Source organism: Homo sapiens, chromosome 13 (assembly GCF_000001405.40).
Source record: "Homo sapiens chromosome 13, GRCh38.p14 Primary Assembly".
Lineage (NCBI taxonomy): Eukaryota > Metazoa > Chordata > Mammalia > Primates > Hominidae > Homo > Homo sapiens.
This window is the reverse complement of record NC_000013.11, coordinates 22,397,367-22,541,545: the sequence shown is the minus strand read 5'-3', so window position 1 is coordinate 22,541,545 and position 144,179 is coordinate 22,397,367. Positions and strand designations below refer to the sequence as shown.

Genomic DNA, 144,179 nt, shown 5'->3' with positions numbered 1-144,179 from the left:
ACCCGGATCTTAATATTGGAGTCAAACTCCTAAATCCGGAGTTAAAGAAAGAAGAGCACTGCTGTGGCTGCTTCCCGTGATAACAAAGGCTGCTGCTCCGGAGGTTGATGGCCAGCCTTTGACTGTGTGGCAACTATTGCCTCTATGATGAATCTGGGCTAAGAGGAAGCTTGGCCTGAAGCACTCTGTATTTCCCTAAGACATGGTCCAGACGGACAGGATCTACTTATGTTTCCTGAAATAATGAGACCAGCCACTGCAAACAAATTTACTCCAAAGAAAGAAGCTGACTGCAGGGTGTGACTGTCGAGAGATTGGGCCAAAGACTTTCAGCAAGGCAGAACAGAGCAGTGGGAGAGCATTTGCTGTTGAAGACCAGGCTCCTGGATTCAGATGCCAGCATCGTCACTTCCCCTGTGAAGCAATGGGTGACTTACTTAGCCTCTCTGTATGACAGTTTCCACATTTATAAATGGAAAGATGATAATGTCTACTTCATGGAGATGGATGAAATAGACTGGAACATGTAACATTCTTAGATCAGTGCAGGGCATATTCCATGTACTAAAAATGTGTTCGATTTTTGTTACTGCAAGAAGTTATTGGGGTTAAGGAACATGCCAGTGTCCTGTAGTTCAGCAATATTTGAAGTGTGGAGCTGCATGAAGTTGGAATTAGAGTAAGTAAAAAAAGATATGAGGAATATAAAAAATGATATAGGATGTGGTACAAAGAAGGGATTCCATGTTATGTTTGTGGAAAAAAATGAATTTCAGTTGGCAAAGTGTAGCTACATGTCACTGGAATTGTATTTAGTGGGACATCTGTGGCTTAAAGTTGCCCTATATCAGTTTTTATAGTCTGAAAGAAGCCCATAACTCAGAGCTGGGATATACAATTGGAAAGATCCAATAATTATTAGTAGGACATTTTTATATCTTTAAAAGAAATAACTACTGTTTGTTCATTCAAACACAAATATTGTATACTCAAAATGATAATAAAATTAAAAAGTGAAAGTACAGGTACTAGACAAACTTTGAAGCTTTCATTTCTGTTATCTGTGATTAATGTTATAAAAAGTGAAAATAATTAATTGTGCCTAGCTCTTTTCTGGGAGGCTGTAAAGTCTGAAATACTTTTTATTTTCCTTTTTATTTTGAAAATATACCATAAAAACTGGTGTTAGCCAGACTTCACTTTCATTGCCTCAGCTACATTAGTAGAAAGACCACGGACCTGTGTTGTCCCACATAGTAGACCTAGCAACATGTGCCTTCTGAGCTCCTGAATTGCAGCAGGTAAGACTGAAGAACTGAAATCTAAATTTATTAATTTTAATTATCATTTATATTTAAAAACTGATACTTGATTAAGCTGTTGAAAAACTTTAAGTACATCTGGAACAACTTGGGTATACAAATGTATATTTCTCAACTGTAAATTTTATGGAATCTAAATACTGATCAAGTACTTCCAATAAAAACGTAGCTTTCAAATTGAAATGTTCTATGCAAGTGAAATACACACCAGATTAAAAAAATTTAGTATAGAAAAAACAACTCATTAAAATATTTTTTATATTGGTTTTGTGCTGAAATTGTATTTTGAATATACTGAATCAAATAAAACATATTATTAAAATTAACTGCACTTGTTTGTTTTTACTTCCTTTTTCTGTGGATACTAGAAAATTAAAACTTACATCTGCAGCTTGTGTTATAGTTGTATTGGACATTGCTCTCATGTCTAAGAAGGTACAAATTCCTCAGAGGATGAGAAATTATAAATGCAAAACGAGACTTACTTTTTAATATTAATCCTTTGAATAAAAATAATTTGATATGCATATTTCAGAAACCAAATGCTCACTTATGATTTGTGCTAGGAATTTAAATGACTCCCCCACTCTTTTAGTGGGAAGCTACACAGGTCTTACCCAGTTAACATGAGTGTGATAAGGTAACCTGGGAGTAAACTTACTTTATCACTGTATCAATGAATAGCTGACTTATGAATATCTATGATATAATGTAGTCTTAGAGAGGTTAGTGACTAGTTATTTTTAAATATTTTTTAATAATTAACATTATGTAGTCTGTGTTGCTGAGAGTTTTATTTCATTTACTATCTTGTATTTTTATGCAGAGACCTAATTGTAGCACCACACACATATATATATATAAATTATGCTATGTATAAATTCATTTAGAACATATTTTACTTAATATGTTAAAATTATTTTGTAACTAAATCAAATACCAAGATTTACTTCAAGAAAAATTGTCACTTTAGGCATTTAATTTTCCTAGTCTCTATCAATATGTGTACCTACTGTGTGGAATAATGTACAGCAAACATGACTTCCCGGTATAAATAGAGGTTTTGTGTTCCTTTTAGGAATAACTACTGAATGCCAAATAGGAATTCAGGAATTCACTTATTATTAAGTGTGTATATTAAGTTTCATTTATGTTTAATATATGGAGAATAATGAACAAATACCTTATTTTTTGCATTATTTTTGTTCACTTTGTGTTATGGAAATTTTCAATCATTCAACAGAGTTTAGTGCAATAAATTCTCATATCTCCATTAGCAAGATTTATCATTATTTTTCTAATCTTATTTCATCTACATCCCTATTATAAAGCATCATGGTATCCACCTGTAAATGTTCTGATAAGGATATTTGATTTTGTTTACCATAGTTGTCAAAATGCCTAATAAAATATTGCTTAATATGATCTCCATATGCAGGTATCATTTTAGAATTGGTTTGTTTGCATCAGGATACAAACAAAGTTGTACTTTTTTATGGTTTTGGAGTTTATCCTCAGGGCCGGCCACCTCCTTACCACACTCACAGCTGTGCAGTGCATACATCTGCATGCTCCTCGGCTCACAACGTGGCAGCTTTGCATCGGCTGGGCCTCATTTCTCTTCGTAGCTGGAGTTGTTTATAAACACTATCATTTGTAAACTTTTGTAGGATAAATATTTAGTTTGGAAGCTGGTTACAATGAAATTTGTATGACATAACAGCAAAGAAAAGAGAGAAGATGAGAAATAGAAGGTGAAAAAGCTAAGACCAGTAAGTTTGGTCTTAAATTTTTATTTTTTTCTATTTGTTTATGTATTTATGTATGCACCTATGCATATGTATGTATGTACACCAGAATGGATGGATAGGTAGGTAGGTAGACAGACAGATAGATAGATAGATACATACATACATACGTGCATACATAGATACATAGATGATAGAGTTCTTTTAGAGTTATTTTACTGCAAAGAGAAGGACTGGAAAGGAGTTATAGCTGGAAGACAAAGTAAGTTTAATGTAATTTTACAAAGTTGTATGCTGAAGGGAATGAGTTAATAGCAGAAACTGATGACGTAGGAGAGAGGGCCCCATTTGTAAGGTGCTTTATCACATCATTCCTGATCTGTTCTCTTCATCCACCATGATACTTCCCCACCCTCCTCTCCACATCACGCAATGTAGATGCACGTGTTGCTGTATTGCTCTAGTCTAAATTCTAGGAAGAGTTTGTAATGGTGAGAATCTTTGGTGTGATCCACCTACATCTTTGTTGAGAACGCCTATATCGAGACAGGCTTAAGTCACTTTATTATTAGCTCTTATGTATCTCTTCAGCCCAAGAAGGAAATGGCATCTTCTCAGAGACTGATTGTTTGCCACCTTGATCCTTGCTGTAGTTTGAGTTGCTCATGAAACCAAGAAGTGTCACAAGGGCACAGGCCCTTCTAGCTTGTGTCGAGTTCCCCTTGGGAGTGCCCATTCTCTTTTGCTGAGCCACCTGGGATGTGTGCTAGTGACACGCTGTCTAAATAGTATCAATGCTAATACTTGGTAGAACCAGATAAACACCAAGACATTAGGAGTTTTGACAACTTCCTTTTTCATCTTAGAGTAACTTAAAAATAGGCTTTTTTTTTTTTTTAAACGACAACAACTGTGAAACATTCTTCTCCATTCACAAGATTTAAATTATTGGTGATTTGAAGAAATGATTCGACTTCAATGCGAGCCCACACAGTTCTTCCCTGGGATTTCATGGCAAATCGTGTGGAATGTATTTGGCAAACGTACTCCTTCCAAAATTCCTTCTAGTGAATTATAAGTGTTGGGCACAAAACGCCCACTAAAGCAAGGTGTGTAGTGACTTCTTCATGTAAGATACTGTTTCACAGAAAATCCTCCCTCTATCCTCCTCTTCACACCTCGCTGAATATTTCTATTTCCTTCCAAATTCAGGATTCTGGTTTTACATTCTAGGTCTTAAAAAATGTTTTCGGTTTCCTTCCTCACTCCCATTTTCTTTGTTCTCATTTGTTAGGTTTTAAAGAAATCATAAATCAAAGAACTAACCATATTTCACATATCACATCTCCTTAAAATCCATAAAGAAAGGAGCACTGCAGAAAACACAAACCCAGATGGCCGTGCCTCTGAAAGACCGCTAACCCTGCTTAATCCTGCATCTGATGAAAGATGTCTGTCTGCACATCTGAAGGAAATTTGCTAAAGCCTAATCTCAGGATCAAAAGGTCTTAAGAACCAGAGCTCCAATGAAAGACAAGGACAGAATTATTAAACATGACTACGTTCCATCATAAAAGATTAATTATTTACAGTAGAATTAATGGACTATAATGAAATTAAAATCTATCAACTATTTTCACTTAACCAAAGCAAAAAGTAAACCCAAGAGCATCCTAGTGACAGATAACAATTTGATCCTTCTTCAGCCTTTTTTTTTAACCTTTGGATTAGAATTATTGATGATAATTACATTTTTGCAGCAAAGAGATTAGGCAAATAATAAAAAGTTTGTCACTGGAAGCCATTATTATTGGATGGTTTGCTGGAGTTCAAAAATCATCAAAATATAGATAGAGTAGTATTTTATACTTACATAATAAGACATAATATTAATAGGCTTACAACTGTGATAGATTTGAATGACAGAACACAAATATACACTTTTTTACATATAAATTGCTAATAAGAACATATTCCCTTAAGTATCCACAGCTAATGATATATTATGGACTACAGATATTAAAATATATGTCATTAAAAACTGAACAGTCTGGGCATGGTGGCACACACCTGTAATTGCAGCAATTTGGGAGGCTAAGGCAGGAGGATCACTTGAGCCCAGGAGCTTGAGACTAGCCAGGGCAACACAGGGAGTCCTTGTCTCTACTAAAAAATTAAAAAATTAGTCAAGCTTTGGGGTGTGGGCTATTTTGGAGGCCGAGGTGGGAGGACCACTTGAGCCCAGGAAATGCAGTTTGCAGTGAGCCATGATCACACCACTGCACTCCAGAACAGATTCCTCAAGACGTAACATAATTAATCATCCAAAAACACTTAAACTAAAATAAAGTTTAGTTATCCCAGAAAGAATGATGTAGTATTTATGTCTTTCATAATAGGGGTGTTACCGAATACTCCTATGTATATTGTATTTTAAAATAACTTATATTTAGGTATACTGTACCAACAATATTATACAGCCACTCTAAGTGTATAGTTAGGTGAGTTTTGAAAAATGCATACGTACATCTAACTACCTCCTCAGTCAAGACATTAGAACATGTCCATCACTGCTAATAGATTCCTCCCTCATATCCTCAACAGTTAATTTTTCCCCCAGTCTGCTTTCCATCACTATAAATTAAATATGTTTTTCCTAGAGTTTCCTATAAATGGAATCTTATAGGCTGTGTGACACTCTTTTCTGCTTGGCTTTGTTTCCTCAGCATAATATCGTTGACACCCATGATGCTGAGTGTATCAGTGGTTTATTCCTTTGAAATGCTGAGTAATATTCCATTGCGTGAATATAGCACATTGTTCTCTTCTCCAGTTGATGGACATTTGGCTTGCTTGTAGTTGGGGAGCTGTTATTTATAGAGCCTCTATCAACACTCATATAGAATTATCTGATATTATTTATCTTAGGTAAATACATAGGTGTGGAACGGTGGGGTGGTATGAAAAGTGTATATTTATTTAATTTACAAAAACTGTCAAAGAGCAGTTCAAACTAGTTGTAGTATTTCCATTCCCACTGAAGCATGTAAGAAGAGATCTAGATTTTTCACATCCTTACCCAAAGTTGGTATTGTGTAAGGATAGCCATGTAAATCAGTATCAGTCTTAAATTTTTGCTGTTCTACTTGAGATGTAGTAATAGATCACTGTGGTTTTTGCAAGTCCCCACTGACCAATAATTTTGAGCGTTTTTTTCTAATGTACATTGGACATTCACACATCTTTTTCAGGGGGTTTGTCCAATGCTTCTGTCTCTTAAAAAATTGAGCTGCCACTTTGGGAGGCCAAGGCGGGCGGATCACGAGGTCAGGAGATCGAGACCATCCTGGCTAACACGGTGAAACCCCGACTCTACTAAAAATACAAAAAATTAGTCGGGCATGGTGGCGGGAGCCTGTAGTCCCAGCTACTTGGGAGGCTGAGGTGGGAGAATGGTGTGAACCCAGGAGGCGGAGCTTGCAGTGAGCCGAGATTGCGCCACTGCACTCCAGTCTGGGCAACAGAGCGAGACTCTGTCTCAAAAAAAAAAAAAAAAAAAAATTGAGCTGCCTTCCTTATTATTAATGTGTTATTTATTTATTCTAGATAAAAGTACTTTGTGAAATATTTGAGTTGAGACTAATCAAATATCTGAATTGAGAATCCCTGCTATTGGTTTGCCTTTTTATTTTCTTACCTGTTTTTTTGAGGAAGAAATATTTTTCATTTCGATGAAGTCTACTCTATCAATTTTTTCTTTTATGGTTTGCATTTTTTGCGTGCCATATCTAAGAAGTCTTTGCCTATCCCAATATTATTTTTATTTTCTCCTTTTATAATATTGTATTTTATATGTCAGCCTGTGATCTTTTCTATCTTACCTTAATCTACAGTATGACTTAAGGACTAAGGTTCATTTTTTTTCTATGTGCATATCCAGTTGTTTCAGCAGCATTTGTTGAAAAGGCCGACTTTTCCCATACTGAAGTGCTTTAACAAAGTCTGTGGAAAATTAATTGGCGCTACATGCGTTGGTCTGTTTTTGGACTCTATTTTCAGTTCTGTTGGTTCATACACTTGTCCTTACACAAATACCATTATATCGTGCATATTGTCATTATCTAATGCATCTTGAAATTAGGTAGGGTCAGTCCTCCAATTTTATTAATTCTTTCAAGATTTTTCTGGATATCCTACATTTTTTAAATTTTCAAAAATTATTTATAATTAGTCAATTTCTTTTCTAAAAAGTTTGCTGTGCTTTGTCCTGGGATAGCATTGAATCTACAGTTCAGTGATCCTCAAAGAATAGTTCCCAACACCAAAAGCAATGGCAACAAAAGCCAAAATTGACAAATGGGATCTAATTAAACTAAAGAGCTTCTGCACAGCAAAAGAAACTACCGGCCGGGCGCGGTGGCTCACGCCTGTAATCCCAGCACTTTGGGAGGCCGAGGCGGGCGGATCACGAGGTCAGGAGATAGAGACCATCCCGGCTAAAACGGTGAAACCCCGTCTCTACTAAAAATACAAAAAATTAGCCGGGAGTAGTGGCGGGCGCCTGTAGTCCCAGCTACTCGGGAGGCTGAGGCAGGAGAATGGCGTGAACCCGGGAGGCGGAGCTTGCAGTGAGCCGAGATCCCGCCACTGCACTCCAGCCTGGGCGACAGAGCGAGACTCCGTCTCAAAAAAAAAAAAAAAAAAAAAAAAAAAAAAAAAAGAAACTACCATCAGAGTGAACAGGCAACCTACAAAATGGGAGAAAATTTTCACAACCTACTCATCTGACAAAGGGCTAATATCCAGAATCTACAATGAACTCAAACAAATTTACAAGAAAAAAACAAACAACCCCATCAAAAAGTGGGCGAAGGACATGAACAGACACACTTCTCAAAAGAAGACATTTATGCAGCCAAAAAACACATGAAAAAATGCTCACCATCACTGGCCATCAGAGAAATGCAAATCAAAACCGCAATGAGATACCATCTCACATCAGAATGGCAATCATTAAAAAATCAGGAAACAACAGGTGCTGGAGAGGATGTGGAGAAACAGGAACACTTTTACACTGTTGTTGGGACTGTAAACTAGTTCAACCCTTGTGGAAGTCAGTGTGGTGATTCCTCAGGGATCTAGAACTAGAAATACCATTTGACCCAGCCATCCCATTACTGGGTATATACCCAAAGGACTATAAATCATGCTGCTATAAAGACACATGCACACGTATGTTTATTGTGGCACTATTCACAATAGCAAAGACTTGGAACCAACCCAAATGTCCAACAATGATAGACTGGATTAAGAAAACGTGGCACCTATACACCATGGAAAACTATGCAGCCATAAAAAATGATGAGTTCATGTCCTTTGTAGAGACATGGATGAAACTGGAAATCATCATTCTCAGTAAACTATCACAAGAACAAAACACCAAACACCGCATATTCTTACTCATAGGTGGGAATTGAACAATGAGAACACATAGACACAGGAAGGGGAACATCACACTCTGGGGCCTGTTGTGGGGTGGGGGGAGGGGGGAGGGATAGCATTGGGAGATATACCTAATGCTAGATGACGAGTTAGTGGGTGCAGCGCACCAGCATGGCACATGTATACATATGTAACTAACCTGCACATTGTGCACATGTACCCTAAAACTTAAAGTATAATAATAAATAAATAAAAGAAAAAAAAAGAAAAAATAAATAAATAAAGAAAGAATAGTTCCCAGGTAAGCAGCATTAGCATCTCTTGAGAACATATTAAATTATAAATTCTCAATCTCCACCCCACATCTACTGCATCAGAGAAAACCTGGAGGTGACGCCCCTCCTTTGCACCATTGTCATACATTACTTCCACAGGTAATATGAATCACAAACAGCATTGTTATCTCTCCTTTTAATAGTTGGTTGTCTTTTCAATAGATTTAGAAAACAGAAAAACAAAAATCTTCCATACCTTCCCATGTATATATCATTCTGTTTCTATTCATTCCCTTGTATAGATTGGAAGTCTTCTTAGAATCATTTTCCTTCAGCTTGAAGAGATTCTTTTAACATCTCTTGTGGTATATATCTACTAGTGACAAATTCACTCAGATTTTATCTGAAACTCTTGTTTATTTTAAAATAATTTTGTTATGTTTAAATTTATGGGTTGACCATTCTTTCGTTGCTATTTTTATTTTTAGACTAAAGGAGTCATTTGATTCTTCTGCCTTGCATGGTTTCTGATGTCAGCAGTCCCTCTTATCTTTGTTTGTCTCTATAAAGCTATTCCTTTTTTTGTATGAAGTGGACTGCCTTTATGATATTCTCTTTATTATTAGTTTTTACTATTTTTGTTATGATGTCTTGGTATGGCTTTCCTTGTACGTATTTTTCTTGGCATTTATTGAGCTTCCAGGCCCCGTGGAATGTATTTTCATGCACTTTGGTACATACTTTACCCTTACTTCTTCAAATATTTGGGTATGCACCTTCCTTCTTGGAGCTCTATTGCACATGTTTGACCAACTGATATTGTCCCACATGTTGCTGAGTCTCCTCATTAAAAAAAAAATTTTTAAATTAAAAAAATTTTTTTTAAAAAATTTAAATTAAAAAAATTTAAAAATTTTTTTTTAATTTTTAAAAAAATTTTACATTAAAAAAAAATTTTTTTGAGATGGAGTCTTGCTCTGTCGCCCAGGCTGGAGTGCAGTGGCACAATCTCCACTCACTGCAAACTTCACCTCCCAGGTTCAAGCAATTCTCCTTCCTCAGCCTCCCAAGTAGCTGGGATTATAGGTGCACACCACCATGCCCAGCTAATTTTTGTATTTTTAGTACAGACTGGGTTTCACCATGTTGTCCAGGCTGGTCTTGAACTCCTGACCTCAAGTGATCTGCCTGCCTCAGCCTCCCAAAGTGTCGGGATTACAGGCATGAGGCACTACGCCCAGCCTAATCATTTTTTAAGCTTTTTTTTTTCCTCTCTCTGTTCTTCGGTTCAAAAGATTTTGATTACACTGTCTTGAAATTAGTTATTCTTTTATTCTGCAATGTCTAGTCTACTGTTTAGTGTATCCGGTCAATTTTACCTTTCTTAAAAAATAGTTTCAAATTTTATTTCAGATTCAGTGGGTACGTGTGCAGGTTTGTTATGTCAGTGTACTGCATGATGCTAAGGTTTGGGATATGGATCCTGTCAGCCAAGGAGTGAACATAGTGCCTGATAGCTGTTTTTTTTTAGCCATTCTCCTTCTCCATCTTTCCCTGCTCTGCTAGTCCACAGTGTCTGTTGTTCCCATCTTTATGTTCAGGTGACCCAATTATTAGCTCTGAGTAGAGTCTAATAGCTATTTTGGGTGAGATATTTTAATTATCAAAATTTATCACTTAACATGATATTGCATACCTTAAGTATACACAACAAAAGGTATTTTTTAAGAAAACTAATTTTTTTTTTTAAGAATGATGCTAATAATAGTAATAATTCCCACATTTTACTAGGGCTCCAGAGTTTATAAAATGCTTTCTAGTCCACATACGTTGGACCTCACACTAGTTCTGTGATGTGTATCAAGTGATCTTATTTCTTTATTTTTTTAATATACTTTAAGTTCTAGAGTATATGTGCACAACGTGCATGTTTGGTTTGTTACATATGTATATATGTGCCATGCTGGTTTGCTGCACCCATCAACTCATCATTTACATTAGGTATTTCTCCTAATGCTGTCCCTCCCCCAGTCCCCAAAAGGCCCCGGTGTGTGATGTTCCCTGTCCTGTTCCCAAGTGTTCTCATTGTTCGATTCCCACCTATGAGTGAAAACATGTGGTGTTTGGTTTTCTGTCCTTTTGATAGTTTGCTGAGAATGATGGTTTCCAGCTTCATCCATGTCCCTACAAAGGACATGAACTCATCCTCTTTTATGGCTGCACAGTAGTCCATGGTGTATATGTGCCACATTTTCTTAATCCAGTCTATCATTGATGGACATTTGGGTTGGTTCCAAGTCTTTGCTATTGTGAATATGCTGCAATAAACACACGTGTGCATGTGTCTTCATAGTGGCATGATTCGTAATCCTTTGGGTATATACCCAGGAATGGAATCACTGGGTCAAATGGTATTTCTAATTCTAGATCCTTGAGGAATCACCACACTGACTTCCACAATGGTTGAACTAATTTACATTCCCGTCAACAGTGTAAAAGCATTCCTATTTCTCCACATCCTCTCCAGCATCTGTTGTTTCCTGACTTTTTAATGATGGTCATTCTAACTGGTGTGAGATGGTATCTCATTGAGGTTTTGATTTGCATTTCTCTGATGACCAGTGATGATGAGCATTTTTCCACTTGTCTGTTGGCTGCATAAATGTCTTCTTTTGAGAAGTGTCTGTTCATATCCTTTGCCCACTTTTTGATGAGGTTGTTTTCTTCTTGTAAATTTGTTTACATTCTTTGTAGATTCTGGATATTAGCCCTTTGTTAGATGGGCAGATTGCAAAAATTTTCTCCCATTCTGTAGGCTGCCTGTTCACTCTGATGATAGTTTCTTTTGCTGTGCAGAAGCTCTTTAGTTTAATTAGATCCCATTTCTCTATTTTGGCTTTTGTTGCAGTTGCTTTTGCTGTTTTAGTCATGAAGTCCTTGCCCATGCCTATGTCCTGAATGGTATTGCCTAGGTTTTCTTCTAGGGTTTTTATGGTTTTAGGTCTAACATTTAATAATCCATCTTGAATTAATTTTTGTATAAGGTGTAAGGAAGGGATCCAGTTTCAGCTTTCTACATATGGGTAGCCAGTTTTTCCAGCACCATTTATTAGATAGGGAATCCTTTCCCCATTTCTTGTTTTTGTCAGGTTTGTCAAAGATCAGATAGTTGTAGATGTGTGGTGTTATTTCTGAGGCCTCTGTTCTGTTCCATTGGTCTATATATCTGTTTTGGTACCAGTACCATGCTGTTTTGGTTACTGTAGCCTTGTAGTATAGTTTGAAGTCAGGTAGCATGATGCCTCCAGCTTTGTTCCTTTTGCTTAGGATTGTCTTGGCAATGTGGGCTCTTTTTTGGTTCCATATGAACTTTAGAGTAGTTTTTTTCCAATTCTGTGAAGAAAGTCATTGGTAGCTTGATGGGGATGGCATTCAATCTATAAATTACCTTGGGCAGTACGGCCATTTTCACGATAGTGATTCTTCCTATCCATGAGCATGGAATGTTCTTCCATTTGTTTGTGCCCTGTTTTATTTCATTGAGCAGTGGTTTGTAGTTCTCCTTGAAGAGGTCCTTCACATCTCTTGTAAGTTGGATTCCTAGGTATTTTACTCTCTTTGTAGCAATTGTGAATGGGAGGTCACTCATGATTTGGCTCTCTGTTTGTCTGTTATTGGTGTATAGGAATGTTCGTGATTTTTGCACATTGATTTTGTATCTGGAGACTTTGCTGAAGTTGCTCATCAGCTTAAGGAGATTTTGGGCTGAGACGATGGGGTTTTCTAAATATAGAATCATGTCATCTGTAAACAGGGACAATTTGACTTCCTCTTTTCTGAATTGAATACCCTTTATTTCTTTCTCCTGCGTGATTGCCCTGGCCAGAACTTCCAACACTATGTTGAATAGGAGTGGTGAGAGAGGGCATGCTTGTCTCGTGCCAGTTTTCAAAGGGAATGCTTCCAGTTTTTGCCCATTCAGTATGATATTGGCTGTGGGTTTGTCATAAATAGCTCTTATTATTTTGAGATACGTCCCATCAATACCTAGTTTATTGAGAGTTTTTAGCATGAAGAGTTGTTGAATTTTGTCAAAGGCCTTTTCTGCATCTATGGAGATAATCATATGGTTTTTGTCGTTGGTTCTGTTTATATGCTGGATTACGTTTATTGATTTGCGTATGCTGAACCAGCCTTGCATCTCAGGGATAAAGGCCACTTGATCATGGTGCATAAGCTTTTTGATGTGCTGCTAGATTCGGTTTGCCAGTATTTTATTGAGGATTTTCGCATCAATGTTCATAAGGGATATTGGTCTAAAATTCTCTTTTTTTGTTGTGTCTCTGCCAGGCTTTGGTATCAGGATGATGCTGGCCTCCTAAAATGAGTTAGGGAGGATTCCCTCTTTTTCTATTCATTGGAATAGTTTCAGAACCAGTAGTACCAGCTCCTCTTTGTACCTCTGGTAGAATTAGGCTGTGAAACTGTCTGGTCCTGGACTTTTTTTGGTTGGTAAGCTATTAATTATTGCCTCAATTTCAGAGCCTGTTATTGGTCTATTCAGAGATTCACCTTCTTCCTGGTTTAGTCTTGGGAGGGTGTATGTGTTGAGGAATTCATCCATTTCTTCTAGATTTTCTAGTTTATTTGCGAGGAGGTGTTTATAGTATTCTCTGATGGTAGTTTTTATTTCTGTGGGATCGGTGGTGATATCCCCTTTATCATTTTTTATTGCATCTACTTGATTCTTCTCTCTTTTCTTCTTTATTAGTCTTGCTAGCGGTCTATCAATTTTGTTGATCTTTTAAAAAAAACCAGCTCCTGGATTCATTGACTTTTTGAAGGTTTTTTTTGTGTCTCTGTCTCCTTCAGTTCTGCTCTGATTTAGTTATTTCTTGCCTTCTGCTAGCTTCTGAATTTGTTTGCTCTTGCTTCTCTAGTTCTTTTAATTGTGATGTTAGGGTGTCGATTTTAGATCTTTCCTGCTTTCTCTTGTGGGTATCTAGTGCTATAAATTTCCCTCTGCACACTGCTTTAAATGTGTCCCTGAGATTCTGGTACATTGTCTCTTTGTTCTCATTGGTTTCAAAGAACATCTTTATTTCTGCCTTCATTTCGTTATTTACCCAGTAGTCATTCAGGAGTAGGTTGTTCAGTTTCCATGTAGTTGTGTGGTTTTGAATGAGTTACTTAATCCTGAGTTCTAATTTGATGGCGCTGTGGTCTGAGAGACAGTTTGTTGTGATTTCTGCTCTTTTACATTTGCTGAGGAGTGCCTTACTTCCAATTGTGTGGTCAATTTTAGAATAAGTGTGATGTGCTGCTGAGAAGAATGTATATTCTGTTGATTTGGGGTGGAGAGTTCTGTAGATGTCTATTAGGTCTGCTTGGTGCAGAGCTGAGTTCAAGTCCTGGATATCCTTGTTAACCTTCTGTTCATTGATCTGTCTAATATTGACAGTGGGGTGTTAAAGTCTCCCATTATTATTGTGTGGGAGTCTAAGTCTCTTTATGTATCTCTAAGGACTTGCTTTATGAATCTGGGTGCTCCTGTATTGGGTGCATATATATTTAGGATAGTTAGCACTTCTTGTTGAATTTATCCCTTTACCATTATGTAATGGCCTTCTTTGTCTTATTGATCTTTGTTGGTTTAAAGTCTGTTTTATCAGACACTAGGGTTGCAACCCCTGCTTTTCTTTGCTTTCCATTTGCTTGGTAGATATTCCTCCATCCCTTTATTTTGAGCCTATGTGTGTCTCTGCACGTGAGGTGGGTCTCCTGAATACAGCACACTGATGGGTTTTGACTCTTTATCCAATTTGCCAGTCTGTGTCTTTTAATTGGGGCATTTAGCCCATTTATATTTAAGGTTAATATTGCTATGTGTGAATTTGATCCTGTCATTATGATGTTAGCTGATTATTTTCCCCATTAATGGCTGCAGTTTCTTCATAGCATTGATGGTCTTTACAATTTGACATGTTTCTGCAGTGGCTGGTACCGGTTGTTCCTTTGCATGTTTAGTCCTTCCTTCAGGAGCTCTTGTAAGGCAGGCCTGTTGGTGACAAAATCTCTCAGCATTTGCTTGTCTGTAAAGTATTTTATTTCTCCTTCACTGATGAAGCTTAGTTTGGCTGAATATGAAATTTTGGGTTGAAAATTCTTTTCTTTAAGAATGTTGAATATTGGCCCCCACTCTCTTCTGGCTGTAGGGTTTCTGCAGAGAGATCCACTGTTAGTCTGATGGGCTTCCCTTTGTGGGTAACCCGACCTTTCTCTCTGGCTGCTCTTAACATTGTTTCCTTCATTTCAACCTCGGTGAATCTGACAATTATGTGTCTTGGGGTTGCTCTTCTCGAGGAGTATCTTTGTGGTGTTCTCTGTATTTCCTGAATTTGAATGTTGGCCTGCCTTCAAGCAATCTTATTTTTTTACAGGAAAATACAGTGCTTCTTCAAAGTCACATAAGCATTGAGTCAAACTTACGTCTGTGGACACCGGTTGCAAAGCTGCTTTTTGCATGAAATATTTCTAATTATTCTACGTAATTCTAATTTTGGCCTAAACATGAAAGATTGAAGAAATCCTTATCAGGGAAGGCAATGTAACCTACTCTCTCCCTTAAATTCTGATTCTTTATCCCACTGTTTGCAGGCTTGGGTTCGAATTCAATACCCAAACCCTTTTTATAAGACAACTTTATTGAGATATCATTGACATAAAATTGTATATATGTAAGATGTATAATATGATATTTTGATAAACATATGCATTGTGAAATAATCACTATAATCAAAATAATCTGGCCAGGTGCAGTGATTCAAGCCTGTAATCCCAGCACTTTGGGAGGCCAATGCAGGCGGATCACCTGAGGTCAGGAGTTCGAGACCAGCCTGACCAACATGATGAAACCCTGTCTCTACTAAAAATACAAAAATTGGCTGGATGTGGTGGCAAGCACCTGTAGTCCCAGCTACTTGGGAGGCTGAGGCAAGAGAATTGCTTGAACTCAGGAGGTGGAGGTTGCAGTGATGTGAGATTGCGCCACTGCACTCCAGCCAGGGCAACAGAGAGAGACTCCTCTTAAACAACAAAAAAATGTACATATCAGTTAGCTCTACATGGTTGCCATTGTGTGTGTGTGTGTGTGTGTGTGTGTGTGTGTGTGTAGTGGCCAAGTTTTATATAAGATTTGTCTTCTTAGCAAACTAAAAGTATACAACACAGTATTGTTGAATATATTCACATTATTTGACATTAGATCTCCATAAATTATTCATCTTGTGTGACGGAAACTCTGTACCATTTGACCAACATCACTCATATTTTTCTTCCCCCAGCTCGTGGCAACCACCATCCCACTCTCTGCTTTTGTGATATGGCATCTGCCATATTTGTCTTTTTGTGCCTTGCTTATTTTGCTTAGCATAATGTCCTCCAGCTCCATCCATGCTGTCACAAATGGAAGGATTTTTTTTAAGGCTGAGTAATATTCCATTGTGTATATGTATGTACCACATTTTCTTTATCCATTCATTCATCAAAGGGCATTTAGATTGTTTCCATATCTTGGCTATGGTGAATAATGCTACCATAAACATGGGAGTGCAGAGATTTCTTCATGATCCTGATTTTATTTTATTTTTTTGGATTTATACCCAGAAGTTGATTGGCTGAATCATATGGTAAATTTTATTTTTAGTTTTTTGAGAAACTTTCACACTATTTTTATAATGATTTTACTAGATTACATTCTCAGGAGCAGTATACAAGTGTTTCCTTTTCTTCACATCCTCTCCAACTCTTGTCTTTTGGTAATAGCTATTCTGACAGGTGTGAGTTGATAGCTCATTGTGCCTTTGATTTACATTTTCCCGATGATTAGAGATATTGACCTGCTGGCCACTTGATCATTTTTCTATTGTGAGAAGTGTCTGTTTAGGTTCTTTCCCCATTTTTAAATCTAGTCATAAGTATCTTTGGTATTGATTTGTATGAGTTCTTCACAGATTTTGGGTATTAACCCTTTGTCAGATAAATGGTTTGCAAATATGTTTCCCATAGAGGCAACATAGGTTGCCATTTCATTTTGTTGATTGTTTCCTATGCTGTGCAGAAGCTTTGTAGTTTTATGTAGTCCTACTTATCTATTTTTGCTTTTGCTGTCTATGATTTTGGTGTCATAACCAAAAAATTGTTGCCAAGATTAATGTCAAGAAGGTTTTTCCTTATTTTTTTTCCAGGAGTTGTACAGTTTCAGGCTTTACTTATGTTTAAATATTTAATCCATTATGAGTTGATTTTTGTGTGTGGTGAGAGATACTGGATACCCAGTTTTGCCAATACCATTTGTTTAAGAGACTGTCCTTTCCCCTTTGAGTGTTCTTGGCACCCTTGTTAAAGTGTAATTGACTGCAAATGTGTGAGTTTAATTCTGGGTTCTCTCTTCTGGTCCACTGGTCTATATCTGTTTTCATGCCCAAATCATATTATTTTGATTACCATAGCTTTGTAATACAATTCAAAGTCAAGAAGTATGATGCTTTCAGCTTTGTTCTTGTTGTTCAAGATTGATTTGGGGCTGGGTGTGGTACGCATGCCTGTAATCTCAGCACCGAGTTCAGAGGATCGCTTAAGGCGAGGGGTTCAAGACCAGCCTGGATAACAAAGTGAAACCCTGTCCCTCCAAAAAATTTAAAAATTAGCTCTGTGGGGTTGCATGTACCTGTAGTCCAGGCTACTTGAAAGGCTGAAATGAGAGGATTGTTTGAGCCCAGGAGTTTGAGGTTGCAGCAAGCTGTTATCATACCACTGCACTCCAGTCTTATCAACAGAGTAAGACCCTGTCTGAAAAAAAATATTGCTTTGGCTATTTATGGTCTTTTGTGGTTTTGCATGACTTTTGAAACTGTGTTTTCTATTTCTTAAAAATATGTCATGGGAATTTTGATAGGAATTGCAGTGAATCTGTAGATTGCTTTGTGTAGTGTGGCAATAAAGACATTTTAACAATAATAATTCTTTAAGTCTATGAACATGGGACATCTTTCCACTTATTTATAGCTTTTTAAATTTCCTTCATCAGTGTTTTACAATTTCCTATGTACACTGAAATTTCAGTATTTCACCTCTTTGGTTAATTCCTAAGTATTTTTTCTCTTTTTGTTGCTAACGTAATGGGATTGTTTTGTTAATTCTCCTTTTAGATAGTTTGTTGTTAGTTTACAGAAATGTCATTGATTTTTGTATCTTACAACCTTACTCCAAGCACTCTTTATTCATACTTGTATCCTTCCTTCCACAGTCTGCATATCAGTTTCACTTTGTGATCTCTTAAATATAGAATTCCACTGCCCAGCTAGAGACTGACAGTGATTGGTTGTGCTGGAGTCCAAACGCTTTAAATATACATTTTTATTTTTCAAAAAAAATACAATGTACTATACATACATACAATAAAATAAAGTATAAAGCATCATGACTTTTTACATGTACATAGCAAATTTAACCATCATTCAAATGAGGTTATAGAATATTTCTAGTACTCCTGCAAATTTCCTAGTTCTCCATCTCATTCAGTAACAATTTCCATTGGCGACCAATAGTTTAATGTCTATCACTATGTATTTATTTCACCTGTACTTGAACTTCATATAAATAAACTTATATATGGTAGATACTTTTTGTTTCTGAATTCTTTCAATCATCTTTTTTTTTTTTTTTTTTTTTTTGAGATGGATTCTCACTCTGTTGCCTAGGCTGGAGTGCAGTGGCATGATCTCAGTTCACGGCAAGGTCCGCTTCTTGGGTTCACGCCATTCTCCTGCCTCAGCCTCCCAAGTCGCTGGGACTACAGGTGCCCACCACCATGCCCAGCTAATTTTTTGTATTTTTTAGTAGAGATGGGGTTTCACTGTGTTAGCCAGGATGGTTTTAATCTCCTGACTTCGTGATCCGCCCACCTCAGCCTCCCAAAGTGCTGGGATTACATGCATGAGCCACCATGCCCAGCCTCACTCATCCTTTTTTTTTAACATCTGTCTAGGTTGTTTGTATAAAACGTTTGCTATATTGCTGTGTATATTCTATAATATAAATACAGTAAAGTTTATTTTTCTTCTCTTATGCTGAAGGAACTTTGTGTTGTTTCCAGCTTTTGGCTGTTAAAAATTAGGCTACTCCAAAACGCCAAAACCAATGGCAACAAAAGCCAAAATTGACAAATGGGATCTAATTAAACTAAAGAGCTTCTGCACAGCAAAAGAAACTACCATCAGAGTGAACAGGCAACCTACAAAATGGGAGAAAATTTTGGCAACCTACTCATCTGACAAAGGGCTAATATCCAGAATCTACAATGAACTCAAACAAATTTACAAGAAAAAAACAAACAACCCCATCAAAAAGTGGGCGAAGGACATGAACAGACACTTCTCAAAAGAAGACATTTATGCAGCCAAAAAAACACATGAAAAAATGCTCACCATCACTGGCCATCAGAGAAATGCAAATCAAAACCACAATGAGATACCATCTCACACCAGTTAGAATGGCAATCATTAAAAAGTCAGGAAACAACAGGTGCTGGAGAGGATGTGGAGAAACAGGAACACTTTTACACTGTTGGTGGGACTGTAAACTAGTTCAACCCTTGTGGAAGTCAGTGTGGTGATTCCTCAGGGATCTAGAACTAGAAATACCATTTGACCCAGCCATCCCATTACTGGGTATATACCCAAAGGACTATAAATCATGCTGCAATAAAGACACATGCACACGTATGTTTATTGCGGCAGTATTCACAATAGCAAAGACTTGGAACCAACCCAAATGTCCAACAATGATAGACTGGATTAAGAAAATGTGGCACATATACACCATGGAATACTATGCAGCCATAAAAAATGATGAGTTCACGTCCTTTGTAGGGACATGGATGAAATTGGAAATCATCATTCTCAGTAAACTATCACAAGAACAAAACACCAAACACCGCATATTCTCACTCATAGGTGGGAATTGAACAATGAGAACACATGGACACAGGAAGGGGAACATCACACTCTGGGGACTGTTGTGGTGTGGGGGGAGGGGGGAGGGATAGCTTTAGGAGATATACCTAATGCTAACTGACGAGTTAATGGGTGCAGCGCACCAGCATGGCACATGTATACATATGTAACTAACCTGCACATTGTGCACATGTACCCTAAAACTTAAAGTATAATTAAAAAAAAATTAGGCTACTAAACACAAAGCTACTATGAGAAATTTTGTCCATGTTTTTTGGTGAACTTATACAGGTATTACTCCTGGGTGTGGACTTAGAAGTCAAATAGCTGGAGTATATAATACATAGACATTTAGCTTTAGTAGATACTGTCAGTTAGCAACAGTGAACATATTAATTTATAGGCCCAGTAACAACGTATGCACATTCCAGTGGCTCTATATCGTCAGCAAACACTTGGTATCTTTTTCAGGATGTATGTCTTTGCATTTTAGAGTCTGCAGTAAATAAGAATGTTTACAACTTTTTGAAGATATAGCAGTTGTTGGTGAGGATGTAGAGAAAAGGGAACACTTACACAGTATTGGTGGGAATGTAAATGAATACAACCTCTATGGAAAACAGTATGGAGGGTTCTCAAAGGACTAAAAATAGAACTATCATTCGATCTAGCAATCCTATTACTATCTACCCAAAGAGATAGAAATCATCATTACATCACAAAGATACCTGCACTTGTATGTTTATTGCTTCACTATTCACAACAGCAAAATCATGGAAACAACGTTAAGTGTTCATCACTTATGGTGTGGTGGTATATATCAAATATCACATATTCTCACAAGTGGGAGCTAAATGTGTGCACATTGTCATAGAGAAGGAAATAATAGACACTGAAGACTCAAAAGGGTGAGAGGGTGTGAGGGTGGAAAAGGTTGTGGGATGAAAAATTACTTGATGTGTACAGTGTACACAATTTGAGTGATGGCTACACTAAATACCCAGACTTCACCACTAAGAATATATTCATGTAACAAAACTGCCCTTCTACCCCCTAAATCTATATTTTAAAAAATAATCTAACATTTTAATTCTAACTATATCCCTCCTGCCTTCTGTTATATTGCTGTCATACATTTTTACTTGTATATTTTATAAATCCTACAAGATAGTATCATTATTGTTGCTTCAAACACTAATTCATTTTCATATTCACCTGCATATTTACCTTTTCTGGTACATTTTCTTCTAGCTGTCTTATATTTCCATCCGGTATCATTTTCCTCTAACCTCAAGGACTTGCTTTAGCATCTCTTGTTAATACACAGCTGCTATCAACTTTTATTTTTCTTATATCATTTTTATTCTTTCTTCCACCTTGAAGAGTATTTTTGCTTTGATGTACAACTGTAAATTGATAGATTTTTTTCCTTTTTGTACTTTAAAATGTCAATTCATTGTCTTCTGACTTCCATAGTTTCTTTAAGGAAGTAAGAGATTTACTTACTATATGTATAATAATTATTTTATAGACTTTGCCTGATAATTCCAATATTTGAATAGTCTGTGTTTCTTCTATTTTGCTTTCTTGGCCGGGTGGGGTGGCTCATGCCGGTAATCCCAGCACTTTGGGAGGCTGAGGCAGGCAGATCACGAGGTCAGGAGATCGAGACCATCCCGGCAAACACGGTGAAACCCCGTCTCTACTAAAAATACAAAAATTAGCCAGGTGTGGTGGTGGGTGCCTGTAGTCCCAGCTACTCAGGAGGCTGAGGCAGGAGAATGGAGTGAACCCGGGAGGCAGAGCTTGCAGTGAGCTGAAATCGCTCCACTGCACTCCACCCTGCGTGACAGAGCAAGACTCCGTCTAAAAAAAAAAAGAAAAAGAAAAATAATAATTATTTTATAGACTTAGCCTGATAATTCCAATATTTGATAGTCTGTGTTTCTTCTATTTTGTTTTCTCTTTATTTTTGGCCTCATTTTCCTGTGTCTTTGCATATCTCATGAATTCTATTGTGTGCCTGATATTGTGTAAAATAACTGTAGGGCATCAAGTCGATCTATTTTCATCCCAAATGGATATGTTCTCTGATCTGTTAAGCAGATAGTGTAAGGGGATAATCACCTCAATGTGCTTAGAAATTTAGCTGGATTAGGACTAGGTTGCAGTTTCATTTAGACTCAGCCCCCTTCATGTTTGTCCTTTTTCATTTGGAGTGGTTATCTTAGCCTTTGATGGAGAGGATGTTATATTTTTCTTTCCTCATTCCTTAAATACTCCAAAAGATTTTGCCTGCTCTTTGAAGAGTCAAGCGTAACATTTCAGTACTGTACAACAAACAGCAGAAAATTCTTGCAAATATTTTGTAGGGGGATATAATTTGTGTTCATTGCAGGCTGTTTGCAGTAGTGGGTCACTGTCGCCAAGGCAGTGTGAGACTGAGAGATTTTACTCTGCATTTCCAAGTAGCACCTCCAGAATTTTGTCTCACTGAGCAAACATCATATGTGAAAAATATGAAAAATAGGACATGCACGTGGGAATTCCTCTATATTACAAGTCTTCTGGCTGTCCAGTGGTCTGCGTCTTTTTTTCTACAGTAGAGTTCCTCTTCCTCTGCCAAGCCCAATCATCAACCTCTTTCCAGCATCACAATTGCCTCTAGGAAATAGAATGACTCTTAGTTGTCAGCTCACCTTGAAATGGCTTTTCCCTCTCCGGAACTTTTTAGTTCATCCAGACCTTTTTGCTTCTGCAAGTCTCTAGTGCTTTTAACAGTAAGATTTTTGTAATTAGTCAATTTTTCTCTAGTCACTCTAGTAGGAGAGAGGAGTGCTTGCTGTCTACTCCATCTTTCTCAGCATCGAAAATCCGTTTACTTTTTGTTTCATTTCTCTGAATTAGAAGAGAGACTTCTTGCATTCTCTTGTGTTATCGAATGGCTTCCTGCTTATCTTGGTTATTGATGTTCTTTATTTTCATTAAAGTTGATGAGACCTGTAAAGGACTTGGAGATCATCGTTAGGCACAATGTTTGGTTTACCTTGTCTTGGATTCTGTCCAAGTAGGTGAGAACATGTAACCTTCAGGCCAATTTCTACTTTCTTTCATACATTTTAAATTCTATTTATGTTTTTATGATAATGTTTTCTTCCAACTTGGATCTCCTCACTGTCTGATATATTGATCAATAGCCTAGCTAATTGAGTAACCTGTCTCTGGCTTATGTGTTTTCATTATCACTGTACATTCTAACATCTTCTCTTCACTTCTAGGTCAGCCTAAAACACATTAACTCTGATATGGTAAATTACTTCAAGTCTCTATGTCTTAATTTTTCTTCTGTAAATTAGAGATAATAATAGCCTCTTCCTCATAAGAGATTTTTTAAAGGATTAAGTGATGTAACAAATTTAAGAAACAGAACAATATCTGGCATGTAGTAAATACTCAGTAAATATTAGCTATTATTTAATTTGTAGGAAACCCAAAATTATGTTTCAGCTTCACTCCTACTAATACAATATAGCCAGAAAAATATGTGAAGGTAGAGCTTTGATCTTAGTTAATATGCTTTTCAAGGCTATGTTCTTTACCCTATGCTACAAGAAAACAAAGCTCATCTGTGCAAGTTAAATATGTTTTCTATTTGTTAGCAGATCACACACACACAAATATGGCTGACATTATTTTTGCCAAACTTGATGGTTATGTTGGTAATGATTTTATTTAAAATACGCTATTTTAAAACCTCAAAGAGAAAGCAGCCATCTTTCTGAAACTATTTTTGGTTATGAGGTACAATGATAACCACATACAATATCTAATAAAATAAACATGCCATGTATTTTAAGAGAGGAAGAATAAACATTGGTTTCACTGATATGGTCCCAGTCAACATTATAAGAGCAGGCCCTCTTAACTGTGTACATGACTGCATGCATTATCCTGGCAGCCTCTCTTGTGGAGAGCTTTACGTGGCACAATTAGCAGCAAGAATTTGTTTACTTAACAATGGCTGGTATTTCCCCTGAGCAGTGCTAGATGGATCAGTTAGAGAATATTCAAATGAGGGTTTTTATATCCTTGGCCCGTTTCTCAGATGACTCGCTGGATTGTTGGCTTGCAAGCTGGGGAAAACACAGGTTATCCAGTCCAACTAGCCAACTTGTCCTTCCAAACCTGGCAATGTGATACTGAATTTGTTGAGTTTTTGAATATCTCTTTGGTCTGTACTAAAATAATCTTTTCAATTTTATCATTGCAAATATCTGTCTTTCAAAGGATCCTGATGAACACCAGCTACCAATCAGGCAAGATATACACACGAAAGACTTTTTTCATAGAAGGAAGTTAGTAAGCTAATCCAAAAGCCAAGATGCAGCCATTTTGGGTTTAGAACTTTTCTTTGATCCATCACTTTTGTACAAAGATCTTGGTGAAATAATTGAGAGAAAAAATACAATTTGGTCATATGACAACTATTGCTCATACCTGTTTCTGTAACTTGATTTATTGTTAAAGCATGTTTTCGTAATCATATAGACACAACCATTGTATCAGTAATTTGTTTATTTGTCCTTATTAGGGGGTACATTTGTCTACTTGGTTTGGTCACAAATGTCAGAAAACTCAACAATGGTTTAAGGAAATTAGGAATTTACTTCTCTATCATGTAAAATTCCAGGAGAAGGTAGTCCAGCTATGTTATTGTGGACCCGAAGTGTCAGGGACCCTGGCTTCTGAGGTTTCTATTCCTGAGACAATTTATGGACCAAGATGAGTTCCAGACATTATGTCCTCATTCCAGCAAGTGGGAAAAGGAGGTCGGGGAAAGGGCATGACATCTCCCTCCCTTTCCAGGAGTTGCCATGAATTGAATGTTTACAAGTTATTGCCTAGAACTTAGTACAATGGCCACACTCAGGTACAAGGGATGGAGGTAAATGTAGTCTTTCTTGGATAATTGTGTGGCCAGCTAGAAATTGAAGGTTCTATCGTAGAAGAATAGAAAGACATTGGAGGACACCCAGTGGTTTCTGCACTGATGAACTAACTCATTTATACAATTTTAACAGCTTGACAGGATTAAATTCTCTAAATACAGTATTTACTTCCCTCACTGATTAAACAGAGGATACTGAACATGATTTCATTTTTTTCTCAGTTACTTAGAGTTATTACATTAGCATCAATGAGCATCCAATGCATAGATAGTATAGTCAATAACATAACTGTTTCTCTAGCTCTTCCAGATCCTGGAATCAGAATTCACTGAGGAGATGTTTTTGTTCCAAGACCCTCTCCAGTAAAGGCAGGATGGTCATGAATAGACAATGCCATGACTCCCCTTCCCCATGAGCTCACCTCTGTTTCCCACTTCAACAGACAGGTAAATGGATACATCTGCTGGAATGAGAATCATGCCTTGTTCCTCTATCCTAGATTTTTGACATGGAGGATCACTTCTTGGTGCAGATTTCACTGTAGGATGTTGCTGGCCAGATCTAGGATCTGGTGCATATTAAAAAAAAAATGCGTGTGACTCCTTATTCTAGCATATTCTCTCTCACTTCTACTGCCTCTTACCCACCATCCTGGCCTAGGTTCTTTTTGCTGTCTAAGCATTTCAGCGTAACTGCTATTTTTGCAGTCAGCTACGATACTAATTTACAAGAATTAGAAATTTAGCTAAAATTAGCTTAGATATAAAGAAAAATTATTTCATTCATACCATTGATTTTATCAGGAAGCACTGTGTTTGAATCTGGCACTGTGCTAGATTCTGGGGATAGAGAAGGGGGCCAAGTCTCTGTCCTTTTATGGGTCATTCAGACAGTGAACAGTATAGTCTAATATCAGTAAAAGATAGGTACATTCTAGAAGAAAGATAAAGCAGGCTAAATAGATGTTAAAATTGCCTTGGGCAGTCAGAGAGGCCTCTGTTGTACATTGAAAAGATGCTAGGCTTCCAAAAACCAGAAGGAAAAAGGCATAGCCAAGTCTCAGAGATGAACTGGACCCTGGATCTCAATCAGAACTGGGGATTGCCCTCCTGGCTGCTTCTCTCAACACATCTGTTTCATTCTTTCTCCTTCTGTAGACTAACTCTGCTTCTCTAGGCTACAGGACTGAAAACAAGAGTGTAAAATGTCAGTGCCCACACTTTATGTCTTAACGATTTCAGCTACCGGGAAAGATTACCCTGCTCTTATTTCCTGACCTCCTGATTATATATTCTGATATTGATCACTTCTAGATTTAAATCTGAAATCACTGATATCTAAATTGTTTGCTCATCTGCGATCAGACACTGGCCCCCCACCACCCTAGGAAGTAACCCTATGACCAGTTTTGACTTGTGTTTCCTGTTATTAGCATTAATATTAGCTCATATTTATTGAATGCTTGCCATATACCAAGCTATTCTAAGTGCTTTTCATGAATTATCTCACTTAACACTTCTGTACACTCTGTGTGAAACATATGCCAGCTCTTTAGAGTTTTGTCTACTTGCTATGAAGTTTTGTTGTAGATGGCTACAGCTGCTTTAAGTTTGACCTAAAATAATGACATGGTTTTTCAATTCAAACTAAATAATTGATATGAAGTTCACCTGCCATGGATGTGAGGTGACAGGTGTGGTGCAGTTGTCACAGACGCAGATGCTGGAGCTGGGTCTAATTCCCTGCTTCACCTGTTGTTGGCCATGCACCCTTAGTGGGGTTGCTGCACCACCCTGTCACTCACTCCCCATAGAAGAAAACCATGCAGTAACTGGGCTATGTGACTCAATGTATGGGAACATGTGTGATGCCTAGAGCTGGGCACTTGGCTAACAGCAAGTGATACAGAATTGCAAGACTCCTTGTGCAAGAATTCCCACAAGAAGCCTCCTCCCTGCCACACACACACACACACACACAAAATTAACTTTATTGAAAAGTCATTTATATTCAATAAAATGCACCTATTTTGAGTGTATAGTGAAATAAGTTTTGGAAATTGATGCAACCTTATAACTACAACCTCAAACAAGATATCAAACAAGATATAAAAAAGTCACATCACCCCAAAGCCCCTGTGACCCTTTGTAATCAACGCCTCTCGCATAGGCAAACACTGATTTCTCTAACTGTAAGTTAGTTTTGCAGTCTAGAAAATTTCACATAAGCAGAAATATGCAGAATGTTCTATTGTATCTTGCCTCTTCTTTTTCACTCAGCATAATGTTCTTGAGGTTCCTCTATATTGTTATGCATATCGGTAATACATTACTTCTATTACTGTTTTGTCTCAACTTGCTGTGTGTCAAGTTCAAGCTAGTGACTGGGCAGGCCGCCACCACCTGCCAGACATTCACTGATATTATATTCAAAATTATGATTTAGGGCTAAGGAAGATTTATGCTTGCTTACCCAACAGAGAGACTAAAATTAAGACTAAAGCCCAATACCATCACCCTTGGTGTGGAATGGAGATACAAGGATCCTCACACAAAGCCCTAAGGATTCCAGGCTTTTCAAAATGTGCGTGTGACTGCTGTCAGAGAACATTTGCTGACAAATTGTCTCTCTTCTCATGTTTGCCGTCTCTTCCCACTTGCATCCATGTTAAGAGAAGCAAGATTTAAAGAGTTTCATGGATGACAAAGAAAACACAATAATACCAGGTCTCCAGAGCCAAGTAGAAAATTCCAGCTAGTAGTAAAAAAATAAAAAAATATATTGTTCTAAGAGCTGGGCAGACTGATTTCACAGGTGTCAGGAGGTGATGAAAGGAAACAGACTAGGAGAAAAGTCTGCAAAATTATGACATGTTTCATGCCACAGACACAAGATAACATAGGTAGGATCAAGATAGTGCTTTGGCTGCAGAGCACCACCTCCAAAAGGCGCCCATGTCAGAGAGAGTTAGAGATGGGCACCCCACAAGCTCTGCCGCTATGTCTCGGTTCTTGTCATACACTCTCTGTACAGGTTGGGGTTTCCAGTGTGTCCTCTCCAATTTCGCTTCATAAAATAAAGCACATCTCAAAAGAAATCCAAATTACGTTCCCCATGCCTCATGCTTTTTCGTATGCAGCACTCCAACTGGGTAAACCAAAGCACACGTCAGATCGTCTTAGATCAGAAACCAAGACAAACAACACAAAACAAACCAGGAGATGAGTCAACACCAAGGAAACACAAAGATGCTACTGAGCTACTGAGCTGTTTTAAATGTGCAAATTTTTCCCTGGAGAAAAGTGTTATTTTTGAAAAGGGACCCATGCTTTTGGAAGAAGAAGCATTGCCTTGCTGAGGAAGAAGAAATCTTCTTTCTGCCACGTATCTTTAATAACCTACACCCAAATAAAAACAGCTACAAAGCTGTGCCCCCTTCACCTGACTCTAGGTGTTTTCTTTGGCTCTTTAAACTTACAGGAAATAAACTATTTGCAAAAAGTTTAGGATTCACAAGATAGATGATTTTAAAAGACAAACATATTTTTCTTCAAATCATAAAAGAAAATACATCAAATCCTAGAAAAAGTGAATCTAACAACATTTTAGTTATACTTCTAATCATTGTAACTCATAATCATTAATGAGAGAGCCAGGGTATGTCTGAGAATGCCTTCCTGAGGATTTTAATTCTACTTTTCCTCATTGACAAAGGTGCACAATGAATAAAAAGTATCTGCTTTTAATCTGTTTTATATATATACACACACACACAATTAACTTTATTGAAAAGTCATTTATATTCAATAAAATGCACCTATTTTGAGTGTATAGTGAAATAAGTTTTGGAAATCGATGCCACCTTATAACTACAACCTCAAACAAGATATCAAACAAGATATAAAAAAGTCACATCACCCCAAAGCCCCTGTGACCTTTTGTAATCAACGCCTCTTGCATAGGCAAACACTATCTGATTTCTCTAACTGTAAGTTAGTTTTGCGGTCTAGAAAATTTCACATAAGCAGAATTACACAGAATGTTCTCTTGTATCTTGCCTCTGCTCTTTACTCAGCATAATGTTCTTGAGATTCCTCTATATTGTTATGCATATCGGTAATACATTGCTTACGTTACTGTTTTGTCCCAAATGATTTTCCTTTGTGAATGTAGCATGGGCAAATTGATGTTGATCCATTCATCTTTTAATAAATGTATGCATTGCTCCCCATGTTTGCCTATTATAAACGACGCTGCTGTAAACATTCCTGCACAGTTCTTTTGTGGACTACTTTTCCCTTGGGTAAAATATAAGGAGTGAAATTGCAGAGTTGTAAGAAACTACCCAACTGGTTTACAAACGGGTTGTACCATTTTACACCCTTCATTTTCACCAATGTGAAATGTAAGAGAATTCTAGTAGCTTCACGTCGTCACCAATATGTGATGTTGTTGGTCACTTTAATTTCAGCCATTCTAGTATGCAATTATCTCATTGTGGTTTAATTTACATTTCCCTGAAGGCTGGTAATGTTGAGCATCAGGTCCTTCCTAGCCATTCCTACATTTTCTCTGGTGAGGGTCTATTCAAGTCTTTTTCCATTTGCATTTGGCTGTTTTTCTTCTTTCTATTGAATTTAAGAGTCCCTTATATGTGCTGAATTCAAGTCCTTTGTCAGATATGTGTACCAATAGTATTATCTTCCAGTCTGTGACTTGTGTTTTCCTTTGCTTAGCAGTATCTTTTGAAAAACAGATTTTTTTTTTTTTTTTGAGATGGAGTCTCACTGTCACCCAGGCCGGAGTTCAGTGGAGCGATCTCGGCTCACTGCAAGCTCCACCTCCCAGGTTCATCCCATTCTCCTGCCTCAGCCTCCCGAGTAGCTGGGACTACAGGCGCCCACTACCATGCCCGGCTAATTTTTTGTATTTTTAGTAGAGACGGGGTTTCACGTGTTAGCAAGGATGGTCTCGATCTCCTGACCTCGTGAATCCGCCTGCCTCGGCCTCCCAAAGTGCTGGGATTACAGGCATGAGCCACCGCGCCCGGCCCGAAAAACAGATTTTAACTTTGATGAAGTCTAAGTTAGCATTTTTTTTCTTTTGTGATTAGTGATTTTCTGGTAGTTTTTACTACACTAAGGTTACAAAGCTTTTTCCTATTTTTTTTTCTAGAAGTATTATAGTTTCAAGTGTAAATTTTAGCTCTCTTATTCATTTCAAATTAAGTTTAAAATATGGCTTGAAGTGGAGGTCAAGAGTCTTTTTAAAATTGTGTGGAACCACAGATACCCAGTTGCTCCACACCATTTATTGAAAATTCAATCTTTTCCCAGAAGTATTATGTTGGTGACATTTTAAAAAATCAATTAATCATAGTTTCAACTCCCTGTTTCACCACTGTACAGTAGAATTAACAGATGAGGCAGAATGTTAGTCGCACATGTAATTTTACATTTTCTAGTAGCCACATTAAAAACATAAAAAGATACAGGTAACATTACTTTTAATGAAATGTTTTATTTGCCTAATATATTCAAAATATTATCATTTCATCATGCAGTCAATATAAACACAACTGATAGTTTTGTCAATGAGACAGTTTACATTTTTTATACAATCTTCAAAATCTGACGTGTATTTTTACCAGCTGCTACAGCAAATCTCAATTAAAATCAGCTGCATGGCAAGGGATGAATAGCCACATGGGACTTAGTGGCTACTGTGTCACTATATCCAACAGCATGGCTCCATTTTGTTCCATTGATCTTGTGGTTAACTTTATGCCAGTTCCATAGTCTTCATTTCAGTAGTTTTATATTAAGTTTTCAAATCAGGTAGTTTAGATCATCAAACTTTGTCTTACTTTTCAAAATAATCTTGGCTACTTTAGGTCTTCAGCATTATGAAGTACTTCATGTTTTTAAAATGACATTTAAAAACTGTATTTCTTAAATTTTTGTTGATATTATACACAAAATTAACTAAATTTTTAATTGGTCTTGTTTCTTATGTCCATACCTAATTCACTTATTAATTCTGGTACCTTTTTTTTTTTTTTTTTTTTACATATTTCTTACTTAGGCTTTTCTATTTTGATAACTATGTCTTTTGCAGACTGGTCCATTTGTCTTCTTCCTTACCCCTACACATTTCATTTCTTTTCTTATTTTGTTGCCCTAGTAAGGATTGGAAGTGAAATCTTAGCTTTTCTCCTCAACTTGGTCTCCTCAATTTCGTTTTTCATCATTATGTATGATGTTTGCAAGGTTTTCATAGATGCTTTCTAGCAGTTTTAAGATGTTTCCTGTGATTCCTTGTTTGCTGAAAAGTTTTTAAGATAAATGAGAGTTTAAGTTCCTCTAACGATGCTTCTGCATCTATTGATTTGATTCTATGATTGATATTCAATATTGAACCAACCTTGAATTTCTAGAACAACTCTACTTGGTCTGGATCTGATGATAAACATTTTATGTAATCCTGGATAAGATATGCTAATATTCTGTTACAGATTTTTGATTCTACGGTCATAAGGCAAGCTGTTCTTAATATTTTTAATGTCGTATTCTGGTTTTTGTATCATGGTAGTGAGTTTGCGTAAGATCGGTATTATTTGTTCCTTAATTTTTCAAAATTCACCAGTGAAATCATATGGATTTGAAGTATTCTTTGCAGGACATTTTTAAGTAGGAATTTAATTTTTTAATAGAAGGCTGTTCAGATCTTCTGTTTCTTTTCGAATCAGTTGTGATAAGTTTTGTCTTCCTTAAAAATTGTGGTTTTTTCAGCCCAAGTTACTAACTTTATTGACATAAAATTATAATACTATTCTATTTGTATTATTTCAATTGTAGACTCTCCATTTTCTTTTCTGATATGTAGAAGTTGTGCATTTTCTCCCTTTTTAAGAAAATTAACCTTGTTAGGGATTTATACATTTAGTTGATCTTTAACAAGATGCAACTTCTGGATTTTTTCTTCTTTGTATCTTTTACTTCATCAATATCTACTCTGATTGTTATCATTTCTTATTATGCTCCTTATATTTATTTATTTATTTTATTTAGCTTCTTAAGCTACAAACTTGAATTTCATTGATTTTAAAACGTTTAATCTTTTCATATATAGGCACTTAAATACATAAATTTTCCTATTGCTTTGGCTGCATCCCACCAATTGTGATATATTGTGATTTCATTATTAATCAGTTTGAAATATATAAAATTTATCTATGGGCTCATTTTTCAACGAGTTACTTAGAAATATGTTATTTAATTTCCAAATATTTGGAGATTTTGTAGTATCTTAGATCTATTGAGTTCCCATCTAATTCTTACCAGACACCAACTCAGCTGGCACCTTGATTTTAGACTTCTAGCCTCCAGAATGTTCTCTGTAAAGTTTCAGTCTCTTAAAAGTTATTGAGACCTTATTATATCCCTGCATATGGTCCACCTTGGTAAATAGCTTGTTGGCACTGGAAAAGAGTGTGTGTTTGGCAGTTACTGGGAATTATGTTCTGTACATAGCAATAACATGAAGTTGGCATGTAATATTTTTCTGATTCTCTATCATCCTTACTGGTTATTTTTTGCTGTAATTGTTTAACATTGAATCTTTTTTCTAAAAATGAGTTAATTATTTATAATTTTTATGCACAATAAATTATTGCTGATAATTATATGCAATGATTATTTTATGCAATATAACAATTATATGCAATAATTATTTCTAATAATTATATGCAATAAGTTTGCTAATAATTATATTACTAATTATTATTACTATTATTACTAATAATTACTAATAAATCTAAAATGATGCAAATATTATACATAAATTAAGTAAAACGTTTGCATCATTTTAGATTTATTTGGCAGAGAATAAAAGAAAGGCAGGAAAGGAAAGATAGTCTTTTGGGTTAGCACTATTCCAGTATGTAATCGTTTATTACATATTTGTAATTGCAATAATAATTATTGCTAATATGTAATAAACGATTACATATAAGAATCATCATCATTTTAGATTTATTTGGCAGCAAAGGAAAAGAAAGATAACCTTTCAGGTTAGCATTATTCTATTCTAGTACGTAATCGTTTATGTGCTAACCTGAAAGGTTATCTTTCCTTTCCTTTGCTGCCAAATAAATCTAAAATAATGCAAATGTTTTACTTCATTTATGTTTTTCATGTAAAAGGAATAAACTCTGGATAAATAACTTGCTGTGTGAATGCCTGGTATTTCAACAGAGGGAATTTAATATGAGGAACTCGTGATAAAACTATTGGAAAAGCCACGAGGGCTAAGAAGGGCTACAGGAAGCTACCACTCATTCAAGGACTGGAGGAAAAATGGGAAGAAGGTGCTGTTACCAGAGTCCAGGAGCCGGGGCTTCCTGGCAGGAGGTGGGACTCCGAAGGAATCACAACCACTGCTGGAGAATGGACAACAGAGACAAGGCCAATCCCCTGGAATCTCTCTCTCCTTTGAAACCTACGGTTTCATACCAGGGTTTCCATTTCAGAAACCCAGATGAATATCAGTTGACAAAGTGTTTGTAGAGTGAAACACCCTGAATACAGAGCAGAGCAAAGAGGAAAATGGGGTCGAATCTGAGAGCAGACAGGTGAATGACTAGCACAGATGCATCACTCTTGATTGATTACTATATAATGCCACAGGTCTAAGGCACCATGTCTCACTCTAGGTGTATGCCTGGGGATATGTGGTGATACCTTAGAATTTTGAGGAGCCCATGAGGCAGCATACTCTGTTGAAGTCTGAAGACATATATTTGGATTCTTAAAATACTGTGACAGCAGATTAAAGATGAGAAATTACCCAGAGCTGAGTCTGATATATGCTGTTAGTATACTTCAATTCAGCCTGATTTCTGAAATCAAAGGACTTTAAGACAACCATGTGTGAATCATTAAACATTTTAATGTCAATAAGTTACTTTAATATTCAAATAGTCATATAAGTAAAATGCACATGACTTTTAAAGACAGAAAATGAAACCTAAAGAAATCTTCTCCTTCCCAGGATGTAATCCTCACTGCCAGACCTCAGTCACTGTACTAAGCCCCAGACAAGAAATATTAAACATGGTGTCTGGCCTCAGTGAACTTACTGACTTTTGGGGGAGAAAAAAAGTAACAAAAACATTTTAAAAACACACACATGAAAAATATTGCAAAACAAATATTGAACTATTTAGGGAACATACATTTATTAGTTACCTACTAAAGAACGCCCTGTGCTAGAAAACTGATTCATTTATTCAAAAACATTTCTTGATTATCTACTAATTGCCAGCCTGGTAATAAATGGAATGTGTTAGTTGCATTAAAGATAAAAATCTGGTTTGTAGGCTTGTCTTCTCCATTACACTCTAAGCTCACTGAAGATAGGGGCTCTGCTTTATTTATCTTTTGAATTCTCAGAGTTTACTTCAGTATCTAACCAATGCAAAGTACTCAATAAATATTGTTGACCCAAGAAATGACTGTCTACCTTAAACCTGTTTATCTGTACTATCACCAAGTCTCACCCACAGTTTTGCTTTTTATCCATTTGGTTGTCTATTTGCCACCATCCTGCCAACTCGCCCCACCCTGCACCTAGAATAATCATGTTCTTTACCCAAACTCTAAACCAGTTCCTTTCCAAGGAGGTCCACTGATTAAGCTATGTAGTAAATTGAAAAAAAAAAAAAATGAACTACTGATACCAGCACAAACATGCATACAGACAAAATTAAATTTTAAAAAATTCCCACAAAACATTCTGAAAAATGTGAAGTGTGTTTGAAATCACCTAATTTCCTATTGCAGTTAATGTCACTACCAAACTTCTTAACCAAACTTATGTTGCCCTAGTAGTTCCAGGCATAGCACCTTGTCCATTTGTCTTGCTGGATCTCAGTTTAATCCAGGAAGGGTCTTTGCTGATGTCCAAGTCATTATCCCAGAGCTGCATCATGTAAAATTCATTGCACACAGCAGAAGAATTTGCTTCACCAGGCCTAGTACTTGGGTATAGAGCTATGTTTTTATTTGTCAAGAGTCCACCATTAGTGACTGAATATTTCACGAGACCACTTCCTTGACAGCTCTTTAAGAAAAGAAAACAGAACATAGTTCTCCAGAATAGGGCAAGTGATGTGGGAGGAAGGAGGTCAGAGAACACTGGCTGAAGCTCTCTGCAGGGTCAGGCTCAGTTTGGTCTTGCTTTGTTTTTAAAATAATCAGCCGCTTCTGCGTCTTTGAAGCCTTGAAAGAGCAAGATGAAGTAGAGAATACTTCAGGACTCTGTGGGGATTGCGTCTGGATTTTTTCCTCCGTGCTTTGCTGTGTGTCTAACAGAAGGTCACTAGACGCTAAATGAGCTCTGCCCTGGGTGGTCTCTACCTATTGCCTCCCAGCTGATGATTCGTGTTTCTTTCTGTTTCCATAGAAGGGGCAAGTAAGGAAAATTCAAAAGAACTGGCAATCTGTCCTTTGGATACAGCGACCTTTCTAAATAAGCATTCAGCCTTTGGAACTGCAGCGTACAAGCATTTTTTCCTTGTTGTGGATCTTTTCAAAAGCCACACACAGAAGTAAAACTAGAGACAAATTTGAAAATACATTCATTCTGGTTGTTTTGAGTAAAGTTGAATAGGTAATGCAAAGAAGGCATGCTTGCACTAATTGTATGAATAAAAATAGGTTTTTTAAATACTTAAGCAAAGAAATGATGTTTTCACTTACTTAATTTTTTAATTGTCCATAATAAAACTCTTAATTGGAATCAGTGAAAAAGTAATTAATATACATATGTGTATACGCAGTTGTGCATATCTATGCAGTCATGGATGGACATGTGCATAAATATTTGTGCTCTCATCTTTTATTTTTTTTCAGTTAAAACCACCAATTAATTACTTGACAGTGTTTACACCTGCATAGGGCACATCTTGTCAGACCTGGCACACAAACACGCTGTTAGAGTCTACTTGCCATTTAAGAGAGAAAAGCAAACCTTCTATTTGAACTCCAGAGTAGTCCACCCTGGCCGGGCAGTTGTAAACTGACTAGGATAAATCACTCATACATTGCTACATTGTTATTGTGGTATTGGGCAAAAATATTTGGCAGGCATTTCAAAGCAAATGCTTCAATCGGATGACGGCAGCTAAAGAGAAAAATGCCAAGACTAAAGCAAGTGCATACTTTGCTATGAAAGAGTTTTTTTTTTCTAAGTGGAATATTTAATAAAATGAATTTCAGTCATACCTAATTTAATTAAAATGGTGGTAACTTTCTTTAGGAATAAGTGGAAAGGTCAATTTTAACAGAAAATATTTTTCATTAAATTATTAACTTTAAAAATAACAAATGTAAACATGTAGAAAATCTCTAAAATAAAATGAGAAGAGGTTTTCAGTTCATTTCAGTCATGATAAATACCCAATTCTACTTTGGAATTCCTCCCTGGAAATATAAATTGATTTTCCTCACACCAAGAATGTGGTATGAGTTTGAATATAGGAAAACCAGATTTATTATCATTATTATTATTCTTGAATCACATTGCCTTACCAGAGCTTAAGTGGGTCAAAATTTCCATTATAAGTTGGTGTTTTCATAAGGACTTTATAACTTGGACATGACAGTTGGCTTTATCCTTTAACTTGGTAAATAACATCTCAGCCTGGGACAGGCTTTCTTCCTCTTGTTTTAATAATACCAAAGGCAAAAATCAGGCAAAACGGCTTTTTTTCCCCCTTTGGCTTTGAAGTAAAAGTTAGGAAGATATGTATCAGTGTCAAAGAAAGATCAGCTTAGAGGATTTTTTTGTTTACCTTTAACCAAAAAGAGCTATTAATTGAAACATTAAGTTGCCTTTTTTTTTGAATTTCATGAAAAATCTAAGATTAAGTTTCTCAAATGATTAGTTTATATGTGACACAATTTAACTTCATCACAATTTAGATTTTTAGTCCAAACTCTATGATCAGTATTCTACATAAAATAACTTCTCTGTTTGTACCTTGTCTTTTGGGAGTGTAAAATTTATTAAATTAAATAACACAAAAAATTAAAAAAATACCAAAGAATTTCTTAATTTGATTACTCTAATGGGTCATTCAATACTACATAATCTGAAATAGAAAATGTGTTTCAGTTTTGAACCTATTATTATTTTTTCCTCTTCCACAGCTGCATATTTAAAATAAATTGAGGCCAGGCATGGTGGCTCACACCTGTAATCCTAGCACTTTGGGAGGCTGAGGCAGGCGGATCACAAGGTCGTGTATTTGAGACCAGCCTGGCCAACATGGTGAAACTCCGTCTCTACTAAAAATACAAAAATTAGCTGGGCATGGTGGCACATGCCTGTAATCCCAGCTACTTGGGAGGCTGAGGCAGGAGAATTGCTTAAAGTGGGACCCAGGAGGCAGAGGTTGCAGTGAGTCGAGATTGCGCCACTGCACTCTAGCCTGGGCTACAGAGGGAGAGTCCGTCTCAAAAAAATAAACAAATAAAAATTAAAAAATAATAAATAGATTCTATAACTTTGAGGAAATTAAATTGTCCTGAATATCTGTGGTTTGAATATGGTTTCACCATTGCAAATCATTCTCAAAGGCAAGCGGAGGTTAGAGGGCCAGGGATAATGGAGGGATGGGGTTTGGCAGGGAGCAGCAGAGCTAAGCTTGTGGCTTTCAGCTGATCCTTCAGACTTTTCACTTGGACCTAAATTTCTATGGCCCATGTTGGAGTTGTCTCCTCTTGATAGCAACCTAGGGCACTGTCTCCTTCTGACGACTCCCTTTGAATATGATTCCATAGCTGGACCATAGCACTTGGGCTTCAGCCATAATTACTTTTCTTGCTCCACATAAGGAAACCAGCATCCAAGGCAAGGTGATTGTCAGCTTTCCCATCACAACAGCCAGGCATCGAGCAGAAGTATAGAAGTATTTCTGATTCTTGGTTCTGGCTGCAATCTTTCATCAGTAGGTTGATTGTAAATATATATATGTATATATATTTTTTTCTTTTACAAAATTTTGTCTGGGTCATAAACCCATTAGATAATTTGAGCAGAGCTATGAACTCCTTTCCAGAGAAATGCATATTTGGAGAATATCCACCTATACATTTTGCAGGGAATCTATGGATAGTCTAAAGGCCATCTACACACTATTAAATCCATGTACCCCACCTAAGAAACTTTGCTGTAAATAATGCCCAACAATCATTAAACACTAATCATATATGATTATTTAGATCTTCTCTTGCCCTCCAACTTCAGACACTCATTATCACTCTCAGCTGCAGCCCTATTTCACTAAGAAAATAGAAAGAGCCAGGAGAGGTCTCCTACCAGTATACACACCCACCTGGCTCTGTCTGTTTCCTCGGCTGCTCTGCTGTTTCTATGGATGATTCCTGGTGCTTCCAGCGAGGCCCAACTCCTTCATCTCCATAGTGGTTTTGAACCATTGTGGTCTTGGTCTCCAGTGATTTGCTGGTCCCTCTGTTGCATCATTTATTTTTTTTCTCTGTTGAATCTTTCCCATTGGCATACCAACAAGTTGTTATTTCTTTTATTTTAAAAAAAGTAATTTAAAATAAGCAAAGCTCTCAACACTGCCTCATCTGAACCTACCCTTCCATTGCCAGTTATTGGTGCATTTTCATCTTTGCTTAACGGGGAAAATCCTTAAATGTGATGTCTCTACTGCCTTCCAATTGCTTGTTTCTTCTTGTTTTCTCGGGAACAAGTCAGGCTCTATGATACTCCCTCACCCACCACCACCTAAGTTGTGAAGGGGACCAGTGACTTCCGTGTTACTGAATCCTTAAATCCCAGCTCAGGCTGCGTCTTGCTGGACCAAGGAAGAGTTTTGATTTGGTGATATCTCCCTCCTCTTGTCCCCAGCCTTTGTTAACACCTGGCAATCAGAAGAGTATGCTCTCCTGATCGTCCTCCTTCTCAGTCTCTTTGGGTGTTTCCTCCTGATCTCCCTGACAGCTAAATAATAGTTCAAAATGAAGACCTCTCTCACTTCATGATCTACACTCACTCTCTTGATGATCTCAAAATCTGATAGCTTGACATTCCATGTATGTGTTGATGACTCCAAAGTCTAAAACCACAGACTAAATATTCTCTTTATACTCCTTCCCTGATTATTTTTCCTCGTATTTATGACAACCTGACGTGCCATAAATCCTACCTTTTTATTGTATTAACATCTTTCTCCTTCCACTAGAAGGTCAGCATTAGAAAGACAAGAACTTTGTGTGTCATGGTGATTACTGCATCCCCAGCACTTAGAGCAGTACCAGACACTCAGAGACAATGAATATTTATCAAATATCAATTTTTGCAGTTAATAATAAAAGCTATTTATTACAATTAATAAAGCCTTTTATTGCAATTAATAATTGCAATAATAATTTATAACTTTTAAATTTAAAAAAATTATTGAGTTTCTACTTTGGGGCTAGTACTTGGTGAAATGAAGGAGCTCACTGATTTCACACCATCCACAACCTAATGCCAAGAGACAACTCTTGTAATATGAATTTTACAGATGAGACCACTGAAGACAGTTTAGATCAGGATTCAGCAACCTACTGTCTTAGAGCCAAATCTGGCCTGATGCCTGTATTTTGTAGTCCAAGAAATGAAAGTGTTTACATTTAGATGACTAGGAAAAATTTTAATAATACTTTATGATACACTAAATAAAATTCAAATTTCAGTATCTATAAATAAATTTCTGTTGGAACATAGCAAATTCGTTGTTAAATGTATCTTTCTAATGTGTCTGTCTTCATGCTACCACAGCAGGGTTGAGTACCTGTGACAGACACTGTGTAGTCTACAAAGCATAAAGTATTTATTATTAGACCTTTACTGAAAAAGTGTGGCCACCCCTAATTTAGATTTCTTGTCCAAAGGTATGTAGCTAGTAAGGAGAAGGGTGGGATTCTAACCTGCAGCAAATTGATTATAAGTCTGTGTTTCCCATTGCTCCACATCAACACTGATTTTGAGTATCTTCTTTAAAGTTGCAAAAAATTTGAAACAATTTTCTAAAATAAAGGCTATCTCCTTACAAAATTACTTATATGTCACAGAGCATGTTTGAGGAGGAGATTGTTGCAGTATTAAACAAGTGATGAGAAAATCGCTCATTTACACAAATGCTGATCATCCAGCGTCATGACCAAGCAGTGCTCCCTGGGAAGAGAGAGGGCAGCACCCATTCTAGACAAGGCTCCACAGCCTTGGCTCAGTGCTTGCATATCCTAGTTGGAATACTTCCTTCTTATTCTAGGAAAAAAGAATTCTTCCATTGAACATGGTACACTGGAAGAATGTACACCATGTGGTAGCGAAGAGAGAAATGGATAGTGTCAATTTATGGGCTTTGTGAAAAAGAAGGGAAAGTCAGTTGCCAAAGGGCAATTCAATCTACTTATTTACTAGTGGGACAATCCCTCCTTTTTACTTTCAAAGGTGGACAAACAGCAAGAAAACTGCTGGCTCTATTTAATTCCCTTTCTATCAACATGGTGAAAGCATGAACTGTTGGGCCTGTGCTAGAATCCTTACTCTGCCCCAGTCAGCTGCAGGACCTCGGGAAATACTTACCTTTATTATAAATGTCCATTTAACATTTTGTAGCCGCCTTTGGCTTCTCTATAAAATGTAGATAAATAGCATACCTAATCAATATATTTGTTGTGATTAAACGGATAAAATTTTCTGATGTGCTACCTCATACGTACTGATTCAAAGTGATGATTTTTATTTACTATTATCTTTTAACATTAGAGAGAAGAAACTCTTGGGAGTTCTTCCTGAATTTTCTGTGGAGCTACTATGACACTGATAAAGGGAAAAATATAGTTCGACAAATGGAGCTGGAAAAATCAGTTATTCATTTGGAAAAAAATGAAAATGGATTTCCTACTTTTAACCATACACAAAAATGAAATCCAGATGGATTAAGAACTTAAATGTCAAAAGTAAAACTTTAAAACTTTTAGAATAAAATGTAAGGGAACAGCTTTATGACCTCAGGGTAGGGAAATATTTCTTAAACATAACACCAAAAGTGCCAAACATAACAAAAAAGAATTATTCATTTGATTATACTGATTTTTTAAAAAATCTGTTCATCAAAAGACATCTTACATAAGGCGAAAGACAAGCTACAAACTGGGGGAAGATATTTGGAACACATAAAAGTGACAAAGGGTTAGTATCAAGAATATGCAAAAAACAATGACACACACACAACAGAAACACATTTTCGAAGGAATAAGAGAAAAGACAAACTACACAAGAGAAAATTGAACAAAAATCAAGAACAGGTATTTTGCATAAGAGGAAACACTAATGGTAACAAACATGAGAAGACATTCAAAGGCATTAATTAAGGAAGTGCAAATCAAGATCAAATAAAGTGCCATCTTAAACCCCTTTAGCTGTTGAAGACTAAGAAGTCTGACAATACCAAATGTTGGAAAGGATGTGGATCTGTGGACATTTTCATACATCACTAGAGAGAGTACAAATTGTACAACCACATGGAAAACATTTTGGCACTATTTTGTGAAACTGAACATTAGCACACTCTATGAGCCAGGAATTCCATGCCTAGCAGAACACCCAGATATGTGTCTATCAAGAGACATTCCAAGAATGCTCATAGAAACCATTTCCTTAATTACCTTAACTACCAAAACCTGGAAATAACCCAAATGCCTGTTCACAGAAATTAAGACACATACAATGGAATGTCATGAGCAGTGAAAATTAAAGAATGGCAGCTCATGCAACAGCACAGAAGCATCTCTGTAAAGTCACATTTGGTCAAAAAGAAAATATCAGAAGAGACGTTCAGAGTAATTCCCTGAAACATGTAAATGTAGACAACATATTATTTAGGCCAATTTGTGATGGGTTGGGGAAGAGCATTTACGTGAATGGGCAGGTCTTTGATGAGGAAGTGGTTCACAAGAATTTGATATATTATTAAATGAATGAATAAATGAAAGTAAATGAGTAAAACAGGGCTATACATGGACCCAGGATTATAGTGTGATTGTGTGTGTCATTAGCCATTGATTATGATTAATTCAATATGGACACTTGAGATCTGAAAAAAAGCAGAGAGAAAGAGAAAGAATGGACAGAAATGGTGAAGTTAAGGCTATTAATACCAGACAATGGGGACTATGCTTATGTACCAGTTCCATAAAGAGTCTCAGCTAAGGCTTGAGAATTCAATAGACATGCAAGAACCCATTATGCTTCGGGTACTTATGAAGGTATTAGCACCGGCCCGGCATGGTGGCTCATGCCTGTAATCTCGGCAATTTGGGAGGCTGAGGCAGGTGGATCACTTGAGGTCAGGAGATTGAGAGCAGCCTGGCCAACATGGCGAAACCCCGTATCTACTAAAAATACAAAATTAGCCAGGCATGGTAGTGTATGCCTGTAGTCCCAGCTACTTGGGAGGCTGAGGCAAGAGAATTACTAGAACACGGCAGGTGGAGGTTGCAGTGAGCTGAGATCACGCCATTGCACTCCATCTCGAAAAAAAAAAAAAAAAAAAGCAAACTGACACAGAGAAAAGTTATCCACCTTCATGAAACTCTTTCCAGAGGAAAAAGACACTTGTGGAACAAAGAAACAACCAGAGAAGTATAAAAATAAATTTATGAATCAAATTAAAGTCCATATCGAAACAGAAACCAACAGTGAAGCTGATGGCTGATAGTCAGCACATCTCCCTTACTTCTCTCCAAATTTCATTTTTATTAGAATTCGAAACATCTAAATATCACATTTCCTGACACTTTCCTATCCTAGCTATTAATCAGGCAGCCTGTAAGAAAATATTTGCCCCCATGTTTGAACCTCCTACCTCAATTTTCAAGTCGTTTCAAGTCAGAACAACTATTTTTTGCACCTGAGTTGCAAACTCCTAGGAACAGGAATTCATAACAAAAACACAATAGCCGTAGGATTTTCTGGTTCATTACCCTTGGGTTGATCCATAAAAAATTTAAAGTGGAGACAAAGTTAAGAGATGAGCTGATGGACTGAACGCACTCGGCAGCATTGAAAAATGACCTCTCCGGTGCAAGCAACCCAATCCATCCATTTCTCAGTGTACACACTTCAACATTATTCATTCCACCTCCCCCTTCCCACCCCGTCTCCTCAAAAGAACTCTTCTGGATTACGGTGGGGCTTTCTTCCCCTAACCCTCATACCCGACCCCCCCGCCCCTGAATAAAGCAAAGTTGACTAAATGGTTCTTTTGCTCTAGGGAGAGACAATTATAAGTGACAGTCTGGGTAAGAGACCACCAACAAAACCCTCTACAGGAGAAAAAGATTTTTCCCTGGATAAGCAGATTCAATACCCAGGTGAACACTTAATTTCCCATGAAAAGTGTGTGGAGGCATTAAAAGCAGCCTGCCTTTTACAGAGGGTGACCATATAATTTATTGTCTCAATTGGGATACCTTTGAGGGTGAGACAGGAGTCTATTAATAATTAAGCTGAGGCAGGTGACGGGAACCCGATCTGTGCGGGCGAAGCGCATTTATGCTGCCATAGCCAATGCAAAGGAGGCTCTTTCCCCAGCTCCCACTTCCGAGCAGCCCACTAAGGCAAGAAGAAGATATCGAAAATGTGACTTAGAGTTCGACAGAATTTTATTGATTTTTTCTTAACATTCAGTACTTGACTATTATTGTGATATTAGTTTGTCTTGGAAACAGCTTTTAAAAAAATGATATTTCTGTGTAATCAAAAATGTACAAATGTGCACAGATTATTTTTAAAGCTGGAAAGGAATACACCCATGTGTCAATAGTGTTAACAATAGTGTTAGCTGTTGGATATGGGATTGTGAGTCATTTTAAAATTCTTTTTATGCTTTTTCTTTCAACTTAGCTACAAAGAAATGTATTATATTAATGATGAGGAAAAATCTCACATTTTGTCTTCTACAGATGTTTTGGAAATCAAATTGTCTGAAATTAGCAGCTAGTGAGGACATACTAAGGATGTCTACATTCTTACAGTGTTTCATTATAAGACAATTACAGGACAATGAGGCATTGATTCATCTCTGATGGAACCTTTCCCTTTCAATGTGTGGAAACTGTGAGTTCCACTGTTTTGTGAAAACGCTGGTTCAGAACCATATAACACAGCTAGAGGACTAGACACTATTTTTGTGAGCATTTGCCACATAAAATCTGTGCAGGTTCTCATTTCCTCTGGCATAAATATTCATAGCACTATATAGAATTTTCCCTAAGATTTCAGTAACTGAATGTCCCTTGTTGATCTTCTCAGCACGTCACGTCACATGGCCATGAGAAGTCTCCACCAGAACAGTTTTCTTAGCAGAGCCCCGAAGAGCTGAGCACGGACACTCACACAGGCCCCGCCTGCAAGCAGAGTGGTTAAAATCACCCGTGGCCTTGTACAAGTGGAAGCATGGCCTGGCAGCAGGCTGTCAGATAGGATGGAACATTCTTAAATCTAAAGGAAGATATTTTATCTGACCTTAAAATTGATGCTTTTCGTTGAAATGATTTGAAAATACTACTTTCCCTTGAGCGAAAGCTAAAACGGGACAATGGATGATGTGGTTTTCCTGTGTGTATTTTTAAAATGCCCATCTGGAGGGATGCACCGTTATAGCCCTCTCCCTGCCAGGCCGCGCTGGGTGGGAACCGTGCAGGACAGGCGTCAGGGCCACAGTGCCCCAGGCTCACGCAGCGCTCCTCGGAGTGGGGCCCTATTTTTGTGCTCCAGAAAATGGCTTGAGAAGATCCTGTGGGGCCACTAGAGTAAGTGAAGACCCTCCCCAAAGATTAGATCATCTAAAATAACAGAAGCTACTCTGTGGTAGAAATCAGTTTTTCCAGGGTTAAAATAATTTTAAGTTTTGAATGCATGTCAAAGCGTAAGATACTGGACATTTAAAATCTGATTTTCTCTGAATAGTCTCAATAAACTGTTTCCTTGTGCTGCCTTTGTTCAGTAGGGCCTCCTCTTATCTTAGTTTCTAAAGAATTCAAACTGCTACCACAGAATTTTCTCAAAAATTCAAATATAAGTTATAATAATAAATCTCTTTTCACTATAATAATCAAGCATAAGCACAATAGCTAAATCACAGTTTAAACAGAAAAGCAGCTGGAAAAAATGTATTCTGAGGAAATGGAGCACTGGGAGGTGTCAAGCTAAGAGCTCCAAGCACGACCATCTCTTTATAGGCAATAATTCCCTCTCCAAATTCCAAATTCCCCTGAGAGAAATATGGATCTGACTAGTGAAATACGATGGAATCACTGTTTCCATTTTTCTCACTTCACATGCTTTGCCACAGAAGCACATTTGCTTTAATTGATCTGACTTTGAAAAAAACCAAACATGCAAAAACATCAAATTGAAATAAAAATTAAGTATGAGTTTAGTTTTTAAAAATATCTGTCAATCACATCAGAGCATGCAAAGTCCACCTCTTGCTTCTCAGAGGATGAAGATGAGGTGAGGAGTGCCCTTGTTCTGTCTGCCCGATGGTACCTGTTGTAAATGCTAAGGACAGAAGGCGACAAGAACAAGGGTCCTCTGCCTCCTGCCCTACACACTAGAGCCTCTACCCTGTAGAGTCTCTTAGTCTGAGGCAATATCAGGACTAAAACACCATTGATAGATGACCCTGACTCGCACAGTGACAGCAGGCGCATCACAATTGTCAGAGCTCCATCTGTGGCTGCTGAACCTAGTAATGTTTCCTTTGAAACAGAAAAAGTTGGACATGTCAGAGGCTGGGAGGCTTAAAGTAAAGTGTGGTAGGTGGTCTGTCTGATGAACTAGAACAGATGCCTCTTTTATTTCCACCCTAATTGTATCAGTCCTTCTTGGTGGGAGATTTAACACTTAAAAACAATCTTTTGGAGGGAATAGTGTCACATTCCTCTTTTTTTTCCACCTTAACTCCCAAGTGTCTTAGATTCAAAGTCTGGTTTACAAATGGGAAATTCCTAGATGTGCTTCCCCTCCCCTTTGGAGCCCTGGGTTCAATGCATTCTTAACTTTTGCACCAGCATTTGTTCTGTACCTATTGTGCTCCCATTATAAGACAAGCAGAGAAAGTAGGTTTGGTCGTTTGCATCTCTTTATTGCACGAGTAAGCTTTATAAAAAGCTGAAAGTGAGAGTAGGCAAGTAAGCAATGTCATGATGTTATCTTTGGGGCAATGAGTTACGAAGGGCTAAAATATTTTTCTTTTTGTTTTCTATTAAATCAAATTTGGTTTATTTTAAGTAGGTATCTTTCTAATGTTGGCAGGGCCCCGAAATTGCACACAGTGTGGCCTGACCAGACTTATATCAGATTAGTAGGAGATCTGGACCCATTAAAATAATTTTAAAAAATATTTTTTCCAAAGGAATAATTAAAAAACACACACAAAACAAGAAAACAACAACTTAGCGTTTACCTCTTCTGCTGTCAAGATGGTTAAACACAAAACAAAATAAAGCAAAGACACGAAAAATATATATTTTTAAAATTTCATTCTGACTTTTTCAGCTTAGTTTTTGAAGCTCTCTTCCTCTGTTGCTTCTTTCAATGATTTCACCCTAAGTTATCTTTTACTCCAATACACAAACCTCTTGTTTTACTCAGGTAAATGTGTGCCTTCTCTGTGTTCTGAGTTTGTTTATGTCTCTATTAGGACTGTTTCCTCTGCTGGTTCTGCTTATCCCCGCAAACTTTGTCCTTTGTTCCACGAGCACATGTATCCTCACTTATTGTCAATGTTAGTTCAAAGCTACCTGCCCCCAAGACCAGGCTTTGATAAGTTGCCCTTTCTCCTCTATGTATTTTCCCTACCTAGTTGATTGTCACTTAAGCATTACGGCAATCTTATATGATCTAATTTTCTCATAAGTGCGTATTTTGCTTCCTTGAGTAAAATAGATCATCTTCAAGGGCAGTAGATTACACTTTCTGCAAGGGCAGAAACTCTTCTTCTCTTGCCTCTTGTAAGGACCCTTATAAGGTCCACCCAAATCATCCAGGATAACCTTCCCATTCCAAGATATTTAACTTAATCATATCTGCAAAGTCCCTTTCACCATGTAAGTTAAAATAAATAAAATAAAAAACTTTATTATTTTATTTTATTTTATTTTACTTTTTTACTTTAAGTTCCGGTATACATGTGCAGAATGTGCAGGTTTATTACATAGGTATACATATGCAATGGTGGTTTGCTGCACCTATCAACCCATCATCTAGGTTTTAAGCCCTGCATGCATTAGGTATTTGTCCTATGCAGAAAAGGTCTTCTATAAAATTCAACATCCCTTCATGTTGAAAACTCTCAATAAGCTAGGTATTGATGGAACATATCTCAAAATAATAAGAGCTATTTATGACAAACCAAGAGACAAAAATCACACTGAATGGGCAAAAACTGGAAGCATTCCCTTTGAAAACCAGTACAAAACAATGATGCCCTCTATCACCACTCCTATTCAACACAGTATTGGAAGTTCTGGCCAGGGCAATCAGGCAAGAGAAAGAAATAAAGAGTATTCAAATAGGAAGAGAGGAAGTCAAATTGTCTGTTTGCAGATGGCATGATTCGATATTTAGAAAACTCCATCGTCTCAGCCCAAAAACTCCTTAAGCTGATAAGCAACTTCAGAAAAGTCTCAGGATACGAAATCAATGTGAAAAAATCACAAGCATTCTTATACATTAACAGTAGACAAGCAAAGAGCCAAATCATGAATGAACTTCCATTCACAATTGCTACAAAGAGAATAAAATACCTAGGAATACAGCTTACAAGGGACATGAAGGACCTCTTCAAGGAGAACTACAAACCACTGCTCAAAGAAATAAGAGAGGACACAAACAAATGGAAAAACATTCCATGTTCATGGATAGGAAGAATCAATATTGGAAAATGGCCATCCTGCTCAAAGTAATTTATAGATTCAATGCTATCCCCATCAAACTACTATTGACTTTCTTCACAGAATTAGAAAAAATTACTTTAAATTTCATATGGAACCAAAAAAGAGCCTGTATAGACAAGATAATCCTAAGCAAAAAGAATAAAGCTGAGGGCATCATGCTACCTGACCTCAAACTATACTACAAGGCTATAGTAACCAAAACAGCATGGTACTGGTACCAAAACAGACATATAGACCAATGGAACAGAACAGAGACCTCAGAAATAACACCACACATCTGCAACCATCTGATCTTCAAAAAACCTGAAAAAAACAAGCAATGGGGAAAGGATTCCCTATTTAATAAATGGTGCTGGGAAACCTAGCTAGCCATACACAGAAAATAGAAACTGGACCTCTTATATCCTTTATACCTTATACAAAAATTAACTCAAAATGGATTAAAGACTTAAATGTAAAACCCAATACCATAAAAACCCTAGAAGAAAACCTAGGCAATACCATTCAAGACACAGGCATGGGCGAAGACTTCATGATGAAAACACCACAAGCAATTGCAACAAAAGCCAAAATTGACAAATGGGATCTAATTAAACGAAAGAGCTTCTGCACAGCAAAAGAACCTATCATCAGAGTGAACAGGCAACCTACTAATGGGAGAAAATTTTTGCAGTCTACCTATCTGACAAAGGTCTAATATCCAGAATCTACAAGGAATGTAAACAAATTTACAAGAAAAAAACAACCCCATCAAAAAGTGGGCAAAGGATATGAACACTCACTTCTCAAAAGAAGACATTTATACAGCCCTTATTTTTTCAAAGCAATAACACAATGTACACCAACAAAAGTACACCCTATTAATAAAGCCCTCCCAAAAGCATTATTAGTTTTTGTTTTCTTCAAAAATATGTATTATACTTAAATAATAGTATTATGTTGCTTCTGTAACAAAAATACAAATCCTCATCGTGGAATATTTGAGAGTATGTGGAAACAAATAAAACAAAAACCATAAACTTCAATATACATTTATACCCATAAACTTCAGTATACATTTTGTCAGGTATGCTTCTAGTTCTTAGAGCTTATACATATATTTACCCACATACTATTTATATCTACCCATCTTTCTATTATCTGTTTTTCTTTCTGAAAATAAGATGTTTATTTATGTTCCTCTAACAATGTGAATTCATATTGTAGCTGCTGTTCTGTAGCTTGCTTTTGAAATTTAACATCGTGAACAATTTAGGATGTCGTTCTTCTACAACTTATCTTTTTACTTACTATTATTATTACAACATATCATTATTATTACTATTATCATTGTTATTACAATGCACATATGGACATAAATTTAAGATTCCTCCATTTGAGCCAGACTTAACTACCTTTTAAAAAATGTGTAGTAGTGTAGTAGTCTATCATTAGGAAACACTCTATTTTTAAAAATCCCCTATTATTGAAAATTTAGATCTTCTGTGTGATAGATTGCTACATTAATGAGCCTCAGTGAATCACATCTTCTAACTTTTAGATTCTTGGATGATCTTCTTCCATGTTGCTTCTGGACTTGGATATGTGATGTGTGTATTAGTTTCCAGTTGTTGCTATAACAAATTTCCACAAACTGAGTAGCTCAAAACAACACCAATATATTATTTTATAGTTCTTAATGTCAGAAATAGAAAACTGTTCTAACAGGACTGAAATCAATATGTCAGCAGAGAAGGCTTCCTTCTGAAGGTTTTAGGGGGGGAACTCATTCCTGTGTTTTCCAACTTCTAGAGGCCACTTATGAATCTTGGCTTGTAACTGCATTACTCCAGCCTCTGCTCTTGTTATCAGGTCTCCTTCTCTCACTTTGACACTGCTGCCGCTTGCCTCTTGTAAGGACCCTTATGAGGTCCACCCAAATTGTCCAGGATAACCTTCCCATTCCACGATATTTAACTTAATCATATCTGCAAAGTCCCTTTCACCATGTAAGTTAAAATAGTCACGAGTTTTGGGGAATTGTATGTGAACATCTTTGGGGAGGAGGCATTATCCTGTCCACAATGAATTGTTTTGGCTAATGGTATATCAGCAAATGTAATCCAAGCTAACACTGGATAAGCACTCAAGCATTGAGTCTTGTTTTCTGGGAAACATGCTGCTACCATATACAAAATCTGATGGAGAGACCATTTGGAGAGGAACTGGAGTGTCATGGTCTTAGCAAAGTGCCAGATGTATGAGTGAGGCTATCTTGAATCATCTAGCCCTAGTCAAGTTGTCCAATGACTACAGCCACCTGAGGAATCTCAGGAGAGACCATCAGGAGAACTGCCCAGCCCAGTTAAGTCTGGTTCAAATGGAGGAATCTTAAATAAATCAATCATTATAATTTTGAAACACTATGTTTGGAATTAATTGTTAAGCAGTAACATATAACTTGTGATTTAAACAAAATTGTGATGAGCAATAGTGCAGGTACATCTTTGGGGAACATATGAACTAGATGATAGCACTCTTAAAGATAGGAGGAAACCCAAACAACAAGTCTCCAGTGATAAAATTTCAAGCAGCTCAATGAGTGGAAATAACTTTCTTCTGTTGAGGACTTGAGTCATCCTCAAGTCCAACTGAATTGCTAGCAATACAATCTAGTGGAAAAGAGAACATTAACTTTGGCATAAGCAGACTCTTATTTGAATCCTTGCCCTTTTCTGAATAATTCACTACTGACCCAAGTTTCCTAACATCTTTAAGTCTTCATTTTTTCATCAGGAAAATGGAAATAAAGTAAAATAAAATAGAGAATCGGTTGTTCCTCTTTTTTTGTGGTTGCTGTTAGAAATCAGTAAAATCAGCCACTATGGAAAGCAGTCTGATGATTTCTCAAAGAACTTAAAACAGAGCTACCATTTGACCCAGCAATTCCATTGCTGCATATAGATTCAAAAGAAAATAAATCATTCGACCAAAGATACATGGACTTGTATGTTCACTGCTGCACTATTCACAGTAGTAAAGACAAGGAATCAACCCAGGTGGCCATCAATGTTAGACTGGATAAAGAAAATGTGGTACACATACACCATGAAATACTATGCAACCATGAAAAAGAATGAAACCATATCTTTTGCAGCAACATGGATGGAGCTGGAGGTCAAAAACCTCAGCAAATTAACTCAGGAACAGAAAACCAAATACTGCATGTTCTCACTTATAGGTGGGAGCTAAATATTGAGCACATATGAACATAAATATGGAAACAACAGACACTGTGGAATGCTAGAGGGAGGAGAGGAGGGTTAAAAAACTACCAACTGGGTACTTAGCTCACTACCAGGATGACAAGATTCATACCTTAAACCTCAGTATCATGCAACATTCCCATGTAACAAATCTGTGCATGTACCCCCTGTATCTATAATAAAAGTTGAAATTTAAAAAATAAATAAATACAATTAAAAAGTGCCTTTGAAACTGCAGAACACTGATTTGTGGGAGTGCTTCCTTGGGTTGTCACTAGGTGTGTTAATGCACCAGATAGAGGATGGAATTTGTCAGATAGCACTGAGTACAAATTCTGACATGACCATGGCCACTTGCTTCCTCTCTCTGAACCTTGGTTTTCTCTTCCATAAAATCTTTTGGGTTTTCTACTTTTATGAGTAGTTTTGGGCACTGCATTAGATGCCATATGTAAAACCCCTAAGGACGTGGGACTTGATGAATTTCTCCTCCTCTCTTCTTATTCACTAAGCTCCCCAACAAACCACACTGACCATTGATACAACTGTGTTAACTGTATGTATTTTTAGCCACATTTACTAAGAGTTAAGAATAGTAGATATACTCACTGCTTAATACTTGCCAGAACGCTCTGCTAAATAATTTGTATTTCTTATACTCTTCTACCCTGATACCTGGGAGGCTGAATAAGGGCCACAGGATTGAAGAGACAGGGAATGAACAGTAAAATATCTAGAAATGGGAGGTGAGCTCTAAAATAATGAGAAAGCATGCAGGAGTTAGCCAGTCAGGAATTTCTGGTCATTAGTAAAAAGCAAGTGACCTAATAATTCCAACATTGATAATATCAAAGATATCTATGATGATAGATAAAGTAAATAACACGTGCAGGGCTCCTGTTGCCCTGGATAGGAATGGTTAGGAACTCATTCAAAGATTCAAGTCAGGCTGGGCGTGGTGGCTCAGGCCTGTAATCCCAGCACTTTGGGAGGCTGCGGTGGGTGAATCACTTGAGGTCAGGAGGTCAAGACCAGCCTGCCCAACATGGTGAAACCCCATCTCTACTAAAAATACAAAAATTAGCCAGGTGTGGTGGCGGGCGCCTGTAATCCCAGCTACTTGGGAGGCTGAGGCAGGAGAATCGCTTGAACCTGGGAGGCAGAGGTTGCAGTGAGCCGAGATCATGCCACTGCACTCCAGCCTAGGCAACACAGCGAGACTCCGTCTCAAAAAAAAAAAAAAAAGATTCAAGTCCATTGAGTGATTTGGGATTTGCATTTATGTACAATGCATGCATTAAATAAGTAGCGAATATAAATCCAATGGCATCTCTAGCCCCACCTCCTTCAGGAATTTTGCCTGAATGACCCAGCTTTTACTCATCTTTCTTGCACTGTGAGCTCCATATATAACGTAGCTTCTGTCTCAATTGATTTAGTAATAACTTTTATTTTAGCACTTAATTACACTTACAAATAATATACTTAATTATACTTGTAAATTATTCACAATTGTTTCACACATGTGACTCTTATCTTTCACTTAGATTATAATATCCTCAAGGAAGAAATCTAGGCCTTACCTGTTTTTATACTTTTTCTTTGGCCTCTCGAAACCCCCCAACTAGTTTGGAAAAATAACAAAATATTCTAGAAGTGAATGAACAGGTGTCACAGTAATGGCAGGGCCACGTTTTACAATCATTCTGAAGGCCTGCTTTGTGATTTTTTTAGTGGTAAGGCAAATGGGGTGGGTCAAGTTTTCTGAATAACTTTTAAGCCTACCAAAGAGTTCATTGCATGAAGAAGTTGACGAACTAACGATGACCATTTTAACTTAGATGTACATACTCTTGAAGCTCTCTCTTGAATGGATTTCTCACCATAGATTTTGAAGTTCTTACCTAAGCAATATAAATTACCCACTGGGATTTAGTTCAAAAATTTATGACAGAATCAGAATAAAAACACAACATCTAGTAGAATACTGTTTTTATGGTCCATCTCATAATAATACTCCATATGTGGGCAATATTTTAGTGAATTGTAAGGCATTCCTTGAATGCCCTATATGATTAACCTAAATGAGGAAGAAATCTTTATTGCAGAATTGTATTTTATGTATGGGATATAGATCTCTATATGGGATATAGAGAATACATATGTCCTCTGTGTAGATATACCCTCTGACAATTTGAAAAATAAGAAAATGCTTACATCATGGTTTGTTTTGTTTTTTATTTTGGTAAATATAGTGTCAACTTTATGACACTTGCATCAGATTCTACTGGAATGCATATTTTGAAACTCAGATTCCTGACTCCAGACCAGATCTACTGATTCAGAATCTCTGGACATGTGCCAAGGAATCTGTATTTTAAACAAGCTTCTGAGGGATTTTTATGGATCCTAATGTTTGAAGCCATTGTTTTGTTTTTAATCATAGCTTGATTTCCTAGGAATCTATGTGTGTTTACCCTCCCTCCTCCTCCTATTTGGCCCATAGCCTCTTCAATCCACTCACTAAAGCTTGTTTTTTGTTTTGTTTTGGTTTGATTCTTCTAATACATGATGTTCTGCGGGAACTTTATGCCTTAGGGTAGTAGTTCTCAAACTCAGCTTGCATTGTCAGAATCATCACTGTAACTTAATAATGCCCAGGCCCTATCCCAGATCACAGATTCACATTCATGAGGACTGAGCCCAGGGTAGACATTTGCTTCAAAAGCTTAGGTGTGACTCAGGAGCCAGAGGAGGAGGAACACCACCTTTAGAACAAGCCCACCTCCACATGAAAGACCACCACTGTCTTTCAGTTGTGTGAAGCCCCTTATGGTGTGCACAAATACCTTTGGTGGCAGTGTCTCTCTGACTCTGCTGGCTGGCAACCCTACTTGGTTGGCAGTCCCACGTGTGCACATGTCTGGGTGTCTGGATGCCTGGCCTCTACCTGCCTCTCCCAACATGGGCTCATGCTACAAGTCTGCAGCAAGTCAGTGTCTTAAAAGACTCTTCCCTCTTGCACGCCTAAGCTGACAGCCATTCTTCTTGGAGCCTCTGATGGCCAGTCCAGGTGCAGTGCTTCTGCTAAACCTTCAGAGGGAATTATAAAATTTTCCAGCTCATTCAAAAGATAATTTATTTCTGGGAACACTCTAGATTCACCACAAAGCATTGTATTCCCGGCTCTGTTTCTCTCTGAGCAGGAGGACAGGGCAGAAGCTCATAAGCTTCCCTTGCCAAAAGCAATCATTTATATTCCAAATTGGCCCTTCTGGGTGGAGCAGGGTAAACACCATCACTCCTTCTAAACATTATCCAAATGCAGATATCAAAAGGCACTTGGTATATTCTCTACATCTCTATCAGATGACCTTCTCAATATGCCAGGAGACATCTGTAAATCCAGCTTTAGGAATAGCCATACAAATCTGATAGCATGCCTTGGTAAATATGCAAATTAAATGTCAGCAGTAAGCCAGATTTCAATGGTGAGGTTCCAGTGAAAACATTTTCATATCCAGACAAGCCAAGGACATGGGCAGGTGGTCAGTGTGCACGTATGAATTACAACCACTTTGGTAAGTTTAACACCACTGCTCTCTATTTTGACTTTAGGAGCTGGCAAATAATATAGCTAAAGGTTTTAGAGAGAACAAAAGGCATGGTCCCTATTCAGAGACCTCCCATATTTTGAATTTTTGCTGGCTTAGGTCAGTCCATGAACTATAGTGCTCTTTTAAAATGTAATCATAACCACAAAGGTACACACTGGAATTCTTACATTGCTTGGCATTTGGTGATTAAAGTTGACATTCGTTGGGCTGAGCTGGAGTTTTAGAATTGATAGACCTCAACTAATCCCAGCAATAAAAATGGTCACAAATGAATGCTGTGACAGGTTTCGAAACAAGAAAAATCATCACTGAGCTCACTAGAAAAGATTAAGAGACTGTCAAGTTAAAAAGTTATTGGCCCCGTTTACACTTGTGTTGGGTAGTGAATGCTGTTTTATCCATTTGTACTTGCTCCGTCGCCTCTTTTACATTTCTTGTTATAATAATTTCCAAAGTCATAAACAAAGAAAATAAGACATCATCTCAGATAAAATGGCACAAGATTTAATACAAGTAAAAAACATTAGCTATGGAACAACCTGGCCTCAGAGAACAAAGAGCTTTAAAATTCATCTTACTCTACAGTGTTAGAATGCTTTATATTAAATATTGATTTTTCTCTTGATTATATTGTTACACATTCCACTGTTCCCATGCCATCAGCCTTGAGGACTTTATTATTTATGTAATTGCAAGATCTGAGGCAGAGTGAATGCGTCTGATCTCAATGAATGGCATAGGATCTAAAAACTTATCAGTAGATTTCAGGGGAGAGGAAAAGACCATTTTAATTCTTTTGCAAGACTATTGATTAGTAACAGATGTTGCTCTTCTGATTGAATTATTTTTGATTCATTTTTTCAAATAAAAATATGTATCTGTCAAAGTATTTTAAATCATCTAGAGATAGAGGTTATTTAAACAAGATTCCTTTATTTCTGTTTTCAGGGAGAGTCTCTACCTTCAAGTTCTCCGGGTTATATGGGTACGTAATTTAGAGTGACATATGCTTGAATATATAGTAGTGCCAGCTTTATGGGTGGGGGTGTCCCTAGTGGAAAGAGGAAGCTGATGGGTCTATTCTGGTATTAAGGGCCTTTGAAGAGCAGGATGAGCCTTGTGAAGAATGTTGTGTAATGGAGTCTTCGACAAAAAGTCTCCTTCCTAGACTTAATGAAGAATTCAGAAGTTCAATCAGCAGGCCTTCCAGAGTGTAAATGTTCTTCTCACAGCAATAAATCTTTCTGAGAAAAAGTCTCTTTACACTTAGTTTATCTCTAGCTGCCTAATGCTCTACTCTACTTGAATAGGAGAGCTAACCTCAAAAGAGGAAGATGGGGAGTCTAATTTTGAAATAAGAAGCTAGATTTCCAGGAATGTGTCCCAAGAATCTTCCAGTGGATTTGGATTTCATCTCCAAAAGAATTAACAAGCAGTTTTCCTCTCGTTTTCAGAATTTAGGTAATCCATTCTCTATACACTCCCAAATTTCAGCATACAGGGAAGGTGAGTAGAGGAAAAAAACCTAGAAGATGAGCATCAAATTCCAAATAAGGAATTTGAAAATAATAATAATAAATTAAAACTAAAAATACCTTTTCTTTGACTCTATGACAAAGACTAGAAAGTGGTAACTCATTGGAAAGTTGGGACCCTCTTTGAATTTCACAAAGAAACTAAGTAATACAAATATAAAAATGATGACATATTAGATAAAATTGGAATCCCTGGCTTCTCTTAAGAAATAAAATATGACACCTTGACTCTGGTCCAATATTCCCACCTGGCACCATTTCTGAGGGCCCGGTAGATATCCATCCTCAGATAGAGCTGTGTCCTCCTCCTCTTTGCCATTCTCGCTCCACATTTTCTCCTTAAACTCAGCTTCCCTTTTGTAAATTACACCCCTATGCCTTCTGGACAGTGGAGTTAAATCCACCTATTTGAAGGCAAAATCCCCATTGAGTTTATTCAAAACTAAGCTACTTGGCCTTTAAACTTTGAATTTCTAATTCAGAACCTAGGTATACTATTTAGATTTACCCCCAAATCTGAGTTTTTCTTTTCTTTTCTTTTTTTTTTTTTTGAGAGGGAGTCTTGCTGTTTTGCCCAAGCTAGAGGGCAATGTCGCCATCTCTGTTCACTGCAACCTCCACCTCCCAGACTCAAGGGATTCTCCTGCCTCAGCTTCCTGAGTAGCTGGGATTACAGGCACCCACCACCACACCTGGCTAATTTTTGTATTTTTAGTAGAGACAAGGTTTCACCATGTTGGTCAGGCTGGTCTCGAATTTCTGACCTAAAATGATCCGCCTGCCTCGGCCTCCCAAAGTGCTTGGATTACAGGCATGAGCCACCATGCCTGGCCTTCTGAGTTTTCGAATAGCGGTCTTGGTGGCCTGGAATTGACAGGTGTATGTGTTGTTGGGGGAAGGATGCTGTTGACAATAGGGCAGGGTCCTCTGCAGTCCCTGGATTCAATATTGCAGCAACTCTGCTTAGAAAATGAGTGATATAATCCATGAAAATATAATCACATTTTAATAAAAAGTGAACTTTTACAATTTATTACTCTATGGATTTCTATTATGTCTCACTGTGAGCAAGTGTAGAAAAGTTGATTTGGGGAAAAGAAAATGAATGAATAGACAGGCGGAGATTTCCTGACTTCTAGTCTGCATTTTCCATTAATAAGACAAATTGGCTCCAAAATAGTACCCATAAACTTTTAAAATGAAATTGAGAAAATGCGTCAAGTGAAAATGCAGCATTGAAACTGGAAAAAAGAGGCAACTAAACACCTATGCCCAGGAATGCCCTCGAAGAGCCACCCCTCCTGGGCTTCTGTGGCCCTCTCTGAGGCTGGCTCATGACTCTTTCTTGAGAGGCCTCCGGTAGTTCTCTCTAGGATGATTGGCTGACACTTTTCCTATTTAAAAGTAATAATTTAGTAGAGATGAGATAATGACTCATTTCTTAAGGGCCACATCAGGTAGGAAAACAGAAAATACCATATGTAAGATGTATAAGTCTATATAAATTGCTTGAGCTGGTGAATGAGCTAGGTAAGCAAATAGGAGTTTTCAAGTTGACTCATACAAGCCCAAAGCTGTTGCTGTAATCAAAACATGCAATAGAGGGCAACTGTGTCTGGCATAATGGAGAAACCTAGCAATATAGATGGTACACAAAATCTAACATAGATAAGGACAGTGACTGATTGCATTTCCCATCTACAGGTCAGATCAAACACTCCAGAGAGCCAAAGATTTATCTTGTGCAGAAAAATGTAAGGTGAATTGCCAACTTGGACAGGTTTTTGTGGATCCATGGAGGCTTGGCATTGATTCTCTGTTGACTATAATCAGACTCCTGGTGCATTTCAGGCATTTGTGGTTCTCCCCAGTCATACTGATCCAAGTCTGGCTGAAGATAATTGGACATCGGCCTTCAATACAGTGCACATAGTGCAGACTGACAGGCTGGAAATGGTCCTTATGGTCACTCTTTTTGTAGTTAACAGTGCTGACAAATGTAACATTTCTCCCCTTCTCAAACACATTCATATGATAGCATCTCCAGGTATTCAACTCTTTCTTTGGATTCTGTCCTGAAGCAAGAATAGTGTTGGTTTGAATGTCTGGGATTTTAAGAATGTTAAAATGATCACCACTATAGGTTGAATAGCAACATCCAAGAAATGTCTCCAAGCAGAGCTAAGACAAAGCTAACTCTCAGTGGCCTTGAAATTTAATACAAGGGAAGAAAATCCTTCCCAAGTGTGATGTGAGACAAATACCATAACATTGGGACTGCAGGTAAGTGTTTCAAAAACTCTCAATGAGTTTTCAAGAGGAAAAGGATAGAAAACATAGAGAGAGGGCAGCATGGATTATGAACATAAACAAGCATAAGGGACATAAAATCAAAGCCTTGGTCAGTTCAACCTCAAGTTCACAGAAACCGGGGCCGGATGAAGGCTCCAGGCCATCTGAGATGATGAGGAAACTTTAAGATACATTTGCCTCAAAAACAGAGTTCCTTAAAAATACTCTTTGAGGGGCATGATTCAGAGATTTGACAGCTGGTTGTAGAGATGAGACATGGGTTTCAGTTCCTGTGTTTTGGAAGAAAGAAATGACAGGAAGAGAAAGAGTGGAGTGGTGATATATTTAAAACCCAAACTTACAGAGTGTGTGCTAGGAAAGACTCTCATATTCTCAGAGTGACAGACTCCTCAGAAGAGTGGAGATCAAAGAAAATCTCTGTTCTCTGCTCTCAGATGGAAGATATCTCATTTAGTTATGGCATGTTCAAGACCAATCAACAATAAAAATTGTTTTAAAACTAATTCAAAACTTAAAATGACTTATAAAAATATGCTACAGTGGCAAGAGACCTCGTTTGGATCACAGGATATGACCACAGCCCTGGCCAAGACTGTACTTGATGTGTGTGTGTGGCTTTGTGCACGCAACTTTGCCTGTTGAGCTTCAGTCTCTTAACTGAACAGTTACATCTGCCTTAAAAGACAGCTAAGGTCAGATAAAGGAACCATGTGTGAATATAAGTTCTGAAGTTCTAAGCAAATGGAAAGTACTATCATAATAATTTGTAATTATTACATCATATATCAGAAAAAATTACCCTTTTCTTTGATGTCACTTCTGCTCAATTAAAGAGACAGGAGACGACACACTCTGGTGTAAGCAGAAAAGGCAGGATGAATGAGCGCCTAAGGTTGCTGTATTAGATCGTTCTCACATTGCTATAAAGAAATACCAGAGACTGACTAATTTATAAAGAAAAGAGGTTTAATTGGCTCATGGTTCTGCAGGCTTTATGGGAACCATGATGCTGGCATCTGCTGAGCTTCTGGGGAGGCCTCAGGAAGTTTACAATCATGGCAGAACGCAAAGGGGGAGAAGGCATGCCACATGGCCAGAGCAGGGGCAAGAGTGAGAGAGAGAGAGAGAGAGGATAGGGGGAGGTGCCACGTACTTTTAAACACTGAGATCTCACGAGAACTCACCCACTGTCTCCACTATCGCGAGGACAGCACCAAGAAGATGGTGCTAAACCATTCATGAGAAACTCACTCCATGATTCAATCACCTCCCATGGGGCCCCACCTCCAATACTGGGTATTACAATTCAACATGAGATTTGGAGGGGACATCCAAACCTGATCAGGTGCCCTGCCTCCTCACTAACTCAACCCCCCTTTTCCTTTTACTGTCACTAGTTGGTTTCTTTGGGCCATTCTCTTTAGTAAAAGGGAATTGAAGATCACACCAGGAAGAGACTGTAGTAACTGGAACTAAGTGAACACATAATATGTAAAGTAAAGCAAAGGAGATATTTCAGACAGAATTTGTTAGGACCTAATGTGGAAAAGCTGAAGTAGGACAAGAGCCTCTCTAAGATGGCATATATATGGCTTACTTACTAAACTCTATCTTTAATTCCCGAAGTGCTCCATTAGAAGTCCTGGATTAAAAAAAAAAAGAGGCCGGGCGCGGTGGCTCACGCCTGTAATCCCAGCACTTTGGGAGGCCGAGGCGGGCGGATCACGAGGTCAGGAGATCGAGACCATCCCGGCTAAAACGGTGAAACCCCGTCTCTACTAAAAATACAAAAAATTAGCCGGGCGTAGTGGCGGACGCCTGTAGTCCCAGCTACTTGGGAGGCTGAGGCAGGAGAATGGCGTGAACCCGGGAGGCGGAGCTTGCAGTGAGCCGAGATCCCGCCACTGCACTCCAGCCTGGGCGACAGAGCGAGACTCCATCTCAAAAAAAAAAAAAAAAAAAAAAAAAGAAATAGCTCACTAGCCCTGAACATTATGCATGGTATTGTATTAGGTAATTCCTCAAAATTAAAGATTAAATTCCAACTTACTTTTCAAAGAATAATTATACCTCTGTCATATTGATTGGTTTACATGATTGTCAAGTGTAATATGTCATTTAAGTTAATTAAATATCCATTTCTACTTCATCATGCATTTTTATCAATTAAAGGCATTGTACTTTAATCTCCACAAATACACAACTGTTGGATTCCATAACAAGGTTCAGTTATGATTTTCATGTATGACTTGCATTTCAGTCTTCCTTACTAAATTGAGAGTACTCCAAAAGAAAAAAAAAATTTGTATTTCCAAAATCCAAGATGTTAGCTAAAATAATGTAATACTTAATGAATATTTGATAAATGAATGAATGACTCACTGAACAAATCCACCTTCTGTAATCAAACTTAATGTCTTACTATGATTGTCCATATAGAAGAAAACACCTTAAGTTTCTAAATGCAAAATTTCATATAGTTTTATGCCTTCACAAGTATTGTTTTCAAATAAGGTTTTTAAAACTTTTATTAATCTTTTACCTGTAATTAGGATTTCTCAACTGGGAAGTCATGATGAGGAGCAGGATAATAATTTTTTTTTCGAGATCACATCCTACTTTTTAGAATCACTGAAAGAGGAAGCCACTCTTATAAATGGCAGTTTGTAGTACCTAAGTACCGAGAACTTGAAGTACTCAAGCGTCTTCAAGGGGAAGAAAGATTGACAACAAATGTTTTAATAGAAATCAAGCTGTAAATGTTGTAGACGTGGTATAGTTATGCTTAACATCTTAACGTTGTAACCGCACACTAAGATCTATCATTACCTAATGGGTTCATAAGGTCTCTTTCTTGGAAGAAAAAAAAAGAGGAAATATGTAGATCTTCTTGTTAATGTGTTTGCTTTTTAATTTTGAAATAATTGTCAATTTGTATGGACTTGACAACAGTAGTATGATATCAAAACCAGGAAATTGGCATTGATACAATCCACAGATAGTATTCAGATATTACCATTCATAAATGCACCCAAATGTGTGTGTGTGTGGTTCCATTTACTTTAATGGCACGTGTAGATTTGTGTAAATACTACCACAGTCAAGATAAGGAACTTTTCCATTACTACTAAGTTCCCCAGTGCTACCCTCTTTATTTTCAGCCCGTATCTCTACCTGGAACCACTAATCTGTTTTCTGTATCTGTAGTTTTGTCATTTAAATAATTTTATATAAATGCAATCATGCAATATGTATCCTTTTGCAATTTGCATTTTTTACTCAGTTTAAACTTCTTTGAAATCCATCCAAATTGTTATGTGTACCAAGTTTATTTATTTTTATTGCTAAGTAGTTTGGACCACAGTTGTTTAGCTAGTCATGTTAATTAAAGACATTTGTTTGTTGGTTTGTGTTTTAGATTTTGGCTATTAGAAATATAGCTACTGTAGGCCGGGTGCAGTGGCTCACGCCTGTAATCCCAGCACTTTGGAAGGCCGAGGCGGGTGGATCACAAGGTCAGGAGATGGAGACCATCCTGGCTAACATGGAGAAACCCCGTCTCTACTAAAATACAAAAAAAATTAGCCGGGCGTGGTGGCGGGCGCCTGTAGTTCCAGCTACACGGGAGGCTGAGGCAGGAGACTGGCGTGAACCTGGGAGGCAGAGCTTGCAGTGAGCCGAGATCGCGCCACTGCACTCCAGCCTGGGCGACAGAGCGAGACTCCGTCTCAACAAAAAAAAAAAAAAAAAAAAAAGAAATACAGCTACTCTAAAACAAGAAAATTCTGAACTATTATCTAGAGAAGCTGTACCATTTCACTTTCCCACCAGCGATGTATAAGAGATCAAGTTCTTCATATCTTTCCCGGCATTTGTTGCTATCACTATTTTTAATTTTAGCCATTTTGATAGGTAACTGATAGGTGTAGTGGTGTCTGATTGTGGTTTTGGATTGCATTTCCCTAATGGCTAATGATGTCAAATATCTTTTGATTTGCTTACTTGCCATCTGTATATTATCTTTGGTAAAACTTCTCTTCATGTCTTTCATCCATTTCTACTTGGGCTGTTTGTTTAATGTTGAGTTTTGAGAACTCTTTACATATTTTAGGGGTAAGTTCTTTGTCATCTCTATGGTTTACAAATATTTTCTCCTAATCTGTAGTTTATATTTTGTCTTAACGAGGTCTTTCATCGAACAAAAGTTTTTAGTTTGGTAGAACTTCAATTTATCATTTTTTGCCTTTTATGTACATGCTTGAGATCACTGGGTATTTTTCAGTTGGAAACAATCACAGTTTTTCACACTGGCAAAACTACAGATGTTACAGACTTTAATTTTCACTTTGCCCTTCTTCCAGTAAAAATGAAACATGTAGAAATTATGATTGCATGCAGCACTATGGTTTTTGTTATTTGGTTAAATGGGAAATGGGTCTGGTTTCTGGTTTTAGAGAGAAGATCAAAAGCTAAAGAAATGTGACATATGAAGGCTGTACAGGATCTGTGGGAAGAAATCTTCCACAGCTCTGTATTCATTCTGGAAAGATTTTGATTCTAGATTAAAAGGTTTATAGTGAGCTAATCATATTTAAAGCAAAAAATATGAAAACTAGAATTGTACTAAGTAGTGATTAATGATTCATGAGAAGTCTAAATTATTTCATTGTACCAGTACATGCATTTTTCTTTCTTTCTTTTTTTTATTATACTTTAAGTTCTAGGGTACATGTGCACAACGTGCAGGTTTGTTACATATGTATACATGTGCCATGTTGGTGTGCTGCACCCATTAACTCGTCATTTACATTAGGTATATCTCTTAATGCTATCCCTCCCCCTCCCCCCACCCCCCGACAGGCCCCGGTGTGTGACGTTCCCCTTCCTGTGTCCAAGTGTTCTCATTGTTCAATTCCCAGCTATGAGTGAGAACATGCAGTGTTTGGTTTTTTGTCCTTGCGATAGTTTGCTGAGAATGATGGTTTCAAGCTTCATCCATGTCCCTACGAAGGACATGAACTCATCCTTTTTTATGGCTGCATAGTATTCCATGGTATATATGTGCCACATTTTCTTAATCCAGTCTATCATTGATGGACATCTGGGTTGGTTCCAAGTCTTTGCTGTTGTGAATAGTGCCGCAATAAACATATGTGTGCATGTGTCTTTATAGCAGTATGACTTATAATCCTTTGGGTATATACCCAGTAATGGGATGGCTGGGTCAAATGGTATTTCTAGTTCTAGATCCCTGAGGAATCGCCACACTGTCTTCCACAATGGTTGAACTAGTTTACAGTCCCACCAACAGTGTAAAAGTGTTCCTATTTCTCCACATCCTCTCCAGCACCTGTTGTTTCCTGAGGTTATAATGATTGCCATTCTAACTAGTGGGAGATGGTATCTCATTGTGGTTTTGATTTGCATTTCTCTGATGACCGGTGATGATGAGCATTTTTCCATTTGTCTGTTGGCTGCATAAATGTCTTCTTCTTTTGAGAAGTGTCTTTTCATATCCTTCACCCACTTTTTGATGGGGTTGTTTGTTTTTTTCTTGTAAATTTGTTTGAGTTCTTTGTAGGTTCTGGATATTAGCCCTTTGTCAGATGAGTAGATTGCAAAAATTTTATCCCATTCTGTAGGTTGCCTGTTCACTCTGATGGTAGTTTCTTTTGCTGTGCAGAAGCTCTTCAGTTTCATTAGATCCCATTTGTCAATTTTGGCTTTTGTTGCCATTGCTTTTGGTGTTCTAGACATGAAGTCCTTGCCCATGCCTATGTCCTGAATGGTATTGCCTAGGTTTTCTTCCAGGGTTTTTATGATTTTAGGTCTAACATTTAAGTCTTTGATCTATCTTGAATTAATTTTTGTATAAAGTGTAAGGAAGGGATCCAGTTTCAGCTTTTTACATATGGCTAGCCAGTTTTCCCAGCACCATTTATTAAATACGGAATATTTTCCCCATTTATTGTTTTTGTCAGGTTTGTCAAAGATCAGATGGTTGTAGATGTGTGGTATTATTTCTGAGGGCTCTGTTCTGTTCCATTGGTCTATATCTCTGTTTTGGAATGAGTACCATGCTGTTTTGGGTACTGTAGCCTTGTAGTATAGTTTGAAGTCAGGTAGCATGATGCCTCCAGCTTTGTTCTTTTGGCTTAGGATTGACTTGGCAATGCAGGCTATTTTTTGGTTCCATATGAACTTTAAAGTAGTTTTTTCCAATTCTGTGAAGAAAGTCATTGGTAGCTTGATGGGGATGGCATTGAATCTGTAAATTACCTTGGGCAGTATGGCCATTTTCACGATATTGATTCACATCACAATTAAAAGAGCTAGAAAAGCAAGAGCAAACACATTCAAAAGCTAGCAGAAGGCAAGAAATAACTAAGATCAGAGCAGAACTGAAGGAGATAGAGACACAAAAAAACCCTTCAAAAAATCAATGAATCCAGGTGCTGGTTTTTTGAAAAGATCAACAAAATTGATAGACCACTAGCAAGACTAATGAAGAAAAGAGAGAAGAATCATATAGATGCAATAAAAAATGATAAAGGGGATATCACCACCGATCCCACAGAGATACAAACTACCATCAGAGAATACTATAAACACCTCTACACAAATAAACTAAAAAATCTAGAAGAAATGGATAAATTCCTTGACACTTGTACCCTCCCAAGACTAGACCAGGAAGAAGTTGAATCCCTGAATAGACCAATAACAGGCTCTGAAATTGAGGCAATAATTAATAGCCTACCAACCAAAAAAGTCCAGGGCAGACGGATTCACAACCGAATTCTACCATAGGTACAAGGAGGAGCTGGTACCATTCCTTCTGAAACTATTCCAATCAATAGAAAAAGAGGGAATCCTCCCTAACTCATTTTATGAGGCCAGCATCATGGTGATACCAAAGCCTGGCAGAGATACAACAAAAAAAGAGAATTTTAGACCAATATCCTTGACGAACATCGATGCAAAAATTCTCAATAAAATACTGGCAAACCGAATCCAGCGGCACATCAAAAAGCTTATCTACTATGATCAAGTGGCCTTCATCCCTGGGATGCAAGGCTGGTTCAACATATGCAAATCATTAAACATAATCCAGCATATAAACAGAACCAAAGACAAAAACCACATGATTATCTCAATAGATGCAGAAAAGGCCTTTGACGAAATTCAACAGTCCTTCATGCTAAAAACTCTCAATAAATTAGGTATTGATGGGACGTATCTCAAAATAATAAGAGCTATTTATGACAAACCCACAGCCAATATCACACTGAATAGGCAAAAACTGGAAGCATTCTCTTTGAAAACTGGCACAAGACAGGGATGCCCTCTCTCACCACTCCTATTCAACATGGTGTTGGAAGTTCTGGCCAGGGCAATCAGGCAGGAGAAAGAAATAAAGGGTATTCAATTAGGAAAAGAAGAAGTCAAATTGTCCCTGTTTGCAGATGACATGATTGTATATTTAGAAAACCCCATCGTGTCAGCATTTTTCTTTAATTCTTGCACAAATTTTCACCAGTATTAATATAGTAAGAAAATGTCGTAACATTTGCTTTACTGTTTTCTTTTCATGTAAATTTAATATTGCTTAAATGATGATACAAAGAAAAATAACAGTGCATTATTGGTTAACCACGCATGGCTGTTTAGACTATGCATCCTGGTCATGGGTAGCCCCTGTGAGAAAACAGAAACTCACCTGAAATCCAAAGTAAACATCACTACTTACTTCAGGACTTTTCTCATTATTTTAAAAATATAAACATTAATCTCAACCTGCTGTAACATGTTCACTAAATAAGAAAAATAAACCAACTTTTACCTTTAGCATCCATCTGTTTCTAACATGAAGACAGTTTCATTTAGCAGGAAGTTTAACTCTGGCATAATTAATATTCTACAATTACTAGAAATTTCCAGGTAATCTAAAGTCATTTGGAGACCTTGGCTAAATTCAATATCATAGAAATATACTTACAAAACATAACATTAAAATGAAATCTTATGATGAAATAGTAATCTGATTTATCAGTTCTCTATGAAATGATTGTTTTATATCAATTCTATATTCTGTATCTTCTATTCACATAAAAAAGCATTAAACATTTTTATTTTGTCTATCTATGTGATTTCCTATAATTAACCTATGTGCTTATGTATTAGTGCCACTTGACAGTACATTCGTACATAGTATTGCAGTATTTAAGTACTAAAAAATATTATATTGTATTTTTCATACATATACTTAAGTATATAATACTAAAAATGAAGTGCTTTCAGTTGTCGTTATTGTTTTTGTTGTCGTTGTTGTTTTTTTTTTTTGAGATGGAGTCTCGCTCTGCCGCCCAGGTTGGAGTGCAGTGGCAGGATCTCGGCTTACTGCAAGCTCCACCTCCTGGGTTCACGCCATTCTCCTGCCTCAGCCTCCCGAGTAGCTGGGACTACAGGTGCCCACCACCACACCCGGCTAATTTTTTGTATTTTTAGTAGAGATGGGGTTTCACCATGTTAGCCAGGATGATCTCGATCTCCTGACCTCGTGAACTGCCCGCCTCGGCCTCCCAAAGTGCTGGGATTACAGGCGTGAGCCACTGCCCCCGGCCTATTTTTGTTTGTTATTTGTTATCTCAACTGTGATAATTCTTAATTATCATTATAATTATCTTGTAATAAAGAAAGGTCTTTGAACACTTCATCAAAATTGTATTGGTAACATTTGAACAGTGAGAATAAACTTTCTTGAGGAACTTATCCACTTGTATGGTTTCTACTGTACTTGTTTCTAAAATTATAATTGCACTTACTATTGTTTTCTTGCTAAAAACTAACATGTTTGGTTTACTCATTTACTGGCCATATTTTATCGACAGCCTTTTCAAACCTGAAATTTAGAGTGACAAGTCACAGAAGAAACAAAGGCCACTGTAGAGACAAATAAGAAGACGTGTGAGTGTTTCAGAGAGAGATTTCACAGTGAATACAGATGCATGGCTAATTCATCAAGGAAGGTATCCTATGTCAGAAAGATACAGAAGCTCCAGCTGGGCTCAGGTAGGTTTTTCAAGATGGCAAATCCTTAGAGTCTACCAATATGAGCTGTGTTGACTGATGGGGGGTGGCTGGGGACTAAAGTAATTTCCTTCTAAACCTTATTATTTGAGATAAATTTATATAATCAATTTTTAAAAGACAACAACCACAAAAACAACCTACAGAGATAAATTAGAAAATATTTTCTTGCTGTCATTGTGTTTATTAAACACATTGAATGCCTATCATGCGCAGCCACAGTGCTCTGTCCCTGCTACCCTGTGCATTGCACACGAACACATAAACTTTTGGAGCCCAGCTTATCAGCATAGCATCCTGTGATTTTATTAAATTTATTTTATTTTTAAACTTTAATCACCATCCTCCTCATCATTATCATAGCAGGCATTGGGTACTTTGTGCATACCCAGGCACTGTACTAAGGGCATAATATGCATTGTATCATTGAGTCCTCAAACAATATGAAGTATGTTCAAGTGGTAATCTGAGTTTATAGAGAGGAAATTGACGTCGCCTATAGCCACACACTTGTAGGAATAGATCCAGGACCCAATCTCAGGTTTGTATGCATCCAAACTCAGGTGTCTTAACCACTGTGTCCTTCAGATTTATCATTTGCTATGTATGAAGTGTCATTAACAATGAGGCGAAATCATTTAAAAATGTATTCAAATGCTGCTGGCTCTACACTCAGCTTTTCTTGCTTGTTATCTATCTATCTATCTATCTATCTATCTATCTATCTATCTATCCTATCTATCATCTATCTATCTATCTATCTATCTATCTATCTATCTATCTATCTATCTATCTATGTATCTATCTATTTTTAGAGACAGGGTCTTGCTCTGTTGCCCAGGCTGGAGTACGGTTGCAAGATCACAGCTCACTGCAGCCTCAAACTCCTGGACTCAAGCAATCCTCCTACATCAGTGCCAAGAGTAGCTGGGTCCATAGGCACAGGTCATCATGCCTGGCTAACATATTTTTAATTTATTTGTAGAGACAGAATCTTACTATCTTACCCAGGCTGGTCTTGAACTCCTGGGCTCAAGAGATTCACCCTCTTCAGCCTCCCAAAGTGCTGGGATTACAGGTGTGAGCCACTGTGCCCTGCTTTTTCTTGCCTGTATAGACACCTATTCTTTTACCTATAGACTTTCTGTGGGAGCTATTCTGAAATGGAATGTGAATGTCTCCTGCCTCCTCCTACCTTCCTTTCCTTTAAGACCAGTGATTCTAAGGCCAGATGGACTTTCAGCACTGGGCTGAACACTTGTATTTCCTCAGAAGATTTTTGCAATTGAGTGTTTAATGCTAACCCAACATAATCTCCATCAAAACTGAGATGGGGAAAGTATTTTCGTAGAATGTAAAGTGTTGTTAGCTTATTGCTGACTGCAGGCTGTAAAATATTGTTTTATCTCATTTTTTTCCAATATGAAAGTTCAGACAGTGACAACCTAACATAACAGGCCCTGACTTGACTCTGTTCACAAAGCAGGTCTCCTTAAATATAGAGACATTCTATACCACTTTAGCTCTCATTGTGATAATTATTATCATTTTAAAAGTCAAAGGAATTCCAAGCACAGAACCGGAATTAAAAAAAAACCATCTCCTCTTACCATCAAATTAAAAAATAAAGCACAACCTAAACTGTACACAAAATAAAAATAAAAGGTGGAAGAGATTCTAAATTCAAAAGAATTTCTTTTTTAATAGGACTCAGTGCTAGTTGGAAGACAATTAAAGCAAGATTCTACAACCACATTCAATAGGAGCTCTCTAAGAAGGTGATGGCTGATAGAACTTCCTACATTGACGGCTTGTTCTGTGCTGCCCAATATGACAGTCACTGGCCTCGAGTGGCTATTGAGCACTTGACTGTGGGTAATGCAACTGAGGAGCCGAATGTTTAATTGTATTTAATTTTTATTAACTTTAATTTTAAATGGTCACGCGTTTACTGGCTACTGTATTGGACAGCACAACTGTAAAGTATAAACGTTTAGCTAATGAAAGCCACTGGAAGCTTTATTTACCATGCCTGTACTATCCAAAGTTAAATGCATTTCCCCTCCTAGGTGCTCCTTGTGTAACTACTCAAGATAGCAGGAGCTGAGGATCGACCGCCCTTTATCTGAATTCTGACAGACGCCAGGTCAAAACTGATCAGCAAAGGAACAGGGGCGTTACCTCTAAAATGTAATTAAGCCACTGTGCATGGGGCCCTGTGCCTTCCAGAATCCCGCAGGACAACTGGAATGAGATTTTGTGTTGAAAAGGGCCCATCATGTTTGAGAATAGTCTGAAAGGTAAAGATCTCTGAAATAAAGAAAATAAATTGCCCAGATCTCGGGGGACCAAACTGGGCATTTCACCTCCAGATAGATCAAGGAGAGCCCAGTGAAGCAGGAAATGCCAGTGTGATGTTGCTGTGTTCTTGTCCTCATCAACCCACCACCAGCAATACTCTGAGGCAGAGGCTGAGAATGTGAGGAGCTGGCGCTGACAAAAAGTGTAGTAAAAGGCAGTGTTAGGGTGGAAGCGTCTCCCAGTTTTCTTGATTCTAAAGATGAACCCAAAGGGGTGCTATGGAGAACATGGTAGCTCTCAGCGCTCTGCCTGGCCTCCATCCATCCTCGCTACCACAACTCCTAATTTCTCTCTCACATTCTTACACACTCACACAGCGTTTGGGCTGGTCATTGGCCCTGGCCTCACAGTGTGCACCCTCCATCACCCCACTTCTGCACTGTCCTATGGCAACAGCAGTCAGTACTGTAAAGGTGAGTGGATTCCTTCCCTCTCCAAACTCTAATGCCTTGGACAGACCGTCGGGCCCTGGAATAAAAGAGCACAAACTCCTTACTGGGGCCCTAGCCTGGCCTCTCAGATGATCCAGGAGATAACTCGGGGCATTTTAAATGTCTTCAGCACCAAATGATTACCTCCTCTTGCTTTTCAGAGTGTATGTCTAATCATTTGCTGAGGGTTTCTGCCCTCTTTTTCCTTTATAAAGGACCATAAACATACTCTCTCAATCATGTGGAGTAGAAGGAGCACAATTGGTTGTCTTTGAGTGAAAAGTGACATGAAACAGAATGGTGCTGAAGGGCTTAGAAGCTTGTTGCAATAGTTCAGGGCAGGTGGTGCAGCCTAAATAGGCACACAGGGCTGACAGCAGAAAGGAGAGAAGCATTTCTGGGCTGCTGTGGTCTGAATGTTTGTGTCCCCCCAAAATTCATATGTTGAAATCCTCACCCCCAGGGTGATGGGATTAGGAAGAGTGGGCTTTGGGGAGTCCTTAGGTCAGGAGGGAGGATCCTTCACGAATGGGATTAGCACCTTTTAAAACAGGCCTCAGGGAGTTTATTTACCCCTTCCACCAAGTGAGGACACAGACAGCAGGCACCATCTTTGAAACAGAAAGCGGCCCTGGCCAGGTACCGAATCTGACAGCACTTGGATCTCGAACTTCTCGGTCCCCAGAACTGTGAGAAATAAATCTCTGTTGTTCACTCTATGGTATTTTGTTATAGCAACCCAAAAGGACTAAAACCTGTGTGTAAAAAGCACTTCTTCCAGAAAGGCTTCCCTGAAGATCCCTGCTCCCTGAGACGGCCCTCATCTCCACGCTCTGCCACAGGAGCCTGAGAGGACCTGATTACAACACACCATGATGTGTTCCTGGGTCTGTTTCTGCATTCTGCCCAACAGCCTCACAGCAGCAGCCATACTTTACATGTCTCTGTTTCTCTTGTGCTTAGCATGGTGACAGACACATTTGGCTGGGAAATAATGAACTAGAGCTTGTAAGTTTATTCAAATTATCGTATACCACATTATTTTCTTTCTTCTGCTCTAATTCCTCTACTTTAACACCAGTTTTCTTACTGATAAACTAAATGAACACTAGCAGTAAAGATTGGCTGAACGTTTGGAGGGTTAAATGCCATACTTAGACTGTTCTGGGAATTGTTCTGAGCTATCACCGGAGTGAGTTCAGTATATGTCCAAACAAGAAAGGAGAAAAGGAAGAACCAAATGACATCTTAAAATAAAACTAGGAAGGTACCAAACTTTTTGGATCCTGTCTTCAGTTTTATTCACCTCCTAGGCCTCTTCAAGGAATTTATTTAAAGTATATATAAGCAAACATAAAGCTAACTTAATTTTAGTTCTTTGAATAAGCAATGAAATTAAAATCCCTGCCAGAGATAAAGAATCAAGATGAGCTGAGTCGCTGTTTTGGCTTTGAAGCAGGGGAAGGCAGTTGTCTCCCCATGGACATCAGTGGATTTAAGAACTAAAGCTTGCACACCACTACCATGATCTCCAAAAGACCTTGCTTCCCACACGACCCAGAGCTGTGTCAGCCAGCAAAGGGCGGCAACCACAAATACAAAAATTAAAAACACAATGAAAAGAAGAAGAAAAAGGAAAATCATTAAACACAGAAACCATCTGTGTCTCTGCTCCATGCGGGCTTATTTTTCCAATACCTCACATACTTCAAATACTTCAGTACGACTCCTACGTTTGAGTAGAAGAAAAGAAAAATAACAAAATTCAATATTTTATTAAGCAGATTATCTATATTGACATGAAAAATTGGATACTCTTTTTGAAAGACAAATATATCTTATGTTTGTTTTTGGAAGCTTCTTGTGTCTGCCTCTTTGGCCAGAGGAGTGTCTTTCCCACATTATTCTTCTGAGCTGAGAGGGAACATGCATCCGCCCTCAGGTAGCCTAGTGGGGGTTCTTCCACGCTGTCTATGTCACGGGCTGTCCTAGTACATTTCAGCTGTGTTAACAAAATACCATAAAGCGAGGAGCTTATAAATAACGCAATGTACTTCTCACAGTTCTAAAGGCTGGAAAGGCAAGATCAAGGGAGATTCAGTGTCTGGTGAGGGCCTGGTTTCTGGCTCCCAGACCACATCTTCTTGCTGTGCTTTCACATAGCAGAAGGGGTGAGAGAGAGCTCCCCAAGCCTCCTTGATGAGGTTCCTAAAGCCATTTATAGGGGCTCCACCCTCATGACCTAATCACCTCCCAAAGACCCCACCCTGTAATCCTATTGCCTTGGGGGTTAGGATGTCAACACAGGAATTTTGAGGACACACAAACACTCAGATCTTAGCACAGGGTAAGACTGAAAAAAGGAAAAGAAATGAAGCAAAATTGCTAGTAGGCCTTTAAAAAAAAATTCTTTTACAGCACATATAAGTCATAGTGCTGACAAGGAATTTTAAATAGAGGCCAGGTATCTATTTTCCTCCTTAAAAGTAATCCTTGTCTCTGTAAATGCCTCATTTGTTGAGTGTACTTTTTAGATTTAAATAATCTTTAGTACAATTTTTCTCTTGATTGCAGGGTTTGAAGATGAGAAATTGAGCAGGTCGATGCAGGTGTAACTTAGCAGACAGACCATTATTTCCTTGTATAAACTCATGCCATCAACTCTTCAACCAGAATGTGGTTGCAGAGGCATTGAACAGATTTTATAATTATGAGTTTATTTCATGGGGTGTAAGGTTTTGTAAAACTTTCAAGAAACTCTTTTACACCCCTACTCTTCATTAAAATGAGTTTTTCTAGGAAATTTTATTTGAAAACATGTGTTTCTAAGTAGATGCTTGTACTGTGCAAACAATTATGACCTTCATTCAAAAGCAATCCTTGACCTTCTTGTACAATTACCAGACAAATAAAATAAGATAAACATTGCCAATGCAGTACAAACTTTCTGTTTATCTGGAAGCAAATGGAACTAAGAGACTGTGTGTTTAAAGTTTCGTTCTACACTTTTGGAAGCCCTGATCTTTGAAGTTGTTCTGTATTGCTTCCTTGGAAACCTTTAGTCCCTTGAGTGAACACAATATAGCTTCCTCTACACAGGAACCTTCCCAAAGAGCAGTGGTAGAAAAGTCTTACTGGATCTCCCAAAAGAGATTTCTTCCTCCTTACTCAAAAGAATTCAATATGCAATTCGACTCTGTATCACATAATATTTTACATGGGGATATAATGTTGATAACTAGAGATACTCGTATGCTTAAGCTGTGTGCTCTTATGATCTTCCTTCTTGGGATTAAAGGCAGTAGCTATTGCCATCACGTACCTACCACTGTTGGCTTTTCCGTGCATTTCTCTCAGGAGCTCTTCAAAACCTTGTATATAAGTGGGCCATTGTGTCTGTAGCTTCTAAGGACCCTTCTGGTTGCTCCTGTTCTTGAAGTTCCATTGCCATACCCATGGCTTTAGAGAGTGGCTTCCAAGTGTCCTAATGATTTTTCTTTTCTTTTTAGGAATAGTTTTCATGATTCAACTTATTGAAATAAACAAACAGAAAGCTAGTCGACAAAAACTTCCCATTCTGAAGGTACAGAGAGCATTTCTCCACTGCTGTTTGAGCAATTTTGCATCCTGCCATCCATCTCATGATGACTTCGAAGTCACCATTGCTGATTCTGGTATCAAAAAAAAAAAAAAAAAAAAAAGGAAAAACCTAAATGTGAAGAAAATCTATAGCTATTGAATTTGCACTTATATCATGTTAATGGAACATATTATTCAGCAAGCCTGTGTCCTCTGCATAAACATAGTTCTTTTTAGTTCACGTTCTGAGTACTTCTGCAAATACTGTATTTGAATGCTTAGTGTTTCTTAAACTACAAAATGTTTTACTCCCTTTGTTCTTTTTGTTCAACTCTTATATGCTAGCTGCTCAGAGTTAACCTAAACTATCCATGTATTCTGACCTGTAACTGTAAGAGACAAAGAAAAGAGTAGTGATTTCGGCTTCCCGGAATTTTAGATTTGTATTTAATTAGCTTTCTATAAAGAGTGCTGGTAACTAGGATTTGTTCTTCACTTGTAGATGTTACCCTTCTTTAGTAGCAATAGCTATTTAGCATTGTCATATGTAAAAGACATATCTTTTACATATGATGATCTAACATCATCAAGCATGTGGAAGGAGATAGCAAGTGGCAGATAGTTTGCAAGTACGAGTGCCATTGGTTGTGACAGGATGGTGGATTTTTTGCTAAGTTTAGAATCCCCTTAGGCGTATTGAGGTTCAAGTACCATTAACTCTTGGCAAAATTCTCCTTCCTAATTCAAAGAAGAAAGGATTACTAAAGCTCATAAAAAGGATTCTCAAATTTCAAATAGCTTTTAAAAAACATTTAATGAGTTAATACTAATTGAATCAGAAACATATGGATGAAATTTTTCTTGAAATTCATAAGGGTTTAATATTAAGGGAGAGGTAATTCAGCAAAACCACCTAAGACTAGTCAATCTCAATGTTTTAAGACCAACTTGTAACACCTGTGAATCTTCATCACCACTCACTTTTCTTTGTCCAAAGAGTTTTGTGGTTTGGGTAGTATTGTGTTGTCTATAATTCTACCAATGGATAATATATCAGTCAATGGAAGAATTCATTACAGCTGCTGCATATATCACAAGATTGATCTATTTATCTATATGCAATTTAACTATGTATTACCTTCTCTGGAACTGGTTTTTCAACCTGTTCAACCAATATGGACATTTTAAAACAAATCTAATCACATGCAGTTTCACAATATAGTCAGACGGGGAGCAGGAAAAATAGGGTCTTCAGTCCTATCTACAGTAGCTCTTAAGCTACTCCTTAAGCACCCCTGTAGAATTATGGAATACAATTTATACATCTTTGATCTAGAATCTAGTCAAGAATAAGGAAACATACAAAGTAAAGGGGAGGGGCTGATTTCTAAGAAGCTAAAATGAACATTACAGAGTCTGTGAAATTATTTAAAAATTCCTTCATCAGAACCTTTATGTCCTTACTTTATGAATAATTCTCACAAGCTTTGATATTTAGTCTCTATATCCACAGAAGATTGGCAGTAACAAATTGGGAGAAATACAATATTGGGAGAAATACAATATAGGAAGGATTGATGGAAGGAAACAGGAAAAGAAAGATCTAGACAATTTTTTAAATGTTTAGCAAGTCTCTCTTTTTAGCTTTGGGAGAAATAGCCGATTACCTTGTATATTTTCAGAATATCAGTGCCTCAAATGCAATATATTAAGTGGCATGCATAATTAAGACCTTAATATTTATGTTCATTAATACCCTAGAGCCATAGCAACTAGCGTTGCACCATTAGCTTTTATTCAAATGTACAAAGCCTTTGTTGTAGGCTCCCAAGAAACAGTAAGTATGCAATGGTACAACCTGTGCTATTCCTATCGGCCCCCTCTACCTCTTTTGTGCACATTTCTTCTAAAGCTTAGTTAATATAAAGTGGCTGGGAGGCCTAGTCAGTAGGGGCAGAAATACCTGGCTCTCTGTGGTTCTGTGAGGCTGTTGTAAGAGCCAGTACAGTTTTGGGACAGCATTCATTCCAATAACTAGGTAATCTGCAATCCATAGAACTCAATTACATCTCTGTTTTCAGACACAGTGAATTCTTTTTGGAAATGTGGTGGCAATGTGTTAGGCTCATTCCTGGCTGGAGTCAGATGCAAGAGTCAGAGTGACAGGAAATGTGAATACAGAAAGAAATACCAAATTCCCTTGGGAAATAAAAAAAAAAAGCAGGTATATTATCTCAGCACAGAATCAGGTCTAGGTGTAACCTTCAAAGATGTGTGGAAGTGACTAACAGTAACAACTTGGACTTGTACAGATTAAACCTCAGAATACCACAATACAGTCCATGCCTTGCTTCCTAACACCACAAGATAGGATTCTTGTTAGTGAAAAAAATTATAAAATGATATTTAGGATTCTTTTATTTAGATGTGTGGAAAAGAGATTCCCAGAGCCTAGATAATTTAAATAAAAATATTTTTTAGAGGCCAGACATGGTGGCTCACAACTGTAATCCCAGCACTTTGGGAGGCTGAGGTGGGCAGATCACGAGGTCAAGAGATCTAGACCATCCTGGCCAACATGGTGAAACCCCGTCTCTACTAATATTTTTACAAATACAAAATACAAAATATTAAAAAATACAAAAATTAGCCGGGCATGGTGGTATGCACCTGTAGTCCCTGCCACTCGGGAGGCTGAGGCAGGAGAATTGCTTGAACCCGGGAGGCGGAAGTTGCAGTGAGCTGAGATCACGCCACTGCACTCCAGCCAGGTGACAGAGTGAGACTCCGTATCAAAAAAAAAAAAAAAATTCTTTTTAGAATATTTGAATTCTGATGATGAATGTTACCGAGAAAGGCTCCCCATGTTAGAAAGAAGTTCCAAGCAATTAAAGGGCTCTGAAAATATTCACCCAGGGCTTGACCTTTTACAATCATTTAAAATTGAACCCTAAAAACCGGAAACCAAAATGAGAAAAAAAAGGAAAAACCAAATACAAGGGCACAAATGCAAAAGTGATGCCGAGGTAATTCATTCCTCATCCAAAACTCATTTTGTAGCAGAAATAGAGCTATTTCTATGGATTTGAAGATTTTGCAGAATAACTGTTGCAAATTTAATGTTACTATTTCATTCCCTTAAAACCCTCACACCTATCAAAGAGCCCTGCCAGTTTCCATCCAAGCACAACAAAGACCTAACTCTCCTTGAGGCTAAGCCAAGATCTGGTCTTCTGAGTTGAACGTCCACGTCAGCAGTGCTGCCAAATGTCTTGAGCCCTGGAACCTCCCACAGATGCGTCTTGACTGCTCCTGGATGGGGTTCTGCAGTCCCGTTCCATGGGAGGAAGCATATTCTTCTGGGGCTTGAAGCACCATTCCCCTCCACCCTTCAGAGAGCTGGGTGTACAAAACATGTTATTTTGCTCCACTGTACCTTCAGCTTGGCAATCATAGGAGAAAAGCTATGATTCTGATGTTGAAAAGCAAAAGGTTGATTTGTGACTCATGCAATACAAAAGAAATAATGCTGAAGGAAAATGGCTTTGAAGACATGATGTACTGACATATTTAACTACCATGGGGAGGGTGAGCAAGAGGTTTTGTGCAGTAAAAAGAAAAATATATTTATTTTTCTGCAGTTTTCAATTTCAACAAGGTCTTGAGAAAAATACCAGATACTCATAGTGGAGATTTTCACATGAGCAACCAGCAGTTTACTCTCTCATGGTTGAGTGCTGTACTCTGTATATTGACAAAGGTTTTTAAACATTCAACACGTTGCTTTGGTGGGAGTAAAATGGCAGACTGCAAGACAATTTTCAAATAAAAAATACGTATCTTTTTTTTAATTGTGCTAAGCTGAATCTTTATGTAACAGAAAAACTCATGTTCTAATATTCTGAAAGCCCCAATAACTTTTTATGAGGAAACCCGAGAATAGTATGCTGAAGTAAAGCACTTGGGTGCAAGTCACAAGCACTCTCTGTGTGCTGGGCTAAAGAGGAGAATGTTTGCCTCCCGTGACAGTCGGAGATGTAACAGACCAAAGGCAGCATAATTTTCTGTATGTTTAAACACACTCTAGCCTCCAGGTAGCAGCCCATCCATTCCGTATTGATGTCCCATCTACAGACTGTGTGCAGACCCCACCCACATTTGAAAAATCATTCAGCATCCCTCAGAACCAGAGCTAGAGCCATGTGTGTGTGTGCATGCATTTTTCCTAAAGTAATATGTGCTCATATTTAAAAATAAAATAGTACTTAGCACTTAAAATTGAAAACAAGAATGTCCTGCTTCATGCACACCCCACCCAGCTCCACTTCCAAATAGGCAACCACTATTCACTAGCTTGGCAGTTTCCCCTGGCAGTGACTCCATTTCTCTGAAAACACGAATTTTTATCCCTCATTCTTCATTAATGCATTATACCCATTACCTATTGACTTACTTTAATGGCCCAAGATAATTTAACTTAACTAAGCTCCTAACAAACTTCTACTTCTATTTTAATTCCCCTGTCTTTGTAACTTTAGATAACCCATGTGTGCCTCTTTTCCTTGTTTTTTTTTTCTAAGTCTCTCTGTGGTACACTTTCAGCAATTACTTGAACCCCTAACAACTGAATGGTAAAGGCTGCCGTCTCTCTAGGTGTCAAGCAGTTCAAAAGTGAGGCCCAGGCAGGACATCCCAGGCTGTGTGGATCTGTTTTCTGAACCATATAAGCCCTGCAATGCATAGCAAATAAACTCATTATGTGGCTGCCAACCTTTAATTTGTAAAGAGAATAAGTTATTTTGTGACAGGCCACACCTTACTGCCAAGCGGCGGGGCAATGTGCTCTCCACCTGGGCAGCCAGGTGCCTACCTAAAAGCTATGGCGTCTATTCATGGAAGAACGGAGCAATGACAAGTCTTTGCCACCTTCCCTTCCCACTCTCGATCACCTTAGACCATCTATAGACATTTCTTCATGTCAGAAAATCCTTACTTCTATTATTAAAGAAAAAAAAGAAAGCTCTTCATCAACTCTGTGTTTCTTTTTATTTCAGCTAATCACAACAAGTGGCATTCTTCTTCCTATGACAGCTTTATTTGATAACAACATTATGCTCTCTCGCCCTCACAAGGTTCTCTGGTTCTTTAAACATGAGTCATTTGGAAATGATCTGTGCGGCCCAAGTCATCCCTGTTGCAGTTCTCTGGACAGATCTCATCTGTCTACTCCTCTTTAATAAGCGTGTGGGTTATGAAGTGGCTTCTGGACAAAACTCTGGCATTAACCAATTGTAGGGCCTTGGCATGTCACTTGAGCTCTCTGATCTGTGGTTTCTCTGTTTATAATATGATTGCTTTTTTAATGTCCAAGAGCAACATGAAAATCAGAGAACTATAGAATCTTAAATGGGAAAAAAATTTCAAAAGTCTTAAAATTCCATCTCTTTCCAAATGCATAAATCCTTTCCCAGTATCCCTGGAACGTGTCAGCTAGTTCCTGAACTCTTGTAGTAACGAAATTGAAACTGATACTTCAAGTGTGGTCTGACTTGAGCAAAGAACAGTGGCATTATTAACACCCCTGACCTTGACACTGTCTTGTTAAAAAAAAGTTCGTACTATATTCATATGTATTTTTTGGCTAATGTATCATACTTTGGCTCATGTGGTACTCATGGTCACAGATAATGAGAATTATGCACACGCGCGCGCACACACACACACACACACACATCCTTTCTACCACATTCTGAACTTAGTCTGTTTTCCTCCAAATGCAACTGCCTGATTTTTGTTTTCTAAATGGTTTGTTGCTTTTGTTGATGTTTTTCTCTGATCAAACAAGTAATTCAGGCCTATTGCAAAAAAAAAATTTGAAAGGTCAAATGTGATTTGAAAAGTTGACTATCATTGTAACCCAGAACATTGTTACATTCTGTTGGGTGTCACTTCAGACTTTTTTTCTCTCTGTCTGTATGTCTCTCTTTATCTGCCAATGCTCATATACTTACACACACATGCACACCAAATCATGGTACATTTGATTTGGATAAGAGAAAAGCCCACTTAAATCAATCGATTTGAATGACTAAGGGGACTGGGGGTCTGTGTGGATCTGAGGCCACAGGCAGGGTAGCTTAAAGGTTTACTGATGCAGCGGCTTAGCGATGCCAAGTTTCCCCGCTCTATTCTATTTCCTATGGTATCAGCTTCATCCAAGCCTGTCTCTTTTTTTTTAATCGTATCAGGATTGGTCCCGAGCACTGGTGGGGACAGATGTAGGCATACTCATACTCAAGGAGAGGAACTGAGAGCCATTTATGAAAGTTATCTTAGGAGAGCAAGAATTGTCATTATCACAAGTTCTTAGCAAGCATATTTCCTCATCTCACTCCTTGAGAGGACTTACTTATTCGCTTCTGAATCCACAGTTGTAGCCACGTGATGGGGTTACTCTGATATCAGTTTAGGCCTTAATCAGCCGCTCCACCCCTGAGACCAGAGGAAGAGTTAGCTTCTTCTAAAACTCACAGGCTTGAGTGGACAATCTATAAATTGCTAGACAAAATTTACTATATATATATATGACATTGTGGTTGCTACACCAGGATCTATTTTCCTTCCCTTAGTAAATTTAAAGGGTGATCACCCTTTAAAATACATAGGGGGATGGATGGGTGAGAGGAAGGGTGAATTGATGGATGAACAAATAGGCAGATGAACAGACGTGTGGACAGATTGGCACAGAAGATCAAATTAAATCACATTGCTCTACAACCTGCTTTTTAGTAACCGTATTCCATAAATACTTTGTATGTCAATCTTCATTCTTATATCATTTTAAATGATAAATAATATCCTGGTATAATGACTAATGATTTGAATCATTTCCTATTATTGAACAATAAATGTTTAAAGTGATGGATATGGTGATTACCCTGATCTGATCATTATATATCATGTGCATGCATTGAAACATCACACTGTACCCCATAAATAGGTACGACTATAATATGTCAATTATAAATATTCAAATTAATTAATTTAAAAAATTTCAGACAAGCAGGCTCTATGCAGATCATGAATAAACAATATAGAGCAAAATAAACATGGGCCCCCCTCTACATAGAGCACATAGCTTAGTAGAGGGAGACAGATCATAAACAGATTAACAAATAGGTAATTACAGACTTAGAAATATGCCATAAAGGCCATGCTTAGGTAAAAAATTAATGAAGGGTTGTGCATGGATCCTATTTAGGTGAAACATCAGGGGAAGCACATGTGAAGGACAAGGGACAAGGTATCCCAGGTACGAAGAACACCATATGCAAGCTGTAAGTCAGGAAACGTTGGTCAAGACTCTGCAAAGATCAGTGTAGTGAGGATAGAGGATAGAGTATGGGAATGAAAGGGTAAGCTGAGGCAAGTTTAGGAGAATAAGCAAGACATCATAAGCCACAGTCTGAGATGAGATTTAACTCCAGGAAAATGCAAAGTTAGTGCAGCCTTTTAAGTCAGAGAATGGTAGGATGATATTTAATCAAGAAAAATTTGACTCCATGTGGTGTATTGACCTTGAATAGAGTAAGGGGTCAGGCCAAGAGAAAAGAAGAGATCTGATAATAATGGCTCAGATTTAGGTAGAAGCACTGAATACAGAAAATGTAAGGTGGGTTCAAAGTATGTTCAGAAGACTCAACATGCAGAATTTACTGCAAACTGAATGTGAAATTGAAGAGTGTGACATCACTTAAAGAGATAAGAAAGACTTAGAGAGCAACAGGATTGGAAGGGTGGGATGGGGAGCTCAGTTTTGAGGGTGTCAAGGTAGATGAGATATGATTCCTCATACAAGAAAGGCGTGGACTTAACACACCAGTATGGAGCTCTGAGTAGGCAGAGGGTATTAGAGCCGAGAGGGGGAGTGCAGACATCCAGCTGAAGTCTGAGAAAGAAAGTAACAGGGACACAGGCAATCCTGGGGAATCAGATTTTTATCAGAAACCCAAAGGAAAAACTCCGGAGAAGCACTCAGTGGAGCTCAGAGGTAAGGCTAACAAAGGTGGGGAAAGCTATGGTGCCATGAAAGCCAGCATTCTGAGGAAGAGCATAACCACCTGTGTGGGACGCTGAGAGTGAGGCAGTGGGAGGAGGACCAGGGTGCCCATTGGATGGGCCACTGGAAGGTAATAGGCAACCTCGACAGTGGCAAGTCGGTGGGTTGGTAATGTGAAGGATGACTTGGGAGCAGTTCCTAAAACCATCAGAGCTCTGCCTATCACGCTTTTGGGTAGAGACAATTTAGGGAACGGACCATCCAGGGCAAGTATTACTGAGCCGTACAAGTATACTGAGTATGACGATCTCAGGCCAAACAAACAAGAATCACAGATTTGTGTATTTGTATTTAGACAGATTTGTGTGTCACCTCCTTTGTGGATGTGTAAAGCAGTAGGTGATGGTGGAAAGAACATTGGCTTTGGGGTCAAAGGATGAACCATGCCAGAGCCACACAAGAGCCCATGATTTGTGTTAAACTTTGATTTGGGAGCAAAGAATGAGTCTGAAGCCCACAACTATTTTCATGAGAGACTTTGTGAGATCCTGAACACAGGCTGACCCACCTTGGGACACAGGTAACCACATAAGCAGGAGGGTACCATGGGCATGCCACCTCTGCTCAGAAACTCCCATCCCATTCTCACATCCTGAAGAACATGGCTTTGTGGCTCTTAGGAGATGCCAACATGGCGTGAGGGCACCATCACTAGTGGGAGCAGTGATGCTTCTGTTAGAACCAAAGCAGGAGAGAATAATCAGGGCATATATTGCATGGTGCTACAGTCGGCAGAATGGCTCCTGAGCTTCACACTGATGCTCTCTTTGGAGAGTCCAGAAATTGTTAAAAGTGGGAGGAATGGAACTAGATTGGAGGATTGGAAGGCCTGTTTGAGAACATTTTAAGTTGTTACACAGGCTGATGAGGCATGCCTACCTTTTATTTAACTATTGAAATGCCAAAGTAAGGGGCAGAGCAAAATTTTGACATTCACACATGTCTTAGTTCGTTCTGGCTACTGTAATGAAATATCATAAAGTGGATGGCTTATAACAAAAGAAATTTATTTCTCATGGTTCTGTAGGCTGGCATGTCCAAGATCAAGGTGCCAGCCTGAGTAAATGAAAAGGTAAAGATAGGCTACCCAGGCCAAAAGGAGCTTGCTAGGCAATGACACAAAGACATGGCCAAATGTAGAATGTTCTGGGAATGGTTAGTTGTTCAGTGTTGCTGAAACTGAAGGTGCACAGAAAGGAAGAAAGAGAAGAAGGAGATGACTCTGGAGCAGCAGGTTTGAGCTCCACGGCAAAAGGCACTGTGAAGCATTTGTTCAAGGTAGCGAGAGTCATAGGAAGTTTGTTTTGTTTCTCCTAAGCCAGAGGGGTGATAACATCTTACGTGAACTTTAGGAAGATCTCGCTGCAGCTGTGTGGGGGATGGGTCGGCTTTTCCCCAGTCTACAATGAGACAGTGAGGTTATGTGTTCCAGGAGGGACATGGGCTATGGAGTCACTAAAGAGGGATATTTGTCAGTTGCACCAGCATTATTTCCTAAGTATATTTCCAAATATTTAACAGGAAACTTTTATCTCTAAAGAATGTTTGCCCACCATACATCACAGAGGGATGATAAAGATATAGGTCGTGGACCTGGTGGCAGCTGGCGGGAGCTGACTGAATCATGGGGGGCAGATTCCCCCATGCTGTTCTCATGATAGTAAGTTCTCACTAGATCTGATGGTTTTATAAGTGGTGGTTTCCCCTGCTTTTCTCTCTCCTGCCACCTTGTGAAGAAGGTGTTTGCTTTCCCTTCTACCATGATTGTAAGTTTCTTGAGGCCTCACCAGCCATGTGGAACCGTGAGTCAATTAAACCTCTTTCCTTTATAAATTACACAGTCTCAGGTAGTTCTTTATAGCAATGTGAAAACAGACTAATACAGTAAATTGGTGCTACAGAGAGTCGGGTACTGCTATAAAGATAACCTGAAAATGTGGAAGTCACTGTGGAACTGGGTAATGGGCAGAGGTTGGAACAGTTTGGAGGGCTCAGAAGAAGACAGGAAGATGTGGGAAAGTATGGAACTTCCTGGAAAATTGTTGAATGGTTTTGACCAAAATGCTGGTAATGATGTGAACAATGACATCCAGAATGAGATGGTCTCAGATGGAGATGAGGAACTTCTTGGGAACTGGAGCAAAGGTCACTCTTGCTATGCTTTAGCAAAGAGACTGGTGGCATTTTGGCCCTGACCTAGAGATCTGTGGAACTTTGAACCTGGGAGAGGTCATCTGAAATAGAAACTTATGTTTAACAGGGAAGCAGAATATAAAAGTTTGGAAAATTTGCAGGCTGACAATGTGATAGAAAAGAAAAACTCATTTTCTGAGATGACATTCAAGCCACTGCAGAAATCTGCATAAGTAACGTGGAACCAAATGCTAATCATCAAGACGATGGGGAAAAAAATGTCTTCATGGCATGTCAGAGATCTTGGCAGCAGCCTCTCTCATCACAGACCCAGAGGACTAGGAGGAAAAAATAGTTTTGTGGGCCGGGCCCAAGGTCCCGCTGCTCTGTTCAGCCTCAGGACTTGGTGCTCCATGTCCCAGACACTCCAGCTACAGCCATGACCGAAAGGGGCCAAGGTACAGCTTGGGCCATTGCTTCAAAGGGTGCAGGCCCCAAGCCTTGGCAACTTCCACATGGTGTTGGGCCTGTTCCACCAGCCAGTTCCTTCTGTTCTTGCCATTCATTTGTGTATTCGATGATCACCAGCTGATTTACCTGCAGTGTGCTGTACAGAGGGCCTGGAGTGCCCTTAAGGTGTAAAACACCTGGGTGGTGACCGCATGGCTGAGTTGTACATACAATGTTTGGCCTGTAAAGACAAAAAGGCCGTGCTTTTTTCAAGAGCAGGCCTTCACCAGAAGTGACCAAGGGTTCAGGCTGAAGCTAAGTGGTCAACCCCATCAGCACAGTGGAAGTTACTGGGGAGAAGGGTGGGCAGCAGGAAGGAAAGAAAGGCCAAAGAGGCTTCCCAGGGAGAGGGAGTGGCCTGTGCAGACAGAGGCCCCCCAATCTGACCATGGTTTGCTCAGACAACTTCAAATATTTGATACATCTGAAAGGAGGCAGAGCAAAGGCAGTGCTAAGAGATAAGAACAGACACATCACATCATCAACACCTTCTGGTCACGCTGAGAGACTAATGCATTACACTTACGTGACAGAGAGTGCCTGCAGAATCTAAGTGGTCGATGGCTTGATCAGCTTTGGGTCTCGTAAGCATCACTTTGATGGCTGTGGAGGAGGTTGGCCTGGGGGAGGGAGACATTGGATATAGAGATGCAAAGAGAAATGTATTGAAGCCACTCTTGCTTCAAAAATCAATGACAAAGGGAATGAAGAAGAGGGGGCAAGTTTGCAAACATACTTAGGAAGGCAAATAATCGAAAGAATGGATCAAAGATGTTTACTGTGTCTGTTTAACTAATGACAAATTTTAAAAGGCAGGGAGAAGCTCAATGATGGCATAAAATGTGCTTCGGGTAAATTGCCATCTTTCTTGATGTCTGCATATTATGTTTTTTGCAACTGCCTTACCTCCTCCTACTTTAACACACCCCGTAAAAATCTGCAATTAAACACACACACACACACACACACACACACACACACACACACGATGACTTAGCCCTTTACCAACAAATATTCAGAAAACAGGAATAGTGAAGTCTTGGTTAGTGGTTCCCAACTGGACAAGTCATCAAAAAGTACAGAAGCTCCAGCCCCCGCTCAAAGGTTTTCTGGCTCAGTCCATCTGTAGCAGCTCTCTACCTTCAGCACAGACAGCAGTGATGCCCAAAATGCTGAACAGCTGGCTCTGGCATATCCCAGTGACAGCAGCGGCTGAGGCACTGAAGCACAGACCCTCAGCACCCTTGCACCTGCATCCTGTGTCAGGCATCTGTTGCCACTGAATTTTGGTGAGGGCCGGGTGATGCAGGGCCTGGGAGAGAAGGGGGAGCATCCAGTCACATCGAGGATAAGAAGAGTGGCTGGTTACCACCCACTATGGAGGGACTGTGATATTTAACCACCACTCTGCACCAAGGAATGTGGCCCAATTACCTGTGTTCAGCACTTCTGTGGAGTAAGAAGCTGTCACGAGTAACAGTGACTCACATCAACAGTATTCCCTATGTGGGGGGTTTGAATACGCCCTGTTTGGGAGAGGGTATAGCATTATTTCCAAGAGCATGTGCAGGGAGTCTAAAAGGCACTCTAGATGATCCTGATCTCTCTCCACCAAACCTCACCTGCTGCCAACCCTCCAGAGTTCAGTAAGGACATCCAGCTCTGCAAATAACTGTCCCCTTGAGTATGGACACCTGCTCTCTAATCTCTGCAGATCTGTCCAACATCCTGAAAAGTGCCTGAATCCATGCATTTTCAGGCCATATACTTCCTAATAAAAGAGGGTCCAGCAATCAAACCTGAAAAGGTTAATTTGCCGGGACAGAATCACACTTCATATCAGAGGACAAACTTGGACAGGGGCCAGCAAAGAGACACACTCATGTCAAGAGAGTTCAAGGTGTCACTGCAAGCAGAGGTAGCCTGAGACCAGAAAGCAGGTATACAGGCATAGAATCAGACGGCAAGCAGGCTGGAGCCCCTGCTGGTGAGGAGGAAGCCGGTGATTCATTCTCTGCAGCTGCTTCTTGACCTTGCTTAACCTTCAGGCTGGTTCAGTGGGCAGAGACCCTGACTCAGAGAGATTCCATTTTAGGGTTTAACCTTGGGTTGCCATGCCTTATGCAGATGGTGGCTTTAGTACTTGACAGCAACAACCTGAAATTTTCTAAATGTTTGTTGTTTGTCTAACTGTGGACAAAAGATGATATGTCTCTCCTACTTTCGCTATATTTTTATGACTAGCACCATGATGTCACTGCATACTCATAAAGAGCAAGTGATGATTTTAAAAACAAGTCTCGCGTTAAAAAAAAAAAAAAAACCCTTTCTTTGGTGAGAGTATATATGTATTCCATTCTGGATGGAAGTAATTTCAGTGTAATCATTACAGGAACAGGCATCCCAGCTCTGGCAGCTGATTCAGGGTTCCTCCTTCGCCATTTTGGCCCCTTTGAAATTCCCACTTCCCTGCTTGCTGTGTACAAGCCAAATGCCCTCTCTGAGCCACAGTGCCTTTCAGACTCAGGCACCCGGGATGGCAAGAGGCCCTGCTCTCACAAAAAGACGAAGGAGGAATGGAGCTCTCACTCCCTTCACGCTTGCCACCCGAAGGACCTCCCTTTCCTTCCTCCCTTCTCACCTGTGTCATAAAGGGGACAGCAGAGAGGCTACCAGAGGGAATTCTAAGTTTCTATATTTTTTAAATGAATATTTTATTTAGAATAGTTATACATTTACAAAAAAGTTGCAAAAATAATACCAAGAGTTCCTACATGCCCTGTGCCCAGTTTTCCCTATTGTTAACACCTTATATATTACTATGGTATTTTGGTCACAACCAATTAATCAATACAGATCATTATTATTAACTGAAGTCCATACCTTATTCAGATGTCCTTGGTTTTCACCCAATGTCCTTTTTCTGCTCATGGATGGTATTCAGGAGACTATATGACATTTATTCATCTCGTCTTAGGCTCCTCTGGGCTGTGGCAGTTGCTGGGTCTGTCCATGTTTTTGGTGACCTTGACAGTTCTGAGGAGTACCGGCCAGGCACTTTGCACTCTGTGCCTCAATTTGGGGTTTGCTGATAGTTTTCTCATTATTAGAATGGGGTTATGGGCTTTGAGGAGGAAATGCTCTTCTCATCACCACATCACATGACCACATCATGTGAGTATATACCACCAACATAATGTGTCGCTGTTGATGCTGACCTTGGCCACAGGGCTGAGGTAGTGTTTCTCAACTTTATCCGCTGTGTGGTTGCTTTCCTCACCTTTCCATACGCATTCCTCAGCAGAACAGCACTCTGCATAGCTCGCACTTGCAGGGTGAGATGTGATCCTCCACTTCCTGGAGGGAGAACAGAATGTAAATTATACATTAAATGGAATGATTCTGCACAGGGCTTGCATCTCTTCTTCTTCATTTATTTATTTATTCAACCATTAATTGATAACAATATGGACACATGGATATTGGTCCTAAGCACTGGGTTATGATCCAATCCTGTGATAGTTTTTGGTTGCTCAAATTGCTGTGTATTTGGCAATCTGGGCTCCTTCAATTGGCTCTTGTGTCCCTTGGACATAACCCCCATCGTCGTCAGGTGGGTTTTTGGGGTGCTTTGTTTGTTTTAAATGCTGTCTTACTTACTGACACTACAAGATGCCCCAGGCTCAGCCTCCTTTTTCTGCCTCAGCCCTAGAATCACTTATTTCTGCAAGGGGCTTGGGCTTCCTTTGTTGGAGAATAGTATTAGAAGCCATGATCTGGGCAGGAGGTGTGCTAATTGCTACTGGGGTGTTATTGCTTCTGGGCTCTCTCAGCTGACAGAGAAAGGAAACATATTGCCACCAATATACACTTTATTACATTGTATGTCCTTAATGACTACCAAATTTCCTCCAGGCTGAGGAGAATGGCCTGGGATGAGGTACAAAGTACATGAGCCAATAAACTAGTAACTGAGAAATATTTCTACTAAACAGAACCCACATATAGCTTTGTAAAGCAACTGTAGAGGTCCTCAGAAGTTTCATGACTTGAAATATTTAAGATTGAACCTTTGCATAAGTGACGTGTCCTAAGAATGATTCATCTTATGAATTTTGTCCCAAAGCTAACTGTTACCTGCTGACTTCCACAGCTCTCTGTGCAAATGGGAGCTAGGTTATAATCCAGCTATCTTTTAATGGTTTCTTTTTTTATGCTTTCTTCATCCATGTGGTTGTTAATGAATGAAAGTCAGACTTCAGGAGTATATCTTGTATTCTGGACAGCTGGATCAAGTGCCTGGTGCATTCTAAATAATCAATAGACATTAGGTGAATAAATGAGTGCATAAGTAAATGAATTGCTGACTGAGTTATCATAACTAAACCAAGTAGGATATGTCATGAATAGAGTACTCTAGTTAATGGTACTTGGAAGTATGTCTGTCACTTATAAATACCCTCAGAAATTTATGCACCATGGTTTTAGAAGGCCTGGAGAAGATACCAAATTATGATTTTCCAGCCTTGGAGCTCACTTAGGGGCATATGAAAAACAGATGACATTGCCATGCCAGTGCCACCTTTCTCCAGATTGCTCCCAGGGCCACTCTTTCAGAGCCTGAGGGCTCTGATGATGGGAAAGCACTGGCTTCTCATCCTCCCCATGCTGTCTTCCAAAGCTGTTCCTATTCTCTCATGACTGATGATGCATGCAGTCACGTTAACTTTTCCCATCATAATTCCTTGGTTCATATTGCAAATGCCAACATCCAATTTATATTTTATTTAAGAACCAAAGTAGTTTTGCAAGATTATTTTATTTTCAAAGGCAATGGAATCACTTGTTTTCCCATGTTTTCAAAGTTATCTTAAGTAGTGTAATGGATCGACTCACACAGTGCCTTTCATCCTATTCCAGGTAACAGTGGATGGCAAATTATTTACCAGGGCTTTTAAACTGGGATCCACAGTGAAGCAGCTTAACATGCGGTTCATTCATCTTCCTCAAATTCTATCACTAGCCCCCTCCTAGCCAGTGTGGCTCTTTCTGCTTCTTAGCACTAGGCATTGAAAGTTTTCTTAGGCAGATGAAGGAGTGATGGGCTCTTTGTGGATGCCTGCAGTTCCAGCAGGCAGCTTTATGGCTTGTGCTCTGAGACGCTTGGATGGATTCTTTCTCTTTCCTCTGGGCCCACTGGTTAACCGTATAATACATTGCTTTATTCCCTGTCCCAGCAGTCAAAATGTGGGGCTTTGGAGAAAAGCCAATCGTGCATGCTCTTATGACACTAATCCAAATATGTGTTTATTCAAGGGTGCAGTTGTGCAACCTTTGTGCCCTGAGGCTCCCTGGACAATTGTGGCAGGCTAAAAATGGTCTGATTGGCCTGCATTTCTCACTGGAGAGCTAGGCTACAGAGTTCGTTTTGCTCATTACCGGCCTCTCTCCCAACCCAGTCTGCAGCCCTCCTTAGGGCTGGGTTGCAGCTGCAAACAGTGTTTTTGTCTACAGTGCCCTCTCTGAAAATAGTTGTCTTTGTTGTGACTGAGATATTTAGGTCTTTTTTCAGCAGCACCCTTATTTGATTGACTGATGGGCCTGTAAGTTATTTTTGAATCTGGGTTATTTCTATTTCTGATATAAGTTGCTAGAGGCCGCATAATTGCTCAACTCATCCTTTTTATTTGATAATCTATACTAAAAAAGTAAACTGTTTTGTTGTAAAGTCTACATTTTTTTTTCAGAAATATTGATGGTCAGAACCCAACACTGGGCGTTTCCCCCAAACATAAATTATGTTGCTTAGAGGTACAACATGTCAACATCTTTGTGTCTAGTGCTTTCACAAGAATCTTTTTTAGGATTCTTTTTCTGGAGGAAAAAATAAATAAAAACATATCAAATTCTCTTGTGTAAATCATCTGCGAGGCCCACAAAAATGAAGGGATGCTGTCTGTCAATGAAGATATTATCTGGAGGAATTTACATTAATAATTACATTGAATGTGGTGAATTGCTTGTCTCAATGACGAGAGTTTGATAAATTGAATTATTCACACTACACGGAAATTTAATTAGAGATGGTATCTTAGGCATAATCTATAAAAAGAAGGTCATGAGAGTTTGGAGACAAGTGACTATAGAGCCAGGAAAGAAAATATTGCATTTCTGCAAACTCAGCCATGCAGTTTGCACATGTAGTAAAAATTATAAATATTTTCTGTGTTTTTAAATGTCAAATGTGTATTGTAAATTCAAGTAGTTTTATAATCTTTCTTGAAATAGTATTTTTAAATTATAAAAATGAACAAAAATCTAATTGGACAAGGAAGTCATCTAATGATCTACTAATTATTAAAGTAAGTGATTAGACTAAGAACAATGGTGCTGAAATTCTTAAGTCACAAAATGGTCATCCCAACTCTCATTATAGTTGAGTGATTAATTCAAAACAATGCTGTTTTAATAAACAATAAATAAATAAATAAGCAATAAACTTAGATTCTGCTCTTGGAATATAATATACATTTATAAAAGACAAAGGGAATTTTTACCAAAAAACTTATTCATTCTACATAAAAGATTATACTATGAAGCGAGGTTATGTGGTGAGATAAATAATTGCCAAGCTAGAAGAAGCATCTAGGTAGGACTTTATTAAAAATGTTTGCAGACTTAACATATTTCAATAAATTTTTCCTCAACCCATGTATCACTTTTATCTAATTGCCTACATACTCAGGGCATGAAGGATAGTTCATGAAATTATAGGTTAAATTTAGAGTAAAAATATAATCAATTTTGTTTGGCTTTGGTCTTGTATAGTTTATATTTATATAATTTATTCAGATTTAATGACAATTAGTAAATGACTACATCAACCTGTAATGAGAAACTCACTTTAGTCTTGCAACTAGCTGTTCAGCAATTTATGTCAGATTACGTGTATTGGGAATAGGGAAAACAGGCATAATACGTCATTATCTTACTCAGTGAAACCAAACTTTTTAAAAAATAAACTTTTAAAAAACTCTAGAATATTCTTAGTTGACAAAAAGTTGCAAAGACAGTATGGAGAGCTCCTATATGAAAAACCAAGGCTATATGAATAAAGCATAACTTCAGTTAGTAATAACATATGAATATTGTTTCATTACCATGGCTTGTCACAGCTAATGAAACAATATTCATATGTTATTACTAACCGAAGTTATGCTTTATTCATATAGCCTTGGTTTTTCACCGAAAGTCCTCTTTCTGCCCCAGGACCCCATCCAGGATACTGCATTACATTTAGTTGTTATGTCTCTGTAGGCCCCAGTACAATGTGACGCTTTCTCAGATATCTCTTGTTTTTGATGACCTTGACATTTTTTAGGAGTCCTGGTGTTTTGTACTATGCTCATTTTTGGGGGTTTGTCTGATGTCTTTCTTATGCTAAGACTGGGGCCATGTATTTTGGGAAGAAGACTGCAGAAGTAAAGTGCCCTTCTCATCATAACAGATCAAGAGTACACGCTGTCAATATGTATTATCGCTGTCAATATGTATTATCACTGTCAAGGTTGACTTTGATCATCCGGCTCAGGTAGTATTTGTCAGGTTTTTTCCACTGAAGGTTTAGTCTTTCACTATTTCCATACTGTACTCATTGAAAAAATGTTTTCACTCTGCACAGCCCACATTTCAGGGATAGGGAGATATAGTCTGCTTCCTTAAGAGTATCTGTATAAAGTATTTGAGATTCTTCTGCACAGGATACTTGTCCACTTTCTCCTATTTATTTATTTTATCATTTATTGAGTATGGACTCATGGATATTTATGTTTTGAGTAATAATGCAATACTATGTTATTTATTTTATCAATCAAATTGGAACCAAAGTATTTTATTTCATAGTTATTGGCTTATTTTTTGTCAGTCAAAATCTTGTTTCCTAATCAATATTCACAAATTATTATTATTATTATTATTTTGAGACGGAGTCTCGCTCTGTCACCCAGGCTGGAGTGCAGTGGGGCGATCTCGGCTCACTTCAAGCTCCACCTCCTGAGTTCACGCCATTCTCCTGCCTCAGCCTCCCGAGTAGCTGGGACTACAGGCACCTGCCACCACACCCGGCTAATTTTTTGTATTTTTTAGTAGAGATGGGGTTTCACCATGCTAGCCAGGATGGTCTTGATCTCCTGATCTCATGATCTCAGCTCACGCACCTCCACCTCCTGGGTTCAAGCGATTCTCCTGCCTCGGCCTCCCGAGTAGCATGCCACCACGCCTGGCTAATTTTTATTTATGTATTTATTTTTTGTATTTTTAGTAGAGACGGGGTTTCACCATGTTGGTCAGGCTGGTCTCGAACTCCTTACCTTGTGATCCACCCACCTCGGCCTCCCAAAGTGCTGGGATTACAGGCGTGAGCCACCACGCCCAGCCCACAAAAAAATTTTAATGACATTTAAAAAAAACTAATCAGAATTCACTGTTTATTCATTTTGTTATAGTTTTCTTCTAGAACCTATGCACAGTACTATGTAAACATTACAAGATCAATTAAATTTCTTTAGTGTTAAAATGTCTACCAAAAACATTTAAACATTAATTATGCTAAATATTTTTAATTTATGACTACCTTTCATGTACCTCACAGTTTATTCTTAGTTGTTCAAGAAGAAGCGTGTTTATCTGCAGCTTATTTATATGGGTAAAATTCTTAGGGGAAATCTCATGTATCTCATATCCATGTATCTCTAAACAAACAAGGTTAACTCCATAAAGAACAAAAAAGTAAGGTTTATAACAGATCTGTGTATTAGATAATAAATCATAATGACGTGACTTAGGAGAAATTCCATTTTCAAGTATAACAGAATAGCTTAGGATAAGACCTACACTCCTTACAAGAAAAACAAAATTTTAAACATTGGATAAAATACACACAGATAAATCTATTTAAAGCCTTGGAAGAGCTACTAAATCAGACATCACTGGAGGATTAAGATCCCAGGGAAGTGACACTGCTGGGGTGCTGGATGACTGACATTCTGCAACATTTTTACTCTGGAGGCATTAGCTTTATCTAGAGGAAGGTAAGGAGGTGAAAATGCAGGATTTTCCGCGTCAGAGGACTGCCACTAAGTACACGGGAACCTGCAGAGGCGCTGGTAGTCCGATGGAGCTCAGCTGGAGAGACAAATTTAGAAACTTGAAAGGCCAGCATGTCAGTGGGAAGGAGAGTAAAAAACTGAGCTTGCCACTGTTTTGGGGTTTTTAAAAAAATATGCTTTATTTTTAAGAGCAGTTTTAGGTTCACAGCAAAATCGAGCAGAAGATACATACATTTTCCATATATCCCCTGTGTATTTTTTTTTCCCTAAAGACATCTGAGGAATTCTGAAGCAGCAAGTTTAAGCAGAAGAGAACCTCTGAAAGGCAGAACAGAACTGTCAACAGTGCAGGTCTAGGAATTGCAGTAGAGACCTCACCAGGAGAAGAGGCCCCAGGAAATTCTCCAGACTCTGAGTTGGAAGCCTTCAGCAGGTTCTGCCAAGAGTATGATCACATCAAAAGCAGAAGAAACCTTATGAGTCTGCAGTCCAGTTGAGAGTCAGTTTAATCTCAAATTGAGTTAAATTAAAATGATCTTTCCTTCCTTCAATTACCCTGCCGAGGAAACAGGGGCTGTTCTCTGCAGGATGTAAACTAATTAGGAGACTATAAATATTTGTAAAGACACTGTTTGATATTTAACCAAAAATTTCTAGAAAATTTAAGAAAGGGAACCACAGAACAAAATCTAAGGGGAAAATTACACAAAAGAAATAGAACTACAGGTGATCTAAATATTGGAGTTGGAAACAAAGTTTTGAAAATATTTCTGGTTTTTAAGATAAAGGAAATAAAGAGAAAGATAAAGAGAAATAGATAAAGAATATAATAAAGGTTGCAATTTTAACAGAATATTACTATCTGTAATAAGAATTGAGTAGAAATCCTAGAAATGAAAAGAAACAAAATAACTGAAATCAATAAATTGACAGTTTGGTTTATAAGAGAAAAGAGGATTAATTCTGTAGGACAGATCAATAGAAAGTTGATCTGAATCACAGAGAGGAGCTGAATCAGAGAAAAATTGAATCAAAGAGAGGACTAAAAAAATTTAAAATGAACAAAATAAAAGAGACGCATGAAATTTAATGAAATGTTCTAATATGCATAATTGCAGTTTCAGAAACAGCAAAAGGAGAAAAATGAGACAAAAAAATATAAAAACAGATAAACTGAGAATGTTCCCAAAGTGATTTATGACATCAACTTTCAGATTCAAGAAGTGTAGGCAACCTAAATAGAATAAATACTAAGAAACACACCGTAAGGCAGATCTTAGTGAACGCACTAGAAACCTAAGACAAAGTGGAAAAAGTTTTAAAGCAGTCAGAAAAAAAGACACAACTTTTTTACAGAAGCAACTAAAACTCCAAAAAAGACTTCCATTTCATCGTGTAAACACAGTTATCTTTAAGTACTGAAATGAAATAGCTTCTAATCCAGAATTCTATATCCATCAAAAATCCTTCAGAAATAGACACAAAATAAAGACATTTTAAGACAAGCCATAATGAAGAAACTACACCTGCACTCAAATACTAAAATGAGTTTTTCAGGGAACAGAAAAATGGCCTCAGATGGGAACATGGAAATGCAAGACAGAATAAGGAATAATGAGAGAGTAACTATGTGGGGAAATATAAATACCTATGACCTATACAACAGTAATAAATGACAAGGTCTTCTGGGGTTTAAAAAATAATAGAGTTAAAACACAAGATAACAATAACGCAAAAGGGTCAGATAAAGGGAAAAGTTCTTAAACCCTATTACGTGGTAAAATGTCAGGGACAGCATGTCTCAGGGAATAATAAGCTTGGAGAATTGTAAGTAACCACTTAATAAAGGGGAAAAGGAAAATTAATAAGTAGTTGATTCACACACTTGAAAAAGAGAAAAAGGAATAGCAACATGCAGATAGGTCAAACAGAAAAAATGAAAAGTAAGATGATGCCTATAAACCCAAATATATCAGCAATTGGATTAATCATGAGTAGACCAAATATTACAATTAAAAGTCCAAGATTCTTACAGTGGATAAAATAAACAAAATCTAGCTATATTTGCTTATAGGAGAATCATTGTAATAGATGCACGCAAAAGTTGCAAGTAAAGGAATAGAAAAAGGGTATACTATATAATCACTAACTAAAGGAAAGCTCGTGTCCCAATATAATATCAGGCAAAGTAGAATAATCACGGCTTTGTTAAGGCAAAAAGCAGTAATAGTACATAAACAGAGACAGAGAATGATAGTTTATTATGATAAACAGGAAAGTATAACAATTATGAGCGTCTATGCACCAGTTAATATTTTAAATATATAGAATATAAATAATATAAATAGGCTATAAGTTGTGTAAATAAATCTTACAATAAATAAATATGAGGTAAGGATAGAAGGATAGAGACAGAATTTAACATCTCTCTCTCAATAACTAATAAAAGAAGGCAACCAAAAGACTGGCCAATATTAACAGACTCATTCTAATTGTAATGTACAGAATACTATCAGAATACTACAACTAACAATAATGGAATAAAACTTCATTTCAATAGCATGTGTAAATTTACCAAAACTGATATTAATACATTTTTAAATATTCAAATAAATCAGAGTATATGCTCTTCCCACATTGTAATTAAAATAGAAGTAAATAATGAAATGCTAAATATAATATATCCAACTATTCAGAGAGTAAGGAGGAAGCTTCCAAATAGCTCCTCTGTCAAGGTAGAATTAAAAATGAAAATTAAAAAATATTTTAACTGATGAAATACCTATCAAAATATGGAGTATACAGATAAAGCAAGTACTACTTAGAAGGAATTATATAGAAGGAATATAGAAGAAAAAGAATAAAGATAGAAAATCAATAACCTAAGTTCCCATTTGAAGATTAGGAAAGAGAATGCTGGCCAGGTGCGGTGGTTCACACCTGTAATCCCAGCACTTTGAGAGGCTGAGGTGGGTGGATCACCTGAGGTCAGGAGTTCGAGACCAGCCTGGCCAACATGGTGAAACCTGGTCTCTACTAAAAATATAAAAATTTGCTGGGCATGGTGGCAGGCACCTGTAATCCCAGCTACTCGGGAGGCTGAGGCAGGAGAATCGCTTGAACCCCGGAGGCGGAGGTTGCAGTGAGCCGAGATCGCACCACTGCACTCCAGCCCGGGCAACGGTGCCAGACTCCATCTCAAAAAACAAAAGAGAATGCTAAATCAATTCCAAAGAAAACAAAAGGAAAGGAACCATAGATGTAAGTGAAGAAATCAATCAGTAGAAAACAAACATAATGCGGAAAATCCTCAGAACCAATTGTTTTTTAAAATAAATTATAAAAATAGATAAACCCTAGTGAAAGAAACTTAATTTAAAAAGAGAGAAAGCGTAAATAACATGAGGAATTAAAAACAAGACATCACTACAGATTCCAAAGATATTGTAATGATAAGAGCATTTGAGGGAAAATGGACAAATTTCTTAACAAAACACAACGAATCAAAATGACTGGAAGAATTAAGAAATCTGAAGACTCCTAAATAAGTCAAATTAGTTACTGAAAACCTTCCCCTAAAGAAAACTCCTAAGACATTACGTTAAGTGAAAAAAGCCAGACACAGAAAGATGAATAATACACGATCTCACCTATATATGGAATCTAAAAAAGTTGAATTCATAGAAAGAGAATAGAATGGTGGTTAGTAGGGGCTGGGAGTGGGAGAAATGGGGAGAAGTTGGTCAACAGGTACAAATATTCAGTTATAAGATGATAAGTTCTGAAATTTAATGTACAGCCTTGTGACTATAGTTAACGATAATGTATTGTATACCTGAAATTTGCTTAGAGAATAGATCTCAAGTGTTCTCACCACAAAAATAAACAAAAAAAGGTAACTACATGAGGTGATTGATACGTTAATTAGCTTGATAGTGGTAATCATTTTACAGTGTATCTGTAAATAAAAACATCATGAGGGCAGGGCGTGGTGGCTCACACCTGTAATCCCAGCACTTTAAGGAGGCCGAGACAGGCGGATCACGAGGTCAGGAGATCGAGACCATCCTGGCTAACACAGTGAAACCCTGTCTCTACTAAAAATACAAAAACAAAATTAGCCAGGCGTGGTGGCGGGCGCCTGTAGTCCCAACTACTCGGGAAGCTGAGGCAGGAGAATGGCGTGAACTCGGGAGGCGGAGCGCATTGCAGTGAACCGAGACCGCGCCACTGTACTCCAGCCTGGGCGAAAGAGCGAGGCTCCGTCTCAAAAAAAAAAACAAAAAAACAAAAAAAATCATGTTGTGCAACTTAAATAAATACAGTATTTGTCAATCATGCCTCAAGAAAGCTGAAAAAAAAAAAAAACAACTTCCTGAGACCAAGTTTCACTAATGATTCCTCCAAGTATTAAAAAGTAACAATGCCAATCTTATGAAACTCTTCCAGAAAAGAGAAAAAAAGGAAATACTTATAAATGTGTTTTAGAAGCCTAGTTTAGCTGTGATGTAAAACCTAAAAACGATATATAAGACAAATAAATTATAAACCAACTTCTCTCATGAAACAGAAGTAAAATATCATAAGTGAAATATTAGCAATGTATAAAAGTATAATTCATTGCAACCACAATGAGGTTTACACCAGAAGGTCGAAAGTGTTTGTATGTTCTGGTCACTCAGTGTAATTCACCATATTGTTGGAAAACGAAAAGAAAAATTTTAAGATAATCTCAGCAGTTGAAGAATAATACATTTGATGAAATTCAATAGACAAATATCATGAAAGCTTTTTAACAAACTAGGATTAGAAAGAAATTTCCTTGATTTAATGATGAGTATCTAACATTTTTTTTGCACCAAATACTGAAATATGGAAAGCTTTCTTCAGAACAATGGGAACAAGACAGATTCTCCTGCTAGCACTTCTATTCACCATGTTATAGGAGAGACAGTACAATAAGAATACATTTTTAAAGATTTCTTATAAAAGGAAGAATAAAAAGACATCATTATTCAGAGTTAAGATGATGATGTATACAGAAAATCCTCCCAAAATCTATAGCCAAATATTTAAATTAATAAGTAAATTTGGCAAAATTACTGGATAAATTGCCAGCATATTTTAATAAAAATATTTTTTTACATCTCAAGAACAAATAGAAAGTGAAATTTAAAAATATTATTTACGACAGTATAAAAATAAATACTTAAGAATAAATCAAGCAAGAATAAAGCAAAAGATGTGGAGGACCTCTATAATGAAATGAGAAAACATTATTAAGAGCACTTCTAAATGACCTCAATGTATCTGGAAGGGTACACCATGTTTGTGAATAGGAACGCTCACTATTGTAAATATGTGTATTCTCTCTATATTAATACATAGATTCAGTGCAATTCCAATCTATATCACAGCAGATTTTGTGAAAATTTGCAAACTTAATCATAAAATTTACACGGAAATGCAAAGGCTAAGGATAACCAAGGCAGTTTTGAGGGAGGAAAACAAAACTGAAGGACTTGCATGGTTAAAATAAAAAAAGACAAAGTGACAAGTGCTGGCAAGAATTTAAATAATAGGAACTCACTCTGTTGGTGGGAGTGTAAATTGTAATAGCTTCTTTGCAAAATTGTTTGGCGGTATCTATTAAGTCTGAGTGTATGTATATATATATATTCAGGAATTCAAGTTCTAGGATATGTTTTAGACTACGAATAACTGAAAGGCATACACGTGTTCATCAAAAGATATTTAAAAATTCATAGTGGCACTATCCATAATAGCCTAGACTTGAAATCCCAACGCCCATCAATAGACTATCAGATAGATAAATTGCGATTTATTGATGAAATAAATACTATACAGTTAATGAGTATGAATAAAGTATTGCTACATGCCAAAACATGTCTGGATATAAAAATATAATGTTGAAACAAAAGATCCTAAATATACTATTCTATTCTACCAAGTTATAAGACAGGTAAATTAATACATGGTGTTATAAACCATGATAGTGGTTATTTTCAGGAGTAGATAGAGGAATGGAGCATGAGGAGGGCTTCTTGTGTGCAACTAATGTCTATTTTATGTTTTGATCTGACCACTGGTAGATAATCATTTATTTTCTAAAGCTTAATCTAGCTCTACACATCCTCAATAAAAATGTTATTTAAAAAATTATACATGGTAAATGGGATAGAAAAATCTGTCCTGCAGTAAAATGGACTATTTTGAATTAAAACACTGTGAAAAACATAAGTATCAAGAATGAATGCAATTAAAAGCATCGCTCTCGTTGACCAAGTCCAACTCCATCCAGCCCTAATAAATGTTTCAGTAGCAGAGGTTGACCATAATAAGTACTTTTGCAGGCCCAAAGCCAACCCCAGATAAGCCTCAGTAGGACTTTGTCCAAATTCTTAATTCAAAAATGCAGTATTCATTTTAAAAGCTAATTTTAGTCATCCTGTTAAATCTTTGTTACACTGGGCTGCTCTATTCACTTTTCTCAGTGTTTACTAATCCTTGAAGATAATTGAAAGCAATTTTATAGAAGCATGAAATGAGTTTTCATGGATTTTAATCTACATGAAGTGGCCTTCAAAATTATATTTGATCCTGAGTAGATTATCTGTTTATGTTTTTTTTCACTCTCTCCTATTACCTTACCTTTGCCGAGTCTCATGTTGTTCACAAGAAGAATTTTATTAAGTAATTGTTAAACAACATAAGTGAGAACATACAATTTTTTGTCACCAACTTATTAACTAAAAAGTATGTTATAATGCTTATCCTGAAAAACTACTTCTATTTCTTGATAGACTAACATATGCCACTAATTTGTATAGCACCTGTTATTTTGATTATATAAAAAAAGGATGAATATATTCTTCATGCCAATATTCATATAATACAGAAACATATATATATATATATACACACATGACCATAGATACATGTGATACACATACACATGTAATAACGGCCCCCCCCTCAAATCTAATTTCACTTTCCTCTCCTTGTGTCTTTCTTTGGGCTGAATGACTACACTGTATCATTGCTGAAATGACTGTCTTTAAAAACTTGCAGAATCCTTAAAGCCAGAGTGGTATTTGACATACCAATTTCTATTTCTTATATGAAAAATAAATCTTCTATTTAAAAAAGTCCTATTTTCCACAGGCCTCAAAGTGGCGGTAGTAATAAGGAACATTTATTGTTTCTCCATAAGGACAATTTACTAAGCACTTTCAAAAGCCATCTCGCTTTATCCTCCTAACATCCTGTGTTTTAGGTATGTACTATGTCCAATATGGAAATACCTCCCTGGAGTAGGGAGTAAATACCTAGAATCACAATTATTACGTTGCACATCTGATGCCCGGTAGGGTGGTTCACACTTGTAATCCCAGAACTTTGGGAGGCCAAGGCGGGTGGATTGCTTGAGCTCAGGAGTTTGAGACCAGCCTGGGCAACACAAGAAAACCCCATCTCTACTAAAAATACAAAAACTTAGCTGGGTGTGGTGGCATGCGCCTGTAGTCCCAGCTACTTGGGAGGCTGAGGTGAGAGGATCACTGGAGCTTAGGAGGTCGAGGCTGCAGTGAGACGAGATGACACCACTGCACTCCAGTCTGGGGTCTCAAAAAAAAAATCTGAATTTTGAGTTCATGAAATCTGACTCCAAAATCTCAATTAATCCATGGAACCATTAACTAGTTCTTATCTGAGCCTTAACGAATCTCTCATTGGAACATAATACTGAGAGGGTATTAGGTGATCATATGGTACCTGTGAAGCACTGGGGACCATCAGCTATCTCAAAGTCACAAAGGTACCAGCATATTTCCCAATATGTTTACCAAGCAGTTGATTGCAGTTTAGAAAAAGTTGTCTAAAGAAGCGATGACTTACATTTCATTATGATTAAGTTAACAAAATAAACTGTGAGAGCCTGAGTATATCTGGCTTTAGCCTCTGTGGTAATTATGGATAGCATTCCCAGTTATCACACATTATCTTCATTTTCCTCGCACTACTCCAACTATCCATACTTAGAACACTGTTTAAAATGAGGGATAACAACATGACTTGCTTTGGCTAATGAGATGTGAGCAATGCAATGTGTACAGCTGCTGAGCATCTCTTGGGGCTCCGTTTACCACGATAAAATCCGGAGTTTCCTGCAATGACTCCAGCATCGCGGGGTGACAGGACCTCCTCCACCTGAGGGACCACGTGTGCAGCTGAGTTGGTCCCAGCCCCTGCCAGGCCAGCTTGGCTACAAGTGGTGAACTAGAAATAAAACATGAGCAGCCAAATATTTTACCCCCAAAATCTATTTCTTTGATATATTTTGAAATGCCCCTGCAAAGTTGTCTCTTATGGGGAAAATCTGCATTCTGTAGGGAATCTCCTTCCCTTACCAGGTCTTTTCCTGAGAGTCTGACACCTTTTAAGGTCCAATAAGTGACATTTACCATCTATTCTCTCTGAACTTTGGCTTCCACAACCCCCTTTTATCTTAACCACAGCATTTCTGTCTTCGCCTGTAACTTTTGCTCCCTTAAAATGTATAAAACAAAGCTACAGACCAACTACCTTTGGTTCTCAGAACCTCCTAAGCCTCCTGAGGCCTGTGTCACAGACCACGGTCCTCAGATTTGGCTCAAAACAAAACTCTTCAAGTATTTTAATTAAAAAATAATAAATAAAATGAATGAATCTTGCTTTCATAGAGTTGGTATATGTTATATCTTATTTACTCACAATTTTATGTTAGGTGTTACCCATAATCTTCTTTAATAGTGATGGCTGAGGCCGAGCGTGGTGGCTCACGCCTGTAATCCCAGCACTTTGAGAGACCAAGGCGGTCAGATCACCTGAGGTTGGGAGTTCGAGACCAGCCTGACCAACATGGAGAAACCCAGTCTCTACTAAAAATACAAATAATTCGCTGGGCGTGGTGGCACATGCCTGTAATCCCAGCTACTAGGGAGGCTGAGCCAGGAGAATCACTTGAACCCAGGAGGCAGAGGTTGCAGTGAGCCAAGATCACGCCATTGCACTCCAGCCTGGGGAACAAGAGTGAAACTCCATCTCAAAAAAAAAAAAAAAAAAAAGTAGTAATGGCTGGAAACATAGACAGCACTTACTATACACCAGGCCAGAGTCTAGTCCTCTTAACAACTCTAAGGAAGTAGGTGGTATTATTTTTTTTCCATTTTGCCAATGAGAAAACATGTTCTAGATCATACAGCTAACAAACAGTACAGGTAGGTAGGACTTGAACACAGGCTCTCTGCTCACACAGACATGTGAGAATGTCTTGAGGAAAAATGTGCCTCAGATAAATTAAAAGAATACACAGCTATACAGGGACTGTAGAAAGGCTTGACTGGAGGATCTGACTTCAGGTTCTCTGAGGTTTTGTGAAACTCCCCTATAAAAGGTATTTCCTTAGGTGTTGGTAAACACCTAAAGAAATAAATTTAGAGGAAGTTAATTATTGCAGAAATATTATTATTGCAAGTAATATTATTGCAGAAATAAATTTAGAGGAAGTTAATTATTGCAGAAATATTATTATTGCAAGTAATATTATTGCAGAAATAAATTTAGAGGAAGTTAATTATTGCAGAAATATTATTATTGCAAGTAATATTATTGCAGAAATAAATTTAGAGGAAGTTAATTATTTCTCCCCTTGCCTTCTCTCTCACTCTCTTTCTCCCTTTCCCTCTCTACTCTCTCTATTTTTGTTTTTTGGTCAGGAATTAATCTTCAAACCTGAGATTTTAATTTTCCTTTTGTTTGAACTTCCTAATAAATACTAACAATAAAAAATGTTACTAGCAAAATGACATACCTAATGATATGATGATGCAATGGGTAACTTTTGGAAGACATACTTAACCCTCTCTAATTTGTTACCTGGTTCTAGAAACAACTAAAACTCTGCAAAAGTCTCAGTTAATATCACTTCTTCCTATGCAGCAAAAAATCAGAAGAGTTAAAATTATTAGTTGTAGTTTGTTTGTTTGTTTTTACTTTTCTCTCAATATATATAGAATTATATAGCTGAAAAAAAAACCCAGTCTTTTCTTGATAGATAGTATAACATCTAAATCAATCTAGATTGTTTTCCAGCCTTTTAAAAATACATAACCCACATAAAAACCAACTCAACAATTTATTTATTTTCTTTCTCCACTATTTCCAACATGAATTTCTTCACATAGAAGACTTCTAGGTTTCTACTTCCTGCATTTGCTCAGAAGTTATTTTTGCCCACAATGTTACCTTTGTCATTTCCTTTCTGTCTGCAAAAATTCTCCTGTTCTTAGTGTCCAGTGTGACTTCTGGCTCTCCTTAAACTATTTTGTCTCCATTAGTTTAGTTCATATGATCAGTTCTGTCTTGTTATTCCCAGTAACAGTAGGGGCTGCTTTATATATTTAACAGCTTTTATGTTTGCTTTCCATGCTCAGATTATCTTCTGATGTGTTTTCCTTCATAAGGTGTAAGCTCCTTAAAGAAATGACTTGTTCATGCCTGTAATCCCAGAACTTCGGAGGCCGAGGCGGGCGGATCATGAGGTCAGGAGATCGAGACCATCCTGCCTAACACAGTGAAACCCCGTCTCTACTAAAAATACAAAAAAAAAAATAGCCGGGCGTGGTGGCAGGCGCCTGTAGTCCCAGCTACTCGGGAGGCTGAGGCAGGAGAATGGCATGAACCTGGGAGGTGGAGGTTGCAGTGAGCTGAGATCGCGCCACTGCACTCCAGCCTGGGCGACAGAGTGAGACTCCGTCTCAAAAAAAAAAAAAAAAAAATGACTTGTGCTTTCATATATAAGAAAGAATCTACTGCAGGACTGTGAATGCAATGTGTAAATGAATGCTTTTTGAGTCAACTGTACACAGTGATATCTTATAATCAAAAGTTGCTTCTAAGTGATTGTTGTATACCATAAAATATTACAGCGTTGATTCAAGCAAACAACTGACCCTTTGTTAACCATTGATGATATCACCAATGCTTCTTTTATGGCTTTTTTAATATGAAAATCCTGAGATGCAGGACATGCTTTATCTTTTCTCCTACCAGTACATCAAAAGTTCCCCTGTTCCTTTCTCAACATGGATCCCATCTACCCTCTGAAGGGGCCACCATCCCTACTTTTTTAATGATTAGTTTTTTCTCTTGCCATTTTGTAACCTATATTTCCATTTTGAAACATGTTCGGTATGATTTCAATCTTTTTTTTTAATTATACTTTAAGTTTTAGGGTACATGTGCACAACATGCAGGTTTGCTACATATGTATACATGTGCCATGTTGGTGTGCTGTACCCATTAAATGACGATTTCAGCCTTATAAAATTTGTGGAAGCTCGATTTATATATTCAGTTTTGAAAAAATGTTCCATGTTCATTTAAAAGAATATTTTTTTCTGTAGTAGTTGCGCACCATATCATTTACATGCCATTTATACATACTCAACCAAGTTTGTGAATCACAGTTTTTCTCTAAAGTTTCTGTCAATTACTCAGGGGGACAGGTTAAAAATCTTTTGCCATCATTATGATCATGGGTTTATCTTTGTTTCTTCTTTCAGTGGTTCTCTTTCTCTCTCCCTCTCTCTCTCTCTCTCTCTCTCTCTCTCTCTCTCTTCCCTTTCCCCCCTCTGTCTCTCTCTTCTTTCTCTCTTGGCCAAACCCGTTAATGGTAATTTTTCTTTGAAGACTCTATCAATTACCCAAATAGATTAGTTAAAAATCTGCCACTATAATCATGATTGTGAATAAAAGGGAAAAAACAATTTTGAAATACAGAGCATGTACCACAAATTATGTAACTTGTGGAGCAGGGTCAGAGCAGCATCCTGTGTTGAAACACATTAATATTCTACAGCAAAGCCACCACTATTCATATGAAATGAAATAAATAAAGACTATAAATGACATTACATAATTTCAGCTCGGGTTTTGGCAGCAAATTTGCAAGTCTTTCAATTTTCAGAGCTTTGTGAATTTCATCATTGTAGAAGAGAGATTTTATATGTGTATTCTGAGGGAATGTGACATGCAGTATAAATGATGTTATCTTTCAGCAAGTGGGCATACAGTTCTGTTCTTCATCTCAAGGAATGTCTTTCCCTCTGAAGTCTAATTTTCTAATATCAATGTAGCTTATATCAATGTATATTGTCATTGCAGCAGCAAATCAATGTATATGTGATAGTCTACTCATATAAGGACTATTGATAGTCTATAAAACTGTAGTTGGTATTTATGTGGTGTATCTTTTATACATATTTTAGATATGTCTTCTATAACAGTATATAACTAAATTTTTAAAAGTCTAGTCTGGAAATATTTGCATTATAGTACTCTGTTCCTTTATATTTAATGTAATTGCCATATTGCATTTAATAAAATGTTTAAATATATTATTATGTCTTGTATTTTTGTATCAACTTCCTATTTTTTATGCTTTCTCTCTATTCTTAACTTTTTTGATTAATTTGTATCCTTTTGTGCTTTCTCTTTCTTAATTTGGAAGTTATTTCCTTTCCTATTACTTGTTAACCTTAGCAATATACTGACTTGTCAAAATCTAAAATTAATTAATACTTTTAATCTCCAACTAGATAACAACAAGAACCTTAAAACAATATACCTCCATGCATCCCCCCGGTTTATATGTTATTTTGGCTGTCATAGTTTCTATCTCTTCTAAAACAATTTGGGATATGATGATTTTTGCAGTTTTATAGTCAGTTATTGTTCAGATTCCCCCATGTGCTTACTACTCTTTCTGTTTATTCTCTTCGGCATTTTGCATCTTTAGTCTTTTTATTTCTAAAAGTTCCATTTGGCTCCTTTTCAAATCTGTTACATTGCTTTATACAGCTTTCTGTTTCCTTGAAGTTTCTTTAAACCCTTAAAGCCTAGCGCTCTTTAAAATATAGAAGTATAGTTGATTTACAATCTGCCTAATAATTTTAACATATAAAGTCTTTGTTCTATTTTTTTCAAAAAAAATTTCTCTTATATTGCCTTGTATTCTTGCGTGTTTATTGTTGACTCTTCTGCATATTTTTCCAGGAAATCTGTGGAATTTATTTAAGACCTTGAACAAAGGTACACTCCTACAGATGAGTTTTACTTTTGATTTTAAAAGGCATTTAGAAAATGCCTAAAATGTCTTAAAATTGAAGTTAAGGTTGAGTATACTTGGACTCTCCAGGCATGTGAAAGGGCAGCCTGGGTTACAAGTCCTGCAGAGTGTTCTTTAACTCTGGCAGCAAGGCAGCCTCTGGGCAGCCTCCGAGGCGTGGGCACTTGGGGTGCATTTACTTTGAGTTCCCATTTTCCCTGAAGCTCTGGCTTTGGGGAAATCCTTCCTTCAGAGGAGCCACTTTTCCTATTTAGATTGAACATGATGGTAGGCTCTTGGTTTAGACTCATTCCCTTTGCCCCAAGAGACCTTCAAAACAAAAACGTAGGCTCAGCTATATTAGCAAATGCTCTCGGGTTAAGGCTGTTTAAGCACTCAGCTTGTTTCTTTGGGGCTTTGCATTCACTTAAATTACGAACCTCATAGTTTTTAACAAATCCATCGGCTCCTCAGTATCTTAAAAATATATTTTTAAAATTGCATATACATTTTAAGTATGACTCCTCATGACTTTTACAACCATATATTTAATGCGAATATGTATTCATTTATTAACAAATTTGTATAAGCACTTACTGGTATGGGACAGATATGCTTAAACTTACTAATAAGAGAAAAAAAACAATGTTTGTGAAAATACTGGGGGTGTCATTTTGCTATTCCATAGAGGTATTTTTTGGTAGGTCAATCTGTTATGGGGAAATCTAATGCCAAGGAAATGGTTTGTTCCATATCTTTCCAGAGCACGATCGTGTGTCTTCAAGACTTCACATGTTCCATGATCAATCTATTACCACATTAAAAATACTCCAACACTTTCATCCTGGTGAATTAGTCAATAAGGGTTCCTTTCTTTTAGTATTCAGAACTCCCCTCCTCTTTGCAAGAGATCTACAAAGCTTGCCCAGGAGCCATGCTGACCTTTGCTGTTGGTCAAGGTCCTCCAGGGCGTACTGCATTCTCAGGGCTTTGTCTCTCTTGAGTCAATGAGGCCCCTAAAACGTGGGTTTAAGAAGGCACAGAGCCACTGTCACAAAAAAATGAGGCCAGACTGCAACAGTTCTCGAAAGATCTTCTGAAAACCTGGGAATACTGTGTGAAAAGCACAATTCAGAGAAGAAGAAAAAATTCTTTTTCAGGTGTCACTTTTTCCAAAATCCAATAAAAGACCAATTCCCAGGTAATTCCCCCATAGGCTACTCCCTCATTAGGTCAGAAGTGTTGGGACTATTCTTCTTCTAACCTGAGTCCTCTCTCTCATTTCTCCCCAGAGTCTCATAGCCTCAACTTCCTTCTACTGGCCCCATTATATATATATACATAAAATAAATTATATAACATTATCATAATTTATCTGGAGCCAGTGCTTTACTGACCTTCAAAATAGCCTTTTATAATATTATTTTTTTAAAAAAGCAGTATAGCCATTGTTGAAAAACTTTAGACAAATTAAATTAAACAAAGCTTACTTGAGCAAAGAATAAGTCATGAACCAGGTAGCACTCAGAGCCAGAAGAGGTTCAGAGAACTCCCATCTGCAACAGTGATCTATTTACATTCAGAGTATTTACAGACAGAGTAAGGAAGTAAAGTACAAAAATAACTTGAGTGGTTACAGCCATGCATTTGCCTTATTTGGAAATGGTCTGATTAGTTGGCTGCCTGTGATTGGCTGAAGCTTGGCTGCTCATGATTGGCCAAGACTTGGCTGTTTGTTATACTCCTGAGTTAGGTTGTTAGTTTGTGTATCTACTAAGTTAGGTTGTAGTTTGTAATGTAGGCACTCAAAGTGCAAAGACAGCCTCAGGCCAATGGCCTCCTGCTTGTGTAATTTACCATTATTTTGTCTCAGCCTCTCCCTTCATGAGTAGACTTAGTGCCTTAATTTTACACAAAGAAGGGCCCTCCAAACTGCCCCCACTGCACCAAATAAAAAGACAAGTCTTCGCAAAAAGGTCAGTTATTGCCATCCCACAAAGCACAAACTATACAATCTATTGGCAACACTGCCCATCCAGTGTGGCCCTGACTTTGGTTACTTACATTTCTGTACATTAGAGAAATATCTAACCCACTGCCAAAGCGTTATGCACCAGTTCACTTCCTTTGCCCTGGCCCTCACTATTCCTCTGCTTTTATGTTTTGTTATGTCACTTATTGTTATCTGGTGTCCTTATTTATCAAAGGCCTCTCCCCACTAGCTTGTAAATGCTTCTATGATGGGGTGTTACAGAGAGAATTGTGTTCCCTGCAGAAATTCGTATGTTGAAGTCCTATTCCTCAGTATCTCAGAATGGAACTGCTCAATATAGACACACACGGAGGGAAGATGATGTGAAGACTCAGGGAGAAGATGGCCATCTACTAGCCAAGGAAACAGGCCTGGAACAGTCCTTTCCTTTCAATCTTCAGAAAGAACCAAGAGGCTGACATCCTGATCTCAGACTTGAGAACTGGGAGGTAATACATTTCTCTCTTTTAAGCCACCCAGTCATTGGCACTTTTTTATGGTAGCCTTAGCAAATTAATACACAGGAGATTTTTGTTTTATTTGTTTCAGCATCCTCATGGTTTGGAAAAAAAGAAATAAAGGGAAAAAATAAAATAAGTAAAAAGAAAATAATAAAGATGTGGTAAAATCAATGAAATTTAATGATTAAATACCAATAAATGTTTATTATAACAGCTAAAACAAGTCAAGTTTATGGCAAGATTGATGAAGAATAAAAAAGAGAATAAGAAATCAGACAGGCTATGAATTATTGGATGATAACAGAGTTCTACTAACTAAACACAATGAATATAAAACACCCTGTAAACTATCCCCTTTGGAGTGTTCGTTGCTGACTGCTATTTAAATTCGTATAGACTTAATGACACAGGAAAATTTGCAAGACTTTAAAATTTCAAACCCTAAATGCAAACATTTATGCAAAAGATTAAAGAATACATCCCCTAAGTTTTTTTCTTGCAGAGTAACATTTTGAATAATTTCTTCAAGTTTTCTGCAATAAGCATGAATTTATCTTATGATGAGGAAAAACTCATAAAATGTACTTTTAAAAATAAACACAGAAAATGCATAGAAAGAGATTCTGCAAAATCAGAGTGCAGAAGTAGATTAGAACATCCTTCCTACAAAATATTTATGAGGTCATGTGGTAGGTAAATAATTTTTTGAATTAAAAAAATTTGGACATTGACGAATCATTATCACAAAAGCAAATGCAAGACTTAGAATGTCTATGAAGTACTGAACACAGAGGTAGCAGTGTATTGTACTTTTTGACTTATCTGGAAATTATTTTTCAGAAATTCAGTATTGAAGAGTAGTTAATAACATTTAACATGTGAGAACATTTACTATTTCTAACCAAAATTATTCTATTTCTGTAAAAAAAAGTTACATATTTTAGTCAACTCCTTGGAAATTAGCTTTTCTGTAATATCATCTATTGAGCTAATAAGAAAAGAGAGAAATATTCCACTGAAATTACCCCCAAAAAAGTCTGGTGACTATATACTCAGTGAGAGAGAAGGGTATCACAAAAAACTATATTTTATTTCCAAATATCTGAAAAAATGCCTGGCAGTCTTCAACATCATTTAAATACAAAATGGCTTGGTTGTCGTATATTGTGAATAAATATAAGTACTGAAAGAAAAATTTATGATGGGAAACTGCAATGGTAAATGCATCAAATAGATCTGAAAGACCCAATGAGTAAATGAAACTTAGAAGGGAAGAAGTATTTGCTCAACTGACATTAAAACACCTTCCATATGAGAATAACAATTTTCTCCAAATGCTTTCCAAATGAGATTTTGTCACCACTCTTAAGTTTGGCTGAAGAAATCAAAGTCATGAGGTCACATGAGATCAAACGAAATGAAAAGTTTAATTAATCATTTTATGAATTAAATCAATGAAGAAAACCAAACTGGAAGATAAATTGTCTTTTGTTTTTGCCAGTAGCAGGTTCTTAAGAGCCTGAATAATTCAGGTGATAGCCTGACATGTTTTATTAATTAATTTTTTACCTTTTTATTATATGATATATCAATCATTGTTAGATATCATCACAAGTTTCCCTCTTCTCTCACATTCTCCTGTCCTTTCTATTTTTTGAAAGCACTAAACACTGACATGTTATGTATCTGAGTATTTTACTATCTTCCCCCACTACAATATGAGTTCTATGTGAGAATAAAAGCTAGAATATAGAAGTATGTGTAATTATTGGAAAAACGTTCTCAATTAAAGATGTGTTTTAGGACTTCATGTGTTTAAAGTTAGTGCCTAAATCCAACAGAGTAGAGGAATTTTATAACTGATTAGAAGTACTATGGAATCCCCACATTTGATAAGTGCCATTAAAAAGGCAAAGATATTAGTTTTTAAAAAAACCTCATTAAAAAGCGGGCAAAGGACATGGAGACACTTCTCAAAAGAAGACATTTATGCGGCCAACAAACATGAACAAAAGCTCAACATCACCAATCATTAGAGAAATGCAAATCAAAACCACAATGAGATACCACCTCATGCCAGTCAGAATAGCTATTATTAAAAAGTCAAGAAACAATAGATGCTGGCAAGGCTGTGGAGAAACAGGAATGCTTTCACACTGCTGGTGGGAATGTAAATTTGTTCAACCATTGTGGAAGACAGTGTGGTGATTCCTCAAAGACCTAGAGCCAGAAATGCCATTTGACCCAGCAATCCCATTACTGGGCACATACCCAAGGGAATAGAAATCATTCTATTATAAAGACATGTGTGTTTGTTACAGCACTATTCACAATAGCAAAGACATGGAATCAACCCAAATGCCCATCAATGATAGACTGAATAAAGAAAATGTGGTACATATACACCATGGAATACTATGCAGCCATAAAAAGGAAGAAGATTATGTCCTTTGCAGGGATACGGATGGAGCTGGAAGCCATTATCCTCAGCAAACTAATATGGCAACAGAAAACCAAATACCGTATGCTCTCGCTTATAAGTGGGAGCTGAACAATGAGAACGTATGGATACAGGGAGGGGAACAACACACACTGGGGGCTGGTGGGGGTATTGGGGGTGGGGGGAGGAACAGCATCAGGATAAATAGCCAATGCATGCTGGGCTTAATACCTAGGTGACTTGTTGACAGGTGCAGCAAAAAACTCTGGCACACGTTTACCTATGTAACAAACCTGCACATCCTGAACATGTATCCGAGAACTTAAAGTAAAATACCATATATTTCAATATTTAAAATTTCATGTTGTCCTAACAACGACAACAAAAATCTCTAGATGATACTGTTAACTGTGTTGCTTATTTAACCTAACCAAAAATTAAGTTTTGAAATGGGAATAATATAAATTGACATTTTTACTTGCAATAGCAAGAGTTTTTTGAGGGCTCATCTCCTAAGTCTGTAATGCAGGTACCTGCAGATCCCAGGATAGGAGCCCACTGAGAACCTAGAATGAATTTTTTAAAGCACATAACAATAATACCCTTTGGAAAATATTTAGACTGACACCTCTGGTCTCAGCATTGCAAAAGACTTTTCTTTCCCTGGAAGCAACATCCTTTTATTTGCATGATTCTTTTGAGAGACTTTCTTGCTTTAATTGACTAATTAAGTTAAAGGCCACAGTATAGTGCTAGAAGTATTTTCCTCTAAAAGGAGCACTTTGGCCTTTAAGTGTTTCAAAGAATGGCCTCCTTCACCACAAGTGCCATAGGGCTTGGCACCTCTGTCCACATGCATACCGTTTCTTTGAGTCTAAAAGGGAAGAGGGAGATAGAAAGAAAAAATCTGCCAGTCTTTCCTGCCTCCCAACTTACTCATTTCCAACGAATGCCTTAGTGACTGGCTGCTAAGTGGGCGAATCCCAGCAAACCACATTCTGCTATGTGTGGAAACAGTTCAAAAGTTTCAGTCGTTCGGTCCAACCAGTGGATGGTCTTTTCCTGTAAACGTGGCCCAAAGACGTTTATATGAAGTTGTAGGTGGACTTGACCTTAGTCAGGCTTAGAGGAAAAGGCAGTCTTCCAAGAATTCTAGAACTCAGTGCTTCACATCCAGTTAGAAAGAACCCATAAACAGCTGTACAGAGGCCATGTGGTCCTCTCCCAGCTGAAAACCCTTAAAAACAGCAAACTAAGTAAATGGCTGTGGTATTTATTTATGCTGTTTATCACTCTGGTAGAATGTGGACTAGGATAGTAGCCTGGGAGATTATCTTGTGGCGATGATGCAATTATAGCCCAGTGCTGCACAGCTGATAAGGTGACCTACAACGTCCTCCCCGAGATGAGGGGTTTTGAGATTGCAGAAGCCAGTCTGTTCTGAACGCTGGTGCCTACTGTAACGGGAAAGACCCCTCACCCACTATCGCCAATGCACGGCAATTCTCTGATGGTGCCTTTTCTTGCTTAAAACTACTGTTTTAATGTTTTGATGGGTGTGACCTTTGTAGACAGTAAGTAAAGTCTTTCTCGTGCTGTGACTGGTACTTGTTCAGGAAAGTTGCAGAGGCCACAGGACAGAAGCTGAAGCCAGGAGTTCATGGCCAAAGCATCCATGAGCTCTCTGGCTATGGCTGGCATATCGCTGAACACCAATTTTTGCTCTACTTGACCCTTTTGGAAAATCAAACTCACAATCACTTTCTTCCAGGAAGGATTGAACAGAAACTTATTTTTAAATCTTTGATGGTAAAACTAAGCAATAAAAGATTTCTCCGAGCAATTATTGCAAATGCTTGACTATATTTCTCATTGTTTCCTGATTCTTTCCCTACCATCAATGACAAATTATGACATCTCCACTCATACCTCTCTCTTTTCCATTTTCATTGCCATCATCCTTACTCAGAGCCTCACTATCTATTCCCTAAAATCACTGCAGTAGTTTAGTCAATTTTCCTTTCAATTTATGCTAAACACCACAGCAAGATTAATTTTTCTAAAGTATACTATTGATCTAAAAAAAAAACAAACCACCAACTGATAGATGTCTGCTGCCTATCAAATTGAGTGAGATGCCTTAGTTGTGTACTAAACACTTCAATGTGTCAACCCTTTGAGCCCCAACTTTTTAAATATCCATTATCCTTTCTCCCATATATCAGTCTTAACTCCAGTTTTGGGGAGATGCCTGTGCTTTGGGTTCAGCTTAGATTAGATCATCAGGTTTTAGAAAACAGCTGAAGACTTTGAGCAAGAGAATGATGTGGTCATAGAAATGTTTCGGGTGGGTCTGGGTTATGGCTTTGGAGGGTGACTGAGCAGGGTAAAAGCCACTGCCTGTGTCTGGGCAGGCAAGGATGAGGGCTTACACCAGACAGCTGAAGGAGGCATGCAGAAGGCGGCGATGAGCTCAGGCACCAAAAGAAAGGATTTCTAGAAAGGACAATATTTGATAAGGTGGAATGAATTAAAAATAAGAGAAAAAGACAACTTCCAGATTCCACATTCAATTTGAGCTATCTTTTAAGACTGTTTCTGTAACAGGCCTTATAAGTGAAGCATGAGGTGGTAAGTCAATGACCTTCAGTTTAAAATGGCATATGTATTATTTCATTTCAAACACCACTCAGATTAACATGACTCGTTTTTCCACTAATTCCCTACTCCCAGCATTTATCATCTTTTTAACCACAGGCCTATCAAATAATCGGATTGTCTTCCTCAGAATATTTTTAGTACCTCTGTCAGTATATGGCAAATCATCAACATGGTGAGTTTGCAGTTAACCATTATTTTAATTGCTATGTACTTTCTGACTGTGGAGCACAGACGAAAATATATTCACTGTGAGGTCATTTAAAGCAATATTTTAACACACAATTCCTTTAAACAGACACAGAATGATCTGCGATATCTGCAGGAACACTAAACATGGTATAGCTATGCTATGCTACATGATTAGTAGCACTGGCTGTACCCGTGCTCAACAAACGTTTGTTGACGTTTTCTTCAAATTCTAAGATATTCTTCAATGTTGTCAAGTTGAAAATACAATGGTACTATTAGAGAAAAACAGGTGCAATAGTTACCGCTACCACCCCAGAAAGGGAAATTGATATAGCACTTTCTAACTTGTTTGGACCATTGCTTTATTTATAAAAATATGTGTGGGCAGTTTGTTGTTAAATTCTTTGAAACCTTTATTTAGAAAAAAAAATGACATAAAAGCTTTTTTGCTTGTTGGGAAACAGAAGGGTTAGGAAAATGTTAGGCTGTGACTTGCTCCTTGAGTGAACGTGGTTCTCATTAACTCACAGGAATCAGAAAGTAAAGAACACCAGAGGCTAGGAACTCTACAGTGAAAATGCTGAATATCTGATGAAATGTGTCTTACAAATAAAATCTCAGACTCTTTTCAGAGCTCTTAATACACTCTCAAGGGTGAAATGTGTTTGTTTTTAGCAAAGTAGATTAGCTTACATCTTGTGATGGGAAAAGTCTGTGTAATGCTCGTGTCCTTTAGCTCTCATTTCGGAGCAGTTCGTTCGGGTTGTATCTTTTGGCCATAGTTGTGGATCTCAATTTTCTACCCTGTCTGGGTGTTAAATCGTTTTCTGTCTGCTGTCAAGCTGTCTCTTTTAGTTCCCATACCCTCCTCCTCTTTTTGTAAGGTACTTACTTATTTCTAAGGTCAGGTGGAATTCAACTTTAGTTTTCTTTCTTTATCATGCACTTCAAAATCTAGCATTGCTTCATATATCTGACTGCCAAATATGGCCAGTTTTAACCAGAATATAAATTACTGGACTCTAAACATTTGTACAAATTTTGTACAAACCACATGTTCAGTGGGACTGGCTCTTTTAGAGCCCAAAGAAGGTGGAATAGGCATTTGAGCAACAGACAGGTTTTGAACAATAACTATTCCCAGTAGTTGAATGATGTGGAGAACAAGCCAACATGAACCACCACCATTGTCTGTACCATCTTTTACGATACTTCTATGCTTTCAAAAACCCGGAGTGAGGTACCATTCCCAAGCCAGCAGGCCACCTCCATCAACCCTCCTGGATTGATTCCCCCACTAAGCCGGGGCGACCAGGCCTTCTTTTATTCTTTCTCATGGCAAATAGTCCAACAGATGTTTCCTAGAGGGCTGTAGTGGCAGGGAGATTGATTTCTTGGCTTTCTGGGGTGTTAATATAGTATCTTGAAAATTATGTCATGTGGATTACAGTCCTTACTCTTGTCTAAAAGAAACTTTACACGTGTTTGGAAGAGGATACATGTCTATATGGAATTACTTTGGCAATGGCCTTTATTTCGGCTTCCAAATCAAGGAGGGCAACTTCAAATACCAAAAGACAGCTTCAGCATGATTCAGAACCCAAGTGCAAGATCTCCATCACAAAGCAATGTTATGCAGCTCATCACAGATATGTACTATAATGAATTCTGGCAGGCACACTATTATTGTCTCCTGATGAAAAGTATGACAGTTTATCAAGACTATTTTGAATTCTAATCCTGTTCTCCAACCAGCTTGCCTAGCTTCCACATGTTGGTAATAATAGCTAACACTGATATAGCAATTTATTCTATACCAGGCACACTTAAAAACAGTTTACATATATCAATTAATTTAATTTATTTCTCACAACCACCCTATGATGTAAATATTATTATGACTTCGCGTTAAAGATGGGGAACTGATACACAGAGGAGTTAAGTAACTTGCCCCATATCCAATAGCTAGTGAGTGCTAGAATCAGGATTTGAACCCATTAGTCTCAGTATGAGATGTAACTACTTCATTCCCTTCTTCAGCCCCATTCAAAATTGGTAAGTCATTAATGTAAAATCTTTAAAAAACAAACAGTTTCAGAATGAATTCCAACAAAACAGTCTTGATTTTTACTTCATTCACTCATGGTTATTAAGCAGTGAAGTCAAATTAAGATTTTTTTGCTAAGGCAATCTATGGGGGAAATGTTACAGAGTGGGACTCTGAGGAGCACAAGCCCAGAGCCAGAGAGGCCATTTGGGGGGCTATTGCAATGGAGATAAGAGTTGTAAGGGCCTGGAGCTGGGCAACAGGACTGTAGTGGTAAAATTCGTATTACGGTCAGGAGTTACAACCAGCATTTGGTGCTTCATCTCTGCTTCACCACTTATCAGCATGGTGTTCCTGGGAAAGCTTCTCAGCTTCTTTGTGCCTCAATGTCTTTATCTGTGAAATGGTAATAAAAGTCATATCTGGCTCATAGAATAATTTTGAGAATTAAATGAATTAACATATATAGAACACTTAGAACAGTGGCTGGCATGTTGTAGTCACTCTGTGACTGAATATAATTACTACTACTATTATTAAGTACATATGGGCATGAAAGATAAAAACAGGCAAAATTGCTCCCAATTTCTAACTTGAGTGACTCTGGAAATAATGGCATCATTGACTGAAAATAAGAATAGATTAAAAAAAAGAGGCAGGAGAAAACATTAACCATATAGTAGAAAAGATGCCTTATTGATGGAACAAGATCCTAAAAGAAACCAGGGAGAAAAGGGTCAAGAGGAGGAGAGCTTGGTCTTGAGATGACAAGGGCTAAATGAGATAATAATGGATGCAGCTGTAACTACCTTCGCTTCAGAGAAAGGGGAGCTTGGGAATTGTTCGTGTCGTCAGGCCTCAGTTCCCTGGATGAATGTTCCTGAATGGGATACAATGAAATGGCAAGAATGCAAGAGAGTTCAATGAGAAAGCATCCAACCACCAGCTGTACTCAGTCTAGAAGGAAGAAAGTGAATGAGGCTCGGTGTATACTCATAGACTAACAGAGCAGGGGTAATTGAGGAATCAAGGAACTGAAGGACTCCAAGTAACAGGGAGCAGGTATGGTGAACCTTAAAATATGAGAAAGATAGGAGGATGAGCAGTAGTGATGGGAGAGTTTAAATTTTTTGTGGTATTGAGTCAGAGTAGGAAGTTGAAGTATGCTGAAGGTCAATAGAACTGACAGTGTCAAAAAACCTTGAGGCAGAAATGTTGGCTAGATTGGCCCCATGTGTGTTGAAATTGTTCAGTTTGAAGGCACAACATGGGCTGTAGAGGATGACTGTGAGCTGGGTGCTAATGTCATCAGTACTTGCAGGAGAATCATCACAGTGTGGGTTGTTTCATTATAACAATAAGAATAGCTAAAGGTGAGAACATTGGGTGGCATGAACTAAGAAGGAAAGCAGCTCGGCATAAAGACACAAGAAAAATTCTTTATAAGTGGCATCAAATAGTCCAAGGAAGACCAATCCCTCTTGCAGGCTTTGAGTAGACCAGAAAAACCTTCCTTTCTGAGAGTAACAGAAAAGGAAAAAATTCAGCACAGAGCCAGGATTTCTTTAAGAGTTGGAGGGAACATCTGTGAAAGGTTGGTGGTGCGAGAGGAATTTATACCACCTCTGAAAGGGAGCTCTCAGAGGACACAGGTGATGGATAAAAAATTAGGAAAAGTGGGGAGGGGAGACGAAAAGAATCAAAGCAGTGTGAGGAAAAAATGTAGTTGAACATTGAGTGGGGCGTGGGGGAGCAGAGGGAGTACCATGGCCAAGAGTCAGAGTGTGCACGTCATGTTCAAAAGCTTCCAGAGCTGCACTCTGGCCTCAGCACGGAGAACAAGGCCAGAGCAGCAGGAGAAGACGATATGGCTACAGAGCTCATTAATTAATCTGAATATCTAGATTGCTTGCAGCTGAGTAGATAGAGCGCATGAGACAGGTTACAGGTTAGTCTCACCTATAATCAAAGTACAGCAGCTCTTCATTAAACAAAAAAGGGAATCAGAGACCCAGTTATCAAGTGTGTTCAAATATACCATGGCATCATTAAGAACCAATTAGATTAATTTTGCAGCTCATTGCCAACATCTGGTATCCACATTCTAATGTGGTGTCAACAAGCCGTGGAACACTGGAGTAGAAGTAATGGTAAAGCAATTTAAGTCATCGGACTTGGAGTCAGAAACTGAACAAGTCAGCTGGAGATAATGGAAACTGATAATAAAATCTTGGTGGAAAAGAAACAAGAAACGCATTACTTTGCCTTTTCAAAGAGTTTGCATGGACACTGTTTATTTTTCTCCCTAATTTTCCATTTGGCATGGTCTAATGCATAAATTAGAAATTAGTCTGTTATTAGTTACTGTTTTAATTGGAAAAAATACTTTGGCTTTGCAATTTCTTAGAATGAAAAAACTTAAATACTCATGGTTTTTGATGATGTTTAAATGTTAAACTTCCAGTCTCATCTTTTTGTTTTATCAGCAAAAAATACCTAAACTGCCACTTTTCTTCAGGAAAACATTTTTTTCACAGCTCAAAAACACTTGCTGCATGTATGTAAAAAGCTTTTAGAATTAGTCATAAAGTTAAAACTTCATACCTCAAATTCCAATCTAGCCATATTGAAATATATTTATAATCATTTTTACACAATTCAATAGTAGAGCTACCATTTTTTCCATGAAGGTCTTCTCAATAGTGTAATAGTCATCATATCATGAGAATTGAGAATGAGAAATAACTATGCCTAGAATTGGGGCTTAAGTGAAACAACTTTTTACAGGATTAAAATGCAATACGTTCAGGGAAATGAACAAACAAGAAAGAGACTAGGGAATTTACAGTTGGCTGCCATGATCAGAAAAGGGATCTGGTAACATTTTTTCTTTGCTTTTACCACTAAATCCCTGAAGGAAGTATTTGATGCTTTGGATTTGTAGACATGATCTCAATTTTAAACTATTCTAGAACCCATTCGGCTGATCATAAACTACAGGGGTAAGCAGTATTCATGTTTACCTAGGAATAGGAGAATTTATCTTCGAATTATTGTGGGAATGAGAAATGGAGATTTTTTCCACTCTATGACCCTGTGTGGTATTTTGTGGGCCACCAGGTATGAAACAAAATAAACTGTATCTTTTCCCCAATGTCTTAAGACTATTACTACCTTTCTTTAATCTTTAAAGGGAGAGAAGACAGAGATAACCAGCTATACACAACACACACTTTGACCAAATAAAATCATGTTTTAAAAATGTTATCATTTGAATGTCATAAAGTTAACTGGGAACCTTGATGTAAAAATAGCAAAACAACACCTTTTATTATCTTTACTATTTTGTCTGATAGGCAACAGGATCATTGTCTAAAATGAAAAATTTCCACTGGAATTTGGTATGGGGGTGAGGGGAAGTGGCAGACTTTTGAATTTGAAAGTAGGGTACACTGGAAAGTTTTAGGTCAAAGACTGACCCAAATTGTTCCATTATATGTGAAGGATAAATATGGTTTTAGAAATTGTTGCGCTGGATTCCAAGTGACATTTTGAAATACGGATATAATGAGGAAAAAGTGTATCTCTCTCACCAAAAGATGATTTTGATACATAAATGAAAGAGAGTTTGTCTGCTGTTACCAACCTTCTCCAAAACTTGAGTCCAATTGCCCAGTTTACTGAATGTTCCCCTCTCTGATTTGCTCTCAGTTGAGCTCACCATTTCTTTGCTTTCCCAGGCACCATACTCTTGTCTTCCCGGATGCCTCTCTCCCAGGCCTTCCCTCCTAGCTTAGCAAACTTATCTATAACCAGTCATTTATTTTGAATACTTCATTCTGTTTTTGGTAGTCCCCCATTTCCCCATACTGGTATTCTCAAAAGTGAATTTCCATTCATCTCACCATGCCCATGTTTTTAAGAGTACCAGTATCCTAGTAATAGGGAAAATAAATTTCTAAAAATGCTGTGCATTATATAGGAATATTCTAGATTTTTTTGAGACAGAGCTCACTCTGTCACCCAGGCTGGAGTGCAGTGGCATGATCTCGGTCACTGCAACCTCCACCTACCAGGTTCAAGTGATTCTCCTGCCTCAGTCTCCCAAGTAGCTGGGATTACAGGCGTGCACCACCATGCCAAGCTAATTTTTGTATTTTTAGTAGAGACGAGGTTGCACCATGTTGACCAGGCTCATCTTGAAATCCTGACCTCAGATGATTCTCCTGCCTTAGCCTCCCAGAGTGCTGGGATTACAGGCATAAGCCACCGTGCCAGGCCTATTATAGATTTAAATACACTCAAAGTGTTTGAGGCATTGTAGTCCCTCCAATTATCTTCCCTCCTCAAAATGTGTGGGCATTGTGCCCACTGAGTCACCATCACTCCAGGACAAGCAATCTCAGACTGAAGATGCTAAGGCTTTCTTCAACCTCAAGGTAAATGAGCCAAGACCTCTGTCAACTATTCTGCATCCAGCAGTCTCCAGTAGACCATTAGGACAAAATCCATGAGGGTCTGCATCCCTCTTCATGAGTCCATTCTGTAATGTTCTGCACTTCCTGACTTGTGACCTAGACCTCCAGTCCTCACTGCCCAAACACTTCGAATACAGCTTTGGGAACTGCCTTTGGATAACCAATGACCTACCATCTATATGCACGCTCTTCTTAGAGATTTCCTTGATCTCCTTGACTTAACTTCAGCCTTTCACTGAGGAAAGTATTTCTCTGTACCTCTCCTCTAGTACATCAGTTTATTCTCTCACAACTCAATATTCCAAGAAAAGAAGGTCAAGTAGGTGTTCTTTTTGCCTCTCACTGATGCTTCCAGCTGTTTTCCCACTAAGCACAATCTTTGGGCATTTGTACCACTTTACCACTCTCCTTCCCCTCCTCACAAATGCTACCTACCAAACTCTGGGCCTTTCCTTTCCTTCATCTGAGACATTGGAAAATGTCTCATAGCCTTACTCTCCATCCTAAATCCTGCTACTATGCTGTGTGAGATTACAGTATCCCCTTCATAGCTCATCAAACATTTCTTTCATGGATGATGAACCTTTCTCCTCTTTGCTAGATTCGTTAGCTACTCTATTATGAGCCTTCTTTAAATACCGTACATAGTCATCTCGAATTGAATGAGGCAATCTAACAGTTTAGTTGAAAGTATAGATTGTATAGGAAGAGAGATTTGGTTTGGAATCCTGACATAACAATGATTACTTGTTATCATTTGGAAAAATTACCTAACCATCCTCATTTTTTCCACTTCTAAATTGGAGGGGGTCTTACCTACCTAAAATGAGTGACAGATGATTGAATGAGGTAATGCATAAAACTTCTTGACATGTCATTCATTCATTCATTCACTTCTTCAATACCCCCCAATTTGTTGAATACTGAGTATATATTGCACTGGGCAGAAGAAAACCCTCAGGCAGCAAATATGAGGCAGGCCCTTCACTAAAAAGCGTATTGAATAATATATGATTATTTTCATATATATATATGATTATTTAATCATATATGTGATTATATATGTATATACATAGAATTATATGTATATACATATATATGTATATACATATGAATATATATGTATATACATATGAATATATGTATATATGTATATATTATATATGATTATTTTCATATATTATTATTGAATATTGAATATTATTGAATTATTGAATATTATTGAATTATTATTGAATATGATTATTTAATAATATTGAATAATAATGAATATACATATTCATTATGAATAATATATATTATGATTAATATTATTCATTATGAATAATAAATATTATGAATTAATATTATTATTCATTATTATGAATAATATATATATGAATAATATATATAATAATGAATATATATATTCATTAATCACATAATCAATTTAAGAAGTGTGCAATTAAAAACTACTTAAGGACTCTAAAGAAAAGGAAAGATGGGCTTAATAGGCAGGTGGCAAGAAAGCTGACCTAAACTGGCTATTCACAAGGGCTTTACCAAACAGGACATCTGAGCCAAGATCTGAAGACATAATAGGCACTAGCTTGATAAAGAGCTTTACTTTTTTGTTTGTTTGTTTGTTTTAAAATGATTTTACTTTTTAGAGCAGATTTAGGTTAACAGCAACATTGAGAGAAGGTACAGAGATTTCCCATATACTCCCTGCCCCTACACATGTACAGCCCTCCCCATTATCAACCTCCTCCATCAGAGTGGTACATTTGTTACAACTGATGAAACAAGCATCGCTGACACATCATAATCACCCAAAGTCCACAGTTTACATTGGTTCACTCTTGGTGGTGTACATTGTATATATGAGTTTGGACAAATGTGTAATGACATGTACCCACCATTATAGTATCCCACAGAGTAGTTTCACTGCCCTAGAAATTCTCTGTGTTTTGCCTCTTCATCCTTCTCCTCCAACCCCCAAACGCTAACAGCCACTAATCTTTTTACTGTCTCCATAGTTTCAGCTTTTCCAGAATGTCATTACAGTTGGAATCATATAGTATATAGCCTCTACAAACTGGATTCTTTCACTTAGTAATATGCATTCAAAGTTCCTTCATGTCTTTTCATGGTTTGATAGCTCATTTCTTTTCACAGTGCTGAATGATATGCCATTGTTTGGATGTAGACACCTAACTAAAGGGCATCTAGTGGCTTCCAAGTTTTTGGCAATTGTGAATAAGGCTGCTATAAATACCCTTGTATAAGTTTTTGTGTGAACAAAAGTTTTCAACTCTTTGGGTAAATATCAGGAGCACAACTGCTGAATCCTTTGGTAAAGAATATGTTTAGTTTTGTAAAAAACTGACAAACTGTCTTCTAAAGTTACTTTATCATTTTGCATTTCTATCAGCAATGAAGAGGGTTCCTGTTGCTTTACATCACCACCAGTACTTGACATTGTCAATGTTCTGAATTTTGACCATTCTAATAGGTATCTTATTGTCGTTGTAATTTGCCTTTCCCTGATGACATATGACGTGGAACATCTTTTCATATGCTTATTTGCCATCTGTATATCTTCTTTCATAATGGGTCTTTTAAGGTCTCTGATCCAAGTTTTAATTAGGTTGTTTTCTTATTTATGAGTTTTAAGAGTTCTTCGTACATTTTGGGTAATATTCCCTTATCAAACATACAAGGGTATCTGGGTTTTCTCCTATGTCACCTTCCAGAAGTTTTATAGTTTTGTGTTTTACATTTAGGTCTGTGATTCATTTTGAGTTAATAGTTGTGAACAGTATAAGATCCATGTCTAGATTTTTGTGCATGGATGTCCAGCTGTTTCAGCACCATTTGTTGAAAAGACTATCTTTGTTCCATTGTATTTTTTGCCTTTACTCTTTTATCAAAAATCAGTTAACTATATATTTATGTAGGTATACTTATGGGATCTCTATTTTGTTCCATTCATCTATTGGTCTGTCCTTTTGATATTACCACACTGTCTTGATTACTGTGGCTTTATAGTAAGTCTTGAGGTTGAGTAATGTCAGTATTCCAACTTTGTTTTTCTATTTTAACACTGTATTGGCTATTCTGGGTCTTTGCCTATTACTACAGACTGTAGAATCAGGTTTTCAATATCCACAAACTATTTTGTTAGAATATTTATTGGGATTGCATTGAATCTATTGATGAGGTTGGGAAGAACTGTTATCTTGACAATATTGAGTCTTCCTATTCATGACCATGGAATATCTCTTCATTTTTTAACTTCTTTGATTTCCTTTATCAGAGTTTTGTAGTTTTCCTCATATATATCTATTTTTTGCACTTTTATGTGTGATCTTATTTTTGAATGTATTTTGTTAACAATTGACTTTTGTATATTAACATTGTATTCTGAAGCCTTACTCTAATAGTTTATTAGTTCCAAAAGGGTTTTGGTTTATTCTTTTATATTTTCTACATACATGATCACGTTATATGTGAACAAACACAATTTTAGTTATTTTTCCCAATCTGTATACCTTTTATTTCTATTTCTTCTCATACTGAATTACCTAGAATTTTCAGTATGATGTCAAAAAGGAGTCAAGAGAGGGGACATCTTTGCATTTTTCCTGATCTTAGTGGGAAAGTTTTTAGTTTTTCACCATTACAAATGGTGTTAGCTATAAGTTCTTTTGTAGATATTCGTTATCCAGTTGAGAAAGTTGTCATTGATTCCCAGTTTTCTGAGAGTTTTTGTCATGAATAGGTACTTGATTTTGTCATCTTTAAATTTATTGATATTATCATGATTTTTCTTTTTTATCCTATTGATGTGATTGATTACATTAACTAATTTTTGAGTGCTGAGCCAGCCTTGCACACCTGGAATAAACCCCACTTGGTCACGGTGGATAAATCTTTTTATACATTTTTGGATCAAATTTGCTAATATTTTGTAGAAGATTTTTGTATCAATATTCATGAGAGATCTTGTTCTGTAGTTTTTGCTTCTTGTAATGTCTTTTGCTGGTTTTGGTATTAGGTTAAGGCTGGCTTCATGGAATGAGGTAGGAAGTATTCCCTCTGCTTTTATTTCTAGAAGAGATTGTAGAAAAATGGCATAATTTCTTTCTTAAACATTTAGTAGAATTCATCAGGGAACACATCTAAGCCTGCTGCTTCCTATTTTGAAATGTAATTAATTATTGATTCAATTTATTTAATAGATATAGACTTATTCAGATTGACTATTTCTTCTTGTGTAAGATTTGGCAGATTGTGTCCTCAAGGAATTGGTCTATTTTACCTGTTATTTAACTCACAGACATAGAGTTGTTCATACTGTCCTTTTTTATTCTTTTAATGTCCATGGGATCTGTGATGATGCTCCCTCTTTCACTTAGATTTTAGTAATTTGTATCCTTTCTCTCATTTTTTCAAATTAGCCTGGCTAGAGGATGTCAATTTTATTATTCTTTTCAAAGAATCAGCCATTAGTTTTGTTGGTTTTCTCTATTGATTTTTCTCTTCTTTACTTTATTGATTGCTCCTCTAATTCATCTACTTATTTATTTTTCTGCTTATTTTGAAGTAAGTTTTTACTTCTTTTTTAAGTTTCCTAAGGTGGAAACTTAAATTATTGATTTCAGACATTTCTTGTCATCTAATATACGCATTCACATGCTACAAAATTCCTTCCAAGCCCTATCTCTGCAGCATTCCACAAATTTTGGCATGTGTTCTTATCTTCATTTAGTTCAAAATATTTTTAAATTTTTCTTGATATTTCTTCTTTAACCATGTGTTATTTAGAAGTAGATTGTATTTTTCCTCCCCGTTTTAGGTAGAACGGAATGGGTGGGGTTGGACAGATTGGGTATTTTCCTTCTCCTACATGGAAGGCTAGAGTTGGCTAGGGTTGGGTATTTTTCTCCCATCATCTAAGCTCAGACAGTACTCTGGCAAGTCAGGCTCTTGTTAACAAGTTTCTCCTGAGACCAGGTATTGTTATGAAGAACAGGGTGCACTAGCATATTTCAAGATGGTTGTTTTTTTTCTTCCCCTGCTGGAAGCATGAGGGGATTTTTTTCTCAGATACTTACCATGAGAACCTGGTTGAGCTCCTGGAGGTAAAATTCACAAAAGTGTGAATGGCCTCTATGACTGAGTCCCGCTGGACTTTTTAACTCTCAGATTTGCCCACATCTAGTCTCCAGTAATTCATTAATTATGCCTCAGTTATTTTTGACCCCAGCACTGGTTTCCACTCATGACTGACTATTCTGGTATGCCAGAATTTCATACATTTCCCTATCTCACCAATGTTAGGGTCAGAGGTTTGTTGTGTGTCCTCATGTTTTTTGGATCCACAAAAAGTTATTGACTTTTTTCAGTGTGTTTAGCTTTTTATTTATTGTTAGGATACAGTGGTGAGTTCCAAGCTCCTTACCTGCAAAACTGAAAATCAGAAGTCTTCTTTTGTTTTGTTTTGTGGCAGGAGAGGGAGAAAAATTTTCAGGTAGAGGAAATAGTATGTGCAAAGACCTTATTATGGAAGCAATTATGTTGGATTTTGAGGATGGAGAGCATGACAGTGTAGCTCAGATAGTGAGGAAAAGATCAGGGACAGATGTGATAAGAGAAGTTAATAGAAACCAGAACATTGAGGCACTTTTACACTGTATTAAAGATTTTTTTAATATTGTGAGAACAATTGGAAGATATTGAAATGTTTTAGGGAGACAGGTATCGCCATGTTTTTATTTTTTAAAATTTACTTTATGGAGAAATCAACTACACTTATCTACCTTTGCAATAAATAATCTAAAAGTGAAATTAACATAGTTCTGTTTACAATAATATAAAAAATACTTAAGAACAAATTTAGCAAATACAGTGGAACACTTATACTCTGCAAACTTCAAAACATAGTTGTAAGTAATTAAAGAAGACCTAAATAAACGGAAAGCCATCCCATGTTCATGGATCAGAAGATGTAATACTGTTATTATAGCAATAGTTCCCAAATGACATAAAGATAAAGATTCAACACAATTTCTATCAAACTCCCAGCTGGTTTCGTTGCGGAAATTGAAAAGCTAGTACTAAAATTCATATGGAAATTCATGGTAATAGTCAAAATAATCTTGAAAAAAGAAAAAGTTGTAGGACTGACACCAGTTTCAAAAACTATTACAATTCTACAGTAATCAAGACAGTAGTGAAGACTGGCATAAAGACAGTCATATACAGATTAATGGAATAGAAATAAGAGTCCAGAAATAAAAACTCTTGAGTGACATCAGTGAAAATGGTGAAGGAGTGAATTCCAATTCTGCTCCTCCACAAAACTAATAAATAAACCAGAATAAACTGTCAGGATCAAATTTTTCAAAATTTTAAAAAATAATCAAAGCTTACAGCATCCATAATTTGGCTTCATTAAGAAAATCCAGTGGACCTTGTGAGGGAGTTTTGTGGTGTTTTAAATTACTCTGGTTTCATCCTACACTCCCCAGCTCAGCAGCAGTTTTGAAGAAAACATCTGCATCATTCATACAGTTACCTAGTATCACAGAGAACAGAACAAATCTTATTTTCAGAGAATTATAGTTGCTTGTTTCACTCATAACTCTCCAGTGACTGAAGTGATTACCACAGGTGTGCTTTAATATTTAAAATCAAATGTATTAGTTACTTCCACCTGAGACAAAGGAAAACAGTTTAACAATAAACTAACTAAAATGCTTTGTAGGAAAAATAGGAGTGAATCTGATTTTCATAGTTGCCATATTATACAATTGAAATGTACAGTCTCCAAAAAAAATTACAAGGTATGCAAAGAAACAATAAGCCATGGCCTATATGCAAGAAAGAAAAGAAATGAATAGAAACTGTTTTTGAGGAATTAGACAATAACTTTACATTAACCATTTAAAATATTCTAAAAGAGCTGAAAGACATCATGTAAAGATAAAGGAACACTGAGAATCATATCTTACCAAACAAAGAATATCAGTAAAGGAATAGAAATGACAAACAGGAACCAAATAGAAATACTAGAGTTGAAAAGTACCTTAATTGAAATGAAAAATTTACAGAGAATGCAATGGCTAGTTCAGCAGGCAGAAGAAAGAATCAGCAAACTTGAGTTAGATAAATTGAGATGATCAGTCTGAAGAAAAGAAAAACAATGTATGAAGATAAATTAACAGTCTCAGAGGCTTGTGAATCACCTTCAAACATACCAACATATACACAATGAGAGTCTCAGAAGAAGAAAAGCGAAGAAAACAAAGAATGTTTGATAAAAGCATGGCTGAAAAGTTCCAAAATTGGGTAAAACACATTAATGTACACATCCAAGAACCTCACTGAACTCAAAGTAGTATAAATAAAAGATATTAACATCAACACATATAACCAAACTGTAGAATTCCAAAGACAAATAGAGAATCTCAAAAGTAGTAAAAGAGAAGTGACCTATCATGTATGTATACAAGACTCTCAATAAGACTGACAGCTAATTTCTCATCAGAAACCATAAAGGTCAGAAGGTGGTGTAATTAGGTATTTAAAGTGCTGAATCAGTAAAAAAATTGTCAATCAAGAATTCTATATCCAGCAAAACTATGTTTCAAAAATTAAAGATAAATTATGTTGATCCAGAATTCTATATCCAGCAAAACTATCCTTCAAAAATCAAGGAGAAATTAATGCATTCCCAGGTAAACAAAAACTGCGTGAGAGATTATTGTAGAGTTTTCTTCAAGGGCTAGCAGACCTTCCCTAGAAGAAATTCCAATGAGAGTTTTTCTGGTGTAAACAGAAGGAAAGTAGTAACTCTAATCCACATGAAGAAATTAAAAATACCAGTAAAGGTAACTATATAGGTAAATGTAGAAGTCAATATTAATGCATTCTTTTGTTTATCCCTTATCATTTTGCTATATTATTTAAGACACAATTGTGTTAAACAATAATTACAAATCTATGTTGATGGACATACAATTCATAAAGATGTCATTTGTAACAATAACAGGATAAGAAGGGAGTGGTATCAGAGCTATATAAAACCAAAGTTTCAGGATAATATGGAACCTAATTTGGTGTTAATTTGAACTAGATTAGTATATGTTAAGATGTTATTATTAAGAAAATAACTAAAAACAGATAATAAATAAAACAAGAAGGGAATCAAATGGCACACTAGAATATATCTATTTAACATAAAAGAAACCAATCATGGAAGAACTGAGGAATAAAAAAGGCAAGAGACATATAGAAAACAAATAGCAAAATGACAGAAGTAAACTGCTGATTTTCACCATTTACATTAAATGTGAATGTACTGAACTCTCCAATAAAAAGGCAGAGATTGGAAGAATGAATTAAAAAGTGATCAAACTGTATGCTGTCTACAAGAGACTTCAGATCCAAAGATACAAGTAGATTGCCATTAAAGGATGAAAAGACATATCAATCTTAAATATTTATGGTCATTTTATTTTTGACAATGTTTCTGGGATAATTTATTGGGAAAAATAAGAGTCTTTGCCATAAATGGTGCTGAGATAACTGAATATCCACTTGCAAAAAAATAAAGTTTAATCCCTATCTTACACCATAAATAAAAATTCTCTACAAATTTATCAAATTTGCTTGAGCCCAGGAGATAAAGGCTGCAAGTGAGCCACGATTCTGTCAATGCATTCCAGTCCGGGTAATAGAGTGAGAATTTGTCTCAAAGGAAAAAAAAGAGTAATTCCACGGGTAAAATCACAAACATTTAGGATGATGGATTGGATATAATTGTGTAGGAAGCAAAATGTCCATAGAGTATAAGCTCTATGAAGGAAACACTTTGATGTATGTTGTTCATTACTGTAACCCTCTAAACAGAACAATTCATGGTTGACAGAAGGTATTCAATAAATATTTGTTAAATAAATGCATAAATGGCTTCTATATTTCTTCAGTGCTCAACAACATAGATAGTGGTGCAATTCCAAAACTTTCCAGCTGAATTTATAAGAAAAGATACATATCAAATACCAAAAACCTTTGAATTGGCATGTACCATGTATAGTGTATGTAGGGTAGTGTCTTCCTACTGATAACAGTGAACAGCACTGGTTTCAAGTGTGGGGTTGAACACACTTTTCTTTGACATATTGAATTTGAGATGCCTTTGAGATATCCAAGAAGAAATCTTCAGTACACAGTTGGAGATATTGGTCTCAAACAAATGAATGTCCAAGGCTGGCTATTCAAATTTGATAATCAAGATTGTGCATGCTTAAGTCCAAAAGATATGTACATATAAAGAAATAAACAATACCCAGGACTGGACCAAGATAAATTCCAAACATTTAGCTTCCAGAAGAACAGAATGAGATGGTGAAGAAAAAACTAGAAATGATCAGAGAGGCGGAAGATTAGCAAATTATAATGTCACAGAGGACAAGAGACAAACATTTCTGAAGATTTGAGAGTTGGTCAAGTGTTATGTTGCTAAGAGATTAAGCAAAAAGATTTTTAAAAATATACCATTAGATTTAGTAGTGTGCAGGTTATTAATGTTTGTAGAGCTGTATAGATAGGATGATGAGGAAATAAGCTAGCCCTAAGTAGATTATAGAATAAGCATGAGGAAAAAACTAGAGAATACAATAGACAGCTTTCTTAAGAACATCTGTTGCATTAAAGTTAGTGCTTATTACATGATCCATGTAACACATTACAAAATATCGAAATAATCAGTGGATTTATTTCAGATGCATAGTCTCTGCCCTGATGCAGCTTACATATAAATGTGGATGTTTATGTGCATATGCATGTGGAATCTTAAATTGCAGGGCAATACTTTCTTTTATTTTCTAAAATGTATTAAGTGATGGAATAATATTAATAATTACTAAATAATTAATAACAATAGTTATTAAGTTATTCCATCACTTAATACATTTTAGAAAATAAAATAAATATAATTTATTTAAAATTTTACTTATGTTTTATCATTTAAAAAGCATATACATTTATATTATAGTAAATCTTTGGAACAAGGAAGATAAATTGATGAAGGGAGGATAATAGACAAGAACGGCATTGTTGAAGAGTCCAAGGAGAACAAAAGGAAATGTAGTTTGCGTATGGGAGACCTCTTGTCAAAGGGTTACAACCTTGAAGGTAAACTTAACCATGTATTTGTTAATTCTTTTCATTGACATCCAGGTGCTTAGAATTAATTCTTGGACATCAATATAACTTTTCTTAGATATATTTTTTTCCCATTTATTTTACTTTATTTTTAAATGTTTAAAAAATTTTAATAGCGTTTGGGGCACAAGTGGTTTTTGGTTATATGGACAAATTATATAGTGGTGAAATCTGAGATTTTAGTGCACCCTTCACCAGGGTACTGTACATTGTACCCAATATGTCATTTTTTAATCCTTTATCCACTTCCCATCCTCCCCACTCTGAGTCTCCAAGGTCTATTATACCACTCTGTATGCCTCTGCATACCCATAGCTTAGCTCCCTCTTATAAGTGAGAATATGCAGTATTTGGTTTTCCATTCCTGAGTTACTTCACTTAGAACATTGGCCTCCAGCACCATCCAAGTTGCAGGAAAGGATGTTATCTCATTTTTTTTAATGGCTGAGCAGTATTCCATGGTGTATATATAATATTTTCTTTATCCACTCTTTGGTCAACAGACACTTACGCTGGGTCCATATCTTTGCAATTGTCAATTGGACTGTAATAAACAATATGCATGCAGATGTCTTTTTCAGATAGTGATATCTTTTTCTTTGGGTTAGATACCCAGTAGTGAGATTGCTGGATTGAATGGTAAATTCTTTAAGAAATCTCCATGCCGTTTTCATTGTGGTTTCAATTTGCATTTCCCTAATGAAGTGGTGTTGGACTTTTCCTTCATGTTTGTTGGCCAATTTGTATAACTTCTTTTGAAAAATGTTTATTTATGTCATTTTCCCACTTTTCAATGGTTATTATTTTTTTCTTGCTGATTTATTTCAGTTTCTTATAGATTCTGAGTATTAGTCCATTGTTGGGTACAGAGTTTGCAAATATTTTCTTCCATTCTGTGGGTTGTCTGTTTACCCTGATAATTATTTCTTTTGCTGATCTGAAGCTTTTTAGTTTAATTAAGTCACACTTATTCATTTTTCTTTCTGTTGCACTTCGTTTTGGGGCCTTCATCATACATTCTTTGCTTAGGCCAATGTCCAGAAGAGTTTTTCCTAGGTTTTCTTCCCAGCCTATGCTGGGACTTTCTTTGAAGGAGGAAAGCAACAATTATCCTACATTTTAGTAAACACAGGCATTTGTTTTCTGAAAACTACTTTATTTCTCTTTCATTTATGAAACATAGTTTTCCTGGATACAAAATTGTTGGCAGACAGTTATTCTGTTTAAGATAGGACCCCAATCCCTTCTGGCTAATAAGGTTTCTGCTAAAGATAGGACCCAAATTGCTTCTGGCTTGTAAGTTTTCTGCTGAGCTTAGATTATATTTTTACATAGAATTCACATAGTGTCTAAAACTCCAACAGCACTTTGCATGATAGTGCTCTACAGATCAAGCATGGTAAATTTGAGTTCCTAAACTCCAAAGCCTTCAGGGCCTTGGACTATAAAACACTAGGGTTTCTGGTACCAGAGACAGCATATTCACCTAAAAGCATTCAAACTCAAAGCTTTTTAAAGTACTTTATTAGCTCAAGAAAACATGGCTGCCAGTTTTCAAACACTAGTTTAGAGCCTCCTGTCTTCTGAAGAAATATTAATAGAATCTGAACCAAAGAATTGACCCTCTCTTTGTATTCTTTCAATACCGTAATACTACTACCTGCTCATTCCACCTTTTGCCACTGCTTTGCTCCTCATAGATAATGCACTATATTCCTAAATGACTTTACCCTCTCTTTTCTTCCCCAGGAAACTCTCAGTCCCTCAGTGCAATAATGTAAATTAACTATTAAAGATAAATGTGAGCTAACGAAATAAAAATCTATGATATTGGTAATTATCTATAACTATAACCTATAATTTTCCGAGGAGGTTTTTCATTAAAATGCATAGAAGTTACATCAAAATGCAACTTCTACGACTCTTTATGGGGACTTTCCTTAAGGAATTAGTTCTATCGAAGGTGCATAAGCATCTGTTACTTTGGCTTTGATAAGTTCATTCCTGCATGTAATGATAAAACTGGGTATCTTTATGGTTCTCATTCTATGAACAAAATTATACATAAAATACTCTACTACCAAAGAAACCATTATAATAGGTTGCACTTACACAAAAATGCCTCAGGACAAACTTTTGAATGCTGATCTGTTGGATATTTTATCACGAAACTGAAGTGCTTTGGTCGTCAATATAGTAAGAGCAAAATCAAGAACTGAAACAGAGTTAAATGTACTAGAGATACAGCAATTCTCCCTGAGCCTTCCAAGACAGCCCTCACTAACCTGGGGTTATATAATGAGTTCAAATAAGTCCAAACATGTCCGCTTTACATGATAACTTATTCATGGAAAAGTGAGCAAGTACAGAATGACATGAGACATTCAGACCACTGCTGCCATTGAAATAAATATCTGTCAGTTATTGGCAATGGCTTTTAAAAACAAGCTGCATTTTACATGTCTTGGTGTATTAAAGATCACATCACAGCCAACATATTATCAAAGCTCAAAAACAAAGAAATGTACAGCACACTTGCCAAGACCTTTTCTCAGATTTTTATTGCTGACAATACAGCTAGTGTTGTGTGAAGCATGTTAGTTGGCCAATTCACAAATACCATGCTTTGTTCTCTGTCTAAACCTGCTCCTGCATGACTTCAGGACTAATGCTATTTATTTTTGTTGTTGTTATTCAACACAATTTGGCAGAAATGCACAAATTCTGTAATCATTTAGTCAGTCTCTGAAATGCTTGTGAAATTCTTCCAGAATGGCAAGAAAAAATAACATTTCTGTGCAAAGATTAAAACACCTAAGTGACACATAGTTGACCTTGACAGTTTCTATTGTGAAGAAAGTTGTTGTGGATGAATCAGAGACATAAGGTCTTACCTAGACACAGGTACATGAGTAAACAAAGGAGTATGAGATGCTGGAGGTCAGGAAATGCTCATGATAGAATTAAATTCCTTCACAAATTATGGTTTGAGCAATCATTGTGTCTGATGTTCTGTGTTTGATTCTGAGTACACTTACAAAGATCTATGAAACAAAAGGCCTTTCCTGAGAGGGTTATACTAGCAATGGATGACTCAAATTGAGACCTTGCTCAAAAGGAGGACAGATAGAGTGGAATCCAGTTCACTTAGGGTCTAGTTCAGTCTCTGACTCTAATTTGTGATCTTTCACAAGCCTCTTTAATTTATGCCTCTATTCCTCACCTTTAGTACCTTTAAAACCAAATTAGCCAGTAATCTTTAAATTAAGCTGAACGGTGAACTGAGGTTCCCTTATGTGAAAGAACCTGGCTCAGTTAGGTCCAAGATTCCATTACCAGTCTTCCAAGTGACCCATTTCCTTTTAATCTGCCATGGATGTCCAATATTTATGTAGAGTTTCCAGCTGTCTAATTATAAAACTCAGGTTACGGTAGCTTTTATTCAAGCATATAGCATTCGATGGATAAAGCTGCTTTCCAAATACATCTAGTTTTTAAAATTTCTTCAAATAGTGTGATAAATGATCTCTCTGCAGCAAGACCTTAAAGCCTCAAAGCTAATTTTTTATCAAAAAATATATTGTCATTATTCCATTTAAGGTTGCAGAAAAATTACTATATCGTGGCACTCAAGATCTAGAAAAAGTACTCAGTAAACTCTACAGGTAATGACCCACAGTATCTGACATTCGTGTGGGTGCAACACCAAAGCTTCTACTCCATTTGCATGACTGGGCCATCTAGTACAGAGAGGCATGACATTAGCTGGAAATGTGATCTAGGAATACATGTTAGGTGTGATTAGCAGCTGTGCTCTCAACTTCCCAGCAAAGCAGCTTGAAAGACACACTGCAAATATACATTTCATTTCCAACATCTCTCACTGTAAATGAGGGCCAACAACCAAATGGTGTGCCAGAATCTAAGAGAAATTCTCAGCTACTAAAATATAGAGGGTGCTAACATACCTTCCTGCCAGAAACCAGAGGAATCATGCTGCCAGAATGTAGGCTGTCAGCCCCATAGTTCACAAATGTGAGAGAGGCACTGTGATTGTCGCTTTGCTGTGGGTTGCAAATCTGGGCTAGGGGAGGCAGGGGAGGCCTCCAGAGTACCAAAATTCTTCTATTTGCACCAGTACTTTTCCTCCTATATTCATTCAAGTCTGTGGCTCTGCAACTGAGGGCAGAGGAAATGGATTCATAATGAGGCACTGCATTTTGGAAGGTGTTGTCTCTAACAATAAAATACTGCAAACAAAAATGAAGACAGAAAAATCCCTAATAGCAGTGCATTCCATGTTGGCCTTTACAGAAAAGGTTTCCCAACTCCAAGTGTACATTACTATTGACAGAGATTTGAGAAGGGCTCTCTACAGAATGAGATAGTAAGGCAGGGAGAGTGAACGAAAAGCAGGGCAGGAGCAAACTGGGAGATTTAGGACCCGAATGACAACAAAAGCAAACATCATCTGCTCTGTAATTTCGCCAAAACCCACTTCGCAAATATACATCACCTGATGTTTTGTTTATAGTCCTTCTAATGCCTTTTCCTGATTCACCTTCATTTTAAGATATAAAATAATGCAGCGTTGTTCTAGCCTCCAAATGCAGCAATCTTTATTTTTTCTTTTTTGAGTTGGTGGCCTAGGCAAGAGTCCCCATGCAAATGACAGATGGGAGGAATACTCAGATCGCCATAGTTCCCTTTCAATTTCAGGTAACAATCCAGAGAAAGTATGTCTGACCAACCAACGCAAATCCTACAGGGGAACAGTGCTGTTTGTATATTTGTTTTTCTCCTTAGTTGAAAGAAAGATCACTAACAATTCTTTTTCACATGAGTGAGATTGTTTCTAATAATTGGGCCATGCTAAAAAAAATGATTTTGAGACAAATAAAATAGTTAAGTCATAAGGTTGGATTGTAAAACAATATCACCAAGATAAAAGAAAAGGGCTGTTTATATAGAAAACAGGCTGGGTATTTTCAATGAGAAAAAGACAACAGCATTCAAGAGGATTTTAATATGCCTCCAAAGGCAATGTACCAAAAAATGTATTATTTTTTTTTAATCCTTTCATGTACTCTTCTCAACATCGAAGCCTTAGGCTCCCAAAGGTCGCATGCAATCTGATTAAGTGGAAACAAAGAAAGGGAAAAGGTCACCTACAGAGTTCACAGAAAGTTTCTATGCTAAACGGGCCACTGAACAGCGAAGACTTGTTAAAAGGGCTGCCCAGTTTGGGTCCTTTTCTAGGTGCTTAATTTGAAATCTTAAAATCTATTAGCCCCGTTAAAATCACCACGTGTTCAAGGATCTTTGTAGCAGGACTCGCTGATGCAAAACGAGCACAAGAGTCAAGGAATCAACCCTTTCAGTGGGGTAGTAATGAGGCTGCTTGAGGTGTTGGTGCCTCACATTCAGAAATCTTGATGGGGAGTTAGGTGAGCTCACAGCCAGCCAAAATGCTTTTAGCAATCATGTAAAGGATCACAGAAGTGAAAGATGAAAATATGATAGTGATTTTCAAACTTTATTTTTAAAAATAAAATATACAGAACAGCATTTATTCACCATTCATTCCAACAAATGTTTACTGAGCATCTACTCTGCACAAAGAACAGGGTGGTACATCAGTAAGGTTCCTGTCTTCTGGAAATTAATATCCAAACAAGCAAGTTATTGTGAAATAAAGAGAAGTGGGAGATCTCCTTACCTGCTCTGATTCCAAGATAGACTTTAAAATATATTTGAGCAACCCTTGGGTTTCATGTCACACTTCAAAAAATACGTCTAGAGCATAAATGCTAGACCACTGCTAAAATAAAATTAGAAAAAAAAAAGTGATTACTAATGGTAAGAGAGTACTATCAGGAGCACAGAAAAAGGAGAACATGCTCTTAATATTTGTAATTATGTATATGCACTTCTTCTACGGATACAAACTTTGAGGTTAATTGAAGACCCAGCAACAATAATGAGCTGAGAGAAGCCAGTGATGTAGCAAATGGTGCAGGGCATTTTTGATGTTTTACCACATGGATGGTATTTCCTTTACAATTCACTCTGGCTTAAGCTTAAAAGCCTACTGTGTTTTTAAAAATGTTCAAGACAGTCAGTGAAGGTGTTGGACTGAATTTCAGTTCTTACATACCACTAACTTTTGTGATCTGTATTCCTAGTTTCCATGATCCAAGTAGGCAAGACAGGTTTTTATTTGCGTTCATCTGGACAATGTGTGTGTTTTAAAATTTCCATACCTCGACCACTGCTTGTGAACTGTGAAGTGTCTGGAAGCTCAAACAGTACCTGTATCTACAGAAGATCTGTGCTTCTAGTTGGAAATGAAGAAAAGCTTCCAATAAAGACCAGAGGGTAAATTGGGTGATTTTGAAACTTAACAGGTCTTCTTATTGCAAACTCCTTGGGAAAGGAAGGAGCTGAGAAAGTGGAGAAATGGGGGAAGGGCAAAATTAGGGAAAGAGAAGGAGGTAGAAGGTAAACTTACTCGAATTCTGCAAGATCAGAATATATAAAGTGAACCTAGTCACTACAGGCGTTGCTCAAATTCCATTCTGAGACTTAGTCACTAATATTCGGCATTTTTTGTGATTATTTTATAGACATGATGTCATTGTTTCAGTGTTTTACTAATCACCAATGACACAACTGCCAGAGAGCACAGTTATAATGTCATGATGTTATGAGTGGAAAATGTTGAATTGTGGTGGGCGGGGAGGGGAGTGGTTCAGATGACGGTCAAAGTATCTGGCGTGGACTTTCTTGGTGAACCAAATCTAGACTTTTGGGGGGTTCTATGTCCTAGAAGCATATTTAAGAACTCACTGTTTTATAGCTTTAAAAATACCCATAAAATTTAAAGATTCTGAAATGGGAATCTTGGGGAACATGAATAAAACCCAGACATTCCAACAAAAACAACCTTCTTCTTTTGGACAAGTCCAGGTTTAGACATTCCTGGAGTTTATTACCACAAAGCAGATCAAGCTGGCAAATGTACCAACAGGCCCCTCGGTCCTTCTGCGCAGTGTCCTCTCACAGCTGCTCCCACAAACACACTTCCCCAGGGATGATGAATGTGCCCTCTGCCAAGGGAAGAACCAGGCAAATGCAGATGTTTCTCCATGAAGAGGCGACATGCATTATGCATTTGTGATCTGGGCTCAAACTGCAGCTGCCAGTGTGGCATGATGCATGGAGTCAGACTCTAGGAGTGTTCTTGGCTGGGCCATCGGGAAGGGGACCAAGGGACCAGGGATATATAAACCTCAAGCCCTTATTGTGGATTTTTGCTTAGTCCTTACTCTTTTCTCTTCCTTTGCTCCACACCCCAGTTCTGTTTCCAACTTATCGCCCTCACCTTATTTCATCTTCTCCCTTAGCTGAGCTAATTATGAGCTTGATCAAGGACAGATGTTTACTCCTCCCTGGGAGAAAGGCAATTCGGACTCACTTCTCTGCGAATTTCCAAATGGGACTTACTTAAATTAATTTACATTTGGAACAGTAGGGAAACTAACAACAAATCATAGACCCTAAAGAAAAATAATACCTTGGGCCGGGCGCAGCGGCTCAAGCCTGTAATCCCAGCACTTTGGGAGGCTGAGGCGGGCGGATCACAAGGTCAGGAGATCGAGACCATCCTGGCTAACACGGTGAAACCCTGTCTCTACAAAAAATACAAAAAATTAGCCGGGCGTGGTGGCGGGCACCTGTAGTCCCAGCTACTCGGGAGGCTGAGGCAGGAGAATGGCGTGAACCCGGGAGGTGGAGGTTGCAGTGAGCCGAGATTGCGCCACTGCACTCCAGCCTGGGCGACAGAGCGAGACTCCGTCTCAAAAAAAAAAAAAAAAAAAAGTATACCTTCAACTGTTACATGAAAAGAACCACAAAGAGCCATCTAGCAGTTTTCTTTGTTTCTTCCAGTTTTTCTGAGTCCTAGCACTGGAAATCATGAGGATATTTATTTATACTGCACATCCTGTGAGTTCTTCAGCAGTAAGGGGCAGAATAAATGAAAGAGTACTATGGACTGAAGGGGTTCCGTGACTGAGAAATAAGCTGTTCCGATAAACTGAGTATTGTCTTTACTGGAGAAATGTAAGCAGTAATTACTCAAAGTTATTCTCTGAAATAAGAAGAACTACTAATATAGAGAGATTTATGCCTCGGGAAACTCCTTCTTTCAGATGTGTGTAATTGGGATAGCAGGTACATGGTGTTACATTTGGTGTGATGTGTACTTGGAAATAAAAGGATTTAAACTCTCTCAGCCTGGGAATCATACCACCAATCAAACCTACTGTGAAGAATTATACAAATACAGTGAAAAGTCTCTGATAAATAAGCAGAATATATAGGAATAATACAATTCACACCTTAAACTTCACACAGCTAACAAGAAAAAGGCTTTAGATACATCACAGGTATTTTTAAACAAATGTGATTTTTAAAAGTCGAGATGTGATTCTGAAAATTATTTGAGCCACTGGAAAATTGTAGTTAAGGGGACAGTGTATATATAATAGTCATTTTTGATAAAAATATCAACCCCACATTTCAAAATAATCTCTTAAGGAAAAATAATTTGAATATGCTACTTCAGAATAAAAATTATTTTATCATTTAAAAGTACAGAAGTAGTATGGGCATAGAACCTGTTCAAAAGTAACAGATGAATGCAAATGTAACCGTGGCTAAAGCGTTAGCTAGAGACTTGGATGGCACCACTATTCTCCCAGGATCCAAGGTAATTTGGGGAGAATTGCGTTTTCTTTTCTTTTTCTCTAGTACCTTCTAGCAGATGAGTTAAATTTCTGTATAGAGATTGTCCTAACTTTTATCTACTGTACTCCTGTTTCTACAGGGGTTTATCATACTCCTTAATAGAGACATGGTAGGGTAAGACAAGAGAGGCATTTGCTGCTAGCACAGAATTTAAGAGGTGTCAGTAAATTTGGTAATCAAAATGCATAGTATTTAATGCAATATTTACAAGAATCAAATGCAAAAAAAAGTTCATGATGAAGAAAATGCTCCACTTTTAAATAAAGATTGGATCTGCCCCTGTACTGATGGACTCAGCCTCACAGTTCTTTGCTCACTCAGGCCCTGCTTGTTAAGAACATTGTTGCCTGCTGTCAGTTGGCCAGGTCATTACCAATACTATCATCAGGTTTTTGCATCCTGTAAGAATGTCTGTGATATGTGGAATTAGAAGGAAGAAGTGAAGGAGGAAAGGAAAGAAAGATGGAAGAGATTAAAAGACATTAAAAATGTGTTTTAAAAGAAAGAAGACAACTAACAAATTTCCCTTTATTGGCATTTCCCAGGCTCCCTTTTGTACTCAATAAAGATGTCCAAAAAACAACAAACCAATAAAAATGCGTCATCCAAGACATGAGTTCCCATCCAATATAGACTCTGAGATAGCGCCAGGAGCGAGAGTACCAAACAAGAATGAAAACTGAGGACAAAGTGGCTCTTTTGAAACTTAATGCCCTTCTCTGTGAGTTTCATGTATTAAATAGCCTCATTCTAATGGAACTTGGGCATCATCTACACTGCTCTGAGAGCAATGAACTTGGAAATCAATTTCTTTCATAATAATTTCCATTTCAAAATCAGGATATCCAGAAAATGTGAATGCAAACAGCTCATCATATTCATAAGTAGCTGTGGAAAATTTCTCATCTGATAATAATGCTATGAACACCAGAGGCCTTCAATTGGCCAATAGTTAACTTTCAAATATTACAATTTCACAAATGTTTACAACTCATACCCATGAAGTTATAAGCAGGGCAAATTGTTTGATTAATGATAGGTTGCTGAGGGAAGGCCCAAGTGATGTAAACCAAAAACAAAAGTCATCTCAGCATTTGAAAACACACATTGGCTGGCTGGCTTTTATCAGATACTCAAAAACCATCTGCTCTTTTCCTGTGCCTCCCAGGCCTACGTTATATCCCTAGCTTTGTGCGCAGCCTGTGGAATGAGTTCTCCAAAGCTGGTTCAGATGAAGGATCATTTTTCAAATACCATGTGCATTTGAAACATGTGTAGCAAATGCCAGCTCCATAAGCAGAGCTCAGCAAGAGATGGCATTCTGCACTTAGGACACAGATAAAGGGATTGAAGAAGAGTGGAGCCTTATACATGAGCTTCTCTTCTAAGAATCCCATTAAGTTCAGATGGTACAGGTAATTGGAAAATGTCTGCTGGTTAGTCCAAGGTGCCCCTTAACAGGTGAAAGCTAATGCCACCTGTGGCTATATTTTTTGCTCTGGCGCATACCTCTGGATGATTGATTTTATGAAAATGCATATGTTGGTAGGTAGAAAAACTGCGATGATTATTATGAAAGCTCACCATCCTCCCCAGATTGTCTCTCTTAGAGGTTTGTATGTCATCAGTGAGAACCTCAGATGCGGTGGGAAATTTTGAAATTACAGTTAAAAAAACTCTAAGTGTAGTATTTACTAGATGTCTGACCGTGGACAAATTATTGCAACTCTCTGGACCCTTTCTCCCTCTTTAAAAAAAAATACTCTTGCAATATTTTGCCTAAGCACAGCAGAGATGATAATGTAAAATTGCATAGTTCATTTCTGTCTTTGCTGTGAGGTGCTCTTATCTATTTTAATGAGTTAAAGTTCTGGAAAGAGGCTGGGCCTTTAGTTGTTTCATCCTCACAGTAAAAATAGAATTATTACTATAGAAATGGCAGTGGTGATATTTATAAAAAACAAGTAACAATTAACAAAGAAGGAAAGGTCCACTATGTATATTGAAAATATTTTACCTCATTATGTAAACAAGAAAATGTTAAAATAAATTCATGAAGAAATCTATTTTTTCACTGGCAAAATTAGAGTTCTATTTCTAACATGTTATCTAATGCTGATGGGTGTATGTGAAATAGAAATCTTATGTATGCGTTGCTGAGGCAATATATGTCCCAAACTTCTGAAAACAGTCTGGAAATAGTTATTTAAGCAACTTAAAATTTTCTCACCCTTTCTCACTGTTCAATAAGGCAATCATCTGCAATAAAAATCTGAATTTACAACATATACTCAGATTAAAAATAATCTAAAATATAAAACAGCTTTATATGAAAAAAAGGGAAGATATAAACCTATTCTATATTCAGTGTTGACAAACTAGTTAAGTAAATTGTTATCTCCTCTTATTGGGAACATTTGGCATTAGTTATAAACTGAAAATTTATGAACCAGTTTATCTGATTTCAGTACCTAAAATTCAATATTTGCAGTGATTTTACATATGTAAAACAAATATAAAAAGAAATACACCAAAACAGTTGTTCTCTTTGGGTGGCAAATATGCGAAAGGCATTTGTTTTTCATGATTATAAAAGTTACAATCAAGAAAAACTTATAATTTTAAAAGAATGGTAAGAAAACATAGAACTCCGAAGACCCAACAACTATATCCAAATAGAACAGAAGCAAAATCCTTTTATATAAGACTAGTAAAAAATAGAAAAATAAAAATATTATTCTTATTTTACATTTCTTCCTGAAATGCAGATAAATAAGGTATAGGATAGTATATGATGATGGATGACAACCAGTTTCACCCCAGTCTTTGGATTCATGTTAAGATTATGAAAATACAATTTTAGTACTCTCAAAAAACACAATTTCAACAAGTTTAGTTTAAAATCTGTCTTTTATTCACAATTCATGAATTGAGCAGCATTCCAGCTGTGGATCCACAGGCAGTCTGATGAGCTGAGCAGAGGGGATGGGCTCTGTAGGCCGTAAAGTACTGAAGAAAGCAGAAATAGGCAACCAAAGCGGATAGGTTTTTTCCAAGTGACTTTCCTTACAGAGATACAACAAAGGGACCTCCTTATCATGCCAGCTCAGGAAGACTGGGCCTTCTGATCAGTTGCTGTGAATCTACTGTTTTGGGGGAAAGAGGCCTGTTTCAAAGTTCAGTTTGATATGACACCTGGCATGAATGACTTTATTCTGGTTTGGTCTGGTCTGTTGGGGCTGAGTGCAGCAGCTCGGTCCAAACAACGGCCTCCCACAAATTCGATTTAACCATTCCACCAACTCACGCTACAGAAAGCAAAACCCTAATGGGGCTCTTCAGATCTGTCCCATAATAAGCTCCAACTGACCCTGGAGAGTTCCAGGCCTTAATATGCCTAATATACATTATGTTTGGAATTGATGCTGTTTATATCATTTATACAGGAAACTACTTAGAAGGTAAGAACTATGTCATATCCTTTGGATTTGAAATTCCATAGGCTCTCAATCACTCAATAGATGTGTATTTTGTCTTCTGTGGGTAATGATAAGGTGAGAACCAGAGGTACAATCACAAGGAATGAGACGACTCAGAAATATCCGTACAATCTCTACTTTCAAGGAGACCACAGTCTAGCACCTGAGATCTCTGGCCTCTGTTCTCTTGGTCTCTATATCTTACTCTTTATCACAAACTCCTTTAAGTCTTCTCCTGGACATCTTGCTATATCATGTTTTTCCATATCAAGAAAGGCTTCAAAATGTGGGCACATTATTCTTCCATACTTACTTTGCAGTAAGTCCTTGGTATGTGGTATTTTTAAAGATACATATTATAA

The 144,179-nt window shown here is 37.4% G+C and overlaps 2 long non-coding RNA genes across 3 annotated transcripts, besides 3 other annotated features; one reads left to right on the top strand and one right to left on the bottom strand.

The window, feature by feature from the left end:
• Positions 1–55,606: 55,606 nt before the first annotated feature.
• On the top strand, positions 55,607–75,745 carry LOC124903133 (uncharacterized). The gene is made up of 3 exons (XR_007063717.1): positions 55,607–55,646; positions 67,398–67,578; positions 73,898–75,745. It is a non-coding gene; the product is annotated as an uncharacterized LOC124903133 (long non-coding RNA).
• Positions 73,262–73,556: a silencer, noted in NCBI's record as "tiled region #3351; K562 Repressive non-DNase unmatched - State 24:Quies". NCBI's record gives its function as "represses a minimal TATA promoter and a strong SV40 promoter by Sharpr-MPRA in K562 cells {active_cell/tissue: K562}" and the evidence as "EXISTENCE:reporter gene assay evidence [ECO:0000049][PMID:27701403]".
• An 8,337-nt stretch (positions 75,746–84,082) lies between the features above and the next one.
• Positions 84,083–113,490, bottom strand: LOC107984599 (uncharacterized). Of its 2 annotated transcripts, none has more exons than XR_001749779.2 (3): positions 112,874–113,490; positions 87,613–88,086; positions 84,083–85,349 (listed from the first exon to the last, which is right to left on the bottom strand). It is a non-coding gene; the product is annotated as an uncharacterized LOC107984599 (long non-coding RNA). The 2 variants fall into 2 exon arrangements; XR_001749780.1 differs by lacking the exons at positions 87,613–88,086; positions 112,874–113,490 and adding exons at positions 85,870–86,041; positions 86,164–87,256.
• Positions 86,582–86,876: an enhancer, noted in NCBI's record as "tiled region #8838; K562 Activating non-DNase unmatched - State 24:Quies". NCBI's record gives its function as "activates a minimal TATA promoter and a strong SV40 promoter by Sharpr-MPRA in K562 cells {active_cell/tissue: K562}" and the evidence as "EXISTENCE:reporter gene assay evidence [ECO:0000049][PMID:27701403]".
• Positions 137,554–138,753: an enhancer, noted in NCBI's record as "BRD4-independent group 4 enhancer chr13:22976932-22978131 (GRCh37/hg19 assembly coordinates)". NCBI's record gives its function as "activates an origin of replication core promoter dependent on BRD2, P300/CBP, MED14 and CDK7 cofactors, and independent of BRD4, by STARR-seq in HCT116 cells {active_cell/tissue: HCT116}" and the evidence as "EXISTENCE:reporter gene assay evidence [ECO:0000049][PMID:35650434]".